Here is a 144,179-nt window from a genome sequence, read left to right on the forward strand (position 1 = left end):
CCCCTCCTTCTCTCAGCAAGAGGTAGGAGGAATAAACACCTACAAAGTTCCAATCCTATACTTCCATAACAATATGAAGAAGCAGCGAAAATCCCCTCCAGGAAGAGAGGGAGAAGAAAAGATACTAGAAACCTCAAAAGAGGCTCCCAACATCTACGACCTCTCAGATAAACAATTCAGAGAGGAAATCTGGAGGAGAGTCGACCTACTCCAAGCAAATATGGAACAGACATCCAATAAATTAAGGGAGGAGATGAATGAAGCGCTGGAACGGTCTACCAAGAAAATACAGGAAGAAATGAGAGCAGAAATGAGAGCAGAAATTTCAAACCTTCGAACGGAAGTCTCACAAATAAAGCAATCGGTAGATGAAATAAAAATATCACTAGATGCCCTCAACAGTAGAATGACTACAGCCGAAGACAGAATCAGTGATCTGGAAGATGAGCTGTAGAAAGCTTATAGACAACAACAAATCATGGCCAAAGACCTCAAAATGGCTATAGAGCGAATCAGAGCCCTGGGGGATGACTTCAAGAGGAACAACATAAGAATCACTGGAGTACCAGAACCGCAGGGAAGCAACCCCAATGAAAAAAACACAGTCAAAGATATCATTGCTAAGAAATTCCCAGAGCTGGAGAAGGCAGGCATCCAGATACAAGGAGTCTGAAGAGTACCAGCAAAAAGAGACCCGAATAAAAAGACCCCAAGGCATATCATAGTCAGAATGACGGATACCATCGATAGAGACACAATTCTGCAAGCAGCAAGGGCAAGGAAGGAAATCACATACAAAGGAGCACCCCTCAGATTTACGGCCGATCTGTCAGAAGAAACCCTCCGAGCCCGAAGACAATGGTGGGACATAGTGAAAAAACTCAACGAAATGAATGCCTCACCAAGAATACTTTATCCGGCTAAACTCTCACTCAAACTCGAAGGAACCATACACTACTTCTCGGATAAACAACAGCTCAGGTCCTTCATAGACTCAAAACCAATCTTGAAAGAAGGTCTAAAGGGGCTACTGTAAGACAAGGAGGAGCCCCATAAGAACAACAAATCCCACAGAAAGATGACACAAAACCACATCACAATAATCTCTCTCAATGTCAATGGCCTAAATGCACCTATCAAGAGACACAGAGTGGCTAAATGGATCCGGAAATTAAACCCAACATTCTGTTGCCTGCAAGAAACACACCTGAACAAACAGAGTAAACATAGACTCAAAGTCAAAGGATGGAAAACAATCCTCCAAGCAAACAACCCCGTTAAAAAAGCTGGAGTGGCCATCCTGGTATCTGACAACATAGATTTCAGGATGAAAAAGATCAAAAGGGACAGCGAAGGTCATTTTCTGTTTATCAAGGGATATGTACAACAGGAAGAAATCACACTCTTAAACGTATATGCTCCTAACGAACGACCGGCTAAATATTTAAAACAACTCCTAACAGACTTCAAAGAGGACATCACTAACAGCACAATTGTAGTCGGAGACTTCAATACGGCCTTATCGCCTCTAGATAGATCCACAAGAACAAAACTCAACAAGGAAACACTGACTCTGAAAGAAGAAATTGAAGAGAGAGGCCTAATAGACCTATACAGGGCCTTACACCCCAAAAAGAAAGAATACACATTCTTTTCCAGTGCACACGGAACATTTTCTAAAATAGATCATGTACTGGGCCCCAGAACATACCTCAATAGAATCGGAAAAATAGAAATTGTATCAACCATTTTTTCAGACCACGATGCGCTGAAGATAGAAGCTAACCACTCACAAACACGGAAAATCAAATCAAACACCTGGAAACTAAACAATTCAATGTTGAACAATGAGTGGGTCAAGAAGGAAATCAAGGAAGAAATCAAAAGATACTTAGAAACTAATGAGAATGAAGACACGAGCTACCAAAACCTATGGGACGCAGCTAAAGCCATGTTAAGGGGAAAATTTATAGCTCTCCAAGCATTCCTCAGGAAGGAAGAAAGGACCCACATAGATAGCTTGACTTCACGACTCAAGACCCTAGAAAAGGACCAGAAAAAGGATTCCAAACCAGACCGAAGGAAAGAAATAATAAAAATTAGAGCAGAAATTAATGACATCGAAACCAAAAAAACAATCCGAAAGATCAATGAAACAAAGAGTTGGTTCTTTGAGAAAATAAATAAGATTGATAAACCGCTAGCAAGACTCACAAAGAAAGAAAGAGAGAAAACTCTAATAAATCGAATCAGAAATGAAAAGGGGGACATCATAACAGAAACCAGTGAGATTCAAAAGATCATTAGAGACTACTTTGAAGGTCTTTACGCCACAAAAAAGGAGAACCTAAAAGAAATGGATGGATTCCTTGATTCCTACAATCTCCCAACACTGAAGAAAGAAGACCTGGAATACCTGAATAGACCCATCAATGTTAAGGAAATTGAAACTGTAATCAAAAACCTCCCCAAAAACAAAAGCCCAGGGCCAGATGGTTTCACTGGAGAATTCTTCCAAACATTTAAAGAAGACCTATTGCCTGTTTTCCTCAAACTTTTCCAGGAAATTGAAAAAACAGGAACTCTCCCAAACAGTTTCTATGAAGCACATATCTCCCTAATACCCAAAGCAAACAAAGACACCACTAAGAAAGAAAATTACAGACCAATTTCCCTGATGAACACCGATGCGAAGATCCTCAACAAAATACTAGCAAATAGGATCCAACAACTCATCAAAAAGATCATACATCACGACCAAGTGGGATTCATCCCAGGGATGCAAGGATGGTTTAACATTCGGAAATCAATCAACATAATCCAGCATATCAACAAAAGTAAAGACAAAAACCATATGATCATATCAATAGATGCAGAGAAAGCATTTGACAAGATCCAACATCCTTTCATGATGAAAACCCTCGCCAAAATGGGGTTTGGAGGAACTTTCCTCAAGATAGTCGAAGCCATCTATCACAAGCCTACGGCAAGCATTATCCTCAATGGGGAAAAACTAAGGGCCTTTCCTCTGAGATCAGGCACAAGACAAGGATGCCCACTCTCACCACTCCTCTTCAATATAGTACTGGAAGTACTTGCGATAGCTATTAGACAAGAAAAAGAGATTAAGGGCATCCAGATAGGAAAGGAAGAAATCAAACTCTCACTATTTGCAGACGACATGATACTATATCTAGAGAAGCCTAAAACCTCTACTAAGAAACTCTTAGAAACAATAGACTTATACAGTAAAGTTGCAGGCTACAAAATCAATACCCAAAAATCCATGGCCTTCATATATGCAAACAATGAGGCAGAGGAAAGGGACATGAAAAAAGCAATCCCATTCACAATCGTGCCCCAGAAAATCAAGTACCTCGGAATCAGCTTAACCAAGGAAGTAAAAGACCTTTACAAAGAAAACTACAAAACGCTACTCCATGAAATCAAAGAGGACATGAGGAAATGGAAACATATACCCTGCTCGTGGATAGGGAGAATCAATGTTGTCAAAATGGCAATACTCCCTAAAGCATTATACAGATTCAATGCGATCCCTATAAGTATACCCATGACATTCTTCAAAGAAATGGATCAAGCAATCCTAAAATTCATATGGAATAACAAACGTCCAAGGATAGCTAAAACAATTCTTGGGAAAAAGATGATGGGAGGCATCACCCTCCCCAACCTCAATCTTTACTACAAAGCAGTAACAATTAAAACAGCATGGTACTGGAACAAAGGCAGAGCCGTAGACCAATGGAATAGGGTGGAATATCCCTACACACAACCCCAAATGTATGATCATCTAATCTTTGATAAGGGAGCAAGAGATGTGAAGTGGAGCAAGGAAAGCCTCTTTAACAAATGGTGCTGGCACAACTGGACAACCACATGCAAAAAAATGGGTTTAGACCTTGACCTGACACCATGCACAAAAGTCAGATCAAAATGGATTAAAGACCTCAACATTAGACCACAAACCATAAGGTACATTGAAGACAAGGTCGGCAAAACCCTCCACGATATTGAAGATAAAGGTATCTTCAAAGGTGACACGGAACTAAGCAATCTAGTAAAAACAGAGATCAACAAATGGGACTACATTAAACTAAAAAGCTTCTGCACCGCAAGATATACAGTGACCAGAATCCAAAGACTATCCACAGAATGGGAAAGGATATTTACACAATACCCATCAGATAAGGGGTTGATATCAATGGTATATAAAGCACTGGTTGAACTCTACAAAAAGAAAACATCCAACCCCATCAAAAAATGGGGCGAAGAAATGAACAGAAACTTTACCAAGGAAGAAATACGAATGGCCAAAAGGCACATGAAAAAGTGCTCTGCATCACTAATCATCAGAGAGATGCAGATCAAAACAACCATGAGATACCACCTCACACCACAGAGTCTGGCACACATCCAAAAGAACAAAAGCAACCGCTGTTGGAGAGGATGTGGGGAGAAAGGGACCCTTCTACACTGCTGGTGGGAATGCCGGCTAGTTCAGCCCTTTTGGAAAACAGTATGGATGATTCTCAGAAAACTAGAGGTTGAGCTCCCATTTGACCCAGCAATACCACTGCTGGGAATATATCCCAGAGAGGCAAAAAAGTACAATCGAAACAACATCTGCACATGTATGTTCATCGCAGCACTGTTTACAATAGCCAGAATCTGGAAAAAACCCGAATGCCCCAAAACGGATGACTGGTTGAGGAAACTTTGGTACATCTATACAATGGAATACTATGCAGCTGTTAGAAAAAAGGAGATCAAGAATTTTGTAGTTAAGTGGATGGGCATGAAAAGTTTCATGCTGAGTGAAATGAGTCAGAAAGAGAGAGACAGACATAGAAAGATTGCACTCATCTATGGTATATAGAATAACAGAGTGGGAGACTAATACCCAAGAACTGTAGAAATAAGTACCAGGAGGTTGACCCCATGGCTTCGTGGCTGGCCTCACGTTCCGGGGAAAGAGCAACTCAGAGAAGCGATCACCAACTACATTGTAGTTGAAGGCCATGTGGGGGAAGGGAGTTGCGGGCTGAATGAGGGCTAGAGACTGAGCACAGCGGCCACTCAACACCTTTATTGCAAACCACAACAGCTAATTAGAGAGAGAGAACAGAAGGGAATGCCCTGCCACAGTGGCAGGGTGGGGTGGGGGGGAGATGGGATTGGGGAGGGTGGGAGGGACGCCGGGTTTACGGGTGGTGGAGAATGGGCACTGGTGAAGGGATGGGTTCCCGAACTTTGTATGAGGGAAGTATAAGCACAAAAGTGTATAAATCTGTAACTGTACCCTCACGGTGATTCTCTAATTAAAAATAAATAAATTATAATTAAAAAAAATAAAAAAAAAATAAAACACGATCCTTTTTGTATGGACAAAGAAAGACATTTATTAATATGCTTTGGTAACATGGGATTTAATTGGCTTCAAATATTATTCACTCCTGGGCATCTGCTTTCTCGACTTAAGCCTCAGCTGCCCTTACTTCCTAGCAACCCCAAAAGCAGGGTCCTGATGAGAGACGGGATGGACCCAGGGCAAGCGGTGAGTTATGTGCTACCCTGGCATCGAGATGGGCCTGGCCAAAGCGCCTAATGCTTAACTATATGTTAAGAGCTTGGTCATGGACATGTCATGATCCAGAAGCAACGACGAGACTAGGACCCTGCTAGGGCTACGAAAGACTAATCTGGCCTGGGCACTGTAGTCTGAGATCGAGGTGACCCCCGGAGAGCAATTCTATAAGCTTAATGCATTTCTTGCTATGTCCATACAAAAGGATTTATAATATGAATACTTATATGTTAGTTGGACAAAGAGAGGGGAAACACACCCAGGGAATTTCACTCTTGGGCTGATGTCCTGCTGAAAGAGATACTGTCCTAGTGAAAGCATCCCCTGAGGGATAGAACTTTACCCCCTATTGATTGTAACCACACCTGTGTGTAAGCCCTGGCCCCTGATGCGGGGGGTGGGGGGAGATTTAAGGTGGCTGTATGAGGGGGTTCGAGGAAGAAGCAGAGAAAGAGAGAGAGAGAGAGAGAGAGAGAGAGAGAGAGAGAGAGAGAGAGAGAGAGAGAGAGAGAGAGAGAGAGAGAGAGAGAGAGAGGGGAGTGTATAGAGAGGAGATTGGAATAAAGGAATAAACTGCGATTGAGACCAACCATCTTGCCTCCGTTCCTTCCTTCGCCTGCCTCGTCATCGCCATCAACCTCCCCGGGGTGGGGGAAGCGGCTGGAGACTACCGAACTCAGGTGGCGGGAGAGACAGCGCCGCTGCCCTATGCCCAGTGCCCGGCACGGTGCGGTGAGGTGCTCCTCGCCCCCTTTCTTTTTCTTTTTTGTGTTTCTACACAGTCTTAGGACAGAGATAGCTTTAAGTCAAGTTAGGTGTAGGACTCAGTGCTCAGGTCCTACTTTCTCTTATTCTAATCAGTGTTACCGTATTCTGCCTTTCTTATATTAAGGTGTCTTCGGTGATTAAAAACACAGCCATTGAATTCATGCTGTGTGGGAGTCATTTTTATCCTCTAAGGATTGCCCATATGAATAATTGTCTGTTTCTCTTTTAAGGCTCCCAACACATTTATTATAAAACCTATCATCTTATTTTTTTGGTCGGGGGAGCACACCTTTTGGATGGATGCCACATAAGACACACACCCACACCTGGAAACAAGAGTGGAATCAATGGCAATTGAAGCATATTAGGTGGGAGAATTGTCGTTTCCCAAAGGGACAACAATTTGGGATCAAATCGCTTTCTTCAAAGGAAACTATGAGTGCTTGATACTGTGCTAAAGGCAAAGGACAATTCTTCTTCTCTACAGTGACCTAGCACTGTTTTTTTTTTGGGGGGGGAGGATGGGGTAGGACTGGGTCATACCTGGTGGTGCTCAGGGCTTACTCCTCACCTGGTGCTCAGGGATCACTCTTGGTGGGGCTCAGGGGATATCTGGTATCAGGGATCAAATCTGGATCAGCCTGAATCAAGGCTAATGCCTTAACTGCTATATTATTTCTCAGCAATTTACCATTCTAGTCTCCAGGCTTTCTCTACTTCAAAATTTCCCACTCACGTATGCTACCTTCAGAAAACACAGGTCTGATATGAGCATTGCACTCCTGTTCCAAACTTGTACAGTCAAAATTGGAGCACTCAAGAGACCATATGGGAAGCTGAGGATCAAACTCAGGTCTGCGGCATTCAAGACAAACATGCTACCCACTGTACTATTACTCCAACTTTTTGTTTTGTTTGTTTGTTTTCAGCTTTAGACCCACTTCTTAATCCTCTCCATGCACATGCAAACCTTCACTTCGTTTCTTCCTCAAATACCCTGCAACCTTCTTGACCCCTAACTGCTATCACAGTTGATGTGCCATGGGCCTTTCAGGACCTCCTTCAAATTTCACCCTTCAAGTCACACTTCTACCACGGCACATCTCACAATCAGCCAAGGGTGGGGTGAAACACGTTTGAGCTCTCCAGATGGCAAACCTGTGGAAGATATGGGATGAGACCATCTCTTCTGCATTCTCCAGAGTAATGAACATAGAACTTTTTGAAATCAATAAATGTTTGTTGCAATGCAGAGTGGTGGAATTACATAATCTCAGACTTTAAAGCAGAAGCTGGGACTGACTTAAAACTGCTTTTAGCTTGTAATTTCTTTTGGCCTCCTGTAGGTGGCTAAATCTTGACAAGCTACTGGACAGGAACACTGAGCTAAATTGAATGGTGCCATCTGGCTTGTACATTGGAATCAAATAAAATAAGCTTGTATATATGTTGGCTTAAAACTTCATATAAATAAGAAAGAAGCCCCGTGTCAGTTACAGAAGGCCAATTTAATATCTTTGAAACATTATGGCTACCATTTGGGGGCTATTTATCAGGACTGGTTAAAAAGAGTTTTTATGCACTTTGAAGCTCAGTTGATTGGTCCTAAGGAATCTAGATCAGGAGCACTGCAAGTTTCCAACATAATAAGAATGTCTCTGTTAGGATCTGGAAACAACCTGAGCGTCCGAGAGCAGACAACTGGGTAAAGAAACTTTGGCACATCTACACAATGGAATACTATGCAGCTGTTATGAGAGATGAAGTCATGACATTTGCTTATAAGTATGGTCATAGAGAGTATCATGCTAAGTGAAATAAGTCAGAGAGGGATAGGGGCTGGAATGATAGTACGGCGGGTAGGGCATTTGCCTCGCATACGGCCAACCCAGGTTCAATTCTTGGCATCCCATATGGTCCCCCAGCACCACCATGTGTAATTCCTGAGTGTAGATCCAGGAGTAACCCCTGAGCATTGCTAGTGTGACTCAAAAAGCAAAAACAAAAAAAAAGAGAGAGGAACAGACATAGAATGACTGCACTCATTTGTGGAATATAAAATATCAGAATATGAGACTAACACCCAAGGGCAGTAGAGACAAAGACCAGGAAGATTTTTCCATGATCGGAAGCCCGCCTCACAAGCTGGGGGAGAAGGCAGCTGGGATAGAGAAGGAATCACTAAATCAATGATGGTTGGAGGGATGGCTCAGGATGGGAGATGTGTGCTGAAAGTAGGTAAAGGACCAAACATGATAGACTCTTAGTACCTGTATTGCAAACCATAATGCCCCAAAGTTGAGAAACAGTAAGAAAGAAACTCTGTCATAGAGGCAGGGGGAGGGGTGGAATGGGGTGAGGAGGGGTACATATACTGAGGACATTGGTGGTGGAAAATGTACACTGGAGGAGAGATAGGTGTTTGATCATTGTATGACTGAAACTCAAACATGAAACTTTGTAAGTATAACTCATGGTGAGATACACTTAATTTAAAAAAATATTCAAGAAACTTATGCTGATCAGGAACCAAATAACTATTTTCAGGGAGACATGAGAAGCTGGAATTTTCTTCTGCTTCCAACCTCTAGTACTGTGTGATAAACTTGGCAAAGACAGCATTCAGAGTAAGCTGTTGCATCTCAGTTAACTAAAGAATTGATCAAGCTGGAGTGATAGCACAGTGGGTAGGGCATTTGCCTTGCACACAGTCAACCCAGGTTCGATTCCCAACATCCCATATGGTCCCTTGAGCTCTGCCAGGAGTGATTCCTGAGTGCATGAGCCAGGAGTAACCCCTGTGCATTGCCAGGTGTGACCCAAAAAGAAAAAAAAATTGATCATGTTAAACAACAAAAAATAATGTCTGTAATGTCTCTGTTTACACAAAGTTCTAAAAGCTCAGAGCACACCAAGAAGTGAGAGCAAAATTTAAAAAAAAATTTATATTAAAAATAAAATGCTGGAGCTGGAGCTGTAGTACAGTGGGTAGGGCAATTGCCTTGCACGTGCCCGACCCGGGTTTGATTCCCAGCATCCCATATGGTCTCCTGAGCACCACCAGGGGTAATTCCTGGGTGCAGAGCCAGGAGTGACCCCTGTGTATCGCCAGGTGTCACCCAAAAAGCAAAAAACAAGTCAAATGCTTATCTTCATCTTCTATCGTTTTCAAATACAAAATGTAACCATAGAGCCTCAGTATCAGTCTAGGGCATTAGAAAATAAGTATATCAGTGCTCACGAGTCTCCATATTCAGACACAAAACTCACCATCAGTTGGAGCATTAAGTCCTAGAAAATCGAGACCACTAAGAATTGCAAGGTAATTTGAGAGGCAAGGCCAGATTAAAGAGATCTTTAAAAGTCATTGCCTGGGGCTAAGGATGTGGCCCACAGGTTGAACATTTCCTTTGCCTGTGAAAGAGTGCCTACGAGAACTTTCTTCCTTTTGTTTACTCTGGGCAATACTCAGAGCTTTCTTCTGGCTCTGTACTCAGGGATCACTCTGGTGGGGACCAGGGGACTATATAGGGTGCTCAGGATTGAAGCCAGGTTGGCTGCATGCAAGACAAACACCCAATCTGCTGTACTATTGCTCTGCTCCTTAGAGATCAATATTTAGTGATTCTTTCTCAACATCTTCACAAGTTATCAGGGATCTGGCTTTTACAAGTATTAAATATCTCTAACAAAAGTGAATCGTTATAATGGCGAAATATCCAGCACTTGAGTGGGTCTTCCAAGAACATGTTTTGGGCAAATACACCTACACTTTAGGAAAGATTCATCCTTTGACAGTCTACCTCATTTCCACTAGGTATGTGAATAAAAGGTGACTTCCTCCATTTTACACTTTTCACTTCCTGCAAATTCCTGGGCTCTTTCTGATAAACAAGAAGTTAATAATTGTCCAACGTAAAATTCTGCCCCAGAATTTTGGCTCACTGCGAGGGTAAGATAATGGGTAATATCTAAGGCAAATGACCAGCCCACTTTGTTTGATCCTTGCACCTCTGCAACTCTTTGGACAATTGATAAGAAATGCCAAAACCCCAGTGTTCTTTTTAAAGGATCTACAGGAAAACTTCTTACCTGTAACTTCCCTGCATTCTCTGTAACACAAAGACCCAATTTTCCTATAAAACCCCCCACAAAACAAGCCACAGTTAACTTAGTCCTACACTAAGTTCCTTCCTACACGGAGGCTCCTTTTCTTTTCTCTTCCACTTTCCAATAAACTTTGCTGATTTCTAATTCTGTGTCTGAGCATATTGATTACTCAATATTTTCATTCTTGGAAATGTTAAAGTATCTGGGAATCTAGACAAACACAGAGACCCACCATCTGTACTCTCTCTCCAGCTCCCAATATCACCTTTTTTATTCTCTTGGTTATCTTTATAACATGAAGTGACACTACTCTCTATTCAATATTCCACCAATAGGTAATATATATTAATGCCCTTTGTTTTAATGGGAAGGTTTTAGTCTCATGCTTTTACTCAAGTTCTGTTTACTATAATTTGACACGGTTCAAAATATGTACACACTTTTAAAATAATATATATAAGCTTTCTTTGCCTGTAGGTTGTCTATAAAAGGTGAAATCATTTTTTTAAAAATTGAATTGCCGCTAGATACAGTTACAAAGCTTTCATGTTTGAGTTTCCATCATACAATTATCTAACACTCATCCCTCCACCAGTGCACACCCTCCACCACCAATGTCCCCACCATCCCCTGCCCCATCTCACCCTTCCCCCTGCCTCTATGACAGACAGTTTCCCCCATACTCACTCTCTACTTTGGGGCATTATGGTTTGCAATACAGATACTGAGAGGCCATAACACTTGGTCTTTTATCTCCTTTCAGCACACATCTCCCATCCCAAACGATCCCTCCAACCGTCATTGACTTAGTGATCTCTTCTCTATTCCAGCTGCCTTCTCCCCCAGCTCATGAGGCAGGCTTCCAACCATGGAGCAATATCCCTGGCTCTTGTATCTACTGTCAAAAGGTGAAATACTTAATAGCATTTGCATTGTGATACCATTTGCAGTGGTATCAATGTTATTCACTATGGAATCACAGTCTGTTTTTCTTCTGTAACTTTTCATTTTTTCTGGTCTCTCTAATTCGTTCCTTTTTGTGAATATTCACTGCTTTCCTTTCAAGGCCTTCAGTTCCTTTGATTCATGAAACTATCAAATCCTCGCTTCCTTTAGAAGTATTTTGTTGTGCATAACTTCTCTCTGCTGCTTCTACTCCAACCTGATATCAGCATCCAACTTGATCTGAGACTTCCTTTCATTGCTTTCCAGAATAAAAGGCATTTCCATCTTCCATCCCATTCTTCAGGCAGCCATTAAATAAAACTGTTCTCAAAGCCAGTACCTCAGTGTTAAACTTTTAATTTTTTTCCTTTCTGACTTTTTGGCCACACGCAGTGGTACTCAGGGCTTACTTCTGGCTCTGCGCTCAGGGATCACTCCTGGTGAGGCTCAGGGGACCCTGGGTATGCCTGGGATTGAATCAGGTCATCTGTGTGCAAGGCAAGCATCCTTTCTGCTGTACTGTCTCTTTAACCTCGTGTGAAAGATTTTTTTTTACCAGAACTCAAGAGAGAAGTCATCAGTATACAAAGATTCCTGTTACTTCCCTTTCTTTGTCACCTACTAAAGCAGCTCATGTGCAGGAAAGCGTTGTTACCACCAGACCACTCAGCAGAAATGAGGCATTTTGATGCCTATGACAGTTCAGTTCTGCCCGACCCCCTCTCCCCGAGCCCGTTCCCTTTCCACCAAAATACCCAACTCAAGTGGCACCGTTGAATCATCAGTTCCCTGAAACAGAAGGGCTCCTGGTGTCGTGAAAGGAAACACCCCCTAACCTCAAGACTCCCATCCAAGGTTTCTCTAGGAGCCAAGTCAAAACTCTAACAGCATGAATATTGTTGCAATGCACTCGGCTAATAAGTCTCCTAAATTCTCATTGTTATTGCAAATGACACTAAGCTTTTCCATCCAACCACATTCGTCAGACTTTTTACTTAATACAGACTGACATGGAACAAATCACTCAACACCCATAGCACTAAATCGTCTAAATTTGCTGGCAGGATTTAAAAAGGAGACACCAAATGTTCTCTTGTGTTACTGCAGTCTTTAATTCTAAGAGATAAACTTCTGAATCGCATGCAAGAGTATCTTTCTTCTTCCATATGGTTTACTTAGCCTAACAGAGGTCACACAGGGTGTCATAAAAGTGATGAGTGGCGCTCTATCTGGTCTTGAACTAACATGATTTGTGAGTTGTCACTGGAATCAAGGTATTCCTTGCAGAGCCTTGAATTTCTGGTTACTCCACATTCAAATATCCCATATTCCATCTTCTCAAAAGTCCTAGAAGTTTTGATAAGACATAATATCCTGCACATTCTACACAACTTTCTTTTTTTTTTAAGTATCTGATACAGCAATTCCATTCTTGATATCTAATTAAAGAAGACCAGTCTGGAAAGAAATATGCACACCAATGTTCATTGTAGTGCTATTTATAATAGTCAACATATGGAGACAATCCATCTTCCCAATAAGAGAGGAGTGGATAAAGCAGATACTAAATATATACACAATGGAATACTACTCAGCTATAAGAGAAGATGAAATCTTATTCTTTGGTGCATGGACAAGTACTAGAGGGTATCATAGAAAGCAAGATTAAATCCATAGGAGAAAGTCAAATTCCAGATGATCTTTTTTATTATCCCAAACTGAAACTCTGAATTTATTGAACAATAGTTCTTCATTTCTGCTCTCCTGTTCCCAGCAGCTCTTATTATCTTTGTTGTAGTTTCAAAATTGCCTGTTCCTGATGGCTTATATAAATAGAATTGTACAATATTAGTCTTTTTGTGCCTGACAAATGTGACTCCATAATGCTTTCAAGATTCATTCATGTTGCAATGCATCATAACTTTATTTGTATAATTTAATAATCTTACATTGTTTGAATATGCCATATTTTATTCACTTGTTCATCTGTTTGTCACATATTGAATTGTTTTAACCTTTTAGCTATTGTTAATAATAGTGCTATAAAAGTGGCATACACATATGTGGTTGAGTCCTTGCTTTCAACTTTTCTATGCATATACTTAGGAGTGAAAGGTTTAGATCATGATATAAGTCTTTTAAAACAGTGATATTATGACTTTATAGCTCAGGTTCCTCACACACAAATAAGAACAAAGTTTCTGAGTGTTATTCCACATTTAACTTTTGAGGATTTTTCTTCCCACAGAAAATACACCATTTTGCAGCCCCATGAGGGTTCTCTAACATGCTTGCCAACAGTTTCTATCTCCTAAATACTTTTAAAATTATTGTAGCTGCCAGGTATGAAGTAATATTTCATATCATCATTTTTAACTGACTGATAATATCAAACATCTCTTCATGGACTTATCAGTCATTTGCATACCATTAGAAAAATGTCTCCAAGTTGTGTGACTGTTTTGGAATTATGTCGTGTTTTCTTGTTAAAATTATATTACAGGACATCTTGGATATATAGCCTAGATATTGGTGCTTTATCAGATATGATTTATGGTTATTTTCTCAGCTCTCTGTATTGCCTTTTTATCTAATAGTGTCCTTTGATGCGTAAGTTTTTCATTTTGTTAAAGTTTAATTTATATATATGGTTGTGAATGTATTTATCTATATATATAGATATTTATGTATTCATTGGACCACTCCCTGCAGTGTTCTGGGCTTCCTTCAGGCTCTGGGCCTAGAGGCCACTCCTGGCAGGGCTCAGGGAACTATATGAGGTGTCGAGGGTTGGCTGTGTGCCAGGCAAGCACCCTAACTGCTGTACTATCACTCCAATCTTGATTCTTATATTCTTGTTGTTGTTCCTTGGCGTGCTGCTATCTTGACATCGAATGCCAAATCTTATTCTAGAAAGACTTCTGTTTTCTTCTAGTTTACAAGTTCAGGCTTTTGATCCATTTTGAGTTAATTTTTGTATAAAGAGAAAGAATAGGGTTCAATTGGGGTGGTGGGGGGTAGTTAGATGTGAATTTCTGTTTTCTCAGAACCAGAACCATTCGTTGAAGAGATTGTCCTTTATCAAGGATGGTCTTGATATCCCAGTCAAAAATCAGCAGATGGATCAGAGAGAGGGTACAGTGGGCAAGGCACTTGCATTGCATGTGACCAACCAGGTTCAACCCTCGGCACCCCATATGGTCCCCTGAGTGCTTCCTGAGTGCAGAGCCAGGTGTAAACCTCTGATCATCCCCAGGTATGGCCCGAACCCCCACCCTCACACACAAAATTGCCAACTTTTATGTGTGGTTATATACCCAATAAATCCAATCGTATTGGCACCTTGGTCTCTATACAGAAGTGCCAGTCACAAAGAATGATTCAGACAGACACTGTGTCATGTCCAGGTGCAAATCAGCCTCAACATACCCAGACAAGGGAACATTCACTTAACACAGTTTCTGCTCTCTACCCTGGGTTCCTGGTTCCAGATATGTGAGCTATTATTTCTGCTAACGCACATTAAGAAGAATTAGCAGACACACACTAAGAGAAAGGGTGGGGATAGTTACGATGCTGTGGCCCTAGAGCAATACCAAATCAGCAAGCACCTTTACAATATTGAATCATGGCAATTTCTTATTCTGTTTTTGCCTATACGCATGGTTTCTGCCTTCATAGTAAACTAGGTATTAAAGTATTCTATTCATAGTAAACTAGGTATTAAGGTAATCTATTCTTAGTTTACCTAGTAAACTAGGTATTAAAGTACTCTATTCATAGTAAACTAGATATTACAGTATTCTATTCTTGCCTGGGTACATGTCTGTTGTCCTCATATTTTAACTAGCAAGACATGTTTTATCCCAGGGGCTATTTTGACCTTGAGTTTAGTATTAAGGCAATAATTTCCCACTTTTCATTTATTAAAGGTGAACTGTTCGTGTCACAGATACACTGGCTTTTCAGTGTGAGTTTTTTCAATTGTTGAAGATGGTATTAATTGCTGGGACTTGTCTCATCAAGTTAGGAGGTGGTGGTGCCATCTCTGGACCTAGTATAGACTCTTGGCTATGCAACACATTATCAATATGAGGATTAGTATAGGTTTTCTGTTTGTTTGTTTGTTTACCAAGAATGGTCTTGGTATCCGTATCAAACTTTATCTACTTCTAAGAGAGCACACAGCTTCTGAGAACCTTATTTTTAAGTACTTTACTAAAAGGATCGAACACAAATTGTTAGAAGTATCAAATTGGCATGTTCTCAGAGTAAATCTAATGCTTGGAATCATAATATGATAATGGAAGTTGAGACTTCAAGTTGTTTTAAAGTATCTATTAGTCAATATGTATTGTTATAATAAAACACTACAGGACAGGTGACTAAGATAGCATAAATTCTACTATTTTGTTTTTATTTGGGGCCAGGGGGATTGCCCCATAGCTGGAAGACTGCTTCATGAGTGGAGGGGAGAAGGCAGATGGAATAGAGAAGGGATCACTAGAAAATGATGGCTGGAGGAAACAGTTGGGATGGGAGATGCATGCCAAAAGTAGATAATGGACCAAACATGATGACCTCTCAGTGTCTGTGTTGCAAGCCAGAATGCCCAAAAGTAGAGAGAGAGTACGGGGAATATTGTCTGCCATGGAGGCGGGGGGGGGGGGGGCCGGGGAGGTGGGAAAGGGGGGTTATACCCGGGATATCGGTGGTGGGGAATATGCACTGGTGGAGGGATGGGTGTTTAATCATTGTGAGATTGTAACCCAATCATGAAAGCTTGTAACTATCTCACAGTGATTCAATAAAATTTTAAAAATATTTTTAAATAAAAAATAAACAAACAAAAAAACAAAAAACACCTCCACTTGTACAGTCACTGTCTTCATCTGTAGTCACTTTTGACCTTTTGTGCATTGGCTGAGTTGCACTGCTGTGCACCTGCCTCACAGCAATGGGCTGCCTGGAATCCCACCAAGCCACGATCAGCTTGCTTGAGGGTCTTGTGCCACTCGAGGGCCGCAGGAGGATGGATGAGTTAGCTGTCTTCCCACACTATCCCACTGTTTCCAATCCCTGGTCTGTCCAAGCTTCTACCAGCCACTTCCGAGGGAGGGACAGTCGTGAACTTGAGCTCCTCATTTGGAGGCTTCTGGAGAGAACATTCCTCAAAGCTCTTTGCGTGCTGCTACTGCGCTCTTCCATGGGAACAGTCATGGAATCCTTCAGCTGCTTCTGAACTTTGCTGTGTTTTGGACCGAGTGTAATTCACAGGGCAGACTTCTTTTCCCAATAGTGCTATTTTCAATGTTTTGAGAAGTCTTCGTGTTTTTTTCCATAGAGGCAGAACCGATAGCGCAGCGGGTAGGGCATTTGCCCTGCACGCGGCCGACCTGGGTTCTATTCCTCTGCCCCTCTCGGAAAACCCAGCAAGCTACCGAGAGTATCTCACCTGTGCGGCAGAACCTGGCAGAGTGTGGCGTACTGGATATGCCAAAAACAGTAACAAGTCTCACAATGGAGACGTTACTGGTGCCCGCTCGAGAAAATTGATGAGCAATGGGATGACAGTGACAGAGGCAGAACCAGTTTACAGTCCCACCTGGGTTGAATAAAGCTCCCTTTCCCTCTTCCATATCTCTGCCTGCACTTACTGCTTTTCGCCTTTTTTTTAATGCAAAACACTCTCATAGGAATAAGGTAATGTCTCAATTTCATTATGATTTGTAATTTCCTTCTAATCCATGATGAGAAGTTATGAGTCCTTTTAAAAAATGTAACTATTAACCTTCTATCTGTCTTCTCTGGAGAAGATTCTGTCCAGGTCCTCTCCCCAGTTTCCATTGTGTTGATGTTTCAGGGGTTTTCTTTAATCATTGATTTTTAATAATCTATTAGTCTATCCAATAGACTAATACAATATAAATCACATTAGTGTTTTTATGTGTTTTAGGCGTCTTGAACTTCCTTTTTAGAAGTGTGGTGTGAAAATACACCTCCCATTGGTGGAATGTAATTTTTGATTTAGGGATAGTTTCTTCTACAGTGCAGAAAATTTTTAGCTTGATGTAGTCCCATTTATTTATTTTTGCTTTTGCTTTCCTTATCAATGTTGCTAAATCATAAAAAAAACTACAGAAACTAGTATAGTAGTTTTCTTCTGATATTTTCTAAATTTGTGCCTAACATCCAAGTCTTTAATTTTTTTTAGCTAACTTTTGTACATACTATCAGACAGTGGTAGAATTTCATTCTCTTGCATGTTTTCCAATATAATTTTCTGAAGAGACTTCTTTTCTCTATTTTATACTCTTGCCTGTCACTCAATTTTGAACCAGCCATTCTGTGTTAGTACTATGTTAATATTAAAATTAAGCATATCACTTTTTCCTAACTGAAAACATGAAAGGTCCTGCACCCCTTTTTTTTCATTTTAAAAATCCTATGAAATTCTCTTTGTCTCAATGGCCTATAACATGCTCTATCAAGAATGATTCTACTTATTTTACCAATCAAGACATTTTGTCTGAATGATTCTCACAGATAGCAGTCTGACCAATTCACCTTGTTCCCCATCAACAATAACTTCATATGACCGAAAGCATCAAAACAGCCCATGTAGCATCACATCAAGAAAAACAAAATCGCTGGATGCTACTAGACCAATGAGTTGTGTAAAACATTTTATCTTATCTTATGAGCTGAAAAACTGTCTTTGGTAATGTTGGTCAATCACAGTATAAATTCATGTTTTTTCTGTTCTTTTTGCGGGGAGGGAGCAAAAGCGTGTTGCCCTACCCCCTCCAGGGTCACTGCCAGTGATTCTTGACCAACTAGAGCCTGAGGATGAAACGTTGCTTGGGTCCACCTGGGCCACGGCACCAGTGCTTGGAGGAGGAACGCAAACGTGGTGGAGGTCGGGACCTCCAAGGATGCACTGGGCAACGCTCAGGGGCTCATTTGGTCCTGGAGATGGGGCACACACCTTGCACACTAACCTCTATGCGATCTCCCCAGTCCCCTAAACCATTCTTTAAAAGAAGAGCGCATCCTTACATATTAATTGGGAAGACTTGGGCTCTGTGTCGAAGGTGTCGTAGACGAGAACAACCTGAAGAAAGGGGTGTGACTGTCCTCTATTCCCCACGTGGTGTGTATTTGGCTGATCCCAGAGGCAAATTCTCCTCGTAATAGTGCTTTAACACAGCCTAGTTGCAGCATCCATTTCACCATGCAAACCCGTGCCATAGTTCCCATACTTCTTCATCTATATTTTTTGTTTGTTTTTTTCTTTATTTATTTTTAATTAGTGAATTACCGTGAGGGTACAGTTACAGATTTACTCATTTTTGTGCTCATGTTTCCCTCATACAAAGTTCGAGAACCCATCCCTTCACCAGTGCCCATTCCCCACCACCAGTAAACCCAGCATCCCTCCTACCCTCCCCAATCCCATCTCCCCCCACCCCACCCTGCCACTGTGGCAGGGTATTCTCTTTAGTTCTCTCTCTCTAATTAGGTGTTGTGGTTTGCAATAAAGGTGTTGAGTGGCCACTGTGTTCAGTCTCTACTCTACATTCAGCCCGCATCACCCTTCCCCCTCATGGCCTCCGACCACATTATACTTGGTGATCCCTTCTCTGAGTTGCCCTCTCCCCAGAATGTGAGGCCAGCCTCCAAGCCATGGAGTCAGCCTCCTGGTACTTATTTCTACTATTCTTGGGTGTTAGTCTCCTACTCTGTTATTCTATATTCCACAGATGAGTGCAATCTTTCTATGTCTGTCTCTCTCTTTCTGACTCATTTCACTTAGCATGAGACTTTCCACGCCGATCCACTTACATGCAAAATTCATGACCTCCTTTTTTCTAACAGCTGCATAGTATTCCATTGTATAGATGTACCAAAGTTTCTTCAACCAGTCATCTGTTCTAGGGCACTCGGGTTTTTTCCAGATTCTGGCTATTGTAAACAGTGCTGCGTCTTCATCTATATTGTTTTAAAAGTATGGACAACTAGTCAAGCTAAAATCAGAGATCCTTTAAGAGGTCTTCCACTCAGTTTGTGGCAAATTAGCTGGAAGGGCCATATTCAGAGGTTTTTCCCTGATATATAACAATCCCAGTCTTTTCATCTTTCTAGCATGTAATGATTCTGTAATTTGCTGATGTCATTCCAGCACATGGCGGGAAAGGTGTGTGTTGTGTGTGTGGGGGGGGGGGTGGCGTGTTGGGAAGTACACTCTGAATACATTATAGAAAGCTCTAGCTTTAGGAGTTAAGTGCAATGTGTCTCTCTTGCCAAGGGCAACACAGAGCTCCTAATAGACCCCATGTGGGAAGAAAACTTGTTGGGTATTTTAAAATTTGCCAGTCTCTAAAGAGGAAAGTTCCAGGAAAAAAAATTGTGTTTGTTCATTTCAATATCACCTTTTCACAGTTCCATGTGGGTTTTAATATTCTTCGAGAAATGTCTTTTTAACATTCATAGAATGTCATATTATGTTTGGGAAAAAATGAGAAGCTAAACTCATTCTGGTTTGCCAAAGTCTTTTTATCTGAAATCCTTTTAGAGATTCATGTTCTTCACTTGAAATCCCTAGCAAAGGGAGGCAGATAGATTTTAGCTATAAAAGGTGGTAGCTACTTTGCCCATCTTTGGTTTTTTTTTATGCACAGAAGTGTAAATTTGTTTCCTGTCTGATATTTTTCTCTCTCTGTCACTTTTGATGTGATATAAAAAGAGGCTCTATTTTCACTTCTATTCCAGAGCTGCTCCTTATCAATGCAGAAGGTCCTTCTCCTGTCGTACTGTCCCGTTAGCACCATTAGCAGTTCATAGCCCTTATTCTCTGAGCTACATCCTCTTTGGCAATCCTTTGGTTTTGTTTATTACCAAGAACGAATCCACTTTCCATATAATGAAACTCTCTCCTCCAAATCCACGCAAGGAAATCCTCATGTCAACATCACTGTCTTTGGTGAAAGAAGTAGCTAAGGTGAGACCCCCATGGTCTTTTTGGAACTGGAAGTAGATTCCCATCCCTTCTAGGTGGGTCCCAGCAGCCTCTTTCTGATTGCCACAGGCCCAGCTCCACATCTGAACTGCAGTGCTGCATCCTCTACTCATCATACCTCATGTTACACACACTTCTACTTTCTTTCCTTGGGTGAAGATGGGCAGAGAAGGAAAAGAGCAACAGCCAGCTTCATCCTTCAGAGACTCCTAGGGGGCCAGCTACAACAACTCAGGCCTCAGCACAACAGAAACACTGCAAACACAGTGAGGAAGTCGATCACCACCACCATCATCATCATCATCATCATCATCATCATCATCCCATTGATCGTCAAATTTCTTGAGTGGTCTCAGTAACATCTCCATTTGTCCTAGTCCTGAGATTTTGGAAGCCTCTCTTTACTCGTCCTTCCCAACAATGCCACATTGGAGGCTCTTTCAGGGTCAGAGGAATGAGACCCATCATTGTTACTGGTTTTGGCATATGAATTCACCACGGAGAGCTTGTGAGGCTCTTCCACGTGGGCAGGAAACTCTCAGTAGCTTGCCAGGTTCTCCAAGAGGGAGAACTAGGCTATAAGATGTCGGCGCTTCCCGGAGCTTGGTTTTAAGTCTCTGGATGTTGGCCATTGGTGGGATTACATGATGCTGGGGGCAGTCCCTGGGTGTGACTGCCTAGATACTGGAAAATGGGAAATCTGGACAGAAGAGACCCAGTCCCGTTCTGAGCAGGCTTGGAGGTCTCAGCCCCAGGTCCCACACACCTGGGTTCTTCTGTCGGTACCTTCATGCGTGAGGCTCATCTGAACCTGTGGAGAGAGGCCTTGAGCACGGCTGTGACTAGGCTTCGGAGGTCTTCGGCCTCAGGAGCTCTGCTTGGGGCAGGGGGGGGAAGCTGAAGCCCACTCCCTACAAGGGGCCCTGGGGAAGACAGCCAGGCGGCAGGCAGGAGACTCTCTGTGTTGCTCTCTTCTGGGCACTTGGATTTAAATCAATGAGTAAATATAATAATATGAAGGAAGGTTCTACCAGTGCCAATCGGCTGCGTAAGCTCTCAGAGAGTGACTAGTGACACAGTGGTGAGGATGTTAAATGAGCTCAAAGAAATTATGGCATAGGGAGTCATCAAATCACAAGAATGAGAGCCAAAATGAAAAAAATATAATCAGATATGAACAGAAATAAAGAGTAGAGTAGATGATATAAAACTCAGTTTATTTATATAGATTTATATCATCTAGCAATCAATCACCACAAATCAACTTTTATTGATTTATTTTCTGATACTTGTTCTCATCATTTCTTTCATTTTTCTTGGAAATAGATTTGTTCTGTGCCTATGGAGGGGGCAGGGATGCTGTTTGGAAAGGAAATCAGGACATTGGTGGAGGAAAGTTGATACTGATGGTGGAATTGACACTGGAACGTTGTATTATGAACAACCTTATAAATAATGGTGCTATAATGACATAAATTTTAAAAAATCAACAGAAAGTCTGAGTAGGCAGGATAAAAGCAGAATAACTGTTATGGGGATAAACTAGGGATAGCATACAGGAAACCTCTATGAAACAATGGAATATGGGTAGGGGTAGGGGGTTGTCTGAAAAGAAGTGAACAGTACAGGGGCTGGATTGATAGCACATCGGGTAGGGCCTTTGCCTTGCGTACAGCCAACCCCGGTTCAATTCTCAACATCCCATATGGTCACCTGAGCACCTCCAGGAGTAATTCCTGAGTGCAAGGCCAGGAGTAAACCCCTGAGCATCACTGGGTGTGACTTAAACAGAAAAAAAAGAAAAAACAGAAAAGAAAAAGAAATGAACAGCTAGGTAAAGAACTACAATATGACTTCAAGAAGAACAATTTAGGAATTTCAAACTGGGACAACTGGAATCACTGCTCATCTAAGAGGAATTAAAAAAAAAAGAACAATTTAGGAATGATCAAAGTCCTTGAAGAACAGGATGACAAATTCAAATAAAGAAATACACTAACAAAATCATAGAAATAATTTCCCAGAGCTGAGGAGAATAGATGACCAGATCTAAGATGTCCAAAGAGTTCTGGCAAAAATTGATTCAAGTAGAAAAACTCTGAGGCACATCATAATCAGAAAGACAAAAGTCAAGGACAGAAAATATTGAAATCAGCAAGATCAAAAAAGAAACTTCACTACAAAGGAAAGCCCATAAGATTCACAGCAGATCTATCAAATGAGCTTTATGAACCAGAAGAGAATGCTAGGATATAATAAAAAGGAAAACAACAGCAGGCAAGCAGACCTCAATTATGGAGCAGGGAATCAAGACAAACGGCATTTGAAAACCTTTTTTTATTGACTTATCAATGATTTACAATTTTGTGAAGTTTCAGGGAATTTCAGCTTTATTCATCTTTGTTTATAGTGTCACCATCTCTACAATATATTTTTATTTTTAAGATCTCTGTAATGTGTTGTATATCAAGAAACATTGTAAGGGAATAACAATCGGTGAAAGACACTAAAACTGGAGACTTTGTCCATAAAAATGAGCTCACACGGGAGTCTTGGATGTGGTTCTTGGGAGGGCCGAAGAGCATGGTGTTGGAACCATGTGTGCAGGAAAAGTATAAATTACAGCAATGTAAATCCTGTTACCGCACTAAATATTAATTTAAAAAATACCCATGGAAAGTATGATGGAAACAAAAAGGACAAAGTTTGACTGGGTGCTTGAAAATGGTAAAGTGATATGCATGATACTTTATCAGTAACATTATTGTAAACCACAATGACAAAAAAAAGAGGAAAAAAGGAAAAAGTGCCTGCCATAGAGACAGGCTAGGGAATAGGGTGGAAACTGGGGACATTGGTGGTGGGAAGTGAGCACTGGTGATGGGAATGGTGTTGGAACTTTGTATGCCTGAAACTCAATAATGTAATTCAATCATTGTAACTCTGTAGTTCATGGTGATTCAATTAAAAAACATAAAATAATAAGTAGAAGGAAGGAAGTTTCAGGTGGAACCTGGAGGGAAAGGAACAGAATCATATCCCATAGGTTTAGAGGAGTTTCTTTTCAAAGGGGAAAGTAAAGTAAAATAAGATACACAAGGTAGGCGATGTGATTTTAGGTGATGAAAATATTTTGGGACCAGCCCCAAATAAATGAAGAGCTGAATTCAAATTTTAAGAGACCCAGTTGGCTAGTACTAGTACACTGGTCTAGTCCTTCCCCCAATAGCTTGAGATTAAAATATAAGTTGAACCTTTAACACAGAAATGTTTGTTTATATTTGCATTTGAGAAGGAATGAGATGGATTGGACCGCCCCAGACAAGCCCAGGAGGAATTTTGTTAATTCTTTTAGTCCCCACTAGTCTGCATCCTGACCTTTAGTAAAAATGTGTTTTTCTATTTTATTTTTTAAAAAATTGCTTCATGTGAGGCTGGAGAGATTGTACAAGGTTAAGGCGATTGCCTTGTGTGCAGTGAACCCTGGTTCTATTCCTGGCACTGCATGTAATCCCCTGAGCAGCACCAGGACTGATCGCTGAGCAACAAGTATATCCTGATCATTAGCCAGCATTGCCCAACAAGCAACAAACACCAAAGCCAAAACAACCAAAATAAAACCAAATGTAAAAAATGTACTTCTTGTATCTGCAGACAAGATGGTTTTGCAGACAAATCTGCCATATCTAAGGTTGCTAGGCTCTAAATATACCGACTTCTCTTGCATCAGTTCTTGTCTTTTGGATATCAGCCTAAGACAGGAGTCCCTAAGCTTAGGTTTAGAGTGCTTGTAGTGATTAAGGTATTTATATATTTACATAAATGTAAAATACTTAAAATATAAAATATTTTACAGAAACTTTCATGAACAGGTTTGTAGCTGTGTATATTTTATAAAATGTAAATATCACTGTCACTGTATCACTGTCATCCCGTTGCTCATCGATTTGCTCGGGTGGGCACCAGTAATGTTTTTATTGTGAGACTTGTTACTGTTTTTGCTTTTGGCATATCGAATACACCACGGGTAGCTTGCCAGGCTCTGCCGTGCGGGTGAGATACTCTCGGTAGCTTGCTGGGCTCTCGAAGAGGGGCGGAGGAATGGAACCCTAGTCACCCGAGTGCAAGGCAAACGCCCTACCAGCTGTGCTATTGCTCCATATTTATATATTTTTATAAATGCCCAAGCACATACACATAAATATCACTGTCTGTATCACTGTTATCCTGTTGCTCATCGATTTGTTTGAGCAGGCACCAGTAATGTCTTCATTGTGAGACTTGTTTTTGGCATAGCGAATATGCCACGGGTAGCTAATAATATATATTATATATTTTATTGAGGCAATAATACTTTGGGTGATAATCAGATCATGAGGTAAGCCTAAGAACAGTGTAAGGAATCAGAAGTAGAGAGGACAGTCTCTGGAATGAAGGAGATGGGGCGGTTTCTAGTTGTACTTAGTCTGAGCACTGTTAGGAAGAAATAGAAAGTATCTGGAGATCACCAAGTTCTCCCAAGCAGACGGTGGTCTCTGGCAACTCAAAGAATGTTCTGGCTAAGTGGCTTATGAGTTGTCAGAGAAGAGGAAAGGGAATGTGATTGAACATGTTTATCAAGCACATGGAAGCCACAGAAAGGTCAGTAGAAGACCAGATGAATATCAGTGAGAGCTGAAGGGCCTGGACTTGGAGGGGCTGGGACCCCTGGGGGGGGAATAGTAATAAAGATACAGAAGGGACCGTGGCTGCTAAGGAAATCACAGCCTGCCCCTGCCTCTGTACTCCCAAATGAGCACTTTGTGTGGACTACCAGGCCCCAGTACCTACCTCTGCACTCACTGATTTATTTAGAAGACAGCTGAGGCAGGCAGGTGGATAGGAAAGGGCCTCCATGTCGAATTCCGGGGAAGTAATAAAACCAGCTGGCCCTCAGGCTGCCAGGACACACTTTGCAGACACAGGAACTAAGGCCTGATAAGACCTTCCCCTGGAGCCGGCATAGAAGAGAGGGCTGGACCCCCTCTCAGAGCAGCTCCTGTGGGAACAAAAGCAGAGCCAAGGATTTTCAAATGTCACCAATCAGTCCCAGCTCTATCCCCTTGGCCACCACCCTGGAAACAGACTCTGACCTAGGGAGGAAGCCTAACCTGGGGTAGCTTGGGGGAAAAGCCTGTAAAAGTCAACATGAACAACAGAAGCGTGCACGTATGCTGCCCGAACCCATGTACTGCTTGTGTCCGGGTGTCATGGGCAAGCACGTGTGGTGTCCAAGCACATGTGTCACCCGCATCTCCCCTCTTGAGATGTGTATTTCTTACTTTCAAATCTAATACTGGGCTGTGCACTGGGGGTCTCTCTCTGCCTTTCGAGAAGACTGCATTTTCCCTAGAGCACATTACTCTCTCTCTCTCTCTCTCTCTCCCTCTCTTCCCTCTCTCTCTCTCCCCCATCCCCTCTTTCCTTCTTTCCCTCCTTCTCCTTCCTCAAAAACCTCCAAAGAGAATCTGTTTTTACTTCACTGCTCTCCTGAAATTCTTTTCTGTGAGAAAGACAAGGACCCAACGGGCCTGAATGCCTATGGGGTGGTGGGGATTAACTCACGTGCTGTTCTGAACAAGTGGACATCAGGTATGGCTTGATGGCCACCTCGAGAGGCTGGCAGGGCTCGAGATCGATGCGGTGGAGGGGCTCCTCCTCTTCCCTGAGGTGGCAGAAGTGGATCTGGCTCTCCTTGATGCAGGCAGGCAGGCAGATGGGGAAGGCCCCTCTCAAGGCAATGGCAGTAAAAGTCCTGGAAAGTAATAATCTGTGATAGCCCTGAAGTTACAAAAGCAAACTGAGGCTTCACCTGGCTCACCTGGTGCCAGTTACAGATCCAGAGAAGGCTAGACACTGACAGAGGTGACAGACTTCAGCGGAGACAAGCACGGCAATCAAAGACTAGAAGGAGACTCAGAGGAATCTTCAAAGCTGTCCCTTTGTAATGGTATCTGATCAAACCCCCCCTCCAGCAGAAAACTCCAGACCAAGGCAACCCCAAGAATCACTGTATCACTGTCATCCCGTTGACCATCGATTTGCTTGGGCGGGCTCCAGTAACGTCTCTATTTGTCCTAGCCCTGACATTTTATTTATTTTTTAATTTTTATTTAATCACCATGTGTAAAGTTACAAAGTTCTCAGGTTTATGTCTCAGTTATACAATATTCAAACACCATCCCTTCACCAGTGCCCATATTCCACCACCAAAATCCCCAGTATACCCACCGCCCCTGCCCCCCCCACCCCAAACTGTATAACTGAAGAATTTCACTTCATTTTCTCTTTACCTTGATTATGTTCCATATTGCAACACAAAACTCACTATTGTTGTTGGAGTTTCCCCCAAAGAAAAACAGCCCTACTAAGGAAGCATTTGATAATTGGTTTTCCATTAAAAGATTGCATGTTTTCAGTTCTTAGAAAAGGTCGCGCAGAAGGTGTTGTGGCTGCACCTCCTCCGTCCGGATCCCCGGTATTGTTGGCCCAGTTTTGGGTCCGGAGCATTTCTCCGGCCGCGTTGCTCACCAGAATGCCTGGCCTCTTCTCTGTTGAATGTGGCAAGATGGCGCCGAGGGTGGGTCGAGGGCATGACTTCCGGTGGCCGGGACCACTCGGAGGTTAGCCCTGACATTTTAGCAGCCTCTCTTTACTCTTTCTTTTGTGCCTAGAAGACCAAGTGGACCTCAGGTGTGGCTATAGGTCACCTGGTGGGGCTGGCCGGGGCTCATCACAGACTTTACCGTCCTAGTCTGCCCAGCAGGAAGAGTGGCAGAGGCAGACGGGGAGAAAGTGACTGTCGTTCTCCTCCCTGCTTACATAAGTCACCAGCGACTTGACAGGGGCCCACCAACATCATCCTCTCCATATCACATAAGCCTCCGGGGTTCAACAGCGTTAAACCTTCTAGAAACGTTTTACAAACCACACATGCTTGTTGCATGGCTTCCTTGGAAAGCAGGTTGACTGATGAACAAACTCGAGAGCATTTTGGACTTTTGAGTCACAGCTCCTGAATGAGAAAAGCGTGACTGGCGTTCCACTCCCAGTTCAGACTCCAACACTCTCTCCCAGACCTATTCTCCTGGCTACAACCTTTGCATCCAGAATACGAGCTATGCTGGGAATGGCACAGTATGGATTCAATTTGGTTTGAGGGGATATTTCACACAGCCCAAGCCCAGCAGGGCCACATCTCACAAAAGATTTAAAATTTGAAAGACTCAGGCCTCCAGTTGAGACATTAATGCTCATGGATGCTTCGCGTGTATAGGAATTCAGGGATAAGCACTACAGAACAACTACAAGCTCCTACCAGTAACCTTTGTGCCTGGCTATTGTGCCGGGCAATAATCAGAGGCTGCTGGTTTTAGAAAGCTCACAAAGCAGGTATTTGCAAAGGAAAACTGATTTTGGGATTGTCAGCCCAGGGCTATTCTCATAACTGACATATCCCCAGGGTACAGGACAAAACAGCTCAGGAGAGGGAATTCTCCCATGGTAATTTTGCTCGAATTACAGGGCATCTCAAGTGTTTCTAGGGCACCAGGGGAAAATAATTATGCATGCCTCCCTGATCATTTCAGCCTAAGGACATAAACCACTAGAAAGAAGGGCCTGGAATGCAATGGTGAGCTTCCTCCTCCCCCTAGCCCCCCTCCCCCCCTCCAAGAGTCTTTCTAAATGGAATTGGGGGTGGGGAAATTTACTGTACATTAATTGGGAAAGTGGTTCCAAGAACTAGAATTGGCAAGCAGTCAGAGGAGGTAGGAGGAGATGAAGGGTAGGTGGGGGAGACTCAAGGCCCCTGGAGAGGAGAGTATAAAAGCCAGGAGGTTACAAAGCCTTCCTTCCGTGATTGGCCAGAAGTTCTTGCAGAAAATCGCTTTAGATGCTAAGGCAAAGAAAGCGTGCGATTCCAAATTGAGAACAACTTCTCTGATGGTGGTGAGAGACCCTCTCGGTACTCATTCAAAGCATTATTATGCATGGTGAATAAACATGAAATCTCATCTTATTCACTGCGGACTTGATCATTATTTCAACTCTGTCTCTCTTTAAGCTTCAATAGACTTGTCCGTCACAGGTGGGCTCAGAGATGATTTATTCTTCAAAGCAGTCTATAACTATTTCAGATTTCTTAAGAACCATTTCCTTTGGATTATATTTTGTGTGTTTCCTCAGTAATCTCTATTCTCTGCCAAGCTAGGCAAATTAACACAAATAAAGCATTTGAGACTATTATATTCTTAATTGAACAGCTTCTATTTGAAGAATACATTTTAGAGCAAAGTGGGGCCAGGGAAAGAATTTATACATATATGTGTGTGTTTATATACATTAATATTTATAGGTCAATGAATGAATCATTTACATTTTCCATGCACATAGTCCAGCAAATGATGGCATTTCCCCCTTTTATGTGACTTTTTTTTTTATAATTTATTTATTTTTAATTAGAGAATCACCGTGAGGGTACAGTTACAGATTTATACACTTTTGTGCTTATACTTCCCTCATACAAAGTTCGGGAACCCATCCCTTCACCAGTGCCCATTCTCCACCACCCGTAAACCCGGCGTCCCTCCCACCCTCCCCAATCCCATCTCCCTCCCACCCCACCCTGCCACTGTGGCAGGGCATTCCCTTCTGTTCTCTCTCTCTAATTAGCTGTTGTGGTTTGCAATAAAGGTGTTCAGTGGCCGCTGACTTTTGATAAAAAGACAGATGACCCTTGTGAATTCTCACCTGCGTGTTTTAGTTCAGCTTTTCCATGCTGAATGCCTCTTCTCCTTTTCCTAGGGGCTCTAGTTTTTAGAGCTCAATAATTTCATGTCTACTCTAAGGGAACTGATTTTTGTAATCACTGCCTTTCCTTTAACAACCCATCACTCCCTCTGTGTTTATTTTCCTTCATGGTCATTTAATGTTTAGTCAATATGTGTTTTTGTCTTTGCAATTGGAGTGAGAGTCAGCTAGAACTACAATCTCATAACAAGTCAAATAAGGGGAGTCAGTTCCTGTCACTCTCCTCCCTGATTTGCCAGAAAGACCCAGAAAGGAGACTTGGAGCTACTCCATGCCTTCAGTTAACCAGGTCATCATTCGACTGGCAACTCGGGAGGGTGAAGAATGAAAGCAAGGAAAGTTTTGAGTGAAATGCCATGCCTGTACTCAGATCTGAGTCTTGGAAACCAGAAGCAATTTTTCTGATAATTCAAGATACTAAACAGTAATTATAAAAACCAAGACAAGGTTTAGATCTCTTCATTAAACTCATTTATGCATTTCATAACTTCTTCTATGTGATTTTTCTTTAGAATCTGTTTAGAATCACTAAGAGAAACTTACCTAGATGAGTAGATACAGAATGTAGAATCATTTCAGTGGCCTCTAGTAGGATGACTTAGACAGACTGGCAGTGAGTTTCTTTTGAAATTATTGTGTCGCAGACAATTATCTGGGGAAAGAGAATGTAAACACATCAGAGTTTGGAAATCCTCAATTTGCCCTTTGCCTTAAATGACCCCTGAGAAGGAACTGTGGTGCTGATTATCAATTTGTGAAGTGATCCCACCTTTCCAAGGTGCTTGGCAGCAGAGATAAGCTGAATACTATGGTGATCTCTGCATCCCAAACCCACAGAGATGGTGGTTAGTTTCGGCACTATGGAGCGAGCCTGGATCCTTGAACACATGCAGGTTTCTGATGACATCAGGGTTCTTCAAGATATCATCGCAGTTCAGACAACGGTAGCAGTTTTGAGGCATGACAAGCTGGTGAGCGGAGCAGACCCCTTCCTTTGCTCACTTAGCCATCCCCACGTGACAGATCTCTATCTACCAGGGAACTGTCTTTATGTTTGTGTGACATGACACAGGTTTTACCACTGAAAAAGCCAGGGAGTGCTGGGGATTTAATACAATAAAAATCAAGAGATTGAAGTGGTAGATGGGTCAAGGAGTGTCAAGTCAGAACCTATAAGATTACAGAATCACTGGGCAGTGTGAATCTCTCGTTGACCAGCTGATGTCCCTCGAGTGGTGACCACCTGGGTCTGAAACAATCGCCATAGAACATAGTTTTTCATTACCATAGGACAATTTTTAGAGTGGGCACCTCTCTACCTAAGCTCAGTCTTGTCTGACACCCTCTGACTGCATGCCGGCTCTAGGTCTTGGAACCACTTCTCAATCGATCTTCAGCATGTTTCTGTACCCCAGTTCAATTTGGAAATTCTCCTGGATGGGGAATGCTGCTGTTAGCATGACCATCATCAAAAAGACAAAATAAATTAAGTACTGGAGAAAAAGAAACTTGGGTGCATTGTTGGTGGAATTCTAAGTGGGAATGGCCACGGTGGAGGGCTCTGAAAAAAATTTGAAAATAGAACTGCCATAAAATCCAACAACTCTATGTCTCAGAATATATTTAGGGGACCAAAACCAGAAAAAAGATACATGTGCCCCGTGTTCATAGCAGCATTATTTGCAAGTTATTAGCCTCCTCACGGAAACAAACGAAGTGTCTCTCCATGGATGAATAAAGAAGTTGTGGAAGGACTTATGCCCCACAGCTTGATATTTATCAAGAAATATTAATCAAAATAAACAATTATTGATAAATATTAATCATATCTTAATAATCTAAGAAATAACTTTTCAGGTGTTCACAAAACTACTTCAAAGTGAGAAAATTCATATTAAAATATTAAATCAATTAATTGAAAAACAATGAAATTTATTCCATCACAGAAAATAATGACATCCTCACATTTTCAACAGCAAAGATGAACTGTCAGTCAACTAGGTGAAATAAGTCAAAACAAGATAAGCAATAAATGAACCTCAACCTCACTTATATGCAGCAGCTTAAAAGAACTAAAAAGAATCATATGTCAAAAAAATAAAGAGGACAGACAGGTAGCCACAAGTTAGAAATTCCTAACACAAGATAAATAAGTACTAAGATATTAGCATGTATAATGATGACTATGGCTGACATAACCGTACATTATGATGTGCAATAATATTGTTGTGGGATATAGACTCTGAGCGTTTTCATCACAAGAAGAGAATGACTTTCACTTTTTATAGCACAGCGGGTAGGGTGTTTGCCTTGCATGTGGCCGACCTGGGTTTGATTCCTCTGTCCCTCTCAGAAAACCCGGCAAGCTACCGAGAGTATCTTGCCCACACAGCGGAGCCTGGCAAGCTACCCATGGTGTATTCAATATGCCAAAAACAGTAACAGCAAGTCTCACAATGGAGAAATGAATGACTGGTGCCCACTCGAGCAAATCGATGAACAACGGGACAACAGTGCGACAGTGCTACAGTACTTCATATATATATATATATATATATATATATACACATATATATGTATATATGTATTATGAATTATATGAATTAGAAGATGAATGTTGGCTGAACATATTGTGGTAATTATTTCACAGTATTAAGAAAAAAGCCCATCACATTGTGTGCCTTACTTACACACTAACACATCTCAATTATCTCTTAGTAAAATTGGGAAAAAAAGAAACCAGGGAGGAAAAGAGGATAAATTGGCAAAAGTAAATAAAAAAATGATTTAACTTGTTAAAAGAGAAGGGTCAAAAATCAATAAAAGATAAAACATGGTTAGAAAAGAAGGATCCAAAGCTGATTTGTGTTGTTTTCGTAGTATTTCTGTGTCTATCAGTCCGTTCTGATAAGGGGAATACATTGAGAAATATTTTTAGCACTCTTATCTGAGGTCATCACTTCAAGCCTGGAATGTCTATCAAAAATATGGCTACCATTCAGAGATGGGAGAGAGGGAAGTTCATATCGTCTGCATAGAGAAAGTGGAGATATTTTCAAGCAATAGAATGTCATTCACAGAGAAGAAAGGCTTGTGAACCTTGGCTGACCCATCCTCCTAGAAATCTGAAAGAGTAGTAATGAGTGGAATGAGAGATGGGTAGTAACTAGTGGTACTCAAAATGGTCTGCACTGGAGGTCAAGTTTCCCAGACAGGCAATATATCTGTAACTCTGGCCACATCATATTTGGGCTAAGCTAAGGAAGAAGAGAGAAGACCACCACTTGTCAAAGATTTGACAGAAAATCTGACAGAAGTTGCCCTGTCGTGACAGGGGACACTTTATTCCTTATTGGGCTATTTTCAGTGAAAGACTGTTATGCACATTTAGGAAGCAAAACTAGCTCCTGCATTACCCACTGTTGACAGAACTTCTTAAATTATTATCTGGAGCATGGGCGCCAAGTTGGCTGTGAGTTAACAATATGGAATATTGTTCAGTCGCACCCTTAGAAGTTTCTTAATAATTAGCAGACTCACTGGCCTGACACGAAAGGGGAGAATTTTTGAGATAACTCCTTGGGGAATGCAACACAACCAAAATACTTCTTTCATTTTTCAAGGAAGGTGGTTCTTTGCCTGTACCCTGCATTCAAAAGATTCCCTTACCAAAGATCCATAAGAAGAGCCTAAAATTTCAAGGATGTGGGAGAAACTCAAGCTGGATGCCCTGGTTTGGCAAATGATTAGACTCAGCAGCATGAGGCATGCATCTTACAAGCCACAGGAAGCTGGAGAAGGCGTATGTGTTCGGCATAATAATAATATTTTAGTCAACAGGACCCGTAGACACCACAGGGATCTTTTCTGACATTATTAAGTTAAAGATCATGAGTTGGAAAGATAATCTCAGCAGGCCCAATATAACCCCAAGGGTCCTTCTATGGTGCAGGTAGGAGAAGGAACAATGGCTTGGGTCAGAATTAGGCTGGACTAGGAGCCGAGGAATACGGGCAGTCTTTAGAAATTGGAAAGACAAGGAAACAGGGTGTGTCCTGCGAAAGAAGAGAAGGAGCTCTAACCAACACTGCTGAGTCCGAAGTTGTCAAAGAATCTACCAGGAAATCTACCAGGAGAATGAGATGGCTGAGGAAGAACTGAATTAGGTTCCTGAAAGAGAGTGTACTGGTCATACCAACCCTGCAGAGGCCCTGAGAGAGAACATTCTACTTAGCAAAAGACTTATCATGTCTCTAGGCTGCGGAGGAGGGAAGTTTCTAGTTCCTTAAGTTTGTTAATTCTGGAAGGTGGGTGAGCAGGAGACACATAGTCAATCCTGGAAGGGAGCGAGTTGTAAATAAAATGTTCTGAGGCAATCATGACAAGAGAGTAAGATGTACATAAAATAACTTGGGCCTATTCGGGGAAGAGCATGTGGGGCCAGTTCAGTAACAATAGGAATTCAGTAACAATAGGGGTCTCTTAAGTCTCCTGACACAGCTGCTTGGGTTATCAGGGACAGCTCAGTTGACTGTGCCCTGTGGCAGTTTGACGAACACTGACTCCATAAATGGGCCACTTTGTGACAGCAACATTAGTAAACTAAGATAGGGTGTGTAATCAGGAAGGACTGGTCCATACCCACTCGATGGCCAATCAAATTAAAGACAGGATAAAGGTTGAGAAAGAGTTTTATTCAGCTGCAAGCTAGCAGGTTGGAAGATGATGTGGTAATGTTCTCAAGGTGGAACAGGAGGTAGAGGTCAGGGCGGGGTGGGGGTGGCAAACTCAGAAAAATCCTGAAATTAAAATGTGATAAAATGCAATCAAAGGATGAAGAAAAAAATTAAAGGAAGAAAAGCTAACACTTCTTTAAGGGTGTTCACAAAACTACTTCAAAATGAGAAAATTCATATGAAAATAAAAGGCTGTTTCTCAAAACACTTCAAACAATGCAGTTTCCTTATTGCTGAGAAGTATTGATTCCAGACAGAGGTAGAGCTCACATTTTGTAAAAATATTTCATTGAAAATATCTTTGCACTAGAGGCTAGAAAGTACAGAGGAAGAACAAACATGCATGTGTGTCATGCTGAGTGAACCAATTGAGATATTTATACTCCAGGAGGCCGACAATTGGGGGCGGGGGGGGGGGAAGAGCCCAAAATAGATGTAGGCCGGGGGTGAGAGGGAAACTGGAGACATTGGTGAAGAGCAGTGGGCACTGATGACAGGGTTGATGTTGGAACAATATATGCCTGAAATTCAATCATGAAAATCTTTGTAACTTTGTGATTCACCTTGATTTAATTAAAAAAAAATGAACTGCAGGAGGTTGGGTTTAAATAAATGATGCTTTGATAGAGCAGACAAAATGCACTGCATTGCAATTTGTTTTTCAGAGGAGATAGCAAATGCTCCAAAGTACAGTCCAGGCCAGGTGGAAGCGTGGTAGTTTGTGACCACTGAGCAGGAACACCTCCAAGAATAATGCTGACAGGGAAAGTTTATAAAAAGAAATGCAGTACGTTATGGCCACAATTATTTGCTACTATTCCTGCACCATTTCCCACCATAGCCAGCTGGCAGGAATAACTCTTGCACCCTCTCTGTATGGGAAGATTCGTCTCGTCTGGGAAGCTTTTACTCAGCAAAAGGTTTTTTCAGCCTCTTCTACACGGAAGGGACTTAGATGAATTTCCTGAGTGCAGAAAAGAGGTCGTAACAGAGAAGGAGACATAAAACTTCCCTTCAAGGAACTGATAAGACTCTATCCTCTATCTACCTACATATCTATCTACACATGTGATTCCATGTGTGCATGTATACACACACATGTCTTTATGACAAAGCAGAAACCATTCAGAGCTGTAGAAGAAGAAAAAACCGAGTGTTCTACAGGTTCCAGAAAGTTGCAGTCTCCCCAACAAAATTAGTCCCACTCTTTCCTAAATTCCCATAGACTCTGTCTTAGTGCTTTTGATTTAGAAGAACAATAATAGCAGTGGCCTCAAGTAACAGAGGACAAACGCATGGAGAATATGGAAAATAGATCCCAAAATAAATGCAATTCATTTGAGTTTGACAAAACCCTTACGGAGCGTGTCCTGTCCACTGGCTCTGCTCCAAACCTTGGGCACAGCATGCGTTTCCTGGTTTACCCTGCTACATGGCGTCTAATAAAGGCAGCATGGATAAGTCCCGAGTTCTAACGGTGAACATTCACTTCAGCTAATGACTGTGTTTGTTCTATAGAGAGAAAGTAAAATTTCCTTCCAACCCAGGCTAAGATCTTCCTACATTAGGGAAGTCCTAGAAGACAAAACTTCTAGTCAGCGATTACCCTTCCCACTAACACCAGAAAACAAATCAGAAATAGTGACCTGAGAATGATTTTTCTGTATTTCAAAATATCTAGGAGAGATTGTTATCCATAGTCAGAGAGTCTTATCAAAGACTTAAAAAAAATCAAGTTTGGTAGGTGTCACATGTTGCCTCATGCAGATGGAGTAACATTATGTGAAAACAAATTCTTGCAAATGTGTCTCTTTTAACTAGACCTTTAAGTGTCCATTAATATTAGAAGTCATGTTGAAGTGGAGAGGAGGAGTGTAGGTCTATGAAAGATTTAATTCATTTGCTGTCGCTGCTGTAACAAACTTTCACATATCAGGAAGCTGAAAAGACAGGTACTTATTTTTGCCTACTTCCAAGGTTCAAAGAGAGGATTCAACTCAGTACCGGTAGAAACATAGTCTTTTCAGACGCTATCATAAAAAAATATTTCTTTGTTTTTTCAACTTTTAATGACAGTCTTCACTTATATTCTCTAAGAATTTTTCTCAATTCTGCTAAGACCAGTTACTATTGGATTAAGTGCTTACCTAAATAACCAGGGGACGCCCTTATATCAAGATCTAATGCAATTACTTTTGCAAAGACCTCTTTCTCACCCTTATTTTAGTGAGGGCACATTTACATGTTTCAGTGACTATGGCATAAATGTGAATTTGAGGAAGTTACTATTCAACACTTGATAGAGACCAGGTAGTTGTGGGAAATAATCATCTTATGGGAGGAATTCCAGTCATTTAATTTGGCTTCAATATGACAGTGGGTCCAAAGTGCAAGGTATTTAGTAAGACAGGCTGAATACTGGTTTAATTAATTCTGGTCCCTCTAGTGCTGAATTATTGAAATTTCTGTAATGACATTTGAAAAGCTCCTTAAATGCAATGACTGAAGAAAGGACATTTGTGCCCTCCACAATGTTAACATTTGGAGACAGAAGGGAAGGACTTACCACAGCATCTTCATATTCCCAGTATTAGTTTGCTCAGAGTGTGAGACTTGAAAGTCTATGAATAAGTGATCAAAGGCAAAATATCATACTCTACAGTCTGCTCAGGTACTCCTGGAGCCAGAGCCATCTTATTTTACTGCAAAAATAAAAGTAAGACAGTTTACTCCTGTCTCTGTGCTCAAGGATCACTGCTGGTCCTGAAGAGACTCAGGGAACTACACGAAGTCCCTGGGTTTGAACACAGGTAGGCTGTGTGCAAGACAAACATCTTACCCACTGACTACCTCTCCACCCCCAGAGTCATTTTAAAATCATTGAAGTGGAGTGAAATTCCTGAAAGTGGCAATGAGAAAGGTGGGTCTCCCTTGCATGATAAAACCCTCTCCATGTGTTTGGGGACCATCACAGCACTGGAATCCAGTTATGTACATGTCTCCAGGATGGAGCAAGGAGTCTTCCATGACCCTCATCCATTGAGGGACGGGTGTTGGTGCGCACCAGAGCAACCTCACCTTACAGGAGCAAACTGTCTCCTGGAAGTTCTAGCAGCAAAGCCACAATACTGCCCCTCCAGCTGGGGGGACAGTATTCTGGAGCTTCTGAAGTTCTCTAGCACAAATTCTTTGCGACATCTGTTAGGGCACGGTTCTGGATCTCCGACCGCCGACAAGTACCACGAAGGAATGCAATTAGCAAGCGGGTAGTTCATTAAGCTGGCTAGCCAGGGTCGTGCACATGCACACAGCCACACGCAGGTCCCGTGTGCGAGGCAAGGCCCCAACCCAAGGTGCAGGGGTTACTTACATAGGCCCGTGTTTGCCATTACTGTGAAAGCGTGAAAGTCCACGCATTCCCTAGCCAATAAGTTCATAATCCGACATGCCTCTCCCTCCAGTCCCATTAGGCCCATCTGCTTGTCCAGCCTATAGATTTACAGGTCACAATTGCATAAATGCCTGCACGGGTCCGAGGGCTGAGCCCAGGGGAAGCTATCTGTTTAGATTATACCCTTATATGGTCGTAGCTCAGGAGCCCGCACATTCCTCTTGGAGCAAGCAGATAGCAGAGGCCTGAGTGGAAAATATTCGGTTTTCATGGTCTTTGGCCCCGCCCAGGGCAGTCCTGCCCTAACACAGCTAGCCTCACTCTCTGTCCTAACCACAGCAAGGAATGAAGCAACACAACGGGCTCTGTGATACCAAGCTGCACTTTCAGAGCTAAGTTAGTTCTCTTTACCTTTATGATGGACATAGGGGTGGAGGCACTTGTTCTTTGGCACCCATGGTGAAGCCTGATATGTTTGACATACTAAAAGAGAGCCAAACTCTGTGGTTGACCCTGGGTCCTCTTCATTTCTCATTGCGTTCCAGATCAACAACCTCTCTGTATGCTATCACAGTTATCTGTTCAGGTCACTGCTAAAACCATGTTAAAAACTGCAAAGAGGACAAAACTGATGCCACCAACAGACCTGGCTCTGTTCCCAACAGAAGGTGTCACGTTTTCCTCTGACACTGTGCTCAGGTAATAGCTCAAGTCTTCACAGTTAAATGATTAGAAACTAAGCAGCAAATTGCATTCCTTTCTCTAGTTAGGGCAACTCACACTTAGTGCTCAGTATGAGTGCAGATATCCAGAACTTCTCTTCCTGGAGTGCTGCCAATGTCCATTCAGGCCAGTCCCTTGCCTGGACCACACTCATTTCTCATCGCTCTCTTTTTTTAATTTAATTTTTTTATTGAATCACCATGTGGAAAGTTACAAAAGTTTCAAGTTTAAGTCTCAGTTATACAATGCTCAAACACCCATCCCTTCACCAGTGCACATATTCCACCACCAAGAATCACGGTATACCTCCCCCCTTACCCCCACCTCCCCAGCCCCCCACCCCTCATGTGTAACTGGTAAATTTCAATTTACTTTCACTTTACTTTGATTACATTCAATATCTCAACAAAAAATTCACTATCATTGATTTGGAGTCTCCCCCCCCCTCCCGCCTAAAGTCGACCTGCTGAAAAGAAAGCATTTGGTAATTTGTTTTCCATTGCTGACATTGCTCATCTCTTTAAATAACATTTTTACATCTGTCATCTCAGGGCACTGGCCCCTCCCTAGCCTCCAGAGGGAGCTAAAGCTGTTCTCTTTGTTGCATTTCTGGCACCTACCTTGCTAAAGAAGAGGTCCTATCACCTGTTCTGGGCTTCTGAAATCCTTAGTTAAGTCATCTGGCCATTCTTGATGCCAGAAGTTTCATCTGTAAACCCCAAGAGCCTACTAAGCTGGCTAACTTCTAAGTCCCACCCAACTCTGACATTTTGTGCTATTTCTGCTTTTTAGAAATAATAGATCAATAACCAGTCTGAATGAAAAGCTGTATTCTGGACTGCATCCATTGGGACTCACGTGTGATGAAATTCTAAACTGATACAAAAGTGATATAGGGTGTTAGTTCCTGATTCTGAGAACTGATCTACAGAACAGAGTCAAGTAACTGATTAAGAAAATTCTTATGATTTGGGATGATGCGGGGCAGTGGTAGAATGCACACCTCATATGTGAGGCTGTAGCACCACATAACCAAAACCAACCAAAACTCGCCCTCGGCCCAGATAAGATCTGGAGCTGCTGCTCTCAAAATAGACCCTCTACTCCTAAAGACTATGATCCAAGAGGTCTTCTAACCCATTTTGGCACCCAGAACGGCTTCTTCCAGAAATGCATCTAGACTATGTTCCGCCCTGGGAGGGATTTTCCCTCTCCACCCTGATTTTTTGCGTGGAAAATGGCGGCAGCGGCGGCATCATCCACGTGGCGAGAGCCACCCCCTAAGACTTCCACCCAGAGGAAATCTTACAGCAATGCATCTAGAAGGTGAACTGAACTAAAATATCAGAAATCCAAAACCACATGGCCATTACCACGGCCGCGGGAGCTCATAGAATCTTCATTCTCAGCAATGAAAAGAAATTATCAAATGATGCCTTTTCAGCAGGCCTGATTGTTGGGGGGGAAATTCCAAACAATAATAGTGAGTTCTCTATTGAAATATTGAATGTATTCAAAGTATTGAGAGAATAAAGTGAAGATCATTAGCTACTTAGGCGGGGCTGGGTGGGAGGGGGGTATATTGGGGTTCTTGCTTGTGGAACATGTACACTGGTGAAGGGATGAGAGTTCAATCATTATATGACTGAGACTTAAACCTGAAAGTTTTTTTTTTTTTCACGGTGATTCAATATAATAAAATCACTGTGACTGTCATCCCATTGCTCATCGATTTGTTTGAGCGGGCACCAGTAATGTCTCTCATTGAGAGACTTGTTGTTACTGTTTTTGGCATATCCAATACGCACAGGTAGCTTGCCAGGCTCTGGTGCGCGGGCTCAATACTCTCGGTAGCTTGCCGGGCTTTCTGAGAGGGATAATAAAGTAAAATTAAAAAAAAAAAACAACCAACACTCTAGTTCCTTCCTCTTACACCTTGGCAACAACAATAATAACAGTAACAACTGTCCGAAACAACTTTACTCGTTTTTATTATTTCCCCACCATCACTGTCATCACTGTCATCCCTTTGTTCATTGATTTGCTCGAGTAGGCATCAGTAATGTCTCCATTCGTCCCTGTCGGGTGCTAGTGTAGCCTGATGGCACATTGGGGAATCTTTCAGGATCAGGGGAATGAGGATTGTTATTGTTACTGTTTTTAGCATATCGAGTATGCCTGGTAGCTTGCCAGGCTCTGCTGTGTGGGCAGGATACTCTCGGTAGCTTGCCAGGCTTTCCGAGAGGGCTGGAGGCTTTTGGATGGCCTCTAATCGCCTTTACAGGTGTTCCCAGTCTACGGAATGTAAGCTTTTGGTCGACTGGCATGTTGTAACAATCTGTACACTGACAAACACGGACCTGCCTGCATCTCTGGGCAGCATCTGGGACATCTACAGCCTCAGGTTGATCTCCTTGAGGTTGATGGAGTGCACCCGGAGGTTGTTGAGCAGCTGGCAGAGCAGGACCCTACCGCAGAGGGTCTGTGCCAGGTCGAACACCTGCACCGAGTCCCAGGTCACCCGGTGGCTGGCTGACAGCACCCCACAGTGGATGAGCCACTGCACGCACTGCTGCCACAGCTCTATGTACTGCGATTTGGTCCATAATTTAAATTATTTACTCACAATGTGCCTAGGGGACAAGAAGCTTTCCTCAGAAATAAGAGTTAAGCGGTATGGGAAATCCAATCTGTATTTCTCTTATTTTCCGGGTGTTTTTTTTTTTTTTTTTTTTTTTTTTGCTTTTTGGGTCACACCCAGCGGTGCATAGGTGTAACTCCTGGCTCTGCACTCAGGAATTACTCCTGGCAGTGTTCGGGGGACCATATGGGATGCTGGGAATCAAACCCAGGTCGGCTGCGTGCAAGGCAAACGCCCTCCCCACTGTGCTATTGCTCCAGCCCCTAGTTCTCTTATTTTCTGACTATTCTTGCTCCTGCTCACATCTCTAGAAGTTTCAGCTAAGCAGAGATCTCTGTGCACTGAGTCTGAAATGTCGGGTGATCCTGGAAATGATTCAAACTCATGATCACTGCTTCCACTTGTGGGGTTTCGACCCGAGGGTGCTGCGGATGCAGAAGTTCCTGTTGTTTAACTGAGGCAGAGCGACAGAGAAAAACAAGATCCTTAAAAAACAATTTCTTCTCTTCTGGTCAAACCAAAAAAGCCAGAAGGCATTTAAAAAACAAAAGAGCATTTACTGAGTGGCAACTTGGGAGGGAAGAGGAAGATAAGATCAGGCTGTTAAAACAAATCCACAAACCCATTCTTTTGCTCAACCATTGATCTCCTCTTTCTCTTTCCTCCTCTGACCAGGGGCTCCTGATTCTCCAGAAAGGACTAAGAGGGAATTGACTGGACTCTATCCTCCAGCTGAAGCCCATGGTTATCAGTTTCCAAACAACTGTCAGCTTGTGGATGTCTTGCAACAATTGCTCTGGGTGCAGTCCAAAGGTCTTTGCTCGAGTTCAAAGGTCTCTGGCCTAATCCAAACAAGACAGCCACAGTAAGGGCTTCTTGACTCCAGTTTCAAGTGGCTTCACAGATGTCAGTTTACGTTATGTAATCCACTCCTTTTAATCTCTCTCTACCCTAGCCCTTTCACAAGATGGGGAAAGATGCTGTCAAATAACTAAGTTGGAAGTGTTACATGGAGGAAACTAGGTTGAGGCGGGGGCAGGTAAGATGTCTGATTAACCCACAAAAGCTCATTCATGTATGTAAGGCATAGCCAGTCAGATAGCAGAAATACATCTAAGAAGCAAGGATGCATGATATATACGAACACAAGTTAGAGAAAGGAGTGGCAGACTAGTTGTGAGGAGAATCTAGACCGATAGATGGGGAAGAATAGATGAACCAGATGTGTGTGGTGGGTGGGTGGAGGGGGCAAGGCAGACAGCACAGAGACACAGTGTAGACGGATGGATCCGAGCACACAGGAGCAGACAGCGAGCCCTGGACAGTGAGCAGCAAATAGAGAAAGGTAGGCATCAAGTGGGGAGGGGGAAGAATGAAGAAGGACCATGGTTGAAACTGTTGGCACTCAGACATGGGGGCGCTCGTTTCTGTTCCCACTAACTGCAGTGACAATTCAATCTGCAGAAATGTACCTGCACGAGCTGTAAAGTAAAGAGCTGTAGCACTAAAGACATCTAGTGGCAGGTGTGCTAATCTTACAAGACCCGAAGACAGTGGGATACACATTAATGGAAGCATGAACTCCACAAAGAGTGTAACTGTTTGTTGTGGTAGTGACTTTTCATGTATGAAAGAAGAACAAGGTATTGTGGCATCACTCTTTTGTCATTGTTAATAGTCTTGTATGTGGCACGGCTCCCAGGGTGGAATATGACAACAGTCAGTTAAATTTAAAGATGATCTTGGTGGGGGGGGGGGGCGGGGAGTTGGAGATGCCTTGCACATAGTCAACCTGGTTTAGATCCCCGGCACCCCATATGGCACCCATAAGCACCATCAGAAGTGATTCCTGAGTGCAGAGCCAGGAGTAAGCCCTGAGCACTGCCAGGGGTAGCCCCCAAATAAAAATAAAATAAAAGTAATAATAATAAATAAAGATGATCAGGGGCATTCTCTATTGGATTCATGTCAATCAGCATACAACAGACTTAGGTTCTTATATTCTTAAATATATACATATATATTTAAAACGACAGGATAGACTTAGAAGAATGAAAGGGGTGGGCTTGTATTATAAGCAAGAGTTCAGTTGGATTAGGTATTTCATGCTTCCTAGCAAACTAGTTTGATTTCTCCAAGCCCTCTGCTGGGTGCTGTCAAGCAAGTGTTGTCAGAATTACTGCCTATAGAACAATGCTGGCAGCTGCCAAGTGCTCAGCAGTCATCAAAAGAACAAATAAGATGCTTATTCATACTTAAAAATGGAAAGCCAATAATACAGACCAGATAAAAGTGGCATTTTCTTGAATAACAGCACAATAGCATCTGGAATATTTTCTTCATGTTTGGTAAGCTCATTTTGAGCTGGAGAAAAAAGCTGAGACTGAAGAAGTCCAGGAAATAAAAAAAGAAAGAAATCTGAGTTTCTGTGATGCACTGTGAGTTCTCTGTCAGCTGCTTCAGACTGTGACATTCAGCTAATAACTTACAGTCCCTTTGAGGACTGTGACATTGTTGTTAGGCAGTATCTTGACACTCTTAAATGGTAGAGGTATACTTTAAACCTCAGCCATTAAGTTAGTTTTGAATCACTTTCCTGCCTAGCAGAGCTTGCTCTTTGACTGGCAAAGTGTTAAACTAAGTCCCTAATAATCTCTGGTCTCCAACCTGAATCATTAAACCCAGACCTGTTAACACACAAGAGGTAGTTTGGAGTCAAGCACCGAGGCCATCCCAAGTAACTCGAAAGGTGAAAGCCCTCTCTTCTAAGTGAAATCTCTCAGTCACAAGGGCCCGAGACAGAAGACAGGGAACTTTTATTTGAGGAGAAAATCTGAAAACTCTGAATCTGGAAACAAAGTTTATGAAAAGGTCTTCAGAGAGCTGGGAGGGGAACATTCTAGAAGGCAGAAAGAAGCTTCAGGACACGTGGTGCTCACACTTGGTTTTAGGTCTGTCCACGCAAGAAACCTCTAAGAATACCATTATGATATTCGTGGGATCCATTTTCCTGACACAGTTGTTTGCTGAAACACTCTTCTTTTTCTTTCTCTTTTGTTCTGGGGCCACACCCTGAGTGCACAGGGCTTACTCTTGGCTCTACACTCAGGGATCACTCCTGGCAGACGTGAAGATAAAGGGCTGGAGCGATAGCACAGCGGTTGGGCATTTGCCTTTCACTCAGCCAACCCGAGTTCGATTCCTCCGCCCCTCTGGGAGAGCCCAGCAAGCTACCGAGAGTATTGAGCCCTGCGCGGCAGAGCCTGGCAAGCTACCGTGTGTATTGGATATGCCAAAAACAGTAACAATAAGTCTCTCAATGAGAGACTTATTAACAATAAGTCTCTCAATGAGAGACATTACTGGTGCCCGCTTGAACAAATCGATGAGCAACAGGATAATAGTGATAGTGATAGGGAGCTCGGGATTCAACCCAGGTTGTCCATGTGCAAGGTAACACTCATCTTAAAAGCCTAGAGACATGGGAAAAACGAAAATAAGGCAGAATAGGAAATAAAATGTGAAAACAATATTGACATCCATAATGAGGCAGTGGAAATAAGAACCTGAGTTTAACGATGGATAGTGAACTCCACCATGATGACAGGAATCCTGGCTGAGAGACATAATGGACCCTGTGGTAATGGGAAACTGACCCAGTTGATGTAAATTGGACTTCGTGATGATGATGGGACACTGGAGTGGGTGATGACCAAAGGACTCAATCAATGATGGTAACTTGGTCTGGACAATACATGCTAAATTTCTTAATAGCCCTGTAGCACTGTAGCACTGTTGACCGTTGTTCATCGACTTGCTTGAGCGGGGGCACCAGTAATGTCTTGATTGTGAGATTGTTACTGTGTTGGGCATATCGAGTAAGCCACGGGTGGCTTGCCAGGCTCTGCCATGTGGGCAGGATACTCCCGGTAGCTTGCCGGGTGCTACAAGAGGGACAGAGGAATCAGAACGAGGCCAGCTGCATGCAAGGAAAATGCCCTACTTGCTATGCTGTCGCTCCAGTCCAAATTTCATAGTGATGGAAATTTATGGTGGGTGTTGCATGATGAAACCCATCCAGATGTGGGATCTGGAGTGGTTGAGGCATAGTGGACCCCATTATGAAAGTGGGTACTTGGGTTGGTGATACATAGTGGACTGCATGACCATTATAGGGACCTTGGGGAGGTGACCTTGGGTAGGTGACCTTGGGTAGGTGATACACAGTGAGCTCCAGACTCATGAGGGGAACCGGGAGTGGAGATACAGAGTGGAACTGTTGTGATGATGCAAAGCTAGGGTGATGGTGCACAAAGGATCCTGTCAAGAGGACAGTGCCTTGGCCTGATCCCATAATGATGAGGGGAAACTCGGATGAGTTTTACATAGTGAATCCCACCGAGATATTGCTAACTTAGAGATGTACAGCAGAGCCTGGCCATGATAAGGGGGACCCCACCCAAAGCATGGGAACCTGCGATGGGTAAAGCACTGCCACCTCAATCGTGAGAAACCAATAAAATCTACCCCCACACACAAAAAAATACCTAGGATTTATGATGGAGCATTTGGAGCCTGTGGTCATCTGCATATTGATACTAGATTCTTTTCAGAGGGTAAGTGTATGAGTATTGGACTGGGGAAGGAACAAACAGGACACATTGTGTCCTCTGCAACACCGAGGATTCCTGGGGGAGTTTCACTGCCAAGCTATGGCATTTGACCTGTACTTGCATATCTTCTAGAAGGACTTATCTAGAATATATTCTTGAATGTGCTTAGATTAAAACACCAAACACCAATGCAGAGCAACAGAGAACTGTGGCCTAGACCAATCTTCCCCGACCACTTTCCAGCTGTGTCCCCCTTTCTAAACTTGTGTTTTCCCCCCCAGTTTCCGGATCCTACCAATTGACTCCCAGAGTCTCGTGCTGTGTGCTCCTTCCCCCATTATATTGTCCCCCATTATTATGGTCTTCTCCTGTGGGTCCCTTGCAATAGCTTGGGGAGGGGGCATGGGAGGGGACCATATGGCCCCTGGCTGAGAAATGCTTGTCTAGATAGTGGATCAACTCCTCATAGATTAGTCGCAGGTAAAGACAGACTACGTATTCATGAGGTCGAAGGTTTGTCCACAGTTCAGTGGCAACTGGGAAGTGGGGAGAGGCGAGGAACTAAACTTCAAATCTCCATGTTCCTGTCCCAAACTTCCATACTCTACACTTCACTTGTTCTTTATAGTTAACTTGTGCAAACAAGTGAGGTTTGTTGTAACTGGGTTTATGAAGCATAGATGATTTGGAATACACATGCTTCAAAGAATAATCCCTCTAGTACTTGAAATTTGAGGTAAAACTGTTCTATTCCTTTTAATCATAGAAAGGTAGAAGGAAAACAGCATGATAGTAAGGACTTCAAGTAATTGCTCATCTCTCTAACTCATTGGCTAGGAGAGTTCCGGGCACAGGGTAAATGCCTTAAAAAGGGCTTTTTGTAATTGAATGAATGTAGAATTATCTTTCAAAAGAGTGCACTTTCTAATAAAAGCATATTGATTAAATTCTTAATCCACATTATTAGCCAAAGCAGATCTGGTAGCGAGACATTGAAAACTTATGTTAAAATACTCTTTTTTAAAAAGCAGGCTAATGGAAGAAAAAACATGAGCTATTTTAATTCTTTCATGACTTCTGCTAAAAAGGAAACAGCAGTTCTGAAATGGAACCATTTATGCCAAGATTTAATACCTAACCTAATTACACTTTCAGCCTCTTCCAGAACAAAATATTAAACCTATCAATCTGCAGTTTCCTGGTCAGCTAGTGAGGTCATCTGTGTGCTAAGAACCTGTGTCTTTCCCTAAGGGAAAATGACTTTGCTAGAAATAATTTCTCTCTCTCTCTCTTCTCTCTCTCTCTCTCTCTCTCTCTCTCTCTCTCTCTCTCTCTCCTTCCTCTCCTCTCTCTCTATACATACATATATACATACTATACACACATATATACATATATATGTAATATATATACTTCTCTGTTAGGAATCTTGTCCAAACCCTCTTTCTGACCATAAAAACCTATTTTGTCCAACCTCTCCAGAGTCTTTCTCCTCTGTATGGGATGCAGCCTCATTCATGAATTTCCTTTAATGAAGCCAATTAGACCTCCAGGTTTATTCAAATGAATTTTTTTGACACTTCAGAGTGGCTACTATAGTTCAAACCAAATATTCAACTCCTCTGCTAAACTCAACCCCATAAATAAAGGGACTAATAGATAGGTACTTCTAAACAAATTCCAAGATACCAAGTTAGAGTTAAAAACTTTCAGGATAACCTCAAAGATATATTCCAATAATACATCTCTGAAATATGTGTTTCTATCTAGAGAGTAAATAGGCTTAGCCATTAAACTATACTAAATTTCAGATGCTTTCTAGAACTCTCCCTATGGTCTTGAAATCTCATCCAGTGAAGACTGGCATGGTCCCTGGTTAGGAAGAAGAGATTCTTCTCTCCCCCAAGGGCAGATAACTCCCCAAACCACTCTAGGCTTCAGTAATCTGTGCCACCCCATCTTTCTCCCAACACCCACCATAAATGGCTTTCCCTCTCTTCCACCCTAAGCGTCTCATTGTATGGTCATACTATTATCATGAACTCCGCTCAGCAAAATTTCATTGTGATTATACACTATTGTCTGGAATCGTAAAGGGAAATCTCTAGGGGAGGAAGCAGTGGGCACTCCTGAGATCAGACCCCACATTACAATCCACTCTGCTCCTGAAATCATATCTTGGAATAGAGCCTCTCCTTACCTAAACCCCAAAATTGCTTTTTATTTGAAGGGTTGCTGACTTTAAGACTTTCTTCCTCAACCCACAGCTGCAGCCTCCCTGTTTAACTGACACATCAGGAAACAGTCAAACGGTAACTTTCAAGTGAAAATATGCCAGATGCCATCTTTCTCTGATTTCAAGGTGTGAATCGTTCTAACTAGCTGGTGCTCATGTCTTCTGCTAAGTTCTTGCAGTCTGAACTGCAGCAGACATTTGAAATGAATCTTTTAGACTTTTCAGAAAAAGGAAATGAAATATTTTAAGTAATATATGAGCTCTTTTAAAGCACAATTTTATTGCAACTTTTCAAGTTAGATTATTTTTTAGTGGTTGAATTATCTTATACTTTTTTTAGTAAGATAAATGATCATGATTGTGATAAAGCAAACAAAAGCTCCAAACTCCTTTTTATTTCTTCAAGCATTTTTGTAAGTGCAAAGGCTTACCAAAAAATGGCTTACAAAGTGCAAAATATGAAAGATGTACCTGGTACAGTGAGAAGATGCTTGTTTGACACATCGTTGACCTGGTTTTAATCTCTGGCACCACTTGTGGACCACTGAGCACCACCAAGAGTGATCTCTGAACACACAACCAGGAGCAAGCTTGAACACTACCAGGTATAGACCTGAAACATACAATCCAGAGAGAGACAGAGAGACAGAGATACAGAGACAGAGACAGAGAGACAGAGAGAAACAGAGAGGGAGAAAAAGAGAGGGAGGAGAGGGAGAGAGAGAGAGAGAGAGAGAGAGAGAGAGAGAGAGAGAGAGAGAGAGAGAGAGAGAGAGAGAGAGAGAGAGATCACTGTGGTAGATAAAGCTTAAGTTGCTTGCCACCAGTTCTATTAGTGTGGAATTTTAAAGATGACTTTAAACAATGGGCTTTAGGGAACCCCTGCCTGATTTTGCCACTTCTGCTCAGGAAGAAACCTGAAGAATTTTATCTAAATTTACCATTTCATCTTGAATTACATCCCATTGATGCTATGAATTTTTCCTACTTATTTTTTTTTTGTTTGGTTCTTTTTTAACTGTATGTCTCTAACTCTGTCTTTTGTTTTTCATTTTTCTCAATTTATTGTCTTTGTAGTCTTTTGCTTTCTCACTCTGTTTTATTTCACTTTTTTAATGTCTTTCTTTTTTTTGCTTTTTTGGGCCACAGCCAGTGATGCTCAGGGCTTACTGCTAGTTCTGTGCTCAGGAATAACTCCTGGCAGACTTAGGGGCCCATATGGGGTGCTGGGGATCGGACCTGGGCCCTCCCTGCTGTACTATCGCTCCAGCTTCTATATTTGATTTTACTCTTTTCTATTCTTAATTTGCAATGTTTTCTACTTTCTATTCCTTTTTTACACATTTCTTTGCATCATTTCCCCCTCATTTTTCTTTTTTAAAAAAGTTTATTTTATTTTTTTGTTTCTCATTTACACTTTTATTCTCACTTTTCTTTATTTTAATCACTCTTTCATTTTTACATAATTTGACAGGATTGTTTTGTTTTTTTACCTTTGTTTTTTTGGAGTCATTACAGAGATAAATTCATTCAGTGAGTTTGCTTTGGAATGTATTTTCCTGGGAGGTGATTTGAAATGAGTCTCTCATCCTCTTTTCCCATTCTAAACCCACCCTAGGCATCTTGGCTCCGAGCTCAACAGTAAATCTAACATGCTATTGGGTTAAAACTTCCACATAAACCCGGCTACACTTCACTGTTCATCTTCTGAAATTCTGTTCTGTGAAGGAAAGACGAGAACCTGAGAGGCCTGGGTGAGGTCTAGGACTGACTTTTCTCTCCTGCAATGAGCAAGGTTCACAGCAGATTCTGATCAGTCCAAGATTTCCCCAGCTGTTCCAGGTGGCAGGGTGGAGAGAGAGAATGTGGCAGGTTCCTTTCTCCAGGTCCCTGTCTCTCTCCTCCCCACTTTACCTAACTCACCCCAGGACCAACATTGGTAAGTGGCAACTATGAAGGCACAATGATGCAATGAAGAATTTCAAGAGAAAGGAGGGAAAATCTCCTGTGGAGATTTGCTCTTTGGGAAAAATCTCATGAAAGAGCTGTACTGTTTAACCTCTGTGTGACGGTGCGGTCCCCGTGAAGAGGCACCTCCCCCTTTGTATGTCTCCATCCCACAAACGACAGTGGGACAGTGGGAAAGACACGGAGGAAACCCATAGTGAGAGGACTTCAAGGTTCTGGGGGACTATGGCATAGGATAAAACCTCAGGTAGAATCCCTTTCTCCTCTCTCTGCTCTCAGTCCAACAAAGGGACTTGGCTAGAGATCACCAGGAAAAATTGAGATGGGGAGGCTGGAGTGATAGCACAGCGGGTAGGCATTTGCCTTGCACGCGGCCGACCCGGGTTCAATTCCCAGCATCCAATAGGGTCCCCTGAGCAGCGCCACGGGTAAGTCCTGAGTGCAGAGCCAGGAGTGACCCCTGTGCATCGACCCAAAAAGAAAAAAAAAAAAAAAGAAAAAGAAAAGAAGAATTGAGATGTTAATGAAGCCAGATGTTAATGAGATGTTAATCAGGCTAAGGTCTAAGCAAACTGAAGGCAGGCAGAAAGTAGTGAAAAGATGCTGCAAGTGAGCAAGGCGGAAGGTTTTTTTCTCTCCCAGTTCAGACTCAGGGTCTTCCAAAGCCACAGAACCCTAGGCGAGGCTTGACACGTAGCTGCCTCCAAGGGTGGGTTAGAGCTGAAGGACGTGTGGGTTGAGCAGAGGTCTTTGTTGGAGACATCGAATCCTACGACTCTCAAACTTGTAGAGACCCTTTCGAGGGCATAGGATGGTGTCCCCTCTTGCAAAGCTTAAGGGATTAAAGGCTCCTTACCACAGAATTTATGGCAGATAATCGAAAGTTACATCTGAGATGCAAATCAGAAAGGGCTAAAATCCCCTTGGGAGAAATTAAAGCGATCCTGAGAAATAGAATGCCAAAGACCACCTGTTTTAACTTTTCCTTTCCATAGGTTGCTGCTACTCAGGAGAGCTATGGAAATTAGCTCTCAGTTCCTAAATACTTCCCTTTTATGGTATTTGGGGGGAACACTGGCAGTTTCAGAGGCTCAAATATCCCTAGGAACTACATGAAAATGTTTTTTTCTGACTTTTCCCTCTCATGAGGAATCCTTCACCCAAGAACTTACGTCTGTTAATGAGTCAGTTACTGATAACAGACAGAAGGAATGGGAAAATGGGCTGTTTGAAAATTCAGCCTCTGCTACAAAGATTTGCCTCAACTGTAGTGATTTCTAAGAATAAAGAATTGATGAAAAGGTGGGAAATAACTGTAGCCAGCTTTTTCAGACTGTATTGTTAATTAGTCTGCACAGTACATGTAAATGAATGCTATTATACAGGTAACTTTATTTCATGTTAGCTTTGTCACCAGATATTAAACCTAGTCTTGACTTTAAAAGAGCTAAATCCACACATGTAAAGTCCTGCATGGTGATGTGAGTATTTAACCTGTTAATGTCCGTGTTTTCTTAGAGTCCAACGTTCTATGGATAAAACTCTTGTGTGTTCTAGTTGATTCATAATATGGAGCAAATTTTCTTTTCAAGTATAGTTTGTGTTGCAAGATCTTTCATTGTGAGCATCCTAAAGCCTTTTGGACATCTATAGAATTAATTTAATGCTTTTATTCAGAGAGGTCTGCAACAAACTTAAATTAGAACGTTAGAGTACAATTTTGTCATGCTAAATAAGACAGTGATTAGCAACTTATTTCCAAATTTCTTTGGAGATCAACTTTTACTAAGTTCAAAAGATAAGGAAGTTGAATCTAAGATGTGACTATGAGTATAGAGAGTATATTTAAGTAAGAAAGATAATGAGATGTCATTGGGGAAAAGAAGGGAACTCTGTTAAAGTGAAGCTGATTCTTAAATGAAATGAAGAAAAGTTAAAGGATAAAATAAATGCAAAGGAATTTGTGGAAAGTTTGAGTTTGTGTTTTAAGGGTAGAAACGGTATAATCAACTATTGCTATCAGAGCTCTTTAAATTCTACCTGAAGCATTGTTCTAATATATTTTGGCTAGGTTTATGGGAAAACATATTAGACGGATGGTCCTGACTCATGTTACAGTGCTCTTAGATAATTGGACACTTTAAAAGGTTACAGAAACTTGAGGTTTTCAACATGGGACTAAAGGAATTAAACATAATATTGTTGTTAAGCTGTATGTTGTACTCCTACAGATTTTAACACTTCTCTTGACCTCTGACCCACAAAAAATGGGTAGGTTGTGTCTCATTGTGAGTAAAGTGAAATATTTGCTTTTCTCTCTTCTTGGAACCTGCAGTGTGTTTTGAATGCTTCACAGCACTGTCTTGGTTTGCATAAATCTGGAAAGGAAGTCTTTCTTCTCTGTAGTAGGGCCTGTCGCTCAGACAGACAGGAAATCTCAAAGTCAGCTGTGAGATCCCAAAGTTGTATTGCAGGGAAACTGAGTCGAAGGGGATGAGGTTAAATGGCAGGAGCAGGTCCAGTAATAACACGTACTATTACTATGACCCTGCAAACCTCAGGGACATCCTAGAGGCACACGGGATCAAGGAAGCACTGGAAATTATATCTTCTATGGAAAACATTTAACATTTTCATGTGCTTTTCCTTTTTTTTTAATTTTCTTTTTGGGTAACACCCAGTGATGCACAGTGGTTACTCCCTGTTCATTCACTCAGAATTACTCTTGGTGGTGCTCAGGGGACCATATGGGATGCTGGGAATCGAACCCGGGATAGCTGTGTGCAAGGCAAATGCCATACCTGCTATACTATCACTCCAGACCCATGGAAAACATGGAATGTCAAGCCTGATCACAGCCTAAGCCCTGCTCTCAATGTCTTTGTTTTTGTTTGTTTGTTTGTTTGTTTTTTGTTTTTTTTGCTTTTTGGGTCACACCCAGCGATGCTCAGGGGTTACTCCTGGCTTTGCACTCAGGAATTGCTCCTGGCAGTGCTTGGGGGACCATATGGGATGCCGGGGATAGAACCCAGGTCAGCCGCGTGCAAGGCAAACGCCCTACCCGCTGTGCTATCGCTCCGGCCCAAGCCCTGCTCTCAATGTCAAGGAAAGTTCTGGAGGTCAGTATCTCTTCCAACCCAGCTTTCTGCCAAGACATTCCACAGAGATAAGAGGGCCCAGGCCATCCCTATCTCATCATGCTGACCTCATCTTCACATCTTCACACGGTCAAGCCTCGGTCACTCTAACACGGCAGGTAAAAATTAGGAATGCCTTTATTAATCTAAGACACTTGCTCTGTCATTAGCCAATCTCCTGGACCTCTCAGTAAACAGCGGGGTATTACAAATGCAGAGTTCTTCAATCTTGCTATGCTTAAGCAAAAGAACAAGCCAGATTTATTAAGCCATCTGGCAAATTCAAAGTGAAGGTGGAAAAAATAAACTATATTTCTATGACTCTCCTTTTTGTAGAACTGAGATCCTCGTTTTATAGAGGTGATTGAATAAGTATATTCTAAAAGGCTTGATTTAAAAGCTATACTCATGGGTACTCCAGATGAAATTGGGTTTGCTGATTGTAGGTAGCAGCCTTCTTTATGAAGGGATCCAAAGCTGCATGTGCTGTTGCTAGTCCAACCAGGATAGCGGAAGCCAGAGCAGTGCCGGGGAGAACTTCAGCTGAAAAGGCAGACATGCTCTCTCTTGAGCCTGCTCATAGACTGAGAGACTTTCAAGTAAAATCTCAACTGGTTCAAAATCTTTGTTATATATGAACATAAGTCATTTGAAGAGAATAAGGATTTTTTCAATGGTTAAAATAATCCAATAATGGGGCTGGAGTGATAGCACAGCGGATAGGGTGTTGGCCTTGCACGAGGCCAACCTGGGTTCGATTCCCAGCATTCCATATGGTCCCCCGAGCACTGCCAGATATAGTTCCTGAGTGCATGAGCCAGGAGTAATCCCTGTGCATCACCGGATATGACCCAAAAAGCAATCATCATCATCATCATCATCATCATCATCATCATCATCATCATCATCATCATCATCCAATAAAGCATGGGGTAGAAATCCCTAAACCATTGGAGACAGCTCAGACTCCCAAAGACATAGCAGTTTTACACTGCTAATATGGCAGGCACTTTCTAGCCACAGATTTCTCATTGGAGTCAAGGTTTACAAGTAACCAAGTATGTTGTTAAGTTGGGACAAGGCCAGCAAGCAATTCGGGAATATGAGAGTGCTATTTTGCCTCACCCAAATAAAGAATTACCTCCAGGTAAACTTCAAACTGGTAGGTGGGTCTTACTTAAAACTTGGAAGGCTGTATCCCCTTTAGATCAACCATTGCCTAAGTGGAAGGGACCTTACCAAGCCATCACACACTCTCCCATGACTATGAAAACTTAATGGAATTTCTAGTTGGGTTCATCTTTCTAGGATAAAACCAGTTCCGCCCCCACCAAGCTATGATGAGACTCAGACAGAGGACAAGTCAATCTACTCCTGTGAACCCATCTAGGAAACTTAAAACTTCTTTTAAGAAAAATTAGGAAATGCTCCTCTTGTCTAAAAGTTAAGGATCACGTCTCTCTATATAAAACAGCTTCTATTAATAATTACTGGTATGCAGAGGACAGAAACACATTTCTGCTGAAGACCTGCTAGTATGTAAAGAAAGAAATGAAAGTACATGCTGGATATTTGGCTTATGCCCCTATCTAGCACCTGGGGCATCCCGGGTGGGTATCCACATTGCAAGGGGAAAATTGGTCATCTCTTCAAGAGCTCATGCATCATGATTGAAACTTTTCTTAATTTAAATATTTCTGTTGCTAAGTCCAATGTACATAAATGGCCCAGAGTTTCCGTACCCAGAACCCTACTGTAACCTAGACACAGTAAGTCCTTTTCTATTAACCAAACTCAAGGACAAAGAAATTATTCTTTTCATTCTTATAGTCATAGGAATAGGTATACTGCTACGTAGTTTGGGGTTTTGTTGTCTTCACTTTTCTAAAGCAGCAAAACACTCTGCCCATCCCCAAACACAGAAAAAGGCATTTTAATCCCTTCATTTCCAATCATGTTTTCCCCTCCTTTCAGACTTTCAGACCGACATCTTTGATACCCCTTAAGTCAGTACCTGGATCCCATTTCGCTAAGGTAGCATGAGGTTTGACCCCTGATGTAGACAGTCCTTTTGTTAGCATGAAGAAGCTCCAGAAGACAGACTTTCACCCCTGTTCTCCTTAAAGATTTAAAGCAATCTCAAGCGGGGGCAGGAATGAGAAGTAGGCGGGCAGCTAGGGAGAAGGGACCCCTGGCCATGAATTCTTGGGAACTATTAAAACCAATAGCCCTAAGGCTTCTAAAAACCTGTCTCCTGGACACAGGAACTAAAGCCTCATAAGAGCTTGACCGGTGCCAGCACAGACTCAGAGGAGGCTGGAACTCCCCCAACTCCCATTCCACCCCCCCGGGCCCCCTCCCTCCCTAAGCCCCAGCAGAAATAAGGGCCAGGAAAGGAATATCAAAGACCATCAACTGCTCCCAACTCTTCCTCTTGGCAACCACCCTAGCGACACGTAGAAAGCTCCATGTGGGGCAGCTTGGGAGAAACCCCATAAAAGCCAACTGGAACAAAAGAAAGGCACACATGCGCTGCCTACGCCCATGTGTTGCTACTGAGCATATGTGTCACCCGCATCTCCGCTCTTGAGATGTTTACTTTCAGGCTGTCATACTTTAATGCTAGGGTATGGACTTGGCTTTCTCTCCACTCTGGAGAAGCCGGAGCACATTGTTCTCTCTCTGTCTGTCTCTGTCTCTCTATCTCTGTCTGTCTCTCTGTCTCTGTCTCTTTGTCTGTCTCTGTCATCTCTGTCTCTCTGTCTCTGTCTCTCTGTCTGTCTCTGTCATCTCTGTCTCTCTGTCTCTGTCTTTCTGTCTGTCTCTGTCATCTTTATCTCTCTGTCTCTGTCTGTCGCTCTGTCTGTCTGTCTCTCTTTCTCTCCTTCTTCAAGGCTTTGAAATAAAATCTTCTGCACTCCAAAAGTAGAGCAATCAGAAGCTGGGTGAATCTGAAAGCAAAGAGGGAAGGGAGATTAGAGAGACTCAGTGGAGATGAGAGGAAAAACCAACATTCAACGGAGCCCACACTGGAACTAAGATGACAGATGTCATGTTAACAAGGTTCAGCCTTAGCTAGGCTAGAAGAGATGAAAGAGATTCATCTAAACTGGGGCCAGCCAGTCTGTGACGGGCCAGAGGGAAACCTTGGAGGTGTCCAGTGTCTACAGTCTCCCGGTGATCACACCTGCTGTTCAGAAGGAGAACGCAGCAGCTGAGGCAGAAGCAGCCGTGGAGGGTCTCTATGTTCATTCACGACTCCAGGGTTCTTCAATATTTGCAAGAATGAACATACTGAATGATAAAGATGTTCAGACTCTGAGGTGGAAAGGAGAAAAGTTTATTGAAAGGTAGAAGAGAAAAGAAAAGCAGCTCCCTAAGTTGGGAGGAACTTAATATAAGACGGAGTTAAAAGGGAGTTCTGTGTGACCCTTTGAAAGGCTCTCTGGTCAGCTGAATTTCTTGTCAACTGAAAAAATTCTAGAGGGTGCAAGAAAGTTACAGGAAAAGGCTCTTCCTGTAGAACCTTCTAGGTGGAAATTGGGATCTTTGCAACAATGGATGTAAAGAAGTTACTGTTTTGTGGGGCTGGAGAGATAGCATAGCGGGTAGGGCATTTGCCTTGCTGGGTTCGATTCCCAGCATCCCATATGGTCCCTGAGCACTGCCAGGAGTAATTCCTGAGTGCAAAACCAGGACTAACCCCTGTGCATCAGCAGGGGTGACCCAAAAACAAAAACAAAACAAAACAAAAAAGAAGTTACTGGTTTGTCTTTCCAGCCCTTTGCCTTTAGCATTCTGGGCTTCCCGTGAGCTTGAGCTCCAGGGCAGATTTTTTAAAATTAATTAATTAATTAATTAATTATTTTAAATTAGTGAGTCATCGTGAGGGTACAGTTACAGATTCACACATTTTCATGCTTGTTTTTCCCTCATGCAATATTCGAGAGCCCATCCCTCCACCAGTGAAAATCCTCCACCACAAATGAACTCAGTATCCCTCCCACCCTCCTATCCTATCCCCCCCACCCACCCCGCCTCTGTGGCAGGGCATTCCCTTTTGTTCTCTCTCTCTCCTTTTGGGTGTTGTGGTTTGCAATAGGGGTATTGAGTGGCCATCATGTTCAGTCACTAGTCCACTTTCAGCACGCATCTCCCTTCCCGAGCGGGATCTCCAACCACATTTTACTTGGTGTTCCCTTCTCTATCTGGGATGACTTTCCCCCAGCATGTGAGGCCAGCTTCCATGCTATGGAGCCAACCTCCAGGGCAGAATTTTATGGTCCTGGGGAATTAACATCCCAGGGAATTCCTGAGATAATAAGCCAGGACCTTGGGGATGAAGTATGTGTTAGGTGGATGGGGGAGAGATGAAGCATCTGGCAAGAGAAAACGGTGGCTTCCTCTAACTGGCGAGGGGAAACTGAGGCTGCCTTCTTCAAGGAGAAACATAGACATGAAGTCACTCCGTGAGCAGGGATCAGTTCCAAAGGCTTCATTCACAGCACTCAAGTTTTACTTGCATATATATTCTTCAGGTGCCACAAAATATTTTCCTTCAGTTATTTCAAAGTAAAGAAAAAGAAAACTCCAAGGAAGCTGGTGAGGCCGTACAACACCGGGCAGAGGGCCACGGGGCGCTCAGAGGCTTCCCTTGCTGCGCCCGGGCCTGGACACAGGAAAGGAAGGGTGGGATTGTTTATGGGAAAGTCAGCTTGTGCAGGAAGGCCCGCGGCCCCGCGCACAGAGCCCTCTTCTTTCAGAGCTTCCAGCTGAAATCCGGAGAGGGCTGAACTGCCAAAGGCACGCCACCCCGGGGGCACCCCGAAGGCTGGTTTACAGGGGAAGCACAGCGGCATGGAGAGGGGAAATTCCCACCCCAACGGCTCTCCCAGACCCTGCGCGCGGGCCAGGCCTAAAGGGATGGTCCGAGACTTCGGGGACTGTTAATTCCTTGTGGCGCTGGGGAAGGACTTTGTCGCTCCAGGGTAGAGACAAAGAAGCGATGACATGGCCCAGCCTGGCCGTCTGCAAGGGATCGCATTTTGTAATTTCTGTTTTAAACAAATTGTCTTTTAATGACCCCAAAGCAGAGACTGGAGCATCCGGGTCCGGGCAGCACCAAACAGACCAGGGGACTGCCATCGTGCGCACACATCTGGTCAGCAGCTGCAGAACACACAGGGCAACATGCGTCGGGGTTTGCTCTGCCTGTGAAACTTGGGTGTAGCCGGGGAAGTTCGTGCTCTTTCAGCACAGGCAAATCTGGGCCAGGAGGCAACAAGGCAGGCAGAGGCCTGCAGGATAGACCCTCAGATGTGGACAGTCTGTGTAAGTGGCAGGGCCAAGGTCCCACCTCCAAACCCGCTTTGCCGTCACCCTTGTTGAGATAGTGCAAGAGAAGTTAGTAGAATTTTGAACGAGCTGTGTGAAAATTAATCTAGAGTAGTGAGTCACCATATTTTAAGTTTTTCTTTTGGGATTAGAGCCATAGTACAGTGGGTAGAGCGTTTGCCTTGCACGTGGCCGACCCGGGTTCAATTCCTCCATCCCTCTCCGAGAGCCCATCAAGCTACCGGGACTATCCTGCCCGCATGGCAGAGCCTGGCAAGCTACCCGTGGCATATTTGATATGCCAAATACAGTAACAAGTCTCACAATGGAGACATTACTGGTGACCGCTCGAGCAAATCGATGAACAACGGGACGACAGTGTTACAGTGCTATAGTGCTCTTTGAATTTCAAAAAAGTTTTTGGGGCTGGGCAGGTAGCACAGAGAAGTTTAGGGCTGGCCTGCGCAGGGTTTGGGTGCCGTACCTCGCACCACATGGCACCACCCCCTTGACACCCTTCTGCTTCTCCCACGACTGCCAATATAGCCCTGCCGGTGCCCACACCCCTAGGGAGACTCTAAAACAAAGAAAGAAAAATGTCATCACCAAAAAGCACACCACTGAGAGTGTTTACTGTACAAAAAAATAAAATAATAAAAACTATTAAAATAAATGTTAAATAATTGTTAAATAATAATTAAAATCAACTAATGAAATATTAAAATTAAATAATTGTATCATTGTATCACTGTCATCCTGTTGTTCATCGATTTGCTCAAGTGGGCACCAATAATGTCTCCATTTGTCCCTGTCATGTGCTAGCGTAGCCCAATGGTGTACTGGGGGCTCTTTCAGGATCAGGGAAATGGGGACTGTTGTTGTTAATGTTTTTGGCATATTGAGTTCACCACGGGTAGCTTGCCAGGCTCTGCCATGAAAAAATTAAAATTAAATAATTAAATGTTAAAAATAAATAATTAAAAATTCACATGAAATGACCATCTTATCTTGTATTAAGAAATTTTAGCTATTTTTTTTTAAAGAGCATCTTTAGGTTCTGAGAAAACTTTCAAGGAGAACACAGAGAGTCCCCATGTCTCCCTGGCCTCCCTCTGCACCCTTCCCTACCCTGAGTGCCAGAATCTACTGGTTGCAATTGACAAACTCCATGATACATAGAAATCACCCCAAGTCCTTGTTCCCATTAGGGTTTTCAAAGCGATGTTCAGCCTCGCGGTTTGGAATACTTGATTGTTGTAGCAGACCCAGAAACTTCTGGGTCTTCATGGGTAGCATGTAAAATTATCTACTGACAAAACGATGCTTTCAGGCTATAGCTCTTATTTAACAAATCTTCATTTCACAGCTCATGTAGGTATAGTGTAGCAGCCCGTAGAAGGCCCAGGAACAAGACTCCCTCCTCACCCCCAAACCCCTACTCTTGTCCAGGAAAAAAGTGGTCCATGACCACTTGTCATTCACTTGCTGCTTCTCTGTGCCCAGTTCTTGTTGGTTTCCTATTTTTCACCCTCTCCTTCATCTGTTAATCTATGCGCTTGCTGATGCAGTGACCTATGTCAGTATCGATGGCCTATCCCTGCCCTTAGCTGCATCTGATTGGTTCCAACCATGTAAGTGAGGCTTAAAGCGACCAGTTGGCTTGTCTTGATTACCACCCCCGCCCACCCACTTTTCCTTATTACTCTATAACATGACATATACTCATGTAAAATATTTCTTAAAATTTTATATTTTACAAATTATCAAATGCTTCCTTTTCACAGGCCCGACTTTGGAGGGAGAAACTCCAAACAATAATAGTGAGTTTTTTGTTGAAATATTGAATGTAATCAAAGTAAAGTGAAAGTAAAGTGAAATTTATCAGGTACACAGGTGGGGGGGCTGGAGGTTTGGGGGGGCGGGGTGGAGCTATACTGTGATTCTTGGTGGTGGAATATGTGCACTGGTGAAGGGATGGGTGTTCGAGCATTGTATAACTTAGACTTAAACCTGAAAGTGTTGTAACTTTCCACATGGTGATTCAATTAAAAAATATATAAATAAATAAATTTTTAAAAATTTTATATTTTATTTTACCCAAATACATGTAAGAGGTGACCATTTCAACATAGAATCGATATACAAATATTTCACACCCCTGTTACTCTCTTTAAAATTTAATGTATATTTTACACTTAGAGTCCAGTCACAAAATTTGCATTGGAAATACTTCATCAATGTTTATTTGTAAAACAGCTATAAAGCTGAAAAAGATCCACATATTCGAATTGTTGTAAACACACCTAAAATAGGGGGGTTGCAAACATGCATGATCATTTTCTAAGTGCTGAATTCAATATTAGTTTTTAAATTAAAGTGAGTGAATTTAAAATTTACTCCTCAGTAATTCCAGCCACATTTCCAGTGCCAGGTAGCAACCTGGAGCGAGTGATTATGGAGAACAAGCTTTGCCATTCAAAAAATGCTCTTATCTCTGACATAACTTTTGAAACTGATTTAACGTAAAGAACCGTGATAGGAGCCCAAGCAAAAGTATAGCTACTAGGGCACTTGAGTGCAGCTGGCCCTGGGTTTAATCCCTGGCACCTCACTGAGTCTCTGAGTCCACCAGGAGTATTTCTAGAGCTCAGAGCAGGAGTAAATCCTGAGCATGGCCAGGTGTGGCTCAGAACATGGAAAAAAGAAAAAAAAAGTGTGAATAGATTTTAGTCTTAATTCTCGTTCATAATATCACAATGTTGCCTATTTTGTTCTTGAAGTGTACCAAATTCCTCAATTTTACTCAATTTCCCATTCTTGTCTGTTTCTTTGGTTTACCTGGAATCCTCATTTAGTTCATGGTCTTGCCCCAGTTTGATCTCTCTCTCTCTCTCTTTCTGAAACCTCTATTTCTGGTGTTGTTAGTTTCGTTTAGGGGCTACATGCTGCTAATGTCAGCACTTATTCTTGTCTGTGCTCATGTATCAGAGCAGGGCTTTGGGGACCATACATGGTGTCAGGGATTGAACCCTGGTCTGCTATGAGCAAGCCAAGCACCTAACCCGAGTTATCTCTCAGTGGAATCTGTATTTCTATTAAAGCACCAAAATTCTATTTCTTTTTGCTTTTCCTAACAAGTTTTATTAATTAGATATTATATATTAGACAAGTTTTAGGTTCACAAAAAATGGCATAGCAGTTTCCCCAAATTCTCTGCTCCTACACACACAGAGCGCCTCCCTCCCCCCTTTGAGTAACCCCTGTGAAAGTAGTACATTGGTTATAACTGATGGAACTATGCAGATAGGTAGAATAACCAAGAGTACAATTGAGATTCATTCTTGTATAGACCATGGTTTGGGTAAATATACAATGATGCGTCCATCACTCTAGCATTAAAAGGAATGCTTGCACTTTTCTAAAAATCCACATCTACATCCCTTTTCTTATCTCTGGTTGATATTTATATCTATATTTCAAAATTCCTGTCATTATTTTAGGCCTTTGCAATAACTTTTGGAGAGATTATCTGGTTGGGAGGTGCTTTAGGTTATAAGAAATGATAACAAAGCATCCTTTCAGGAGGAGAAGAATTTTTTGGAATAGCAAACTTATTTTGCCAAAAGAAGCAATCGGTTCAGGCTAGAGAGATATTTAGAAGTGTTCTTGCTCCCACAAAGTAAATCCTAGAGTGTTTTCCTTAGAAAAAGATCTATCATTATCTCATGCTTATGATAAATTGGTTTTCAGCCTCGTATTTAAAAGAACTTTTATTTCGAAGTGCCATTCATAAACAAAGCAATTAAAAATATAGTCACATTCCTTCCTTCCCCATAGGCTAGGTATTGGGTGCATCTGAAGGACTGATTCTAGAAGATTCGCTATCACTGTGTAGAGTGTGGAATTCAAACAAAGTAGACCTGGATACTGACATTATCCCCACCAAGGCCCACCTCAGAATCAATTTTCACACTTCTGTTTCTCTTTTGAACAAAAAGAAAGAAGTTCTTTGACCTTTTTGCAAACGTTTCTATTGTTTTAAATTTGTGTGTGATGGGGGTCAGGGGAGGCGGAGGGCATTCCTGAGGGTAATCAGCGCTTCTTCCTAAGTCTGGACTCAGAGATGGCTCCTGGTGGAGCTCAGGAAACCATCTGGGGTGCAGGGAGAGAAACCCAGAAGAGCACGTGCAAGGCAAGAAAGAGCCTTAGCTCTGGACCATCTCTCCTGCCCCCTGTTCTGTAAACTTGGCTTTAGTGCTATAGACTTTACAACCAGTTAAAATAAAATAAATGAAAATTAATGAGTCCTAATGTGAAAGCTGAATTCAAGTCGTTTACTTCTTCTTCCAGGTATTCTCCAAGGATCCAGGTGACCTGGGATGAAGAGGGACTTTCTGCCTCTGGTCTCTGACCCCTGAAAATGGGGCTTGCTGTCTCCCACACACTCAACTGGGTTTGGACAAGTATCTTTTTTCGGCCTTCTTTGAATGCTGGAACATTAGCTTTGTGCTCATTTTTATTTCTGGCACAGGGACGCTGGTTTGGCGAAAGGGTTCTTTTGGAGGGCATTGGCATGTGCTTAGGTATAGGATTTGTCTTTCGGCCCAAGCTAAATAAAGTCAGACAATTATGGTTTGGGGGTTCTCTTCCAAGAGACAAATCAATATTTTTATAAAAGGCAACATGTAGGCTCTTGTTATTAAAAGATTTGTTCAAGAACCTTCATATTCCATAACCTCATGTCAGAAAAATTCAAGCAGTAAGACATCTAAAGAGTCGGGTTTTTGCAGTTTTCCTCTATTCTTGTTAGCACTTCATAAAAAGCAACAAAGCAGAGATTCTTCAGCCTTCTCTCCTTGACTTCCAGCTCCGTCTTAGAGTGTTCTTATTCTCCAACAACTTCTTGTTTACACTTTCTCCTTCTCTGTATCTGAGATTATTGGAAATCAATTTTCATTGTGACAAACATCATCAGTCTTCATTAGAAACAGGGAACGTCAAGACTTTTCACAGATGTAGCACATAAAGCCAAAGAGTCCCAAACACTTTCCTTCATTTCTATCCACCTCACACAAATACTGATGCTTCGAATTCCCTCGGATTGGCAACCATAACGTCAAGGAAACGTTAATTTTCATGGCAAGGACCATTAAACTAAATTTGGCAGGAAATAAGGTTTTACTTTTATTAAAACCCATTGGGGAGCAAAGACATAGCTTTAAAGTATCTTGAAAATAGCATTTTTTTTTGTATTTAGGGATATGAATTGGATGTTTAAAAAGGAGAAGGTGGAGAAAAGTCTCTAAAAGTTTTCACATCTAATACTTGAAATGACTTCCGTCAGACGGAAATAGGCATTTCTTCTGATTTTTTTTAAAGAAAATTTGTGTGTTGTGTTTGTGTGTATATTTTTCTCCTCCTTACCCTTCGCTTGTGGTTGTTGGCTTTGCTGCTGTGATCACAAGGGAGACACACCTACGGCTGAGATGCTCGCACCTATTCTGATCATGCTGTGTCCCGGGGTTGTCATGTGTCCACTTTTGGTGCCCACACGCTTGGTCTCTGTCAGTGCCAGTCCTTGCACAAGTGCTCCCCAGGCCTTGTGCTCCCAGGTGAGGCATGAAACTCTGGCTGTGATGTTTGCCTGACCAGCATCACCTACTTGTCACTTGTGGTGCTCACACAGTGCCCACCAGCATTCGAACTTCCTGGTCTGGTGACTTGGCGCCTTTTTAGTGACTTTTTGTTCACCGGGAAAGTCACTTCACTTTTTGGGTTACTTGCACAAACCTGACTGCAATGGACACAGAAACCACATGGTAGCAGGGGTCAGAGACAGCAGACCTGCCGTGATCACTCTTGGTGCAGGTGAGACCCCAGGGATTTGAACTGGTAACCAGATGCTTGTAAGACAGGCCCACTCAGCCACGGTGCCATTCCTCCAGGCCCATATTCTTATTTAAAGACAAAATCATCTATTTTCATGGGTTCTTAGAATTAAAGAGATTCTTAGTGATTTGGATCAAAAGAGAAGCACAATTAATTTTTCATCAGGACGGAGAAGATTTTTGTTTGTGATAGGTAGAGGACGAAAGGAAACCATCATATTTTTAACTTAATAAACATTAGAAAACCATGGGGGCATTATGACTTTCTCCAAACACAACAAAGTGGCCGCGTTTTTTTGCTGTTCTCATACAATTCAAAGTCAACTCCCATAGAAGCAACATTGTATAAGAAAATGAACCATTTTGTACCAAAAGAAGAACACTTTGAGTACTTCCAGTGTTTCCACATTTTATTGCTATATAAGGCATTTTTTCTTTTTTGAAGCTGATTTTATTAGATGTTCACACTTTCAGCAAAACACATCTAGCACCAATAATTTTTTTTAAGTTTCTTTTTTATTTTTTAAACAAAAGGTTTATCTAAGCACATTCATCTGATTTTTTGTAAGACAATCACAGTAAGGATAACTAGGCTGTTTTCTTACAGATAATGTTTTACGTTTGTGTTTCTGTTGGCAGCCCCTGGTCCAACTGGGCGATTGCTCTGCAGGGACTGAGGAGAAACATCAACTTTTGCATTCTTTGCGAGGTTCCCCGGTGTTGGGAATTCTTTAGGCAATGGTATTACAATCCTGACTTTTGAACTATGCACCTGGCAAGGGATTTTCAATTCTTCTCTAGTGAGACCCTAGTTAATGATGGCAGCCTCAGCAATTCTGGAGAGGATGAATAGAATGATGATTCCACTTAATTTTAGGAAGGACTTGCATTGAGCTTTAAAAAGATAGCTTCTAAGTTATTGAGATCATTTTAGTTCACTCAAGTATCTGTCTTAGGGCACACTAAAAAAAACATAAGGAAATAGTTCTATTCATTAGTACTGATATCAATACTGGTAGCATTCATTAGGAAAACAAAAACAGAATCCTCTCAAAACAGATCTGTTAAGGTACAAACCTTGTTCAAATAAGAAAGATGTTATTTTAGCATATTCACTAGAGACTGAGTTAATCAACTTAACATTTTTCAATGAAATAAATAAATGCAAGTTCCATGAGAAAAAGTATTTTATTTTTCTGGTATAACCTTGGCTCCTGGAACGGCATAAAGCACTTGGAAACTTTCAATAAATTTTTGTATATAAATAAATAAATGAATATTAAGATCGGCCTTGCTTAAAAAAGAGGAGAGTTCCCAAATTATTTGATTTGGGATTTATTATCTTAGCTTTCTTATAACTATAACGTTGATTTGCTATTTTGTTATATTTCATTCAATGAGTGACCATTGCTTTCTGCTCCTCTTTCATCGCCATATTTCAGCTCTTTGATGTTATCCTGTGATTTTGTTCCCTTCAGGCCATGCCAATACTCACAATGAACAAGAATCTTGGACTTGCTTAAACCAATTTTAGTGTTTGGGGTGTTTTTCTGCCCGGCGTCTCATCAAGTAATGATTTTCTCTGTCAGGGCTGTCATTCTGAAACATTTCTATGCTTCTCAATTTGTCATCATCCTCATCTCAATGCTTTTATTGATTATCTTATTTTCAACTTCTTTTTCATTTTTCGCCAATTCTCTCTAATGGAAATAAATATCATTACTATCTAATCTTGATCCATTTGTTTTAGGGTAAATAAAAGAATTTCTTCATAGCACATTCTTTCCTTTCTCTTTTACTACATGAGTAATTTGCTTTGCACCTCACAAAGAATTTAACTTTTTTCCAGCTCTTTCTTATGCTAAATTGTAAGTGAATGCATTTTCAGGCACTGTTTGCAAATATTGGTGCCAGTGTGCACAATTCTTCTTATGCAGCATTTTTCTATAAAAAATTCTAATCAAAATTTACAGACAATAAATGAAACTTATCTAAATTTAATGAGTTTCAAAATACAATCAAGGTAGTAAATATATCCATTATCCTTAAAATGCACCTTATGACCTTTGCAGTCTCTCATCGAGACCCTTCCAATGAGTTCATTTTGATCTCCACGTATCATTTGATCTACTTATTGACTTAAGATAGTTATTTATGCTTCCAGGGTCGGGGAATGAGTGGCTCCCATTCGAGCAAATTGATGAGCAACAGGATGACAAGTGATACAAGTGATTTTTGCTTAGTGTGGAAATATCTTTTTTTTGGTTGGTTTTGTGGCCATGCCCAGTGGTGCCCAAGGCTTACTCCTGTCTCTGCCATCCGAGATCACCCCAATGCTTGGGGCACCTTTTAGGGTGCTGAGTTCAAAACTGGATAAAAAGCATACAAGGCAAGCACCTTACCTGCTGCACTATATCTCTGACCTCGGAAACAATCATCTGATAAAATATTGGTGAATAATACCTCCCTGTCTCTTTCTTCTCTTGGCAGAGACTTTTGACAAGGTGATAACCTTATTTCTAGTGAAGTCCCATTTCGAATACGATCTTGCACGTTTTCCCCCACTTCAGAAGATCTCTCTTTTAGCTGGGCATTGCTGGCACTAGTCAGCTTTGAATCCTCTGAAAGCAACCTATGGAGCCATTTGTGCTTTTATGAACCTCTTTCATCCCTGTTTTCAAGATTAAACATATCATCTTTTGATATGTCGTGAGTCTAGTTCTCATTTCAAATTTAGTTGTAATACCCATACTCTGTAACATAGAAATAAGTAAGTAAATGAATAGCATTATGTGTAGACTTTTCTCTTGGACAAGAATTATTACCGAATCTTCCCTAATGTATAAGACAGGAAATCTTATTTCTTCCCTATGACCCACTTTAGAATTTAATCTCAACTTATGTTCAACTGGGGTAGTGTTGGCCTATCCCAGTCTCTCTTCTAAAATTCTTGAGGTGAGAACAGGCCCAAGCACCTAGCTGTCATGTGATCTTAGGGTGTCTTGGCAACACCCAACGTTATTTGGAATCTGTCTCTGTTCCTCATGGCCCAGCTGAGACTTACACAGGCCCCATGCTTTGCTGATTCCCGACTCCAGCAGAACCTTTCTCCATTGATCAGATGACAGTATTTTCTTGGAACACATGCATGCTTTCTTTGAACACTTGAATATTGCTAGGATATTTGGGAAGAAGAGACACATCTGTTATTAGGAGATTAAGGGAAAGATTTGATGAAATAGTTTTAATAATTCAAGATCAGAGATCTGGGTATGTTCATATACATTGGGTCTCTCTGTGGAGGGAGTTGTGTGTGCACCCTTTTATAAAATTTTTTACCCTTTTAGAAACACCGACTAGCTTAAAAACCACAGACTGTATCTGGAAAACTACTTCTCCAACATATACAACTCAAATTTTCCTTCATGTTTATTATTGGCATTTATTACTCAATAGTTAATTTGGGTACTTATTTGTACATTTATTTTTAATTGCCTATCACTGCTGTGTACAACAAATGCTTTTAAAATGGATAGATAAATTTTCCAATTCATTGATGAAAAACATTGGGAAACTATGGGATGGGACAGTCTACTGCTCTCTTTAGTACCTGAGATCTTCACTGCTCAAACTGGCTAGCTAGAACTCAAGTTCTTACTGCTAAAACCTTATTCTCTGATCTCTGTGGAATTTGAATACTCATTTATCTTAAAATACCACAAAGGACTAGTTTATATATCACCCAGAGGAGATTATTTAGACAATGCTTTTGTTTTTTTTCCTGAAAATTTAAGCAATTTTCACCACATAATCTCCAATTAACTTAAAATTATAGAATGTCACAGATAGATAGAACTATCCATTGTGGTCAAGGATTATCTACTGAGTGAATAAGCATCCGTGTGTGTGTGTGTGTGTGTGTGTGTGTGTGTGGGGAGGGGGGCATTATCAGACAGGCTCTGTAGTAAGTGCCATGAATTGCTTCTATGAATAAAATAAAGGCATCATTGAAGGAAGTGATCATGGTAACTGTAAGATAACATTGGTTTGTCCCTCCTCCCTTGCCACAAGGAGTTTAGGTTTAAGTGCTCTGGAGACACTCCCATTCCTTTGTTTATCTGTAAACTCTTCTCTGCACCCTCCTTCCCAACCAGTTAATCACCTTTTCCCTAATCAGATTCTGTCATCTTTTAAGATCAGATCCTTCTGAGGACTCTGAACTTGTATTATAAATGAGTATCTTTTGCATAGTTTACCTTAAAGCTTTCTGTATGGACACAGGAAGACAGTTAATATTATGCTTGTAACTTGGGAGTTGATTGACTCCAATAATATTTACTCCTGGGTATCTGTTTTCTCACTCAGTTCCCCTTAGTTCCAGCACCCCAAAATCAGGGTTCCGACGAGGGATGGAATAGACCCAGGGCAAGCTGTGAGCTACTCTGGCATCGAAATGGGCCATGCCAAAGTGCCACAATACTCAACTATAAGTTGAGGGCATGATCATGGACAATGCTATCATGATCCAAAGGTAGCGATGAGACTAGAGCCCTGCTGGGGTTAGGAAGACTAACCTGGCATGAGGACTGTAGTCTGGATTATATAATGAATGTCCTCAGGAAGAACCAAACTTTAAGGTTATATCTCTTACTTTGCTCATACAGAATGACATTGCTAGAAATATTAGAAGTAGATTTACTATAACTACTTAAGTAGATTACTAGCTCACACCCTGACACACCCTTGTTTGGACCCCTACCCTTGAGTGGATCTCCTTGGATGAGATTTCCTTAGATGAGATTTTTGTTAATCTCCTCAAGAAATGGTCTTACCCTTCTTTGTTGATTTGTTTATGTTAAACCCACCTTTGTGCTATTGCCCTATGTAATTTGCTATATAAACTGAGACTATGGGGCAGAAAGGGAGATAGAAGAAGATCCAGAGAGAGATGGAGAACCGGGAGAGAAGCAGAGAGAGAGAACAAAATAAACTGATCGAGCAACCAGTTAGGCCTTCTTCCTTCCGTCGCCTGCCCTTGACCAACAGCCACACACGGTGGTTCCAGAGCACCAGACACAGGCAGTGAGACAGAACCACCTGGAGAGCCCTCAAGTGCACATGCCCATCAGCAAGCTTTAGTTTTTTACAGGTAGCAACAGAAGCTGGAAAGAAAAATTATATACATCGTTTAGCAATCATATAACAGCAAGGCCCTAACTTAGTCTATGGACCTTTCAAACTTTCCTTTTCTGAGGGGGATGAGAAGGGAGGGGACACACCTGGTAGTTCTGGCTCTGTGCTCATGAATCACTCCCAAAAGTGCCCAAGAGATCATATGCTATTCCAGCTACTTACAAGGCAAGCACCTTTGCTTCATTTCAGAAGTGAGTCTTGACAACAAATAAAGACAAACTGGTAAACTATCAAATGAATAAATTAGAAGAATGGGATGAAAGGGAAAGAGGGAGAAAAAAAGCAGGAATGGCTTTCACAACTTCTTCTCTCATCCTATATAAACACACACACACACACACACACACACACACACACCCACCACGTTTGTCTGGCTTCGAGTTTTCCAGAGCTACACCCTTCACTCAGCAGTGATCCAGATGCTGGTTGGTGAGGTGAGGTCAGGATTCTGAGAAACTTCTCTTCTGGGCTACTGGTAGGAAGATGGTAAAAGGAAATTCCTCAAGAAAACATGAGAGCTCTAGTAAAATGGAGCATGACATCGCTCTAATAGATGCAATCATAAACTGGGAGGCACTAGGCTGAGTGATACCGAGTAATGCTCTGGCCCTCCTGCACCGTTCAGCGCAGCAGAGGGACCTGCCCCAGGTGTGCAATGCACTACTAATCATCCACAGTCCAATCACCAGCTCAGCTCCCCCACCCTTTCTTGCATTTCTAGGAATAGATGCACAGTCTCCCTATTATCTTTAGCCACCGCTGCCTTAAAAAGATTGAAATGTAATCTGGGAAAAGAAAGTCGTTATAGATCATTAAGACCTAACTGTGAAGTTAAGTGAATATTGAAACAATCAAAGCAAAATCCGGTGATTCGAGAGGAAAGAAAGAGAAACAATGAGCCAGAAGGAAGTCAGCAGCTCAAGCCGTCAGTACTGGCGTGGGTCAGCTTCTGCTGGGCTCTATTCTGAGAAATGCATCTCTGGGCTATTTCCCCATTGTCAAACACCAGAGAATTTTACTGTGCAAGCCTAGGTGGCAGAGCCTGCTGCAAACTTAATCTTTCTGATAGCCTCAAGAGACCACCACGGTGTGTGGAGCTGCCAGGAGTCCTCCGTCATAGGCACACGGTGGGTAGCTGCGTAGCCAATCATTCCTAGCTAAAATACACAGGGTGTTACGGGACCTGCTTCCTAGCCATCTGGGTCTGGGGACTGACTATATTTTAAGGTCCTTTTTAGGTGAAAAAACTGCCTTTCAATTCCCTTTTGGATCACAGAGATGACTCTAAAATGAAACGGATATTTTAGCTCTGTCCACATTCAACAGCTACCAGATTTCAGTAAGTGTACTGTGGTACCAGGTGATAAGTTCTTTGCTGATACCAAGGTAATCTGCTAGAAGAAGGTGTGGGAGAATACATTATCTTTTTAAAATTTTTTTTTTATTTTATTCTTTAATTAGTGAATCACCATGAGGGTACGCATACAGATTCACACATGTTAGAACTTGTTTTTCCCTCATACAATGTTCACAAACACATCCCTCCACCAGTGCCCGTTCTCCATCACCAATAAACCCAGTATCCCTCCCCCATCCCAACTTCCCCCCCCCACCCCACCCTGCCTCTGTGGCAGGGTATTCTCTTTTGATCTCTCTCCAATTGGGTGTTGTGGTTTGCAATAGGGAGAATACATTATCTTTAAAAAAATTATTTTTATATTTTATTGAATCACTGTGAGATACAGCTACAAGCTTTCATGTTTGAGTTACAATCATACAGTGATCAAACACCCATTCCTCCACCACTGCACATTCCCCACCACCAGTCTTTCCAGTATACCCCTTTTCCACCCTCCCCCTGCCTCCATGGCAGACAATTTCCCCCATACTCCCTCTCTACTTTTGGACATTATGGTTTGCAATACAGATACTGAGAAGTTATCATGTTTGGTCCTTTATCTACTTTCAGCACACATCTCCCCTCCCGAGCAATCCCTCCAGCCAACATTGTCTTCGTGATCCCTTCTCTATTCCAGCTGCCCAGAGAATACATTATTAGCCAATTTTTAGGCTATACTTGGCGCTACTTAGGGCTTACTCCTGATTCTGTGCTCAGGAATCACTTCTAGTGAGGCTTAAGAGACCATACAAGGGACTGGGAATTAAACTGAGTCTACTGCATGCAAGGTAAGTACCTTACCTATTGTACTATCTCGTTAGCCCCATATTGGCCAATTTTTACATTGTTTCAATAATTTCAGAAAATATTATGTGCTACTTCTTTTTGGAAAATAAAGAAACATAAATCTGTTCTCAAATTTAATGCTAAGAAATATTTAAAGCTTGTTTGCTTTGTAGTTTAAAAAACAATACTTTGCGCTCACACAAAGTCATAGTAAGGTCTTTATTCTTTCATGGGCTCATGTCAAAAAGTCTCCATGGACAAATAGAGCTTTAGCTGAAAGATCAGATCACAGGCATGATGATAGAAAATAGGAACTAAATAATATAAGACTTTTTATACTTAAAAATGCCAGAGTTGTTGAATGTGTTTTATTAAAGAGCCTTAAAATTTCAGACAGATCATTTTCAGAAATCTGGCATCAGTTTATGTGCAGTCCAGCCACACCACGTAACAGTAGGAGAAGCATTATGAGGCCCCGTGCTTACATGCCAAAGTTTCCACCTCATTACAGACATTTGGGTAAAGGAAGTAGAGGAGGTAGTGCACAAAACTAATTTCACAGATGCCTGGCATCACTGGCGACTTAAGAGTCTGAATGTCTGTATCTCTCCCAAATTCATCAACTAGAATCCAACTCACAATGGGATGGTACTGGTGGTGGAAAACGTGGGGTACTGCTTTGTTAGTAAGCAGAACTCTTACAAACGATATTCATGTCACTATAGTAGAGATGCCAGAGATGTAAAAGAATGTCCTTGACTTTTTTTGTCATGTGAGGACTTGGTGACAAAGGCTCCCATGAATGCCATGTGGGTCCCAAATGGACCTTAATTTCGTCAGTACTTTGACCTCAAACTTTTCAGACTCTGGAACTGTAAGAACTAAGTTACTATGATTTATAAGTGACCTGGTCCATAGTATTTTTGTTAAAGCAACCCACACAGTCTCAACAGAGATGCAGTGTTATGTTTACACTTTATAGAAGTTCTGTTTTTCAATAAGATATGACAAAATTGTTTTTTTTTTCTTGGTGATTACAATGTTGAAGAGCCAAGTTTTCAACTCAGCATAAACTCCTCATAAATTCCAAGGGGATTAGAATTGTTATGTATGAATAGCCACTTTAGACACAAGACAAAGTAAAAATTCTGTTAAAAAGAAAATAACACATTTTTAAAATAGACATGATAGCAAGGAAAGCAATGTTTAAAGAAGTAAGGTTAAACGCAATAGACTGACTATAATAAATTAGTGGATCATCCATGGTGCCAGTTACTTAGCACCTTGTGTGTGGTCTTCTCTGTGTTTTTACTGGAGTTCTGTCTCTAGTCAAAACAGAGGATCAAGCCATGCTTGTTAGTACAGCAGAAAGTTCAATCTATGCATGTGGGTTCATTTGTTCTCAAGATTGATTACTGACTTTTAAATACTCACAATAACAAACAGGAATTGCCATCATCAAAGTAAGAATGCATTTCCCCACTCTTTTTGTGAAATCTTAATGTTTTCAATAAGATCCAAATATATAAATAATATAGAATAAATATATAAATAATGTAAAACTATTAATACAATTTTGTTATTATTTATATGTGACTAGTATTTAAAATTTTCTCCTTGAAGTAAGCACCAGATATCATTAATTTGAACTGAGAGGCATGATGATTTGGGGGTAGATAAATAAATGCATCCAAAGATAGAGTGGAAGAAAAATACAACCCTGCTGATAATGAGAAACGAAAGTCATGTTTGTATTTTAAACAACAGTATATATATATATATAATTTTATATGCACACACATATATATATACACATATATAAAATTTTCTTTGTAAGTGAATCCATCCCTAGAATGCTGGAAAGTAATTGGTAATACAATAATATGTTGAATTCAATGGTTTTTATTAAAAGAAGGAAACTCAATTATGGGATTTTAATGTCCCCCGAAATCACTAGCAGTTCAGTCCATTTGTTTGGTAAAGTATTGCAATAGCCATAGTCAAAGAGTGAGAGATCATGAGAGTCAAATTTAAAAATGAGACCAGTTAAAGCAGTAATCCCCTGAGATGGAGCTATTCATTGTTGTCAAGAAAAGAAGACTATTAGGAAGGCACTCAACATTCTCATAGAAACATCTAACCTCAAAACAGACTAGAACACAGAGAGCATAAGCATGTCATTGCATTACTATACAAGGAAAGACATATTATCTCATTCTAAATCAAGAGTAGGCAAATTGTTTCTATGAAGCCCAGATAGCAGAATTTTAGACTTTGCCAACAATCCAGTCTCTGTCCCAACCAGATTGTTGGAACCGATGGAGCATAAATGCCCTCAAAAACAATTCCAAAGTAAGCAGCATGACCACGTTCCAATATAACTATAGTTTTTCTTCCTTTTTTCAAAAGCCAACAGCAGGTTGGATTAAACCGAAGAAGCATAGTTTGCCAGCTTTTATTTTTAGTCAAAAGAAGTATTAATAATTAGCAAACACAAATCACAAATGAGTGACATGGCAAAGTTCTATCTACAGTGAAGTCCCAATTTAATAACTAGTTGTTCTAGTGGAAGAATCTCCAAACTTCTTGGGATAACAAATATAAAGGCATCAACACTAAAATGTGCTCCTAGATGTTACCATCCAGTATGGTAGCCCTAGTCATATGTAACTACTTAAGTTTAAACAGAAATAAATAAAAATTAATTTAATGTAATATTGAGCCATTAGTATGTTCCAAGTGTTCAGTGGATATAAGTGATTTTTGTTGTTATATTGGATAGCACGGAATATGGAAAAGCTCCTTTATGAAAGTTTTATTGGAAATAAATTATCTAGATTATATAGAAAACATATTAAACCAATTAAAATTCAACAGAGTGTCTTGCTGTACATGTATATATGTATATATGTGTATATATATACATATATATATATATATATATATGAGAGGGCTGAAGCGATAGCACAGCGGTTGGGCGTTTGCCTTTCACTCGGCCGACCCGAGTTCATTTCCTCTGCCCCTCTAGGAGTGCCGGGCAAGCTACCGAGAGTATTGAGCCTGCGCGGCAGAGCCTGGCAAGCTACCTGTGCATATTGGATATGCCAAAAACAGTAACAATAGATCTCTCAATGAGAGACATTACTGGTGCCCGCTTGAACAAATCGATGAGCAACGGGATGACAGTGACAGATATATATGAGAGCCTGGCAAGCTCCCCGTGGCGTGTTCATATGCCAAAGTCACTAACAATGATGGGTCTCATTCCCCTGACCCAGAAAGAGCTTCCAATGCAGCACTGTTGGGAAGGACGAGGAAAGAGAGGCTTCTAAAATCTCAGGGCTAGGACAAATGGAGACGTTACTGAGACCGTTCGAGAAAATCAATGATCAACAGGATGATAATGATGATGATGATATATATATATGTGTGTGTGTATACATATATATATCACAAGGCATTTACAGTGGCAGCACAATTTGTGTATGAGTTCATGTGATTCACAGTATTTAGTGGATAATCAGAGATAAACAGCTAGCAAAGAAAAGAGAAGACTTCTCTGAAAATGCAAAATGCAACAATCTAGGAGGACCCAAGTAACTTCAGGGAAAGGACACATTATTTAAAGCCTCTTTTCACAGACAAGATGCCACAGCATCTTGGTGATGGCCAAACAGTTACAAAGTGTTCTCTATAAAAATGTCTAGACAAGTTCTTTGACTGGGACTTCATAGACAAGAGAAAGAGGGTCAGAAGAGAACTGAAAAGTCCATTATAAATGAAACTAATCTTCTGTTTAGTGAGTTTATTTATAAAGTGGAGGTTTGTCTCGTATTAATATCAAATGTTTTCCTTAAATGGAGAAGAAAAACACCCATCTAAGGGTGGATTAGAACTGTTTTTGGATTTCCTTAAAAGGGAAGATATCTGGGTATCCTATATTATTTTACATTCTGGGTGCTTTCTTCTTTTTTTGCCTTTATCTGTGTCGCTGGCTGTTGCCCTGGAGTCTCTCCACCAATCTTTCCCTTCTTTTGTGGTTTGTTTTTGAGCCACACCTGGTATTACTCAGGTCTTTGCACCCAGGAATTACTCCTGGTTGTGCTTGAGATGTTAGCATGAAAGTGGATTTTCCTGAGCTGGTGAGTTCTGGAGAATTGTACAAAAGATTTGCATAGAAATCTCGGTAGATAAAAAGTTAGTTTATTATACAGATAAAGGTAGAAGCATCTTTAACTTTGTTTCCACTTTGAAGTTGGACATCATTTGGCCCAAGGAGCCACTTTCTGATTGAGCTGGTTTCCATGGGGGACCATCTGGAGCATGGCGCTTTCTCAAGAGCACCGTCCATGTGGGCTGGGGATATGGCCAATTCTATAATTTCATTTTCACTGGCCAGTGAATTTTAGCAAACCCTCCTCAAGAAGCTTTACCCAATGACGACTTAACAACTTTGCTGCCTTAAGTCACAAGGTTTTCTGTCTGATGCTAAATGTGGTGGGGATTAACCATTAGAAAAGTCATCGAGGGGAGTGTTTGCATGCTGACCAACTGCACTGGTCAGGAAGTGAGGGAGGCAGTCTGGGACAGACAGAGATATTGAACTAAGATGCAAAACAAAGTCCCAGCTGGTGTCAGGAGGAGTGATGCAAGGATTGGTGCAGTCCTCAATGTTATCTCAAATGAGACGAAGGGTTTTGGTTCAGTGAGTGGATTGGGCTTTTCAGTACAGAGGTAGAAAAATGAGTGTGGTATCCTCCTGAAGATAAGCACCAAGACGGCTGACAACACTCCAGAAGCAGAGGTACAGTTGCTCCAGTCCTGCAGAGGTATCTGGACAGTCCTCCACATCATCCACTATAATGAGGTGAATTTTCTGGGCCACAAGTGTTTCCTTTTTGTAAACTATATTTATGTTTCAATCAAGATGATTATTTTTAATGTACTGAAGTCACACTGGTTGATAGCATTAGATTGAATTCAGGTGTATAGCATTATAAATCAAAATCTGATTATACCAATAACTGTCTTCAGATAACATCACTAAAACTTTTCTTCCCATACATAATTGTATATGGACCCCTCTTTATAAGATTTACACACTTCTCCAGAAATTTCTATTTTGAACTGATTTTGATAAACTTTTAGTCTTGAGGGGCTTATCTCAAACTATAGGAATTTAGACTGAAAATAAACTTCAGAAACTATTCAGACCAACACAATCTAAAAATGCTTCCACACATTTGCACAATCTCCTGTACAGAGTGGAGCAAAGCAACGATTTTTAGACAATCTTTTTGTCATCACAAAATTCATAGTCCCAAGGGTGATAGGAGTTGGATGTGGGACATTGGGAGTTGGTTCAGTCACAAAGACTGTCACAAATGGGATAATTGTCCTTATAAAAGTGCCCCAGAAAGTTCTCTTACCCCTCTGCCATGGGAGAAGTAGTGAAAATACTTTCTCCCATCAGAAGTGAACCCTTACCCCCCAAAAATCTATTGACACCTTAATATTGTGTCAGACTCTAGAACTATAGAAAATGAATGTCTGTTGTTTGTACGTCATTTAGTCTATTGTATTTCATCATAGCATCTCAAAGATCCTAGAACTATATAGCACTGTAACACTGTCGTCCCATTGTTCATCAATTTGCTCGAGCACCGGTAATGTCTCCACTGTGAGACTTGTTGCTACCGTTTTTGGCATATTGAATATGCCACAGGTAGCTTGCCAGGCTCTGCCATGAGGGCAGGATACTCTCAGTAGCTTGCCAAACTCTCTGAGACGGACAGAGGAATCGAACTCTGGTCAGCCTCGATAGCCCTACCCACTGTGCTATCACTCCAGTCCCCTAAGACTATAGGTGCTTAAAAATTTCTCAAGTCCCTAAGCACAGCCTGAAGTTCTTAAGATGAGAAAATCCTTTCTACATCACATACCCTATATATAACATTTGACTGAGAACATAAGACTGTGGTCTAATGCTGAATGCCTGTAGTATAAGGTCATAAATAACTTCTTCAAAATTGTAACATTAAACATTTATTCAGAGCCCTATTTCTTTCCAGATATTTAGTATTTTGTAGATACTCATTAGATATTTTGATGTAGCCTTTCATGGCTGATAATGTATAAAGTGATATAAAATATAAAATAATGTGTCTAACCAATTTTTAAAATTTCTAATATTTAATCTAACCAATTTTAAATGCAGTATATTATTCACAGTATCAATTGCACAGGGCACACAGTTTACAAGTTGGTATTTAAACAGCATGTAGTATAGAAACGGAGAGTGGAGAAAGTTATTAAGGAAATAGGAATATGTTATCTGGATATAGAAACTTTCGATTACAGTTTTACTTTAGTTAAAAATAACTCATGTAGGAAATGGAGCAATAATATGGTAGATAGGGTGTTTGCCTTTGCCCATGGCCAACACAGATTTTATCTCCAGCACCCCATGTGGTCCCCAGAGCATAGAACCAGGAGTCATCCCTGAGCACAGTCAGGTGTGGCCCCCAAACAAATAAATGATTAATTCATGTTTTTACTAAGGGTCGAGGGGCAGATTGAGACATTGCTGGAGGGATACTCACATTGGTGGTGGGTGTGACAGAGGATTTTTGTATGACTGTAACTATATCATCAACAGTAGTATCACTGTATCTCTGTCATCCTGTTGTTCATCGATTTACTCAAGCGGGCACCAGTAACATCTCTATTACAGTCAGCCCTGAGATTTTAGCAGCCTCTCCTTACTCTTCTTTCCCAATGATTGGAGGCTCTTTCAGGGCCAGGGGAATGAGACCTATCCTTACTGTTTTTGGCATACAGAATACGCCACGGGGAGCTTGCCAGGCTCTGCTGTGCAGGTGGGATACTCTCGGTAGCTTGTTGGGCTCTCCGAGAGGTATGTATACATCTGTTACTATATTTTGGATATGAATATGCCACGGGGAGCTTGCCAGGTTCTCTCGAGTGGGCAATAGACTCTTGGTAGCTTGTCAGGTTCTCCAAGAGGGAGAACTAGGCTATTAGATGTAGCTTCCGGGAGCTTGGTTTTATAGTCTCTGGATGTTGGCTGTTGATGGGATTACACAGCACTGAGGGAAGTCTCTGGTTGTGACTGCCTAGCTACTGGAAAATGGGGGATCTGGGTGGAAGAGGCCTAGCCCTGATCTGAGCAGCCTTGGAGATCTCAGCCCCAGGTCCCGCACACCTGGGTTCCTCATCAACAGTAAGTATCGTTAAATCACCATGAGACATACAGTTACAAAGTTGTTCATGATTTGGTTTCAGTCATACAATGTTCCAACACCCTTCCCTTCTCCAATGTACATTTCCCACCTCAGTTTCCCTTCTACCACCCCCACGCCCAAGTCTGCCTCTATGGCAGGAACTCTCTCTCTCTCTCTCCATCCTCCCTTTGGAGTACTATGGTTTGCAAAACAGGTACCAAAAGGTAATCATGCATATCTCTTTACGTACTTTCAGCACTCAACTATTGTCCAGAGTGATCATTTCTGACTGTCATTGTCGTAGTGGTTCCTTCGCTATCCTAAATGACATCTCCTTCTGAACCCGAACCCCCCAGCTTGTGGCAAGTTTCCATCTGTGGGCCAGTCCTCCTGCCTTTCATAAACTACAAGTGAGTGCAATCATTCTACATCTCTCCCTCTCCTTCTGACTCATATCACTCAGCATGATACTCTCCATTTGCTTACATTTATAACAAATTTCATTATTTTATTTTTCCCAGTGACTGCATAGTATTCCATTGTGTTGATGCACATAGTTTCTTTATCCAGTCACCTGTTCCTGGGCACTTGGATTGTTTCCAGATGCTGGCTATTGAAAACAGTATTGCAGTGAACATAGAAGTGCAGATGGCATTTCTGCTCTGTGTTTTTGTCATAAACAGTATTTAAATCACTGTGGCTAAATGGAAATTTGAAAAAAAATTCAAATAAATCATACGAGGTATTTTTAAATAGTTTTTTATGATAATTCAACAGCTAAAAGTGTATCTGTTTTTAATTCAAGACTATTTAAATTTTTTAAATAACATGTATCTAAATTTGTTTAGTTCATCAAAAAATAGACAAAGCATTTATGTGATAAAAAGAATCTGCCAAAATATACAATTAAAGTCTTAGTATATTCTAACAGCTACTACGCTGAGCTGCTGGAGGATTCTGAAAACATGAAAGACACAATAGCAAAAGATGTCTGTGAAGAGAGGGAGAGAGAGGGTGAGGGGAAGGGAGGGAGGCAATTTCCTATCTTCGTTCTGCAGAGTTGGTGAAACTGGTACACTCAGCTGCACCTTTTGTCATTAGGAAAGGTTACCTCAGCAATTCAGTCTTAAGAAGTGTAGCCTTGCAAGGGAGGTTGAAGTGAGGGTTGGTACTGGAAAAATTCTACTCTTTCCAATGCATCCAAATCCACACCCCCTCTTTCACTCTCTCTCTCTCTCTCTCTCTCTCTCTCTCTCTCTCTCTTTCTCTCATACATTCTCATCTTCCATCTCATCTCTCAACTGAGTACCTTTCTCTCCAAACCAGTACTCTGCCCACCTACAAATGGAGCTGGGATAGCCTACTGCCTCCTGCCGGTCCACTACGTGGTCTGACATTTGTCTCCACATTATCCCAGGCATAAGTGCACATGACACCTCTTGGGCCCCTTGGCATAATGAACTGGTTCTCTCAGCTCTCACAGGCACATCCTTGTTCATGGGTAGATGCTGAATTTTAGTTATCCAAAAGATGGACAAAAAGGCAGGTTATTTTATGCCACTGTGATGCTAACATCACCTGCTTAAGCAGGTTTATGAATGTTGCTAATGTATCAGGTGCTGTACTGAGTAGTGGGTGTATTAAGTGACAGAAGGTAATATTCAGAACACATGCTAGCTAATATAACCTGGGCACTTCTCAAAGTGTTTCTCAACTAATCTGGGTGGTGAGATTGGTCTTTCATTCATAAGAGTATGGGCAGAAACTGCTTAACCAAGGATATTAAAATGTTTATCCTATAAAGTTGCTTCAGTAATAGTAATCCTTTGGAACATTTTTCTGTTGTAACAAATAATCACCAGCTGAGTGCCTAGTTAAAAAGAGATGAAAATCTCACAGTCGTAGAGACCTAAATTGAAAGTGTTGAGGAAGTCACATTTCATCGCAAGGCCCTTGAGGAAAATCTTTCTTTGCTTCTTCCAGGATGTGGTGGAAACTGCCTAGAGTCTTCGGCTCATTCTAGCACTCCAGTTACTCTCTGTCACCTGCTCCTCTGTGTCTGCATCTCTCCCCTTCTCTCTACTATGAAGACATTCATCATTGCGTTTAGGCACACCCAAACAATCCAGGGTGACCTGATCATGAGTTCCTTAGCTAAATTGAATATTAAAAGGCCCACTTTCCAACAAAAACCACATTCATAAGTTCTAGAGGCAAGCACATGGTAGTATCTTTTGGGAAAACATTATTTAGTTAGCTACCATATACCAATGCTATTATGCAATTTTATACTAATTGATATGTCACTGTCGTCCCGTTGCTCATCGATTTGTTTGAGTGGGCACCAGTAACGTCTCTCATTGAGAGACTTATTGTTACTGTTTTTGGCATATCCAATATGCCATGGGTAGCTTGCCAGGCTCTGCCGTGTGGGCGCAATACTCTCAGTAGCTTGCTGGGCTCTCCGAAAGGGGCAGAGGAATCGAACACAGGTCGGCTAATTTATATAGCTCAAATGTTTTGGACATTAAAATGCAGGTTCTTAGTTGATTTTGGTACCCATAACTGGACACAGCTGTGAAAGGAATCAGTAAAGAAGAAATGATAATGATCAAATAAGGGTCTTGTGTACGTAAATTCAGATTTGGACTCATGATTAAGTAGGGGAGGATTGTAAGAATAGAAAGAATGGCGGGAGAGTATGTGTAACATAGGAGAATGAGGCTGGACTAGATGTTAGTAAGTGATGCTATACAAGATGGGTGTCAATGAAATATTACAATAGTACTTTCCTGACCCTTCAAACTGAGGTAAAGTACTTGACTGACATGCGCGGGCATGACACAGTTCCTTGGGTAATGTACTTGTATACACAAGTAATTTAGCTTCTGTTGGGTGTGATTTGAGACAGGGATGTGTTAACTCTTTCCCTTTCTGTACCATGAACCATGTGTGTACCCTGAGAACGGCATCAGAAATGTCCATCTAACCTCTCAACTGGATAAACTGCAAGAATGATAAAAGAGGATTCTCTGATGAGGCACAACTGGAAAAATAAGAAACCTTAGGATGCCAGAGACAAACAAATTAGCTGGGGGTCCAACATGAGATATAAATTTGGAAAATATGATGTGGTTTTTCTTCACTTAAATCCCCTCTATAGTTGCCTCTATTCTCCATTTCAGTTGTGGGTTCAGGAAAACCATGTGACTCTAAAATAAGGAGGATGATGAATAGAAAGGAAGACAAGAGGAGGATTGGGGAATGTGCAGATAATGCAAAAGAGGGTCACTAGGATGCCACAGTAATTAGAATGGGAATAAAGTTACATTCCAAAAGTCTCCAGAGGATTAATATTTGACACAATTAATTCTATTTGCTTTAGAAATATGAAATGGATTCGGTTCTCATCTGGATGCAATTGCGTCTTCCCAATCCTAAACTAGATAGTTATTTTTTTGCTGATTTTAATATGCTCCCAGTGCCAAAAGTCCTTTGGGTAAATATATCAGATTTATAAAAATGCCCAGCAAAATCAAATTAATGAAACACTGTTGGATGGATGACTCAAAACATGTGACATTTTCACCTAATAAATAATTTTTTTCACTTTCCTTTATACTTAGTTAAGGGAAAAAAGGAAAGGAGAGTTTGGGGCAGATGCAAACACTCATTATTTCTAGAACCAGTACGCTGTGCAGCCTCCCAGTCTCACAGGGAGTGAAAGTGACACAGGACACCGACTGTCAACATTTGCTAAACAATTGTCAAAACTGTTCTTTTTACACCCCGACTTTTGATTCTCTGTACAGAGAGGTTCTTTGAAGGTTAACTTGTTATAACATGTCGATTAGAAAAACATTGCATGATTCTCAGGTTAGATGGTAGGAAATATTTGCAATTTACCAGTTTGTAAAAGAGAATCCTTTCAAACATGTTCAAATTTAGCTGAGTTATCATTTGCTGGTTTGTTGGGCAAAGCAGATCCAGTTTCTTGAGAGGAAGCAAAATAGAGGCTGCTAGAACTGGTGATTACATTTATAATAGAGAAACACTTGTTAATGGGACTAGTTTTGGGGAGAGAACTCTTATTTTCATATGGTTTGGATCAAGGACTTAAATTTCTGTCTCTATTCATGACAATATTATAATGTCTAATTAACGGACATGCTGAATTCCAATTTCAACAGATGTTTGTTTCAAAAAGCTCTACGGAGCACTAAGGCATTGTGTAAGTAGGATATAGGTTTTTCAGGACAGTCAAAGCAGAATTCAGGTGGTATATGGGGGGTGGTTAAGAAAGGAAAGGGATAGTTTGGTTGCCTGATGAAGGTGTTTAGGTATACCAAAGAAGTGCCAAAACAAGAACCTAGAGTCTACTTTGAATGATCCTATTGCTTACAATGGAAAACTTTATTTTCTTGTAATCTATGCAGTCAACCATCAGAGGGCAATTTTCTTATCACTCCACAAGTGGACCCAGAAGAATTTCCATCATAATCATCTTTTTCAGGGAAACTTTTTGAAAAAAAAATACTAAGGACCAATCCACATAAATGAAAATTTAGAGACTAATATTAATTATAACTTCTAGACCCTATTTAAGAGGGGATTTGGGGCACTGGGAGATGGCTCAAAGGGCTAGAGCACTTACTTTATATGAGGGTGCCCCTGGGCCTCCCCAATATAAGGTGGACTGTGGGTTATTCTAATCGAAGCAACTAACCCTTTCAACCCTTTTAACTAACTTTTGTAAAAGTTAGTTAATTGAGTTGTTGTTAGTTGTTATTAGTTAATTGTTACTTAAATATGTAACTCAATTTTTTATTGGCGTTGGTGATTTGCGTCATTTCAATAGCATACAAACTATCAGACAGTTACATTTTCTTAGAAAAATGTAACCCTCCAGGTCAAGTACCTCCTCATATTTGCATTAATTTTCTTGTTCTTTTGGGTTCTTTTTTTCCTTCTGAATCACTTATCTCCCCTCTCGCTGGGCTTGGGTTTGAATCATCTGATAAAGTGTTAGTATGTATATATTGCCTCAAGCACCGTTTTACCAGCAACCTGGGCTAAAATGGTCTTCAAAATTCCTTTCCTCTTTAATGACTCCCCAGGACCCTTCCAATTTTAACACACAAGCCCAAGGCCATCCGGCTGGCGCAGAGTGTAACTGAGAACCAACCCAAGCTATCTCTCCTTTAGTAACGCGCTCTGAGAGTCCAGCCTTTATCCCAGAGGCTTGTTCATGGCTTGTTCCACAATTCAACAAGTCTTCCCCATCTTTCCAACTAGAAGGGAAAAATGAAAAGAAACGTGTTCTTTTTTTTCCTCTCTGAACTATGTGAGCAGAACTTGTCAGGAGCTAATAGTGAAAACAAATGAAATTCTTTTTTTCTCCCTGTTCTCATTTTATTATCATTTTTTTTCTTTACTGATTTCTCTAATGACTACTCCAAACTGTGCTTTCAAAATGTACTCCACACATTAAAGATCCTCGTGCTGCCTATATTCTTGAAATGTTTCTCCACTTCCCTCTTTTGTCCCTTCTAAGCAAACGACTGTGAAGGCATTTTCGTTCTAACTGGATCAATGTCAGCTCAGCTTCTGTCTCCAATCCGCTCTTGAACATTCGTGCATTCTCCTTTCTCTATGCATGGTTGACTTGAAAATCGACCGTGAGTCCCTTTGGGAATGCACTGGGGAATTGATTCTAGGGAACATGCCTTCCTTTGAGTCATATGGCTTTTGGTCTATGAATCTGGAAACACGGTAAGGAGCCTTGCCTCTCTATTACAACTGCTGGTGTCATCTTTCAGCTGGGCAGAACTAAATACTTTTGGGGGGTAGGTTTCTCCCAAGCAGTACTCCCAAAGGGCCCCAGCAGTGATTCTCCTGCCAACTGTGTTCAAATGAAAGCTCCAAAGATGCTCTACCTGGGCTTTGCAATGCCAGGGATACTCAGCGATGCTTGGGGGCAATCAGGCTGCCCTGGCAACGCACAGAGAACCATGGTGTGCTGAGACAAGAACTGGGTTTGGGTCTAGCATGCACAGTAATTAAGAAGTTTAGGAATGTTTCAGAAAGGCAGCCTGGACAAAGAAAATCATTGCTTTATGGGAAGCTGGACAGAAAAACACCCTAGAACACAGGAATGGCGTAAGCACCAGTGCTGTCTAACCATTTCTTTGTCATTTCTCTTCAAATATAGTCACCAGAGATCCACATGGTTCAATCATTCTGCATTCCAGTCCCATGGTCCTTTAGCATAATTAAGTTTACTATGCGTCAGATGGACTGGAGTGATAGCACGGCGGGTAGGGCATTTGCCCTGCATGCCGCCAACCCGGGTTTGATTCCTCTGTCCCTCTCGGAGAGCCCAGTAAGCTACTGAGAGTATCCCACCTGCATAGCAGAGCCTGGCAAGCTAGCTGTGGCATATTCAATATGCCAAAAACAGTAACAAAAAGTCTCACAATGGAGATGTTACTGGTGCCCACTCTGAGCAAATCAATGAACAACAGGACGACAGTGCTACAGTGCTATAGTGCTATGCCTCAGATAATTTCTGCCACCTATTCTAGTCACAAGGAGAAATAGTATGGGCAGACTATATGGAAAAATAAAGAAAGATGAATCATTTTAAGAGACTCCTGCTGAAGTAAAATTTTCGCCCAATCGACAAGCAAGGGGTTTGTTCTCATCTGGTATGTGGGCAGGGAATTTTTCTTGCTGCTGAATGGAGTTGGTGAAAAATTGATAAAACAAAGATAATCAGACTTATTCATCTATGAATTCTCACTTCCACTCTTCCTTCCAAGTCTCAACTTGATTTCAAAGAGTCCTACCTTGCATGTTGAGCTTCCTTGTATCTAGTCATGTGGGTGCTCAAGCACTAGAGCTGGTGTTTGGCCTGATCTTCCCTGTTCCTAAAGGAAGTGAATATAAGGGGTGACCTTAGGCCCAGAATCCACAGAAGTCCTTAGATTTTCAAAGTGTAATTTGAGGTGCCAATTTGCTGCCCCCAGCCTATCATTTTCTTCTTAAAATCCTCCACTGCCAATGAAAGTATTCATTTTGCACCACAATCTTTAATATTATCACTCGAGAACATCCACTTGTTTACCAATACTGCTTTCCACCAGGATGACACCATTCACCAACGGGTGGAAACTTAATAATTTTAATTTCTTATCATTAACACTTCCTCCAGATAGCTGGGAAATTAAATCCCCATAACATTTCCTCCAGATAGATAGGAAATCAAAACAGTCCTATCCCAAAGGACTGTTTTCTATGACAAGTTTTTAGCTTGAAGTGCAAAGTTTGCATTCTGATCCAGTGAATTAATAGTGTTCAGAAAGAAGGCAGAAAGGAGAAAGAATTTTCAGTTTGTGCCAAACCAACCTACAGCTTGTATGAAAACTGCATTGGTAATAGGGCTATAGCAAATGTCTTCGGCAAGGTCAGAAGGAGCAATATGGAACTCTAGAGTTTATAAGAACATTTCCTTGGGGGATGGAGAAAACAGACATAGAAAATTTGCTGCCTTCCTTTACTCTGTATTTAATTGCTACAGGATAGTCATTTAAGTACCTTTGTAGCATCTAAAGAAGTTAGGGCTTCTCTGGATCCCACAGAGTAAGATTCTAGTGGCTAGAACTCCTGCCTTTTCCACGGCTGATAGTTCTCCTCCCCATCCCCCGCCCCCCCAATTAAGAAGGTGCCCATCAAGGGCATCGATACATTGATATTGTGGTGGGTCTTTACAACCATGGCAAAAAAATGATGCCTTGGGCTCCATAGGGACCAGGAAGCATAGCATGTTGGTAAAGTCCTTGGGATGCTTATGTCTGAGCAGGTCTAACCAGGAGTTTCTATGTGCTGCTTTTTCTTTTGTAAATCCTGTGACTTGGAGATGACTGTTGGTGATATATACAGAACTCCTTTTGTGGTTATGGAGCCAATATCCACTTAATGGTTGTGTTAAACTCTTGCTTCTCTGAATCTTGACATCATCCGTCTTTGGATTGTCAGAGAGTGAACAAAACCAAGTGCTTGCACTAATAGAACCATATTTCAGTGCAGAATGTAATATCATTTTACTGGCATGCTAGGAGATGAAGAAAGTTCATGGCTAGAGCGTGAGAGTCAGGGTCATAGTGGTCAGGAAAGCTCTCTCAGAGGAAGTGACACTAGAACAGAAGAGAAGGATGCTAAGATGACATTCTATCATGCATATCTATGCAACATGGCTTTGGGGTCCCATGAAGATCCATCAGGAACAGGAAATGTTTTGAGGCAAGGACATTTGCTGTCACTGCTTTAGAGTCTACTGTCTAGGATGTAACAGAAAAGATGTTAGGCACCCAATGTCACATAACAACATTTCAGTCAATGTTGAGTAGGGGACTGACCCCAGACTCCCTCTGCCAAATAGCACCGAGGCAGTGTAGCTTTGCATGTTTCAGTTCTGCAGGAGCCTAAATCATCTCACAGCCTATTACGTCCCTGGATAATGTCCTTTCCCTTTATCTTGATCTCATCTTTCTTGCTTATCGTGGCCCCTAAGCAGACAAAGTCCTCTTCTAATTTTGCGAGTGAGAGGCCTCATCAAGTGTTTGACCTGGAAACAAAATCAGAGATGAGGAAAAGGCCAGGGAGGCAGGACAGTGGGTAAAGCACTTACCTGGCATATGTGCAACCTGGGTTTGATCACCGGTGACTGTATGGTCCCCTGTGTCCCTTCGGGACTCGTCTCTGGGCAAAGCTAGAAGTTAGCCCTGAGCACAGTCGGGTGTGGCTCAAATTCCACCCAAATACATATAAATACACTGAATAAGCAGCACGTGAATGCTAGTCAGTAACGCTCATGACTCACTGTGAAGGTCAGTCTTCAGACATGACCCATTCCATCGCAGTGACTCTCTTGAAGGGACAAGGACAAGAGTGCTGGAAGTCTTGAAAAGATCTGCTTCCCTGAAAGCAACTGAAGTGGGCAAGTCGAGAGAAGAGGAGGCTGGCAATGAGTTTTCCAGAACTTCATAAAACCAAGAAGTTATTTAAAGAAGTTGCTTTGTCACTAGTCCTAAAGTAACATAAAAGCACGACGGTCAGGGCCATTTTGTGAACACAGGAACCGAGGCCTAAGAAGACTCTAACTGGTGCCAGTGTGGGCATAGGGAAAGCTGGAAAGTCTCCTGCCTTCCACTCTGCACCCCCACACACCCACCCAGAGAGCAGCTACAGCAGGAACAAGATTGTGATAAGAATATGAAGAATATGACTCTTCAATGTTTCAAGTTCTTTTCCTTGAAAATATCTTGGCAACAGAATTATCTATATAACAATCCCCACATGGGAAAATTGGGGACAGAAAGCTATAAAAACAACTCTGGAAAGTGAAGCCCTTCCTCATTCCCTGTCTACACCTAAGATGTGCTCACTCTCTCTTTCTCTCTCTCTCTGTGTCTCTGTCTCTCTCTGACTGTCTCTCTGTCTCTCTTTCTTTCTCTCTGTCCTCTTAATCTCTAAATACAATTGTTCTTCAGTATTTGTCTTCTGAAATTCATTTTTTTTGAGGAAAGGCAGTGGACCTGGAAAAACCTGGATAATATTTAGGACTGACTCTCCATCCCTATAAAAGCAATTCCTTGCTCCAGGCTGGGTTCCACTGATCCTCCAGAAACCTGGCAGGGACTGTTCCCATATCAGGCAGAACAAGTAGGATACAGGTAGAGTGTGACTATCATATTGTGTGGCTGATGAGATATAAGGCTTGTACCATGTTCATACTGACTTTCATCTATCTTAAACTTCCCTGGACACTTCCGCAGGAAACCAAGGTGGACGGAGAGAGAAAGGCACTAGACTCCCTTCATGAGGCTGCCTCCACTGCTCTCCCCAGCCCACTTAAGTCACTGCAACATAATGACCAACTATATCCTATAAGGGCTCGTAGCCAGCATGGAGGAACTTCTAATGGGCTTGACTGAAGAACAGACTTGGAACGAGCTCCCTGTTGGCATCACGGTGATCACAACCAAAGAAAAAAAGTGTGATGTTGAAAGATGAGGCTGGACTGGACTGTGATACTGAATTTACTGCTAGTTCTGGGTGGTTGAAACCATCCAAGAGTCATTATTCATTACATAATGTGAAACTGAGTGGAGAGTTTGTAAGTGGTGATTTAAGGGCAGCTGGAAACTGTTTGGAAACTAAAGAAGCTGATGAAGGAGGAAACTCCTCAATATGGACGAAAACGCCTTGTTCTGTAAATGGATGTCTGAAATGACTTTCCTCCATAAAAAGATGAAATCATACCTTACATCAAGACTCTTACGGAAAAGATGACAATTTTGTTTGGTAGCAATGCTAGGGTACAAATATTAGTGCACAGACTACTGCATGCATATGACGTCAAGCTTAACTCAATTCCTCTTCCAGGAAGCATTCTGTTTCACTATATATATATATATATATATATATATATATTTGCTTTTTGATCACACCTGATGATGCACAGGGGTTACTCCTGACTCTGCACTCAGGAATCACTTTTGGTAGTGCTCAGGGGACCATACAGGATGCTGGGAATCGAACCTGGGTCGGCCACATGCAAGGCAAATGCCCTACCTGCTATGCTATCATTCCAGCCCCCAATTTTGCTTCTTGAGGTAGACTAGAAGCAACATCGGGATGCTAGTGGTGCTTCCTCACCTCTGCTGTTTCTGTTTGCATTTTGGTGGTAGTGGAGATTCAGAACGTTTTGTTCATTAAAAGTAAAAACACATGGCCAGGAAGCAAAACAGGTATTGGGACATGTGCCTAGCATATGTCCTACCTGCGCTTTATTCTTGGCATTATATGACCTTGCAATCATCACCAGTTATAGCCTTAGAGGTTCTCAAACCCTGCTGGGTGTCATCTGGGGGCCCAGGATACCACTGAAATGCCTTTGGTGGTCCGTGGAACTGCAGAGTCTTCTGAATAGCACTAAATGCTGGGCACTGGCCTTGAACTATTGACCTGGTTGACCAAGCATCACCAGGAATAAACATCAGGCCTCCTGAAGATCACTTAGGAGGCTCAACCAAGAAAATAAAAATACAAGAACCGTGTTGTAGCCTGGCTATTTAAATTGCAACACAAACTTGTCAATTAAATAAGAACTTGTAGAAAGATGTTTCTTCTCATCCGTCATGTTCATATGCACCCTCCTTTTACTGATCAGTCTAGAATTCGTATTAAGGTAGTGTTTCTAAACTCGGACACCCACTCTGATCCAACCGAAGGCTCCTGAGTGACAGCAGCTGTTAAAGCCAGCACTCTGGGAAGGACCTTTGTCCAGGTTACTGCAGCCAGCAGAAAGACAGTGGGAAAGTCCTAACGCAACACTGGGAGACTTAGAACAGCTGTGACTGCACTGAGAACCTGGACCCAAGGTGATGCTCTCCAGACGCGTGGGACTGACATCTGGAATAAGACCCTCAAAGGGTTTTACTGACATCAAAGGATTTTCCAAGGACAAGGAGTGACTTGTTGATTGTGCATATCAGCCAGGCTGTGGTCGGGTTGGACAGCAACCTTAAAGTGAATGTGGAGGAGGACGGCATGGAACTGACTCATGGCTGGTTGTTGAGAGCGGATAGGAAAAAGCAGAGATGAAGAAGCAGCAAGAGACAGGATAACTGCAGAAGTCGGGGGTGGGGAGGGGGAGGAAAAAATTTTACAAAGAGAGAGTTAGTGAAAGATTTGGGTGTGAGGCTGATGGCGCTGGGGGTCAGGGGTAGCAGACGGGATCTCACGTGGCGTTGCTCTGTTGGAGGTTGAACCCAGGGACCCCCCAACACAAGGCCCGTGTTCTACCACTGGACATAGCTCTGTGGCACCCTAGAGAAAATCTCACGGACCTCAAGAGGCTTTCTACAAAGATTAAAAGCATGGAGCTGAGCATGGGAAGGTTTTGAGCAATCGAGATGGTCTATCGTCTGCTCAGAAGGAAATGGACGATGGCAAAAGGGAATAAAGCAACACTGTGGACATGTTTCCAAAAACGATGGCAATGGCGGTGCTCAAGGAGAGTCATAGGTAGGATTTTCAGGACTCAAAAGGATGAGTTCCAGAACATCACTTGTAGAATCACTTGTAGTCCCGTTGATCTTCGATTTGCTTGAGCGGGTGTCAGTAACGTCTCCATTTGTCCCTGTCGCGTGCTAGTGCAGCCCAATGATATCTGCTTGCTCCAGGAACAGAAGGAGCCTCAAATCGTTCATTCAGGGATTTGAACATATTCTTCTTCTTCTTCTTCTTCTTCTTCTTATTATTATTATTATTATTATTATTATTATTATTATTTGCATCAAAACCCGGTGATGCACAGGGATTACTCCTGGTTTTACACTCAGGAATTACTCCTGGCGGTGCTCAGGGGACCATATGGGATGCTGAAAATCAAACCCAGGTTGGCCTCGTGGAAGGCAGACGCCCTACCTGCTGTGCTATTGCCCCAGCCCCCAGAAAATACTTTTCATAGGAGATGATTGGTCCCCAAAAGTCTGCCCAATGACATTCCAGAGGGAAGAGTTATGGGGGTGAGGGACAGTGAAGTTGATTCTCCTGAACCTGTGTGAAACCCTAGTGTGGTTCTGTGTCTACATATTTTTTTTTTTAAAAAAGAGGTTAAAAAAGAGGAACATTTTTAAAATAAAAATTTAAAGAAAATATCATTTTGGTTCAACTACATATTGTTTTAAGTGTTATTATAACATCTTAAAATTTAAAGAAACATTTTAAATTTTAAAAGAAAATCTTTTATTTATTTATCGTTTATTTATTTATTTATTTATTTATTGCTTTTTGGGTCACACACCCAGCTATGCTCAGAGGTTACTCCTGGCTCTGCACTCAGGAATGACTCCTGGTGGTGCTCGGGGTACTGTATGGGGCGCTGGGGGCCTAACCCAGGTCTGCAGAGTCAAGGCAAACATTCTCCGCACTGTACAGAATGTTCCTCACTCTGCCCCCCACCCTCGAAGGGAAATCTTTTAAAGTAAAATAAGTTTATAAGAAGACTTCATAACTTCATTTTGGAACTTTTCACAAGTGTGTGGGGCTAGAAGCCAGTTAGGACAGAGAAAGGACCACTATGACAAAAATAGCTGGAAATGACCACTCTGACAAGAAAAGGCTGTTGAAACTACAGAAAGAGATATACACGATAAACTTTCAGTACCTGTGTTGCAAATCATAATGCCCAAAAGGAGGAGGGGTAGGAAATGTCTGCCATAAAGGCAGGAAGGATGGGGGTTAGGGGACAGGAGGGAAACTGGGGACATTGATGGTGGAAAATGTGCAGGAGTCGAAGGATGACAGGTGTTGGAACATTCTACGACTGAAACCCAATCATTGCAACCTTGTAACTGTGTATCCCAAAGTGATTCAATAAAATAATAATAATAATAATAATAATAATAATAATAAAGATAAGTCTGCCTTTTTATTAAAGAAAGAAAAATAATGGACCAGAGAGATAGCACAGTGGTTGAGGTGCATGCCTTGCACAGGGATGATGCTAATTCTATCCTTGCACTACACGGTCCCTAAATATCCCCCACTGTGACCCCAAAGACCTCTAGGTGAGCTTTGAAGGCGTCCTTAGCATCTCAGGGTAGCCCCAAGAATCCCCAGCACAAAGGAACCTTAGCAGCATCACATCCTTGGGTCATTGTGTCCATCTGACAACTCATTTAGCCAAGATCCTGGGAACAGAGGAGGGCTCCCAGGCCCAGGGGACCTTCTTGATATTTCTTCATATAGTCTGTGTGGAATCTATAAAGCCACAGTCATGAACAACCATGTCCGTACTATGTCACACACACAACTCACTAATGCAACAGGGCGACTTTCAATTTTGCAAGGTCCATACTTCAAATCATCTGTACTGGATTCTTTTTTGCCATATTTCTTTTAAAAAATTTTTATTTTCATAAGTTTGTTCACATTGATTGATTGCATTCAATACTTCAACACTAACCCCACCACCATTACACCTTCCCAGCACCATTATTTCTACTTTTCCCACCACCTTTCAAGCCTGTCTACCAGGGGGAGATAGATAAATTTATTTTCTATTGCTTATTATGAATATCATGAGAGGTCGCGCAGCCACGAAAGCAGGCCATACACTTCTGGAATTCTGAAATGGTAAATGGTTGGGGTCCAGCGACATCTCTGTAGGGAGCTAATCCATCTCGAGATTCATTTCCCAAGCAGGCAAGGAGACGGAAAGGGATGGCTCGTCTCGGCTGCCTCCATGTGGCCTGGAATCTTAGTCCTTGAGCCCGCATACCTGGGTTTTGCTGCTGGAAGCTCATATATGCCATATTTATAATGTGCCTCTTTGGAGGTCTAGATGTGTTGAGGTACACACATTCCATTGTGTTGCAGTTGCCTCCTGTATTCAGTGCGGTAACATGGTGACCAGATTTATATCCCAGGAAGAGTGGACTAAGCCACACAGGCTCCATAGTAGGTGTGGAGCTGACTGTACACTCACTATATGATATTCATAATCACTGAACAACACATTTCTCTGAACAAATTCTGCTAAGTAACACGTGACTAGATGTATAGGAAAAAATGCTTTCAAGATTTTACATAGTGGTCTCAGATATTTAATATGTGTATAAATATCTACCATTTCTGTGGTTATGTTTATAGAGTCATATAGAAGAGTGTGATTTTAGTAACTTGTATCACTTGTATCACTTGTCTTCCCATTGATCTTCGATATGCTTGAGCGGGCACCAGTAATGTCTCCATTTGTCCCTGTCACGTGCTAGTGTAGCCCAATGATATCTGCTCGTTCCAGGAACAGGAAGAGCCTCAAACTGTTCATGCAGGGTTCTGATGAAGAAGTCTGACCATCTCATTAGTGGGTGGCCACGCAGTCTTTTGACGTCCCGAGGAATCCAGTTTGGTAACAGCTCTAGTCCAGCAGTCGTCTCTGAATCGCATTACATGTCTGGCCCATCTGATTTTTGATGTGTTGGCCAATGAGACAGTGTCTCTGATTCTTGACCGTCGACGGAGGTTGGAACTCCAGATTCCTTCTCTCACTTGAGTGAGACATGAGACTTATACACCAAACAATCGTTATTTGTCAGGAGGATAGGATGGACTTTGGTGGACTTTGAAGAATAGTCTGAGAAATAGTTATTCTGTGCTCTTGAACTTAATTCACAGACTTAACTCCAAGGTTTTTCCTCTTATTGCTTCAGCTAGGACTATTTCCTTGAAAATGGTGCTTCATATACTCATGCATAATTTCCACAACATGACCTTGCTCGATGTTGTGTGAAGCCTTAACTATTTCTATTTTTGTACTTGGGTACCTGCACTGACTGCACCTTCCAATGTAAGTTAAAATGTGCATAGTGAGGAAGACAGTGCAAAACAAATACACACTGCATGGAAAAAAAAAACAGCTGTATTTTGGTTAGTAAAATGTCTCAATTTATTTTTCAATATTTGGGGTTAAATAAAACTCAACTCCGTTTTGCCAAGAACGCTTCCCCCTTAATTTTTGAAATCGTGTGTAATTTTGCAGAAATTTACTCCATATGTTTTTCTTTCATTTGCACTTAAATCAGCAAAATATTGCTTTGTAAGATCTCTTCTATGCCCAAGAAACCATTTGAATTAGCGTAATGCAGATTCGAAAATTTGAGATATAATTCATATACATGAAAATTCATCCCTTTCAAGTACACAGCTCATTTTGGGTATTGTCCCACGGTTGTGCCAACCAAGATCACTCATCATTATGGATCTAAAGCACGTCATTGACGAGGATGCTGAGTTTTACCAGGAGCAGATCAAAGAATGAGCTGCATAACGGAATTCTTCTTCCAGCTTCTGCCCCAGAACGATGTGAGTTTTTGCTGTAGGGACACTGGTTGCAGTCCTATGACCAGAGTCAGAAATCAACAAATGTTATTGTAACCAAGTGACTACGGGGCTCACGGACTATTATTACAGGGCTACATTTCTCTGTTGTGAGTAATGCAGCACTCTGACCCAGGCTGAAAATTCTACTACTCTCTGGCTCAGTCCCATCCCCCTACTGATCTTTTCGACAGTTTCTTGACCTGGCAAAGCCCAAACCACTGAGTCCTGATCACATAATTTTTGGCTCAAAGAAAAGCTTTCTTCTCTCTCACTTGCTACCCCATCCAGCTAAGTCTCTGCCAGAAAAATGAGAGACTACATCAGACCGACTTTAAAGATAGAATGTTTCCCTAGTGGTCTGAGAGTATTGAATTTGGAACTGTTCACTTAAGAAAGAATGGGAATAGTGAGTCATAAAGTTGAATTTGTTATCTCAGGGAGGCCCCTCAGATAGTATTTAAGGATATTGCCCTATCAGGTTCTTCAAAGATTAAATGGCTCCTGTCAGAACACGAATATCCCTCTTTGTCAAGTTTAGTTCTCAATTAGGTATGCTGGGTTTAAATATAGAAAATATATAATAAATGAAATAAAATAACGTGGCAGCATGAATTTGACCGTATTTCACAATATTTCAGCAACCATGACACCTAAACTTCGAAAATGGGATTTTCTAAAATGCTCAAGTATTTTCTTTTACACAAAATTGAGTTGGCTAAATGTGGGGAAATGTTCTTTTATATAGACATAATAAAGATGTGGAATTTTGTTGATAGTCCTCCATATTTAAGACTCAGATTCACATTTACAAAATAGGAAGGATGATGACAATCACAAAAAAATTAATACCAAATAAATTAAACAATGGCCTGCATATGTAAAAATAAACCAACACAGCCTCTGGAACACCAAAGGTAAATAATTTACTTTGAAATGAGTTTAGGATAAGTTGACTTATAATTAAATGACTAGAATTCATTCCATATTTATTTTTCCCGAGTAAGGGAGTGTTTTAGTAATCACAATTCTTTTCTGTGAATGCATTGCTTCATTTGAAAAATAAACACAATGTCAAAAAGAAAGTGATTTGTGTGTTTTTTATTAAGTGTGTCTTAAAGGAAGCATCATTTATTATTATCATCATGAACCAATTGTAAAAAATCTCTTCCAATTAGGGCCTAGAATATTTGGGTATTAATTTGACACAATATCTCATTAATTGGATTTCTTTCTCATAGTAAGTTTTGTAATAATTCTCAAATCTATACCCTGATTTTACTCATATGTCCCTAACTTGGCAGTGCTTTTTGTGCATATGACAACAAAATGTCTGGAAGAAACATAAAATAGTCAATCATCTAGATGTTTTGTCTACACAGTGCTACATGTTTTGATGTTATGTAGACAAAACATCCAGATAATTGATTTTCTTCTTTTTATCCAGATGTTCTGGCATTGTTTCTGCATGGCTCATGTCTAGTGAGTATTCCCTGAAATGTAAAGACAACACAAGCATGCAAGGTAACTTCAAATGACATAAAAAGTGTATTGAACATTAATCACAGGTGGGATTTTTCCTGTGCTACAAAGATTTATTGAATACCTAGTGTATCTACTTAGCATTTTTTTATTCACATGCATAAAGAAACATTACGTGGAAAAAGATGATTGGGGATATACATGATATAGAAACTGGTTTCCAAATTGTTTAGTATTAAGAGGGTCAAAAGGGGAAAATTTGGTTTCATGGTACAAATCCCTTGAATTCATGGATTTAAGAGACACTGATGTTTGCTCTCAACAGTCATTCGGAAAGTTTTTTCACTTACTGCCTTCCAGTGTTCTTGTGGAAAAGCCAGCGACTTTATTGTGGGGGTCTCTCAGTTCTAGGTGAGTAGTCGAGAGATGCAATTTTTGACAATGGTGTCAAAAGGGAAAGGTACCGTAAAATTAATAAATGCCCTTGAGGCTGTTGGGATAGAGAAGAGCCCATTGTGACACTGATGGTTTGAAAGGAATCACTGTGGATGGGAGATGGGTACTGAAAGTGGGTTAAGGAAGGACCAAACATGATCGCCTCTCAGTGTCTGTATTGCAAAGCAAAATGCCCCAAAAGAAAAGGTGGGGGGTGGAGAGAGAGAAAGAGAGAGAGAGAGAGAGAGAGAGAGAGAGAGAGAGAGAGAGACGACAGAAAGACAGACAGACAGACAGACAGACTGGTAAATGTACACTGGTGGAGGGATGGGTCATTGGTATATTTTATGATTGAAACCCGATCACAAAAGTTTTGTAACTGTATCTCACAGTGATTCACTTAAAAAATGCACTGTAGCACTATCTTCCCATTGTTCATCTTATTGATTTGATCGAGTGGGCACCAGTAACGTCTCCATTGTGAAACTTGTTGTTACTGTTCTTGCATATTGAATACGCCACAGGTAGCTTGCCAGGATCTACCGTGTGGGCAGGATACTCTCAGTAGCTTGCCAGGCTCTCTGAGAGGGACAGAGGAATCGAACCTGGGTCAGCCACATGCAAGGCAAACGCCCTACCCACTGTGCTATCGCTCTAGTCCACACTTAAAAAAATAAATTTAAAAAATAAAATAAGAAATGCAACTTGCTTTGTGGTGGAGAGTACAGCTCCAAAGGAGAGTAGATCAACTCTGTTCCTCCTTGATCTTTTCTGTGTTGAGTGTGCTGCAGCAGCCATTTTTTAACCACAAGACAGTAAGTATAAAGTTAAAATATTTCTGACTTCCACCACAGTCAGATGTATCTGGCCCACTTTCATGACTGATCACAGAGAAACACCAGCAACTGATGATCCCAACTCCAAAGCTCCTGAAGTGCACAGTTGCATATGCTGCCCTCTGATACCTCCAACCTTCATAGAGCTGATAACTCAGTAGATCACAGAAAATTAGATGGGAAATTTGTGTAGAAGCCCACTAAGCTCAGTGAGGAAAAACAATAGCACAGAAGACTCAATTGGCACCTAACAGCTTAATAAATCTTCAGAAAATAACTGAAGTATTGCCATTATTAGGTTCCTTTTGGAACTGATTGTTTTGGTTCGATTCCTCCATCCATCTCAGAGAGCCCAGCAAGCTACCGAGAGTATCCTGCCCGCACGGCAGAGCCTGACAAGCTACCTGTGGTGTATTAAATATGCCAAAAACAGTAACAGCAAGTCTCACAATGGAGACATTACTGGTGCCCGTTCGAGCAAATCGATGAGCAACAGAACGACAGTGCTACCGTGCAATGCCATTACGTTGCAACATATGATATAAAGTAGATCATTTTGTGCCTGCTAAGGAAGCAGGCTTGTGGGGTGGGTGGGACATTGGTGGAGTGGGGTCAAATTGGTGGTGGGACTGATATTGGAACATTGATTACTTAAAACAACTTTGCTGTTAACAACTTTATAGAATCACAGTGTTTAAACGAAATTTCATACAGAAATAAAGAATGAAACATTTGAGAAATTGAATAAAACAATATCAAAGAATGGTACCATGATGCCATTAATGAATTTCTTCTTTTGTCTTCCTTTTCTTTTTGGTTTTGTTTTGTTTTGAGGTCACACCTGGCAGTTCTCAGGACTGACTCCTAGCTCTGTGCTCAGGGATCACTCCCGATGAGTTTGAGGCACCATGTGGAGTGCCAGGTATTGAACCCGTGCCTGTCACTTATAAGGCAAATGTCTTATCTGCTGTACTTTCTCTCTGGTGCCCTTTGATGGATTTCTGATCTATCCTAGGTTTCTTACCTCCAAACATTGCTAACAAATAAGGAATATTTATTATGTTATCCTCTTAGCTACTACTGTTTATGCTTTCTGCTATTTATATCCTAGAACACTTCCAACTGGCAAATTAATATAGATAGTAATATAGTTCAAATTGTCCCTTTGAACCATAAGAACTTGTAGTATACATTTCTGACTGACTTATGTCATGCATAAATATCATGGAAACAAAACTGGAGCCCATGTTCCATGGACATATTGCCCTTTGCTCTTGCCACCAGAATACACTGGATTTCTCAAAAATGCTAAATATTTGCCAGTAACATGTTCAGAGCTTAATTTATTAAAAAAAGGAAGTTAAGGGGATAATGAAAGATTTCATTGGGTAAGGCATTTGTCTTAGATGTGGTTGATCTGGGGTTGATCACCAACACCCCATACCATCCCCCGGGGCCCACCAGCACTGATCACTGAGTACAAAGATGGGAGCAGGCCCTGAGCACAACTTGGTGTGGCCCAAAAACAAAATGAAAATTAAAGAAGAGAAAAATTAAAATGCTACCAACAAATTCATATAATTCTGAGAAACTTGAAATCATACGGTGGTGAATGGAAACTAAATTTTTGATGGTGATCAGAATGTCGTATCGTTAGGTGTCATGTAATAAAACTGCATGCTTAAAATCTATATCACATTTTAAACCAATAAAACAAGTTAAAGATAACTAAATAAGCAGAACAGATTCCTCTTGTTTGCTACACATGGGACATATCAAAACAGCTTTGAAGTTTTCAAAGTTGCAGGGGTTAAGAATCAGAATTCATTATTCTGACATTCTGTTCCAGCACAGTCATCTCTGGATCCTGTCAAGGATTTTGTTCTTGAAAAATTTAGTCTTAATCCATCACGCTGAGTAGGAGAGAAAGCATGTTTTGAAATTTAGACTTGTTTTCAACTCCAATCTCTGAACTTGCCAGGTGCGCAATCTCAATCTCTTAGTTGCATCGTCTACCTGTTTGTAAATGGCGCTAATTCAACCTACCACTTGGGTTCTTGTGAGAATTAAGTGAGATAATACAAGCATCAACACAGCAGATGGCAGATTATGCTGTTGAGTAAGTGGTCGCTATTATTACAGATGAGGTAAGAATTAACAAAAGCAGATAAGTGCCTTAGGCAAAGTGTGGTTGTGATGAGACTAGATGTAAGGTCCCCACTGTAGTCCTGAGGACATCTGTCATGAACTAGCTCAATCATGGTTTAACTGTGGCTTGAATCACTTGTCTTGGGCCAACTGCACAGGTTACACTTGGAAATGGCCTGATTATTTGGTCCTCTTATCCTAGAAAGATCCTACTGAGCCATGAGAGTAGTACCTGAAAGATAAATTTTGGTTCTCATAGATGTACTCCACATAGTGAATAATTTAGCTCCATTCTATACTTAACAAGCCTCTTGTCAGCATCTTGGTGCTTTATATCATGAAAAAGGAAATTAAAGTAATAACAGTGAGACTAATAATGTCAGGGCCAGTCGCTAAGACATACACCAATCTCTAAATCCAAGTGGGATCCTATTTCAATAAATTTAGCTTACTGTGTGTTTTCACAAACTAGAAAGCCCCCTGGGAAGTTCTCTCTGTCCTGAATTTTCAAATACAAAATAAAACCTTGGTCTCTGGGCTGGAAGGTGGAGCCTGACTCCTTTCGATTTCCAGTGCATAGAGTGCAGCTGGACCGAAAAAACGCGAAGTCCAGCTCCATCATGTTTGCCTTGTATAATGTTTTCTACAAACTGGCAGAAACCCACAGGGAAAGACAGTCGGTTTAGAGGACCTGGCCTTGATTTTCTGCTTGGGACAGTGAATATCAGGAATCCATTCCTAATGAAAAGTAAACAGAGAATCACCACATTTCCCTCATACATTCCTCGCATACTTGCACTTGAACGTATTCTGTGGAGACGGTTTTTCTACAAGTTCTGCATTGAGCGGGCACCCACAGGAAAGCCTCATCTGGAGGTTGGAATCTAGAATAAGTAACTGGACGTTAACCCCTGTGTACTTAGGAAGCCCTTGAACCTGCACCTCCCCTGAGGCTTTCAGTCCAGATAGATCTTTAATCAATCATGAACCGACCCAGTCAACTAGGAAATGCAGAGTCATATTTCTCTGAGATTGTCTGATATGGATTGTCTGATATCTTCTGATCCAAAGATATTAGTAGATAATTCTCCAGTGCTGTTAATTTTATTCTTTGCCATATTGAGACATCTGACTTCTCCTCACTAACAAAGCAAACTCGTGATTCTCGAGGCTGACATGTTGGAAAAAGGTCTGCGAAATGTTGAAACTTCAATCTCTTCAGACTTAGACAATTTTTTTCTAAGTTAGCTTTCTTTTAGACGATCTCTTTCCTTGATTCTAAAAATGCGATAATAGTTGCCCAGAGTATATCCTGGGGATAGGAGGATATTGCCAGGTACCATATGACTGAAAGGTATTATCTTATGACTTACAAAGACAAGCTAAAAATGGCTCCTAAGCAAGATTAATTTCCAAATCTTTATGTAAATATTTATTCCTTTTGGCAAAACCTTTTATTTTTAAATAATTGTAGTTGCCATGCACTTGTTAGAAATAACACAAAAACTCTGTGCACCCTTCATCCAATTTCTCCCTGAACGTATCTTGGGCTGACATAACAAAATATGATAGATGGAGTGATTCAAACAACATAAATCTGCTTTCATGGCTAAGGAAGCTATAAGTATAAAATCATGGTGTCAGTATGGTTGGTTTCTGGTTTACAGTTTTTTTTCTTTTAGGGCCTCAGCTGGCGGTATTCAAGGCTTCCTACTGTCTCTGAGATCAGGGTTCAATCTTGGCAGGATTCAGAGGACCACATGTGGTTTTGGGATCAAACCTGGGTCGACCACAGGCCAGACTGGCACCCTATCTGTTGTACTATCTCTCTGGTCCATTACAATTATTTTACCCCTTGAGAAAATATGGTGCCACTTCTTTCCAGGCTCCATGATGTCTGGTCAAAGAAAGCCACAGTTGTTTGAATCATTTTTTACCTACAGATCAGGTGTCATTTCTTTATTCATCACTTTCCTGAAGTTTTCTTTGACATTAGTTTGCGGGACTTTGGGTATCATGTATCTTGATGTGGATTTTATAAATGTTTATCCTGTTTGGATTACTCAGCTTCTTAAACCTATATTTTTATGTGTTGCCAAATTTGGGGGAGCTTTCGACATCATTTTCTTTTTTTGTCCCCTTTCTTGTTTATCTACATCTATCATCAAGATGCAGAGAGTAGAATGATACAGAAATATTAAAGCATTTTGTTCATGCCATTGAGTAGGTTTGGCAAGCCCAAAATGTCCAGGGTGAATTGCTTGTCCAGACAGGGAATCTAGGGAGAAATTGGCGACTTAAGCACTAGATGCTCTTTAAGTGAATCTTTTCATGGTGTGTGTGGGTGGGTGGTGTGTGTGTGAGGGGGGGCGGGGTATTTCTTTTTCTGTTAAGGTTTTTCACAGGATTGATTTACAGCCCACTCACATTACAGATAGTAATATGATTCATTCAAAGTCTATTTTGGGCATTTTAGAGTTCGAGTTTGCCTAAATGTTAGTATTTTTTTGAAAAAAAAATTCTTGGCGACATCTGGAACAATGACACATTATCTAGATTCCATAGTCTATGAAAGCTAACACGAGCTTAATCATCACAGTTCCACAGGACTTACGGGTTCTGTTTGGTGTTTCATTGTTTTACAGGTTTGGAGGGATTTTGTTTTGTTTTGTTTTTTGTCTTTAGGCCACACCCAGAAGTGCTCAGGTTTTACACCCAGTTCTGTGCTCAGATATCACTCTAGGTGGTGCTTGTGGGACCATACACAGTATCTAAGATCAAATCCCAATCGACTACATGTGAGGTGAGTGCCTTACTTGATATACTATCTCTGTAGCCCAGTGCTTTGATTGTTTTAGTGTATTTTATTCTTATTCCTATTCAGATGGAATAATACCTGTTGTTTTATCTTTTTCCCCTTCCAATCAGCCCTTGAGTGTTCAGCGTTTCTAACTTTATTGTATTGCAGTGCACCATAAAATTTCCATTCTTGTTTTGTTTCCTCTTTCCTTGTTGGGGGTTCCTATTTTATTTTATTTATTTTTTTTGCTTTTCCAGACATGCTCCTAATTTCTTGTTGATTCATTTTATCACAGTTGCTTTAAGTCATTGATGGGTAATTCTGACTTTTCTGTCTTCTTGATGTTGGCATCTGCTGAAGGTTTTATTCCCTTTCAGCTCACATCTTCCTGGCTCACAATGAGTGATTTTCTCCTGAAACCTGACATTCTGAGTAACAGATGACGGGATTCCAAATTATTTAGACCTCCTTTTTTTATGCCTTTATTTGGTACCAGTCTGGCCTGGGAGATGAGAGCAAAACCACCTCTTCGTTTCTAGGCGGGAGGAGACATCCATCCCCCTTCTCAGCCTCTGGAACATGGAATGGAGGTGGTTGAAGAGGGGGCCCTGTGGCCTTTCTCACTCCCAACCTGACTGGAAGTATCATCACATCTCCTTATTGCTTCACACTTGACCTTGAATGGCACATAGGCCATATATGATCTGATTGTTGAACAGGGGTGAAGTTTCTGAATTCCCACTGGGCCTCTGACATCAATCCATTTGAGGAGAGAAAGGTGCCTTATTAATGCTGCTTTGGGAAAAATTCAGTCTCTTACGTACCTTCTCTGACACTGCCCCAGCTGGAGTTTAGGGAATTCCATTATAATCTGGCTCCGACAGAAATCAGGGTCACTTTCAAGCTTTCCTGGGTAGGGATTTCCCCTTCGATCATTGTCCTTTGACAAGAAAGCAGGATCCTATTGAGGCTTTTAAAATTTGCATCCTTTGGTTGTTCCAGATTCATTTCCAAGACTGGGATAGATAGGGTAGAGAGAAAAGGGCAAAGAACTATTCACTATGTTTTCCTTTGATTCCTAAGGTCTTTGCCTGATTCTTGTATTTTCTTTATCTTTCAACATATTCTTAAATTTTTTTCAATCCAATGCCCAAGATTTTAGCTATGTTTAATGGAAGAAATAAAAAAAAAGCTTAAGCAACGCAATGTTCTGAGAAGAAACTATAAAAACTCACTTTTAATGAGAACTAAGAATGTACATAACATTAAATAATAATTTAACATTGTATCTAATGAGGGATTATAGTTCGCCACTAAACTAGAAATCATTAAAACATTTCTTAACCAGGATTTCTTTCTCGAATTAGATTTCCTTTCTTCCTCCCTCCCTCCCTCCCTCCCTCCCTCCCTTCCTTCCTTCCTTCCTTCCTTCCTTCCTTCCTTCCTTCCTTCCTTCCTTCCTTCCTTCCTTCCTTCCTTCCTTCCTTCCTTCCTTCCTTCCTTCCTTCCTTCCTTTTTCTTGCTTTTTGGGTCACACCTGGCATAGCTCACGGATTACTCCTGGCCCTGCATTCAGGAATTACTCCTGGAAGTGCTCAGGGAACCATGTGGTTTGCTAGGGATCAAACCCAGGTCAGTCATATATGAGGCAAACATCCTACTCGATGTACTACTGCTCTGACCCATAGAATTATATTTTTACCATGGTTTTCTACTGAATTCCTATTTCAAGTTTCCCTATTTATAAATACTGAGTGGAATGCATAGTAGTTATGTTCTTGATTTAGGATGATATTTAAATTTCTTCCTTCCAAACTTTGGTGCAGGGCATAGATAATATCTAGCACTATTTTTCTTATCACCAATTCATAATTTGAAGGAGAAGAAATAATTTGCCTTTATTTTGCATTTCAGCCCTGTTCCCGACTTTGCCACCCAGGTGCATAAGAATTTCATGTTGCCTTGACTACACATTTTTAATGAATTCATAGCACGTCAAGACCCTCTCCTGCCTTGCTGGCACTTAGGAAAAAATTATAACTTTACTGTTTTATTTCTCAAAATTTAAAGCCTAAAAACTTTTGTAATTTACAAATCCTAAACTTCTTGAATACATTTAGCAGTAAGAAGACATTATAAATTGTATCGAAGAGCTCAGGTATATCCTTTCTTGTTTAGAAAGGTATTAAAATGAATTGATTATCAGCTTCTTTCCAACAGTGACTTTCTAAAGTTGCAATTGGTATAACATTTTAATGTTTGAAGTGGAACAGAAATTCCAAGATTCTCACTTCAGCACATAGGACTATTTTTTTGTTTCTGTATTTTTTTTTTCATTACTCACTCATTAGAATGTCCAGGCTACCAGGCAGTGCAGGGGAGCTAACTTAGATCTCCTGCAGGCAGTCAATGCCCTCATCCCACTGAGCTATTTCTTTGACTAACATCCAACCATTCTTTTGCTATTCTTGTTGTTTGTTTGTTTGGGGTTTTATCACACACCTGACTGCTCAGGGCTTGCTTCTGACTCTGTGCTCTGGGATCACTCCTGGTGGTGTTCAAGGAACTACATTCAGTGGTAGGAATCAAAAGTGAGTCTGCTATGGACAGGGCAGTGCCTTATCCCTCTACTAACTCTTGGCTCACACTGAATCATCCGTATGCCCTGTGACCTCTTCCAGTTTACCGGTGGAGATGGTTTGATCTTAGTTTTGCTAGTAAGGAAACAAGTTCATCAAACAGTGCATCCTATTGCTGATTTGATTTTCTGAGGTAGGATAATTAACAGTGGCTGGAAACACCATGATTCACACACTCTGTGTACTCACACATTTTCAGTATTCTAGCTTTAAGTGCATTAGGGGTGGGGGGCTATTTTATTTTTTCATCACATCAAAGTTCCGTCTCTGGGACAAATGCCAGGCTCTGTTTTCTTTCAAAGTATTCGTGAGCCCCAGAAAAGTCCTAGATGAAGTATCCAAACTGTCTTCCCTTCATTTTGCTTTGACTATGCCACGTTCCTTCTTAATATTTTAGGGTGACTTATCTTCACATTTGGGATAAAGTCAAAGATCCTTAGTCTTCATCAAAGTTCTTTATGAAGATGCTTCTGCTTTATCTCAAGATAGAGCAGTGTGTCATCCTTAAAAAATGGGCAAAGTCCATTTCACCCAGTTTTGAGGACGAATGGAATGCTCCGTAGCTAAAAGCAGCCACCTTGCAAGCATGAAGGCATGAGTTCTATCTTCAGTGATGTGCGCATGCTGTGAGAACTACCTGGCACCCCTAGCACCTCCTCCACCTCCACCCCAGTTCACTAGGAATCCTGGCAGCACAAATGACTGTGTAATCCAGTAAGCAAAGAGGTGTATGTATCCATCACAACTAAAGATGTGTGAGCACCAAGGCCAGGAGTATGATCCTTGGTGGATTTGAGTATGAGCACCGCAGCGACTCCTGTGAACATGTATATAGTGTCACAGATAAATGAGTAGGACCCCGATGAGCACTGTGCAAGCACCACGACTAATGTGTTCAACTGCTGGTGAGTGATGTAGTCACAGTCTGAGAACAGCGACCTGATGGGCAATGCCCAGCAAGCACCAGGACCAAGTGTTTGAGCACTGCGACATGAGTGTTATTCCCAGGCATTGCCAGAGCAACAGTAACTAGGATGAGAAAGGAGGGGTTAAGATTCTGACATTATTTTCAGAAGGCAGATAACCAGTAGTGCTGCACTAGGGTTCCTAAGAAACATGAAACAAAGGTGATGATCGCTGTGAGGACATCAGCTCATTTCTGGGATGCAATTTTTGGTCTACTGCGTGGAGGAAGCATTCAGACGGAAGCTGCAGAGTGAAGTTGGGAGGACAAACTCTGGAGGCAGAGGTGGCTAGATTCTTCAAGAAATATTGCCAGAAAGAATATAATTCCATGAAGAAAGGTCTGAGTGTTTGTGAAAGTGATGCTTTGAGTATTTTACTGGGTCTTCAGCTCCATTTGCAGGAGAGGAAAAAAACACAAGATAGCATATATATATGTATATATATATGTATATATACATATATATATGCCTCTCGGAAGACCTGGCAAGCTACCAAGATTATCCCACCCTCATGGGAGAGCCTGGCAAGATCCCCATGGGGTATTCTATATGCCAAATAAAGTAGCAATAAGAGTCTCATTCCCCTGACCCTGAAAAGATCCTCCAATAGTTGGGAAAGATGAGTAAGGAGAGGCTGCTAAAATCATAGGGCTGGGACGAATGGAGACATTACTGGCACCCGCTCGAGTAACTTGACGATCAATGGGATGACAGTGATGATAATGATACAGTGATACGTTTATAAAATTAAAAATATAAATAGCATAAAACATAACAAAAGATTAGAAACAAATGGAAGAATTGTGTTGCAAGATTTATTCTATATATTAAAAGAGCTATAATGACATTTGAAGACAGAATTTAGTATATTAAGCATGCACAGTGAAAATCCAAGGGCATACCAGAAAACTAAAAAGTTCATGGTAAAAATGAAATGCAATTACTAAAACATATGATTAATTTAAATAATGCAGAAAACACATTTAACAAAAGTGTTATAGACTGCATATTAAAACTGAAAACTCATTTTTTAGAGCTCTTAAAACCAAAATGCATAGTGAGATACACAACATCCTAGCTTAGACAATTTCCACACAATTAATTTCAAGTTTCCCCAAATTGAAATGTATTTCAGCACAATTCCAGACAAAATCCCTATAATCTTTTATTGTTGACGTTTAGATTCTCAAAAGAGCTTATCCTTATAAAAATTCAAAGAGCCTTGGACTGCCAAAACAATTTTGAAAATGACAAACAACATTGGAGGATATATGCAATCTGATTTAAAGTTTTATTATAAAGCTATGGTAATGCAAATCACTCCAGAAATAGACTATATATATTCATTTGATTTTGGACAAAGATTCCAAGATAACTCAACGTGAAAAAGATAATTTTTCCACCAATAGATTTCAAATAATTTCAGCAAGTAAAGTTCTCTCTTTCTACCAGTGATACTGAATACAAGTTACCTATATAAGTTACCTATATTTTTTAAATGGAATCTTATCTCTTAACACACAACATACGCAAAAATTAGGTTAAATTGTTTTCTCAGGGTGAAAATGACGAAGATTCTGTAAGAAAATATACAAGATGTTCTAGAGGTCTTAAATTTAACAAATATTTAATTTTAATTTTATTTTTCATTTTTATTTTTATTTTCGACCTCCACTACCCAGCCATGGCCACACTCCAGGCTGCTTTCCAGACACTCCAGCCAAACATCAGGCATGAGGGATCAAATCTAGACACCCCACCCTACAGGAGCCAGATAAATACCTCACCGGCCGACCTCCACTAACACCACTACCCAGCCACCACCACACTCTAGGCTGCTTTCTGGACTGCGCAGCCACAAAGCAGCCAGCAACACAGCATCCCGTTGCTCATCGATTTGTTTGAGCGGGCACCAGTAACGTCTCTCATTAAGAGACTTATTGTTACTGTTTTTGGCATATCCAATATGCATGGGTAGCTTGCCAGGCTAAGACACTTAATACCCATTTACCATAAGGTACACATAGTTGCTGCATTCGGAGATGTTCGTTCTGTTGAGAGCAAATGGAACTTCAGAGACTAGTTCGTTTTTCATGAACATTGTTTTGCTGAGATTCAACTGCAATCTGACCTTTCCACACTCACGGTCAAAGTCGGCCAGCATTTGTGCCACATGGCTGATATTTGGTGTTAGGAGAACAATGTCATCAGCGAAACGGAGGTGGTGTAGTTGCCAACCATCTATCTTCACTCCCATTTTCAAATGGTAACTTTATTATTTTTTTTATTTTATTTTATTTTATTTTTATTTTTTATTTTTTTTCTTTTTGGGTCACACCTGGCGATGCACAGTGGTTACTCCTGGCTCTGCACTCAGGAATTACCCCTGGCCGTGCTCAGGGGACCATATGGGATGCTGGGATTTGAACCCGGGTCGGCCGCGTGCAAGGCAAACGCCCTACCCGCTGTGCTATCTCTCCAGCCCCTATTATTTTTTTTTTAAATTTGTAATGAATCATCATAAGATACAGTTATAGATCTACAAACTTTCATGATGACGTTTCTGCCATACAATGATCGAGTACCCATCTCTCCATCAGAGCCCATTCTCTACCACCAATGATCCCAGTGTCCCTCCCGCCATTCCTTCCATTCCCCCCCCCCACACACATACATACACTGCCTCTGTGGCAGGCACATTCCCTTTTACTTTCTCTCTCTCCTTTTGGGTGTTATGATTTGCAATACAGGTACTAAGTGGCCATCATGTTGGGTTAATTGTCTACTTTCAGCACACATCTCCCATCCTGAGTGAGCCCTCCAGGCATCATTTACTTGGTGATCCCTTCTCTAACTCAGCTGCTTTTCCCCCCAGCACATGAGGCCGGCTTCCAAGCCATGGAGTGATCCTCCTGGCCCTTATCTCTACTATCCTTTCCTGCCCTCCCTTATACCTATCTTCCCTATCACCTGCTCTTCAGCTCTATTGTGGGTGTCAGTTTCCCCTTAACATTGCCTTTGGTCTCTATTAGGGCCTTGCTGCGTATCTTTAAGTCCCACATATGAGAGAGATCATTCTGTATCTGACTCTTTCATTCTGGCTTCATTTTGGGTGGTATCCTCTAATTTTATACATGTTCTTGCAAACTGCATGATATTGCTCTTTCTTCGAGTTGCAATTAGGCTGATATTTTAAATTTAACAAAAAATTAAATATAAAAGAAAAAATCAATCATTTAATAGATTAGCCAGAGTCAAAAGGAATAATGGCCAAAGACCAGGAATAGCTAGTATGAATAGAAGCCAGCTTGGGTGATATGGGTCAAGTGAGGTTCTGACACATTCTTAGTGGAAGGGCAAATGGTTCAGTTTCTTTGGAAAATAGTTGGAAGTGTCTTAAAAGTTTAGCTATGCACCTATCATATAATTCACAATTTTATTGCTATGTATATACATGGAGCAATGTAGCTATCCAACAATTCTACTAGAACCTTCACAATAGAGCCAACCTAGAAAGATCTAAAATTTTACTACTGATAAGTAGTAAAATAACTCATGCTCAGTTTTTATTAAAGATTGTAGTTCAGCAATAAAATTAACAGACCACTGGTCCCATAATACTTCATTAACAATGAGGAATCTCAAAATAATAGTGGGACATGAAAGATGACAGACATGAAATCTTGATCATTATCTTTATCCAAGTATGTGTACCATGTGTAAGGTCCTGGATTCATTCCTTGGTACCATGTGCATGCATTCACACATGTACACACACAGAGTATCTAGGTCTTTCCCTTTCTCACTCTATCTATATACATGCATATATATACATTGACATGCACATATTGTGTGCATATATATAAGATAAACACATATGTGAAAAAGTATGTCTACAGTATGAGCCAAATTGATAATGATATTTGAGAAAAAGCAAAATGACCAGGACAGAAAACAGATCAGTGGTTGACAGGAATCATGGAAAGGGGTGAAAACTGACGGAAAGTAGTGTAAAGGAACTTTAGGGATGATGGGAATGCCCTGCCATCATTGTATTTGTAGTAGTAGAAGTAGTAGTTAATGGCCATGTGAACTGGTCAAAACCTCTCAAGTTATATTCTTTAAATAGGTAAATATTTTGTATGTAAGCTATAGTTTGATGAAACTATTTTTTAAAAGCATTTTTATTGTGGGCTAGATAACATGGTTTCAATAGTGCTAACATTTGTGGTTTTAATGTACAAAGTTCCTGTATCTTCACCACCGCTGACTCAAGACCCTCCATCAGTGCTCTTATGTCACCAAGTGGAGTACATCAAAAGGAAAGGGTGGAAAACAATATCCTATTCAAACACTAACCCTAAAACAGCTGGATTGACAATAATAATATGAAAAATGGTAGATTTCCAAACAAGTTCTATAATTAGAACTAATGAGGTCTCTTTTGTAATGTTAAAAGGAATAATTCCCCAAGAGAACATGTCAGAATTTACTTGCCTGCCTGTCCAGCTGTTTTCAAGACTCCTAAAATAGATCTTCCTGGTGTAGGTTAACATCCCTTTAGAAGGAGAGATTCTAAAATGATTATTTTTTGTGTGTTGATTTAATGCGGTTTGGAGTGAGAGAGATTTTCTTTCCCCAAATAGTGTGCCGGAATGTCTTTGGCCCATTTCTCAAGTTCTACTGTAATGTCACTGGCTAAATACGTTCATCTGCTAGATACGTTATTAACTAACTGTCTTTCATTCAGAAGTCTGAGACTCACTGGCTCTGCTGACAGACTTCCCATGTTACTCAGCACAAAAGTAACTCAATCTGTCTGGAAACTTCTTTCACTTTGCCACATATTGTAATATTTAGAAAAATTAATGAACTTGAATCAGCACAATTGACCAACATGATGGCCAAAGCTAAGCTTAGGGTTATGTGTGATTGTTAAATCTTCCAAAATTTTAGTGTGCTTGTCAGCGAACACCTAGCAACTGTCTTCTCCATCGGTCATGGTGCGCCATAAACCTTGAGCCCTGTGTACATTACCCTAGGGAGCATCATGGCATATCGTGTATGTGACTTTCTCAGCCACGTTCTGGTGTCAGAAAATTTCCTTCCCCCACAAGCACCCACATGAGTCTATTTTCTTATCTGCATCGTGCCCACGTTCTCTCTCAGCTTTACTCATAGAATTCTCCTCTTTGTGCCTTCACTACTTTTTTTTTTCTTTTTGGGTCACACCTGGAGATGCACAGGGGATACTCCAGGCTCTGCACTCAGAAATTACTCCTGGTGGTGCTCAGGGGAGCATATGGGATGCTGGGAATCGAACCCGGGGTGGCCGCGTGCAAGGCAAACACCCAATCTGTTGTGCTATCACTCCAGCCCCTTCACCATTTTTTTTAAACCCAGGTCATGAGAACATTGTTAAAGCAAATCCATAACTACCTTAGCTTCCTGTGGCTTATAAACCACACTGTCTTCAAAAAGCAGAGATTAACTTTCTTGAAATAAGGAGAATGCAGATGTCCATGAAGGCCATCCAATTTCTTGAAATGGAGAAAATGCAAACTGGCTTTAACCCACACTTGGTAGGAAGTCCAAAACCTCCCTAAATTTGTGACCTCCCAGGGGGCTCATGTTCTCTTGATTGCTATTAGTTTCTACTAAACTCTTGTTCTCACTTCACGGCATGTCTTTTATTTCTTCACTCAACACCAACTCAAATGTGGAACGTTACTCATTTTCCGTGACCCCCTCCACCCCAATAAAAATACTCACACACAGTGCTTAAATATGTAGCAGATCTTTCAAATTCAGAGGTTTTGTTTTGCCACCTAAATCATTCCAAATATCCCCCACATATCCTCCTCTCTCCATTTTTCTAAATCACAACTTTTAAGACTTCTCGAAAGAACTCCTTTTTCATACTACCAATAGACAGTGCATCTCAAGATCTCCAATCAAGACTCTCCTTGGAATAAGAGCTTATATGTAATGCAACCAGAACAGAGCTATATACCCGCCTTGAGGCAAAGTTCTATGATAGAAGCTTCCTTGGGTTTTCATGAAGAATCAAAATTTTTGTAGACAAAGAAAGTTGCTCTGGTTCCATTTCTTTATGTAATAATATACCAGAGAAAGCATCATACATTAGGAGACTGTACTGTTGTTTTATAATTTGAGGTCATTTAAAAATTTTATTTTTGGCACTGTGGTTTACAATACTGCTTTCTTGTTTGTTTTGTTTTTGAGCCACACCCAGAGGTGCTCAGGGATTTCTCCTGGCTCTGCACTCAGAAATTACTCCTGGTGGTGCTCATACGATCATATGGAATGCCAGAGATTGAGCCCAGGTTGGCCACGTGTAAGATAAACACCCTATTCACTGTGCTCTTGCTCCAACCTGAGCGATACTAGCCTTAAATGATTGGGTTTTATGTGTAAAACATTCCAGCCCCACACCCTTTCCCACTCTGTCTGGTCTCTTCCTCACAATCTGCCAACACTGGTTGCCTTTATTCTTTTTGATGTATACCAGTGTCACTGGTATGAGGTGACATCCTATTTTTGCTTTCATTTTCATTTCCCTGATGATAAGTGATGCAGAGTATTTCTTATATACTTAATCAGCCACCATTGTACATATGCTGTTGACTGAAAATTCAGACTAGCATTCTGCTGACCTTTGTAAATTGGACTCAGATATAATGAGCTTTATATATATAAAGTTAAAGTTAAAAATGATGGCACTTTTTATGGACAGGAGCGATAGTATAGCAGGTAGGGTGTTTGCCTTGCACAGTCAACCTGGGTTCAATTCCTGGCATCCCATATGGTCCCCCAAGTACCGCCAGGAATGGTATCTGAGTGCAGTGCCAGGAGTAAACCAGAGAACCACCAGATGTGGTCCTCCCCAAATTTATGGCATTTCTTGTCCTTAAAATCTCATGTAGCTACTGTGTCCCTATATAAAGAACAACTGAATGCTCTTTGAGAGTGAGAACTCATTATATATGAGAGAAAGCTAAAAGGAAATTTCCATTGTAAGCCACTTTCCTCACTTGAAAAATAAAAGATAAAGGATTAATGAATTCTGGTTTAGCACCAATTCTTTTCTAGAGAGACCAAGTTACTTTTGTCCCTCAAATTATAGTTTTTATGGAGGGAGTCTTTTCTTAATTTGAGTGCTTATTAAAAGTCAGAGATATTTCCTGATCATTTATTTTTCCTGATCATTTCCTGATCATTTTCCTGATCATTTATTTTTAAGAATGGACCCAGAACTTCTCATTTTTAAAGGTCACAGGATCACCAACCTAGGGACTACACATGCCAGGCTCTATTGTTGATACACATCCCTATAGGTAGATGCTCTATAGGTAGCTCACTTTGGTCTCGCTAAACACTGAGAAAAGATTAGACGGTGCCCAGTGATCTTCCACGAACCCACCAGAATCAACTTTCTCTTGCTCCTCAAGAAGATTTACTGTGAAGTCATCTGAGCGAAGCCTTCCTCCAAGTCTAGACTCGGATCTCACTCCTCTGGGGTAAATATAACAAACAAGTTCTGGACTAAGGAGCAAATGACTCTTTGCTCTGGTTGCTTTCATCAGCAAGAGCCACCTGTGAGCAGAGAACACTGCAGACTCAGATATACAGAATGTGCGGCACCCTCTCCACGGGGCTTCCTCTTGGTACTTCTTATTCTCAAATGACTTTGATAGAAGGCAAGGGTGTATTGCTCCAGAACTTGGAGAAGAGATCACAGAAGAGAGTAAATTAGAATTGGGAGATTTACTGTAGGAATTGGAGGAGTTGAGGGTATTTGCCAGTAAGAAACACCCGCTGATAATGACTTTCTGAACTAGCTGGGAAGAAGTTAAGGGAGGCTAAATTTTTTGCAATCCTGTGGGCAAGGACTGAGTCAGAGAAAACTTTTCCTTTTGTTTGCTGTTATTTCAAAGCTGATTTTCCTCTAGGCTGTAATAATCTGGAGAAACATATGTTAAATATGTTATCTTTCACCAAAAAAAAAAACCCTAGTAAATCCAATTGTTTGCAATTTGCTTCATTTTTATTTTTTACCATATTTTATTCACTGTAATAGTATATTGTAATAACAATAAAAGGCATTTTAAATGAAGGGAATTACCCAGAAATCTGCCTGTGAATGCAATTTTTTTTATTTTCCATGTTTCCTCCCAGGAATTATCTATATGCTGGCATTGCAGTTCTTTGTTACTTTTCAGAATGGAATATTGTAAAGAAAGACAAAACTCTGCTTCTAAAACTCTACGAGGCAATCATCACATCATTTCAAGTGTTCAGTATCAATTGCCCCATATTAAATTTTTTTAATTGGATTAGTTGATTTTTAAGTGAATCCTTCCCGTTTTTCAATAATTTATGCTCCTATTCTTGCGACATAATGAGTCTAATTTTCAAGCATTATGTTTGGAAAGCTGGAAATGTTTTAAAGCTGAGAACATAGTGCTGGCAAGTAAAAGCAGCAATTAGCAGCACCACAAACAATAGACAGGAGCCTAAACTGAAACCCGATAGTAAACTTTCGATAAACATACTTTAAAATAACTGCTTATTATGTTCTAATTCTAGAATTTTTCCAAGCTTGTTTGCAAGGTTTAAAGTTTTCCTAACTGCAGCCCAGTCTTTCGTCATGACATAGACCCTTCAGGAACATATTAATGTCATTAAAGATCAACAAGTGATGCTCCTCTTTTAAAAATGTTGTGGTTGCAAGCTATGTGATTTAGAATGGTGTCGTCTTAGTCCATTTGAATTGCTGTAAGAAAAAGTACCATAGACTGGGTGACTTGAGTAACAAGCACTTGTTTCTCACAGTTCTGAGGACCGGGAAGCCCAAGGTCAAGGTGGAAACAGATGGAGTGCCTGGTGGTGTCCTCTTCCTAGTTTTCAATTTATTGTCTAGTTAATTTTAACTCTTCTTTTTTTTTTTCTTTTTGGGTCACACAGGGCAATGCACAGGGGTCATTCCTGGCTCATGCATTCAGGAATTACCCCTGGCAGTGCTCAGAGGACCATATGGGATGCTGGGATTAGAACCCGGGTCGGCCGCGTGCAAGGCAAACGCCCTACCCACTGTGCTATCACTCCAGCCCTAACTTTAACTCTTCTTATGGAGGAGAGCTGAAAGAGGAAGCAAGCTCTCTTGTGTCTCTTCACTGAAGGCCATTAATCTCACTCATGGGGGCATGGGCTCCACGCACACAACCTAACTGTCTCCCTCAGTCCCCTCACCCCAACACCTTTTAATATCCGCACAATGGAGGATCAGGCTTTCCACATATAAATTTAGAGGTGACACAAGAACCTAGCCAATAACAGTGCTGATCTAACGAAGCTTCTAATCACATACCAGATGGTTGTTGAAGCATTTTTCTTGCTTGGCTACTACATTAAACCAAGATATCCAGGCGATACGTATGGGATCTTACTTTTATAAAATGAAAATAACAGTTGGTACAAATCTTTCAAGTGCTTTTGCAGGCATCTGAGTATTTCCTCTCCCCAGCAATTTTAAGAGAACTTGTGCTTCAATGGATGGATCACAGACATATTATAGAGTCGGTTTTAGTCCATAAACCTGATCCTGTACTCCAGTGCTGCAACTTCCTACACTGAAGAGGAAAGCATGGAGAAACAGATCCAGGGTATTATTTTGTAATTCTGACCTCTTGTGAGTTAAATTATACACAGACAATCCTCCCTTTGCACAATATCCTGTTAACTGAAATGCGTGTACATCAGAACCATGTCTTCACTTTGTCTAGCTAAATGTCAGTGCAGATTAAGTTTCAGTTACCACAAAATTGTGTAAAGCAAGGACTCGGTTCCATATGCATATATTTGGAATAACATGGGGCTGTGCAAAATGAGAATGTGTGGATTACAACATGGATACTTTATTTGAACTATGTAAACTTGTGATGGTATACAAAATTTGTCAATTTTAGTCATCGTTCTCTGTACAAAGAATTAAAATCTGTATACAGAGCTAATAACAGTTTAATTAGGCCATGAAGCAGTGCTCTCTATCTTACCATATTCACCCTGGCTGTTTCTGAGATGTTTTAATGCCAGTGATTTTTAGATGGAAAACTTTGAATTTAGTAAATATAATTATAATAAAACAAGAAAAGACATACTAAGAATGGAAAGTAAATTATAATTTATTGCCAGTCTGTTTTCTGTGTTGAGGGGCTTTCTGAGGTCCTATGTAAATTCCACAGGAAAGTGCATACGACTAAGAACTATAATTGTATTTAGAAATGGAGTATATGCCATTTGTTTATCATTCTCTCATGAGCAACAAGACCCTCATAGCATATCATCATAACATGAAATCAGCAACTAGCATAAATGATTCATAAAAATACAGGTAAAAATATTTAGTAGGAGTCAGACCATATCCATGAGTCTTCAGACAAAGCAAACCTAGCTCAAGTTGCAAAAAGTGATAAAGGTATCACGTGTGCAGTGACAGTGACAGATAAATCCCAATTCAATTCAGTCCAGGAATTCTCAAAGAAATTATGATATGGCAATAACAGAGTTGGATATTCCATGTTCTTTTTTCTCATAGAAGACTCATTTCTCACAAAGACCTTGTGTAGCTTGTATAATGCTACTGGTGGTCACTCAATATATATATTCCCAGATCATAATATCTTTAAAATCTATCCAATTTTTTGTTCCCCTTACTCCCCATAAAGATGGTCATTGATTTATCTCAGTAGAAAAATCTGCTTCTGTCATTAAACTTGTCTCATTGATGGGTCACTTTTGGGTCACCAAATAGCATTAGTTCCCAAACCAATGGTTCAATGGTCCTAGCCTACTTGCTCTTTCATCTTAAGATGTCAGAGTCAAGGTTAACCATAAGATAGAAAATAGCTCTGAGGATGTTTTGGAACTGCTTTAAGAAATATCTAGTTCTGTGTGATCTCAACAGTAACAAGCCTCACAATGGAGACGTTACTGCTTCCCCCTCAGGCAAATTGATGAACAACGGGATGACAGTGCTCCAGTGCTCCAGTGTGATCTCATCAATGAAAATACTTCGCACAATTAGGCGGACATAAGCACAAAAGTAAAAAATTTTCTTCTACATCTGGATCTTTTAATATGAATCATATTAGTTTTTTGAAGCCATTTTATATGGGTAGAAACACACCTTAGTTTTGTTACCATGTGGACCATGCTAGTTCTTTTCTCTAATTTCTTATATTTGGACATTTTCCCCCTGACTGCAAAAATAATTATAAATGCCAATGAAATCCATGTGTGTCTTGGGAACAGAGAGTCTTTGCCAATATATCATGTTGAATGAACATCCAGGGAAAGAAAGGACTTCTTGATTATGAATATCCATTCAAAATATCCAAAATAATATTTCAGATATCACAAATCATTACCTGCTGAATCACAAATCTTTACCTGCATCACAAGTATGTGATACCTCCTGCCACTGTGCTTAACACAAGTGACCATTTTAAGGATAAATATTCCTAAAAATTGTCACATGAGTTGAGTCTGAGAAATTTGCTGACTTGAGTCTTATCTGTCTTATTTAATGACATGACCATCTTATTTCATTATTGTAAGTTAAATTAGGTGTACTACAATTGGTGATGAGCTAATCAATTTTTTCTTTGTACAATATACCTCTTTGTATTAAACCAAATTCAAATTGCTGAAATACTAACAGCATATAAAATATGTGTTGACTATCTTCACATACACTTTAGGTATAAAAAGGTATTATACCATCCACTGTTTCTTATTTAAACAGTGTTGTTGAGCTATAGTCATATCATACATTGAATTAATATGGTTGTATGATAATATGATATCTAACATCATAACAGATGTGCAAAATTTAAAAGTTTATCTTAAAACATTTTTACCAACTCAAATAGAGTTATTGTATCTTTACCTATAACATCCTTATTCTGCAATCCAGTCCTAGACAACCACTAGTCTACTTTTTATGTATATAGATTGGCCTGTTTTGGTCACATCAAACGAAGAATAGAATCACATAGTGTGTGGTCTTTTGTGACTGGTTTTACTCACTTTGCGTGATGTTTTCAGGGTTCTTCCATGTTGTAATAAGTTATCGGTACTTCATTTCTTATTATATCAAACAAAAGTCCATTGTATGGGTATGCCATGTTTTGTTTACCTATCACCAGCCAAGGGAACTAAAATTGGTTTGACTTTTTAGCTATGATGGATAATGGTACTATAAGTATTTGTGTACAAGTTTTTGTGTGGACACACATTATCAGCTTTCTTGGATCTATAACTGGAAGTAGAATCAGGAATTCCCAGAAAGTTCTGTATGTTTAAGTTTTGAATTAAGTCAGACTCTTTCTCAAAATGGTGGTACCATTTTATGTTCCCCCAACATGTTCTTATTTTTCTACATCACTAGTATTATTTATTGGTATTTTTTTCTAGCCAATCTAAAGGATATGAAGTCCTATCTTGTGCTTTTGATTTGTGTTTTTTTTATATATAGTGATGTTTGAAATTTTTTTTTTGCTTTTCTGGGTCACACCCAGCGATGCTCAGGGGTTACTCTTGGCTTTGGCACTCAGGAATTACTCCTGGCCGTGCTGGGGGACCATATGGGATGCTGGGAATCGAACCCGGCTTGGCCGCATGCAAGGCAAATGCCCTATCCACTGTGCTATCGATCCAGCCCCAATGTCTGGAATTTTTTTATGTGATTATTTGCCACTTTAATATCTCTCATGCAGAAATATATTCTTAAATATTTTGCCTTTAAAAATTAGTATGTCATTTTATAATTAATGTGTATGTGTCATTATATATTTATTAGAAATATGACTGACAAACATTTTCATCCATTTTATGAATTATCCCATTTTCTGATCATGTCACTTAGAATCGGTGGTCTTTAATTTTGATGAAATTCAATTTGTTCATTTTTTTCTTTCGTTTGTATGTTTTTGGTAACATCCAAAAATCTTGCAGCAAATTTAATGAGAATAAAATTTTCCCGTTTTCTCCAAAGACATTTATATTTTTTGTTCTTATACTTTAGTCTTTTAATTAATTGTTGTACATGATGGGAAGTGGGCTGGAGCGATAGCACAGCGGTAGGGCATTTGCCTTTCACGCGATGGACTCGTGTTTGATTCCTCCGCCTCTCTCAGAGAACCCGGCAAGCTACCGAGAGTATCTCGCCAGCATGGCAGAGCCTGGCAAGCTACCCGTGGTGTATTGGATATGCCAAAAACAGTAACAATGTCTCACAATTAGAGATGTTACTGGTGCCCACTCAAATCAATGAGCAACGGGATGACAGTGACAGTGACATGATGGGAAATAGGGTCCCATCTCTTGATTGCATGTGTGACCATTCACTTGATGCAGCTCCATTTAGTATGAGGGTTGTTCTTTCCCAGTTGGATGATTTACTCATCCTTGTTGAGATTGAAAAGTGTAAGGATTCTCAGTCAGTTTATTTTTTTTCAAGATTGTATGGTATATTACATTATGATACAATAGCTAGATATTTGATCAAAAATGAAGCACTGGAAAGTAATACATTCTTTTAACTTTGAAATGATAATTCGTATATTATATAAGCTGCCACAAGTGGCTAAACCAGTACAACAATATTCTGTGTGTCATGTGAGTGTGTGCATGCGTGTGTGTGAGTGACGGGGGAATTTATCACTTTTGCCATATTGTTTGGATTGAAGCAAACAACAACTCCTCCCCACATTGCAGAGGATACAGATGATTCAGAACTTGAACTTGAGATATGACCTAAGATCTGTCTGCCATGCATAGTGCATTTTCCACATCTATCCAAACGTATATCACTGTATCATTGTCATCCCATTGCTCATCGATTTGCTCGCTCGAGCACCAGTAATGCCTCCATTGCAAGACTTGTTGTTACTGTTTTTGGCACATTGAAATACGCCACGGGTAGCTTGCCAGGCTCTGCCGTGCGGGTGAGATACTCTCGGTAGCTTGCCAGGTTCTCTGAGAGGGATGGAGGAATAGAACCCGGGTTGGCCTAGTGCAAGGCAAATGCCCTACCTGCTGTGCTATTGCTCCATACCACAGATGTTCACTAGAAGAGGAAGTTGCATATATTTAAAGAAAGAATCATGGGAATTCTCTGTTCTGTCAATTTCATTGTGAACCAAAAATTGATTTTGAAAATAAAACTTAATTATTTTTAAAATTCTTGAAATAATTAATTAGATAAGAAATTACAGCAGAGCAACAGAACCATAAAGAAGAAATGGAAATTTTGTAAATTGAAAGATCCAAATGCTTATAGCAACATTTATCTTTTACCAAATTATTGCTAAATTAAGAACATGGGTTATTTCAGTAAACAGCTCTTAAAACTTGGGGCCAGAGAGGTAAATACAGGAGTGAAGGCACGTGCTTGGTATGCAGTGCAGCCCAGCTTGATCCCTCATACCACCTGGTTTCCTGAGCATCTCTGGTTGCTCTAGAGGATGCCAAGTATCACTAAATGTGGCCTGATGAATCCACAGCACCGCAGGACCTAGCAGCACCACATCCTTTATCTCTTGCATTGACCTGCTGGCTCAGTTGGGTGAGAGTTGCAGGGAGAGGGTCCCAGACCTCTTGAAATTTGCTTTGGAGACCCTCTGACACACACACACAAAGTAATGACTATTAGGTGGGCAATATACATACATACATGCAAACATATATGTATATATATATACACGCATATATATAATAAAAGGTTTGTGTGTGTGGTGTGTGTATATGAACACAAACATTTTATTCTGACAAAACACTCTCAAGCTTAATCATAAATATGTGTCAGAGATTCACACACGAACACATGTCCTATTTTACTCCTGGTGCCATGAGTCATTAAGGTCCAAATACATTATAAAACACCACACTTCTTCATTATTAAAAAAAATGAAGTATACTGATAAATCAAATCACCTGAACAAGTTATTCCAATATTTTCCCAAATCCAGTTTCTTCTTTTTTTCTATTTACAATTCCTTTTGCCAAATCATCTAGAAGTTTGGGTTAGCATTTTACCTTGCCTTATACACTCCCTTGATTCGCCACTGCAAATGTCGAGCCTGAGTTCCATATGTGGTCTGTTTAAGTATGCAATGGGGAAGTTTCACCTTATATTAAAAATGTAACAGAAAATCGTTTCCATGGTAAATAGTGCAGCTTTAAATATTTTGCACCCCCTTTCCTGTGGCTGGAGTGTTTTACACGTCTTCCTTTTACTAAAATAGCAGAAACATCTGCATCTCCTCCCTCAATCAGTACAACATTTTATGAATCCCAGATTTACAAACAGTATCAGTTACATGCAGTAAACCTTATTCTTGGTCCTATTAATTACTTTCCATCCACTAATCCCTCAGGCATTTTGGTTGCAAAAGCATGCTGACAATCAACAGTAATGGTTTTAAGTGAGTACTTGACAAGTAAGTCTCTTTGTAAACAGTTTCCGGTTGATTTTTTAAGGAATCAGTGCCAAAGGGTAGCTTCACTTGTTAAATCATATTTATTCACCTATAGCTGTTTCTCTTCTCTCTACTTCTGTATGAGATTTTTTTATAGCATAACATCTAAATACTCTAAGGTGCATGAATTTGTCTTAATTCTTTACATAGCAAATTTGCTCCATGGCTTAGACTAGCATCTGATCTTAAAGACTCGTGTTATTCCAAAGTACATTTGTCTGTTGTTGGTAAAAGCATAAATAATAAGCATGACACGTAAAATACACACTCAAAGGTTTCAGATTGTATTCTTGCATTTTAGCTTCTGAGAAAGATGATGATGGATGATTCACTAAATGCATATGATCCGATTGCACCTGGGAAAAGGTAAATTGGGAAAACGTCTATTAAAAGGTTGTTGGCAAATGGTGTGTGAAATTGTTGACAAATTGCATTCATTAAGTTTTTGAAGTGGCCATTTTTCCATCTATTTGGCTATTTTTCAAATATAGCCATGTGGTTTTATAGCAAGTTAAAATATGAAGTAATATTTGTCCTTGAGTATCTTTATTCTTGAAAAACAAAGTCTAAAGTAGTAGATTCTACTTACATGGGCAACTGTTATTTCTGAGCAAAATATTTGCTTAAATGTTTCTTTATTATTCCCCAGTTGTATAAAGGGAATGGGGATGAAACAAGAAGATCTAATAGTGTTGGATAATGATTTCTCTGTAACAAAATCCTTTTGACCAGAGGTCTCACATTGATGCTCAAATCATAGAATACACCATTATGGAGGTTTTTTTTTTTTTTTTAAGTCTTAGGGCTCTCTTGTTGACAAAATTGTGGTGCTATAGACTGATTTTGGAAATTTGAATACCATGTATTCTACTCAGTAATGATGAGACCAAAAACAACTGAAATATTTTCTCTGTGACCAAATATCCTCATTTGTAGTCAAAAATACTGTCTAGTTTTGAGTGGAGAATTGAAGATTAATATGAAGATATTTATGAAGTACCTAATTCCTTGGTACACTGAACACTACCAATAAATGATGATATGTTCTATGTTGCACATTTGGGAAATAAATACAAATTTGATTTAATGACTAAACTTATAAGTTTCTGTAAATTTCTACACTTTATAGGTCATTAATTGGGGTCTTCACTTTTGCTTCCTCTAAGACCTATTCCATTTAAGCATCTTTTCTACATAAGTAATTTTGATAGCATACTGTTTTATTATAACAATGGCAGATTTTTTTAAAGAAAAATCTGTTCTTAAAACCCCTTTTCTGGGGGCTGGAGCAATAGCACAGCGGGTAGGGTGTTTGCCTTGCACTCGGCCGACCCGGGTTCAAATCCCAGCATCCCATATGGTCCCCTGAGCACCTTCAGGAGTAATTCCTGAGTACACAAGCCAGGAGTTACCCCTGTGCGTCTCCGGGTGTGATCCAAAAAAGAAAAAAAAAACCACCCTTTTTCTTCCTTATACAACTTTTCAATATGTAATAAACCAAGCAGGTAATAAGTACCGCAACATAGGTGCTAGTTTAAATGAATAAATAGATAGAAGCTGATTTTATAGATGTATATATTAAATCACAGAGGGGTAAAGTAACTCAACCAAAAATGTATCCAACCAATGTCAGAACAACAACTGTAACACCAAAGAGTTCCATTTTCAACTGCCTCTAAGTCTTTACGAATTGGTAACTATAAATTGGTGCATTCTCTGTAACAAATAGGTTTAACAGGCAGTGTGTGTCTTTCCTAATAGCTCAGAATCTGAAAAGCAGAACCCTGACTCAGATTTGTAGGAAATCTGGCATCATTTTCCAAAGTTGGTTGAATTTTCCAGTCATTCATTTCACAAATAAATATTCTGTAGTCTGAGACGTGGACCTAAATATAGAACGAATCACCAATTGAAACATCCAGCGTACTTGAATCCACAAGAATGATGGCTTGTTTGGTAAATTCTCATTCGTTTTCACTCATTGTTTTTGTCTAGGCTCATTTTTTTTTTTTTGCCTTTGGAGTGGTAGGAACTCAGTAAGGATCTCATCCTGGAGTTTGAGGGGCTTGAGCAATAGTACAGCAGTAAGGCGTTTGCCTTGCACTCGGCTGACCCCGGTTCGATCCCCAGCACCATATATGGTCCCCAGAGCATCGCCAGTAGTAATCCCTGAGTGTAAAGCCAGAAGTAACCCCTGTGCATTGCCGGGAATGACGCAAAAAGCCAAAAAAATTTTTTTAATCATCCTGTAGTTTGAGTTTCGGGGATTGAACTCAGATTTACCTCTATTATTTGACTTCTGATGTATTCTTCAGGGAGAAAACTTTCTCTCTTTTACTCGGTAGCAGGAGCTTCAGTGGTCGGAAGGTTATTATATCTAGCTTTAAGAAAGTCAGAGCGCGACTACAGTGATACCATAAACTATTTCAGACATTCAAATTTCCCAAAGGATGAAAATTTCCAGATCTAGACAGCCTTTCAATTTGAGAGTAAAGGTTCAGAGAGGCTTCCTAAGATACAATGCCATAAGGGTGTGTTTCTTTTCTAGACTACCCACTCCCGTGGGGGAGTTGAGGGTAGGGGTTTAGAAGGATGGACTTGAGGTATCTTACTAGAGGCCACCAATCTCTGAGAAGTCTGGATGAGGAGATTGACTATTTACTTGTGGTGATTAGAGGTAAAACAGGGTATTTCAAAAGACAAAATTCTTGTTTTGGATGCCATCCTCATATTTTCTTTTCTTTATTTAAGCACTGCCCTTCATTTAGAAGAAAGTAGTACAATTTAAAGTCAGAGCTCCCAGGCTGGAGAGATTGTCCAACAGGTAGGGCACTTGCCTTGCACATGGTGTGACCAACCTGCCTCAATGCCCAGCACCACCTGTGGTCTCCTAAACCCTACTGGTGTGACCCCTGAACACAGAGCCAGGAATAAGACTTGAACACCACTGAGTGTGACCCAAAAACCAAGTAGAATCAAATAGATCAAAATAAAATAAAATTGGATTTTATGTCAAACTTCGATTTAACATACATTCTCAAAGCAAAATTAATAAAAATAACACCAATTTGAAATAAAATAATATTTCACTGAGAAATAAGATAATACCAAATTCTTGATTCCTATTCTAGGGAAACTGAATAATATGAACAGTCATTTCTATAAACTTTGTATACCCTATTGTCCCATGATGCTTTTTGGAGACTTGTGACTCAAGAGACTCATCTTGGAATGATTCAGAAAGACAAAATTATCACTAATATATAGACTACATAGAAGTCCATCTATTAAGAGAGAATATAGACATATGCATAAATGTTTAGACATCTTGGTCCTATCCATAGAATCAGCATGCAAAAACGTTGCCTAAAATATTAAAAAGCTTTGAAAAGTACACTAAACTCTGCAAGGCAGGGATTGTGACTGTCCCAGCCCCAGTGTTAACTACTTTAAATTTCTACTTTAACATTTGGGAATGTCACATTTTGGCTCAGGATGTGTTTCTCTTCTATAATCTTATAATAAAATCAATTCTTCACATTTGGTGGTGACTGCTACCTTTCTTTCAGAAGACCCAAGCAGTTTGTAAGGGCACTTTCCAATATCCTACCTTCAATTTTCCTTTGCATTGATCTGCCATACTATTTTTTTCCCTAGACTTTAACATGAAAAACATTTATACATTAGAATGAGTGGGAAACATCAAAACATCTACACCATCTGGGAGAAACCTGGTATACAAAACTGAAAGTACCCTGATGAGTAATCTCTAGCTCTTGAGCTTATCTATGCTATCTGAACTTAGATAATTGGCTGCAACATCTGATTTACCATTACTAGACTCCCAGCAGGCTTTCATCTCAATATAATGTAACTTCTCTTTAATCTTATGTGCATAAGGTTAAGAGGGGTTTTTTTTTGTGATTCTCAGTATGTAAATTTTCTGGTTTTGGAACCAATGCATGGCATGACAACTTCCTTGACATTGTGATTAACATGTTCAAGGAATACTGCAATTAAAACAAATGATGAAATGGATTACTACCTTCTCGTTGACATATAAAGGTTATTATGCACAAGAGGATGAGTCATTACTCTGAGTAAATAGGATTTATAATTCAGGTCTTCTGGGAAGTATATGTCAGTAGGAAACTGCAGGAAGGATTGTGGAGACTTCTCTTCCTTTGAGAAGTTCTTTCACATTAAAATAAATGATCACAATTAATGAAAAAGTATATCTGCATAAACCAAGGAGAACATCCATTATGTGAAATTTTATCTTTTCTGTCTATATTAGTATCGTCTATTGCCTTGTGACTCAAGCTGTGTTTAGCTAACCCTAAAGCTACCATCAATATTTCAAGAAATAAGCAATTCAGTCAATCAATTCAGGAAAGAATAATCAATGCAAGTCTTGGATGGCCCTCACTCATAGTGTGAGCTCATTCCAAAGGTAAAGGAAGAAATCATTTTCAGTTACCCTAAAATAGAGATAGTTTTGATTTAATTTTGATTCAATTTTTAATTTCATGGAAAAAATCTGGCTATACTTTCCACTTCTTTTCTGAGGCTACGAATGTTCTTTTTGAGTGTCATTTTTTTTTCTGATTGGATGATTGGTGATTTGAAGTGATAGAACACCTGAACCCGTGATGATTTCATAGCATTTTCATCTTGCTGAAACCATCTCACCACTTCATCCTCTAGAAATAAATCATAGCTCTACTGAAGAATGCACTGCATTCCCAGCAATGCTTGGAGAAATGCTTCCTGACCCTCCAAAGTAGAACATCCAGCATCTGAGAATGACTTGGCCCAGCGACTATCAAGCAAGGACATATTTGTATATCAGTATATCAGAGTCTTTCCTTGGTTATACATGGGACTGATTATTTTTCCAGATAGTTCAAAACATCTGCTCATGCCTGAAATGTTTCACTAATTTCTGGATGGCCTGTTTGGTTATGTAATACTTACACTGACTATACCAGGCTACTTTCCAGTTAACTTCCAGATATAATTTCAGGGTTGATGTTAATCTGTAAAAGCACATGGGATTTGGACTTTGGCAATCCTGAAGACAGCATCCCACTACACACGCCATCCTGATAGTTGATGTAAGCCAACAGGTCCTGAATTTTACCTCCTGCAAGTTGGCAGTTCCTAACTGATTATCTTCAAGTTTGGAATTGGCTAAAGCGCATTGGTTTGATGAAGCCAACGTCTGCTCCTCCTTAAGGTCACAATCTCGAGTGTACTGAGATGATTACATTTGGGGTGAGGGAGAAATGTCTTCCTTATAAGACAGTAGATTCATTACTAGGAAAATTTTGATTTTAACAGCATAAGGAATTCCAGTTTTAAAAGGCAAACCAACAGGCAATATGTTTCTAATACATTGTTTTATAGGGCTGGAGCGATAGCACAGCGGGTAGGGCATTTGCCTTGCACACAGCTGACCTGGGTTTGATTCCTCCGTTCCTCTCGGAGAGCCCTGCAAGCCACTGAGAGTATCTTGCCCACAAGGCAGAGCCTGGCAAACATTCAATATACCAAAAACAGTAACAAGTCTCACAATGGAGATGCTATTGGTGCCTGCTCGAGCAATTTGATGAACAATGGGATGACAGTGCTACAATGCTACATATATATGCTTCTGATATATCATATCAGATACATAATATAATTGGTATGTAAGTGAAAAAAAATGTAATGGCTGTTTTCAGGACTAATTTCAACTTTAAAGAAATAACTAGCATCATTAAACATATGATAGAAATTTGATTAATATATATTATAGAGATGGTTTTTTGGTGCTCTAACTCAAACAAAATGGGCATTTTATAAGCATTTCTTTTTGGATAAATAATTTACATGACAGGAGAAAGTTCTATAAAATTTGAAACTATTTTTAATAGATTTTATATCAACAAAATGTTTTTTCTATTTGGAGCTTGGTTTAAAATATTTAAAATATCTAAAATCAGTTTCAACCCTGTACAACTTTAATACAGATCAAGTGTTTTAAAATATTTATGATAAAGAAAACGATTCCATCTGGGCAGGGAATTTATTACTGGAATATCATACCAATTTGAATTGAAGCCTCTGTGAGATTAATTTCTCCTCTGCTGCTGGAATAAAAATGTGTTCTGACAGCTGCTTTCTGTAACCGAAGCACACTTATTTGCATGCAGTATCCTCCACTCAGTGAAATCATATATATCAGAGGAACTTTGAATGGTTTAAGCAACAAACAAAGATGGATTATCAAAATAAATGCCAGCCAGGGATTTACTATAAATAACGAAGTATTGGCTAGTATCTATTCTGACTCAACACTGTTATTTAGATCTTTCAGAGAAACCTTCATGAAATTCAGAAGAACTTGCTGATGGTGTTTTTTTATTTTTTAAAAATACAATGAGATCTACAAAAAGGAGAAAGACAGCCTTGATTAGACACATGTCTTTCAGATTTATTAATGATTAAAACATTAGACACTTTGGGATTGCATTTTCTTTCCCTATGGGTCTAAGCTGTAAAGATGAACAATCACTTCCGGACATAATATGTCATGCAGGCTGTATCATAATTTAGACACTTGTGTAATGTGATTGAATAGTGTGTAAATACAGAGGCTGCAGCCTAGGCACTGATGATAATAAAAGAAGTATTTCAAAGGAAGAAAAATGAATTTGTCCTTTCGTCAGGGACAGTCTTATCTATAGACAAAAGGAAAATCATAGAACTTTAAAATAAGTATTGCAACCAACTTTTCTTGAGAAGAGAATAAAGACAAATATTTAAAACTGAGATCAACCAAGATTAAAAGGATACATAAGTGGTACTAATTCAAATTCTCATTATAGATCCCAAAACAGTATTTTTTTTCCCTCTGAAGAATTTTACAATTACATTGAAGAGTTTTTGATGGGAGAACCGTATAACCCAAGTGTTCCAGTCAAGGCAGCCTTTGTTCTTGTCCAAACAAGAAAAAACAATCTAGAAAACCAGAATCTAGATGTCAGTATTGATCTTCTAATAAGGACCTGTCTTTTTTGTTTAATTTTCAGATAGAGCTCTGTTAAATACAGTTACCTGATGTAATGCAAGCCTACTTTTCTAATGTTAAAGCGCTAAGTTTGGAAACCTTGTAGTCATTCTGGGCTTCTAATAAGAATCTCTGATTGGAACAAAAGTGTAGTTCTGGAAAGAAAGGGAAAAAAAAAGCATGAAAGGAGAACTGAAGATCTTTGTATGTATTCAAGTTACTGAAAGATTCAAGTTCCACTAATTATAAAGTCCTTGAAAACTATCAAAGTTTTCTCAGACAAAGGATAACAATTATGCACTATAAATATTTATAGCACACTTCTCTTCAGCAAAATCTCTATGTCTATTCTTCTGAGGACAAAGTAAACAACTGAAGAAAAGGCCATGAAAGGCACATTAGAGTAAAAATTAGAAAAAGAGAAAGCACGATGTTAGCAAATTTTGCTTCTCCGAGCCTAGAATGCTTTTGAGTGCCATTGTACTTTTACTGCCCAGAGATTAACATCACCTATGGTTAGTAATTTGCTACACCAATGGCTTTATTTTATCCCCTCAAAAATTTTAGGTCAAATTGATCTACTTCATTTTACCATTTTTATAGAGTCACTGTGATGCAGAATACTATTAATTCTATTATTCACTTACACATTGTTCTTTTACACCCCCACCACCTGAATGCCCACTTCCCTCTACCAGTGACCCAAAGACCCGCTCCCATCTACCCATCCCCCAGGTAAGTTCAGTTCTGTAGACAAAAAATGCCCAGTTCTGGTATTTTTGACCATCTGTTGTTCTCTTACTGTGATTCTTAATATCCACATAGAAGAGTGATCTTTTTTTAATTGTGGTAAATCAATCTTAATCTCCAGCTGGATTTTTCATTTAGAATATCAGAGAGAGAGAAAAGAGAGAGAGAGAAAGGAGAGAGAGAGACCCACAAAGTAACAGAAAGAAATTATGCACCCCAAGTTTGATTGTGCAGGCAATTCCTGAAAGGAGTGTGAATGAGGATTTGGGGAGCTGGGCTGGATATATAGTTTCCACTCCCCCATTCTGTGCCCCAGGACCCAGGTACCTCATTGTGCACTGAGCGTCATTGTCCAGAGGTCAACATAAAAGACTTCTCGCACTGGTGGTCTCTTCTTGCCAGGTCTGGTCCTCCCCAACTGTAGTACAGTAGGATACTCCTTTCCAGAATATATCTTGTCTCACCAAACATTTCCTGCTTTTATTTGTTGGTTTGTTTATTTTTATGACTTTTTGAAATTCACTGCCAAGCGGCCCCCTTCCAGACAGATTGCCTCCAACTCAAAATGCTTTTTAAAATAAGAAAATCAGATGTTCTCAAATTCACGGCTGAGAGACTACAGAGGGCAAAGTCATGCCCGTTCCATTAATAGGTATTTCTTTTTTCATTTTCTTTCATTTTCCATTTTTAACTCTGAAGAGATCCTTTGGAGGAAAACGCATTACATGGTCTTGTATAATCCATAACTCCTCCTAGCAAACATAACATCACTGTGAATACACTCCTAAGGTGTGGCAGCTTAGCTGCTAATTAATTATGTTTTGGACAGGAAAATCTCAGGTTAAACTGCTGTGTGAGGTTCCCCTGCATCCTTGTGATCAATGACACAAAAGAAGAAGAGGGAATCTTTCATTTCAGACTCCATAAAGACAAGGACTTGCCTGAGGATGACTGGACACAGATAAAAGAACTAGTATTTAGTAATTAGCTAGTGTAAATAAAATAGGAGACATACTCATATAAGCCTGGAGCTATAGCATAACGAGTACGGCGCTTGTCTTGTATGCAGCCGACCCGGGTTCAATTCTTTTGCCCCTTTCGGAGAGCCTGGCAAGCTACCGAGAGTATCTAGCTTGCACAGTAGAGACTGGCAAGTTACCCATGGTGTATTCGATATGCCAAAACCAGTAACAACAAGTCTCACAATGGGGACGTTACTGGTGCCCACTCGAGCAAGTCAATGAGAAATGGGATGACAGTGACAGTGACTCATATAAAGTCACTCAACTACAAATGTCACACAGAGTTCTCTTAACCAGCCTGTAAAACTACAAGAAACTCTCTCACCATCGTGTGTATCCATTCTTGTTACTAACAGTTCTGTTTCTCTAAATGTGTATCTGCTACATTCACTGGTTGTGAGTAAGGAGTAAGTATCTTGAACTTTCCTTCCCCAACCATACTGACCTTTTTGGAAATGGTACTTTCAATGGCTACAGTCAATCTATCACATTGAGTTGCTATGGACATAGTAGTGCAGATATCTTCTCTGCATTATGCTTTTGGACCCATGAAGTATATTCCCAGAGTCAAATGGAAGCTCAGTTCCTAGGGTTTTTTGTTTGTTTGTTTGTTTGAGAAATGTTCATATTGTCTTCCAAAAGACACTGTTCACAATAGGCAAAATCTGGAAACAACTCAAATGTCCAGGAAGAGATGCTGGATAAAGAAACCATGGTACATACACATAAGAGAGTACTACTTTGCCATAAAAACAGATGAAATCATGCAATTTGCTGTTGTGTGGATGGATCTGAAGAGTATCACATTGAGTGAAATCAGTCAGAGAGACAGAAATGGACTAAAAATGATGTCTTTCATATGTGGGGTATAAAGAAACTTCATAGGGGTATACAAATAACCAAAGGCAATAGCAAAGAAGAGCAGGAAGGAGAACTGGTCTTTAGTAGGAAGCTTTTCATTGTGGCAGTGCTGGGGGGACATGACAGGGCATGAGACACTAATATAATCACGGAAGGGAAGGGAACCTGCCACAAAGGCAGACTGGGGTTGGGGTTGGTGTTGGGGATGGTGGGAGGGAACGAAGGGTATTGGTAGAAGGAAGTGGACACTGATAAAGAGGCGGGTGTTGGAATATTGTATGTCTGAGACTAAGTGACAAATATCTTTGTAATTCACAGTGAGCTTGAGTTTGAGCCAAACGGGGCATTCAAAGTACATCAAGATCCTCCGTGAGCTGTATTACAGATTTACCACCAGGATCTCACCATTCTAAAAGGAAGTGATCATTGACGTAAAGAGAGGGGTTCGGCAGGTCGATACCATTTCACCGAAACTCTTCGGTGCCACCCTCAAGATCATCATGCGATGACTGGAATGGGAAGGAATGGGAGGGAAGATAGATGGTTGGCAACTACACCACCTCCGCTTCACTGATGATATTGTTCTCATAATGCCAAACATTAGCAATGGGCACAAATGCTGGCTGACTTTGACTGTAAGTGTGGAAAGGTCGAACTGCAAGCTGAACCTCAACAAGATGATGCTCATGAAAAACTAACTAGTCCCTGACGCTCCATTTGCTCTCAATAGAACGAACATCTCCGAATGCAGCAGCTATACATACCTGGGTCAAGAACTCAACATCAGGAATGACTTGGGGCCAGAACAGCGCAGGAGGAAGAGAGCAGCGTGGAATGCCTTCAAGAGCATCGAAGAAGTGGTTAAGAGGACGAAGAACCTCTGACTCCTGGCACATCTTTTCGATTCCACCATTCTTCCTGCACTAACGTAGGCCTCAGAGACCTGGGCCCTACGCAAACAGGATAAGAATGCTATTCAGGTATCCCAAAGAGGAATCAAAACAGCTATGCTGGGAGTATCACGTCTCACTCAAGTGAGAAAAGGAATCCAAAGTTCTGACCTCCATCGATGGTCAAGAATCAGGGATGCTGTCTCATTTGCCAAGGCATCAAAAATCAGAGGTGCCAGACATATAATGCGATTCAGAGACGACTGTTGGACTAGAGTTGTTACCGACTGGATTCCACGGGGTGTCAAAAGACCTTGTGGCTGCCCATTAACTAGATGATCAGACTTCTTCATCAAAACCCTGAATGAACGGTTTGAGGCTTTCCCAGTTCCTGGAGTGAACAGATATCATTGGACTACACTAGCATGTGACAGGGACAAATGGAGACATTACTGGCACCCTCTCAAGCAAATTGAAGATCAACAAGTGATACAAGTGAATTCACAGTGATTTGATAAAAATAAATAATTAAAAAAATTAAGAAATCTTTTCTATCAAAAGACGTTACTATGACTTCTCTGGTACTATCTATTTTCTTTTTTTTTTTTTTTTGGTTTTTGGGTCACACCTGGCGATGCACAGGGGTTACTCCTGGCTCTGCACTCAGGAATTACTCCTGGCGGTGCTCAGGGGACCATATGGGATGCTGGGATTTGAACCCGGGTCGGCCACGTGCCAGGCAAACGCCCTACCCGCTATGCTATCACTCCAGCCCCGGTACTATCTATTTTCATTCGTTTGACAGCTTCCTTCTTCTCTAGGCACTGTGACTCTTCATTCTTGCCCTTGAGAAACTTAACATTTAATGGAAGACAAATCAAAAGAGTTTTGAAAGAGAGGAATGCAGAAAGTTTTTCAAATGAAAGGAGTAATCGATGACTCTCTGGATTTAATAATTATGTGTTTACTTTTTTAAAGAATTATTAAAATGCAGAGAAACCCCTTTCTTAGAAGTTCTTGGGATATAATAAGATTAACCTTGCATGTGCTTTTCAGTTGATAATATTATGACAGAGTCAATACTTTTCCTAACTAAGAATTACCTCTCAAGAATTGTGTTTCAAAATTTGGCAATTCTGGAAAGAAATTTCACATTTTAAATAAATTTAAGCCATTTATGAAACATCAAGTAATATATTAATTCCCTTAAAATATCTATTTTAAAGAAATAAAGCAATGCATGAATTAACTTTCCAAAACAAATACAAATTTTACCAGTACATATTTTATGTTAGACTGTTATTAACTTTTAAAACTAGCTATTGGTATTTCATTTCTTGCTCAAAACATGCATTACAAAATGAAAATCAGCCAATCTTTCCCTCCCAGTTAATCATTACATTTCCCTCTTTCAAAATGCCTTAATCAGTTGTGTTGCAGCATAGCTGGAATAAATATATCAGGAGTGCTGAGACAGTGCATGAGGGTCGTACTTGGAGAATGACAGCATAAGTTAATATGCTAAGAAAAATGCAAAGTTAAAGAATCAGTTCCTAAGAATACCCCAAGACTCCTCTTCACTTAAAAACCCATTTCACATCCTAAGAAATTAACCTGGGAAATGTTTGAATGCAATTTTAGGGGACCAGCTATGTCCTAGTTCTAGTTATTGATCATGCAGCAACTTTCAAGTTATTCTCATGGCCTGAGTCACTGAGTTCAGAAAGGAAATATTTTTAATTCCAGAAGTTATCAGTCCAGTAAACACTGAGTAGTCAATAACTTATTTTGTGAAAGAGCATCCCTTTTTCCCCACATGCAGTTGTTTGATTTAGTTTTCTGTTTGTGTGTGTGATTTATAAATGTATACACCTGGAGGGTATCATGCTTAGTGAAATGAGTCAGAAAGAGAGGGACAGACATAGAAGGACTGCACTCATTTATGGAGTATAGAATAACATCACATGAGGCTGAGACCCAGAGACAGTAGATACAAAGGCCAGGGGGATTGCCCCATCACTGGAAGCCTGCTACATGAGAGGAGGGGAGAAGGCAGATGGAATAGAGAAGGGATCACTAAGAAAACAATGGCTGGAGGAATCAGTCAGGATGGGAGATCTGTGCCGAAAGTAGATATTGGACCAAACATGATGACCTCTCAGTGTCTGTGTTGCAAGCCATAATGCCCAAAAGTAGAGAGTAATGGGAATATTGTCTGCCATGGAGGCAGGGGGAGGGTGGGAAAAGGGGTTATACAGGGGATATTGGTGGTGGGGAATGTGCACTGGTGGAGGGATGGGTGTTTGATCTTTGTGTGATTGTAACTCAACATGAAAGCTTGTAACTATCTCACAGTGATTCAATAATTTTTTTAATTAAAAATATTTTTTTAAAGAATTTTTTTGTAGTGCTCGCTTCGGCAGCACATATACTAAAGAATTTATTTTGTAAAGAACATAGGATGACTTGGGACTAGTGTGTATGTGGGATGGGTAGTTCAAGTATAACTGACTTATTTGTTGCAGAGATAGTTGCTTTGAGATTAGACCACTTGCCCTTATATTTTGTCCCTTGACAATGAAAATCTATTTATAAACTTATAAGCTACCTTTTTTCCAAACAGAACCAGTTTTTGGCATGGTTTGCCATGATTTGGGTTTTTTTTTTTCTTAGACTCTATTTGGTGATGTTCGGGGTTTACTCCTGGGTCTGCACTCAGCAATCCCTCCTGGAGGGGGTTGGGGAGCCATATGAGGTTCTGGGGACCCAACTTGGTTTGGCCACAAGCAAGGTAAGCACTCTACCCACTTTACTCTCTCTCTGGAATTTGATGGTTTTTGGTTCGGGCACCCTCTTCCTCAAACACATTACTGGACCTTGATCTGGAGAATATCCTTTGGAAACATGGTTCCATTCATTCTATTACTTCTCTCCTTGAACCTAACAAAAGTCATCCCTTTCCTAGAGTTCCTAGGTTCTCTGCTTTTGTCCAACTATCTTCAAGTTGTTCTTTTATCAGTTTTCATGGAGAGATTGGTTCTGTTCTTCTGAGACACATAGGGTCTACTTCTCTTGGATGATGGAAAGGCAGCCATCAAATGGAACATGCATTGATGACCAAGTCATCATCTTGAATTTCCCCTAAAAATTCATCTGTAACCTTGGGTTGTAGTTTCCTGTCTCCCTCAAGTTGTACACCTTATTCTACCATAATAGCCTACTTTGCTTCTACCTGACCAATGTTTCATCTTTCCTGATGTTGATAAAATATATGTAGTTCTAATGATGATTTAATTAGTACTGTAGCACTATAGCCCTGTCATCCTGTTGTTTATTGATTTGCTTGAACGGGCACCAGTACATCTCCATTGTGAGACTTGTTGTTACTGTTTTAGGCATATTGAATACACCACAGGGAGCTTGCCAGGCTCTGCTGTGTGGGTATGATACTCTCGGTACTTGCCGGGCTCTCCAAGAGGGACCGAGGAATCGAACCTGGATTGATCGCATGCAAGGCAAATGTCCTACCCGCTGTGCAAAGCAAGCACATATTTATCAAATCCAGAAAATTACCCATTTCTTCTTCCATCTGAAAAACTTTCTGCATTCCTTTCTTTCTAAGTGCTTTTGATTTGTCTTCCAATCTATGTAGTTCCAAAGATGTCTAGACTGATAGAGAATAAGAAAAATTTCTTCAGTGTGTTGCATGGAAAGAATCACTGTCACTGTATCACTGTCATCCCGCCGTTCATCAATTTACTCAAGCGGGCACCAGTAACATCTCTATTACACTCAGCCCTGAGATTTTAGCAGCCTCTCCTTACTCGTCTTTCCCAATGATTGGAGGCTCTCACGGGGTCATGGGAATGAGACCTATTGTCACTGTTTTTGGCATATCGAATACACCATGGGTAGCTTGCCAGGCTCTGCCGTGCAGGCGGGATACTTTTGGTAGCTTGCCAGACTCTCCAGACTCTCCAAGAGGTACGTATATATCTGTTACAGTATTTTGGATATGAAAATGCCACGGGGATCTTTCCAGGCTCTCCCAAGTAGGCAATAGACTCTTGGTAGCTTGTCAGGTTCTCTAAGAGGGAAAACTAGGCTATTAGATGTCTTCCGGGAGCTTGGTTTTATAGTCTCTGGATGTTGGCCATTGATGGGATTACACGGTGCACTGGGGGCAGTATCTGGGTGTGACTGCCTAGCTACTGGAAAATGGGGGATCTATGTGGAAGAGGCCCAGTCCCAATCTGAGCAGCGTTGGAGATCTTGGCCCCAGGTCCCGCACACCTGGGCTTCTCTTCTGGTTCCTTCATGTGTGAGGCCCCTCTGAATGTGTGGAGAGAGGCCTGAGCATATCTGGAGAGAATAAGAGGCTGAAATCCATGATGCTGAATTTTAGTACAAGCCTAGACAATTCTCCTTTACTTCCTCTTGCTTTCTCAGCTCAGTAAACCAGTGAGATGCAAACCAATGCTTTTTCTGCCTTCCAGATAAGACAGATGGGAGATGTCTTCATATTCTCTCAAGGCAGTGTCCACATTGGGGACCTACCACCCTCAGCCTTTTTATTGTCTTCCTCTAATTGTCTGTGAAATCGAGCAAATGGTGCTAGACACTAGAGCATATGTACCAGAGGTTTCATAGATTTCATAGATCTTGTATTTGATATTACCTTCAGCTTCTCAAATTCCTCATCTATTGTATGAGTTCATTCCTTCTACCAGGAAGTTCCATGGTTTTATTACATGCTACCAGCACTCCACCAGTCCATCATGGGATTTGACTGGCTAGAGGGTGAATTGATGCAAACCTTCTATCGAGGTCACAGACAGGGAATCAAGATGAAGATGTGTGGGCAGTTTGTTTGGATCTGGGGGTTGCCTCTTAGGAACAAAATCTGTAGGAAATGATAAAAGCAAAATTGGATCGGGGGAGGAACTGGACTGAGATTCATTTGCTAAAGAGACTTGAGTTGTTTCCTTCTGGAGTTCTACAGTTGGGAGTTGCAGATCTAGTGAGCAACAAAGCAGAGATCATTTGATTCCCTGGGGGACATTTGGAAATACCTGGAGACAGTGTGGGTTGTTATCTTGGGAAGTATTTCTATTGATGCCCACTGGGTAGAGGCCAGAGAAGCTGCTAAATGTCCTCCAAAGACAAGAGAAGCCCTTCCAACAAAGAATAAAGAAACTATTTTAGAAATTTCTCCAATCAAGGCAAGAATACAGGAATTTTTGAAAACTCATTCTGCTCTCCTCTGGGGCAAGGAAGAATTTGGACAAGGCAGTTCTGTACATTGTGAAACTCCCAGAGAGTATCTATGAGGATCAACAGCCTGACAGTTCAGGAAACAAGTGTAGAGCTTAGCTATTGCCTTTCGTTACTTTGCTAATGGAATGGACCTTACTTTTCTAAAACAGAATTATGAAGACACCATGATTTATAGAGTTATTACAATATTACAGTACTGTTCCCACAACCACTGTTTACGTTGCTCCACCAATGTTCCCACTGCCCTGCCCCTCCCCTGCCCTTACCTCTTCAATCTGCCCTTTTTTTTTCTTTTTGGGTCACACCCAGTGATGCACAAGGGTTACTCCTGGCTCATGCACTCAAGAATTACTCCTGGTGGTACTCGAGGGACCATATGGATGGGATGCTGGGAATCAAACCCGGGTTTGCCGCTCACAAGGCAAATGTGCTATCGCTCCAGCCCCTTAATCTGCCTTCTTGACAGGTACTTTCTTAAGTACAGATATTAGAGTTTGGGTCTCTTGATTTCAGGGTTTTTGCCTCTGTGATTTGGATATTTGACTCTATCATTCCTTAACATCACCCTTGTATCTAAATCCACTGACCTGGCCCCTGTTGCTTCTCATCTGTGTCTTCCCCCTCCTCCCCTCCATGCTTTCTTTCCTTCTCCTCCCTATGCTTTGGGGCCAAGGTTGATATTGATTTCACCCCTTAAAACTTTGCATTCCGTCATCTAGTTATTATAAATAACACATAAGTAATATCATGCTGTGTCTATCCTTCTTAGAAGGCTTGCTTCATTTAACATGATATCTTCCAGTTCCACCCATGTTGCCACGAACTGCATGATTTCATCATCCCTTACAGCTATATAGTTTTCCATTGTGTATCTATACCACATCTTCATTATCCACTTATCTGCAGTTGGACATCTAGGTTGATGCCAAGTCTTAGTGATAGTACTGAATACTGCAATGAATAACGCATACATTCTTTTGAATAAATATTTTCTGTCCTGGGTATAGGCATCCAAAAGTGGAATTGATGGGTTATATGAAACCTGAGTTCTGGGTTACTGAGTTCCCTCCATATTGTTTTCCATGGGGGTTGGACTAGACAACATTCCCACCAGAAGTGATGAGGGTTCCTTTTTCACCACATTCCCTCCAACAGAGATGGCGGAACTAATTTTTCTGTTTCTATTTCTACCAGTTGCTAAGAGATCAAGAAATAACATGTCCTTAGGCATAGGTTTCAGACAACAAATGAAGCTGAAGCTTGCTGAGTGGCCAAGAGACTTGAAAGTTAATTATGGTTGCTACGCTGAGCAATTGGCCTATATTTCTATAAACCATTGTGAGGCTACACTATGAGCTATCTTCTCTGCAGTTCTGTTCACCAGCCTGCTTTACCTCTCTGGGTTGAGTGAGATCGGGAGTACAAAGTAGAGATGAGTATAGGTTTTGCTGTTATGTGCCTGAGAGCTTGGGCGTTCCATAGACCGTCCTGCATTCTCACAGAACAAACAATGTGAACACGTGACTACTTCCCCATTCTGAGACGTAATAGCTTATCTGTGTGTGATCTCAGAATCTACTTTTCAGGTCTTTTGATGGATCATCTACTTCTGCTCCAAGGTAAAACTAGACTTTTGTATCATGCCCTAAATTTCAACCATTCTCTTCAACTAAAAATAAAAATCTCTATCTCCACTCTGCTAGATTCACTTGTATCACTTGTATCATTTGTCGTCCTATTAATCTTTGATTTGCTCGAGCAGGCACTAGTAACGTCTCCATTTGTCCCTGTCTCGTGCTAGTGCAGCCCAATGATATTTGCTTGCTCCAGGAACAGGAAGAGCCTCAAATCATTTGTTCAGGGATTTGACCAAAAAAATCTGACCATCTAGCTGGTGGGCAGCCACTCGGTCTTCTGATGTCCCGTGGAATCCAGTCGGTAACAGCTCTAGTCCAGCGGTCATCTCTGAATCACATTACATGACCGGCCCATCTGATTTTTGATGCCTTGGCAAACGAGACAGCATCCCTGATTCTTGACTGTCAATGGAGGTCAGAACTGTGGATTCCTTCTCTCACTTGAGTGAGACGAGATACTCCCAGCATAGCTGTTTTGATTCCTCTTTGGGATACCTGAATAGCGTTCTCATCCTGTTTGCATAGGGCCCAGGTCTCTGAGGCCTACGTTAATGCAGGAAGAATGGTGGAATAGAAAAGATGTGCCAGGAGTCAGAGGTTCTTCGTCCTCTTAACCACTTCTTCGATGCTCTTGAAGGCATTCCACGCTGCTCTCTTCCTCCTGCGCAGTTCTGGCGCCAAGTCGTTTCTCATGCTGATTTCTTGACCGAGGCACACATAGCTGATGCATTCGGAGATGTTCATTCCATTGAGAGCAAATGGATCTTCAGGGACTAGTTCGTTTTTCATGAGCATCATCTTGTAGAGATTCAGCTGCAATCCGACCTTTCTACACTCTCAGTCGAAGTCGGTCAGCATTTGTGCCGCTTGGCTAATGTTTGTTGTTATGAGAATGATGTCATCAGCGAAGTGGAGGTGGTGTAATTGCCGACCACCTGTCTTCACTCCCATTCCTTCACATTCCAGTCATCGCATGATGTTCTTGAGGGTGGCACTGAAGAGTTTCGGTGAAATGGTGTCACCCTGCTGCACCCCTCTCTTTACATCAATGATCACTTCCTTGTAGAATGGTGAGATCCTGGTGGTGAATCCACAATACAGTTCGCAGAGGATTTTGATATACTGAGTTTGAACGCCCTCTTTGGCCAGGGCTTCGATGACCACTTCATTCTCAACAGAATCGAAGGCCTTCTTTAATTCAATGAACATTAGACAGAGCGGCATCTTGAACTTTCACGAAACATCAATGAGTTTGGTCACTGTGTGGATATGGTCTATCATGCTGAATCCCCTTTGAAATCCGGCTTGCTCACATGGTTGTCCTTTGTCTAGTGTTCTGCCTAGTCTATTCAGGATGACATGAGTGAACAACTTGGAGACAACAGACAACAGACAGATTGGGCGATAGTTGTCAATGTCATGGATGTCTCTCTTCTTATACAACAGAACAATCCTACTGGTTTTCCACTGAGATGGAACCTTGCATTCAGACAGGTAGTGTGTAAAGAGCTGAGCCAGTGTATTGATGAGTACTGGCGGCAGATTCTTCAGGTGTTCGGGTCTGACCTTGTCTGGACCAGGTTCTGCACCCGTCTTTACCAACGAAATAATGTGTAGGGTTTCAGAAGGGAGGACGTTGGCAACGACATATCCATCCTGCAGAATTTGATATGTGGGCAGGTGGACATGGCTGTCAAAGAGATCCGAGTAGAAGTCGTGAATAATCCTCTCCATTGCCTTTCTGGAAGATGTGATAGATTCATCAGGATGTCAGAGGGCAGTCATCTTGGTCTTGTAGTTGGCGAAGGACAGGCGAGAGTTGCAAATACTTTTCCCAGCTTCTGCCACATCTGCGAACACTGCTGCTCTTCTCTCGTTGAGGTCTTCCTTTATCGCATCTCTGCACAGCTTTGTGAACTTGGATGTTAGCTTGTGGTTGCCTGTGGCTCGCACCAAATCATGTTGACGAATGACCTCGAGAGTTTTCGAAGACAGGTATCTGTTTGTGGCTTTCTCACTCTTGGCATTCTTCACATAGTCATGGAGGTGCTGAACCAGTCGATTGTATTCCTTGTTGATGTTGTCAAGGACAGCATCTTACCAGGTTGCTGCAATAGTGCCAAAGAGCTCCCAGTTGGTCATTCTGGGAGTTGTCTTCTTAGACTTAAATTTTGCAGACATATCTCCCTGCTCTGCGAAGTAGAATTTTGCACGAAGGAGACAGTTCAACCCTGTTTGGAATTTTGGAACAGCACTGACATCAGTCAGGCAAAACCTTCGATTGAATATGATGTGGTCAATTTCATTGTGGAACTGTCCACCGGGAGACTCCCATGTCCAGTGTTTAAATTCAGCCTTCTGGAACTGTGAGTTACTATGGATGGTCTTGGTCAACATGCTGAATTCAGACAGTCTCTCACCCTGATCATTCCATTCTAGGCCATGGTTCCCAATGTGGCGTTCTTCGGTCAACCTTCTTGGACCTATCTTGGCATTAAAATCACCAACAATGATCTTGTAGAAGATGTGTTCTTCTTTATAGAACTTCTCCAGTTCCATTTTGAACCTCTAAATTTTTTCTTCATCGTAGTTGGAAGTTGGTGCTAGATTATTCTCACTAATATGCAAATACCATCCAGTAGACCCCTATCCAAGCAAGAGAGACATTCTTTTTCTCCTTCCTAATTGACCACACTATGAGCATCCTCTGCCAAGTTCGTGTCTATTCATCAACTAGAGTTTATGAGCTTCAGCAGCATTTGACATTCCAGTCTACCTACTCCTTTCCTGAGCATTTAACTCTTATCTTTCCTACCTGCACACTATTTTCTCGTTCTTTTCAAACTCCTTTGCAGGTACTCTGCTGCTGTTCAGACCGGTCCTTAGTTTTCTATGTTTAGTTTTCAACATCTTCTTTGTAAATCTCCTCATCTAGATTCATGACATAATGCCATTGAATGGTTAAAGAAAGCAAGTAGGATTTTTGGAATTTGTCAGTACCATTTCTTTTCCCATACCTGACCCATTAACTCAGTTTCCGCCCAACATCTGATTTCTGCGTCTAATAGTATGCTCCAGTTTAATGTGCTGTTAATTTTTTGGATCCCCCAAATCCACTTCTAGATAATTAAGTTTTAAGTGATGTCCTTCACATCTGCCCAACCATCCTTCCTTGATGTGATGTCCCCCACATCTGCCCAACAATCCTCCTTGATTTGCTCAAGCAAAACCTTCCATGGCATCTCCCGCCCTTTTTCTCTTAAAACATATATTAAGGTGAGTTTTACTGTTGTCACCTTCAAAATTTATTGTGAATCTTACTTTCTTAAAAGAATTTTTGTACTATTGTTAATCAAAAACAATACATAATTCTCTTAGGGCAGGATTTTTCCTTTCTCTTTCTTTCTTTCTTTCTTTCTTTCTTTCTTTCTTTCTTTCTTTCTTTCTTTCTTTCTTTCTTTCTTTCTTTCTTTCTTTCTTTCTTTCTTTCATTCTTCTTTCTTTTTTAAACTGGTAACAGATACACTTATTTTTTAATTAATTTGTATAGTGGTAATATTTTATAGGAATGCAAGTTTTTGAGATATTTATGGTGGTGGAGCCAAAAACATTAGTTCCACCACCAAAATATCCATATCCTTCTACTACCACCCACTGGAACCTATTAGCCCGCTATCCTTACGGTGACGTTACTTCTGTGATCATAGTCTAAGATTTTGTTTTCATTGGATATTTTCTTTCTTTGTGTACAACAAGGGAATGAGACTATTGGGTGTTTATCTTTCTGGTTCTGACTTATTTCATTTATTCGATGGCCATCAAATTCTAGCCATGCTACGTGAAAAAGCAGACTTAATCTTTGTTAGTAGTATATCCAAGAATAGTTGAGTAATAAATCCATAGAGAGATATTCTACCCAATGGCACTTTCTTCAAGATTCTGGCTAGTATAACAGTGCTTCAAATCAATATAGAGGAATATATAGTGTTCTTTGGGTAGAAACTTAGAGGAATTGTTGAATTATACATTTGCTTTATTTTTACTTTATTGTATTGTGTTTTTAATTGAATCACTGTGAGAAACACAGTTAAAAAATTGTTCATGATTGGGTTTCAATCCTACAATGTTTCAACATCTGTCCCTTCACCAGTGTACATTTCTCACAACCAATGTCCCTAGTTTCCCTCCCACCATCCCCCTACTCCCCACCCCCCACACCTCAGCCTGCCTCTATGGCAGACACTTTTCTTCTTTCTCTCTGTATCTCTTGCTTTTTTTCTTTCTCATACCTTTTGTGCATTATGGTTTACAACACAGGTACCTAAAAACTATCATGTTTATCCCTTTGCTCACTGTCAGCACACACTTCTTATCCAGAGGCTTCACTTACTTTTTGAGCCAGTAGCCTAATTTTCTGGCAGATTAATTTCTCAGTGAACTCACTCTTGAGATGGTGGAATCTGGCCAGGGACATGGCGGTGACTTTGGAATGTGGAAGCTAGTGACTTCCGGCATTCTGTTTGTACCGGCACTGGGCTGTCCCACCGCCCACTCCTGGGTGCCCCAAACACCTCAGATGTTAGCGAGTGTCTGAAAACTTTTGGCAGCTGCTTAATATCCTTTGACATTTATTTATGAGTCTCTGGAGCAGGGCTAGTAGATGAGCATACACTGTGGCACCAGAGATGGTTCCTATTTATTTTATTTACTTTATTTATGTATAAATTAAATGCTTTATTTATTTTCTTTTTGTTTGTTTGTTTTTTGGGTCACACCTTGCTTTTTGGATGCTTTTTGCTTTTTTGCTTTTTGGATCCCAAAACACACTTTGTTTTTTGGATCACAGGGATCACTCCTGGCTCTGCACTCAGGAATTACTCCTGCCGGTGCTCAGGGGACCATATGGGATGCTGGGATTCGAACCCGGGTCGGCCGCGTGCAAGGCAAACACTCTACCTGCTGTGCTATCGCTCCAGCCCCTATTTATTTTCTTGAGAAGCCTCCATACTGCTTTCCATATAAGCTGAACTGGGCTGGAGTAATAATACAGCGAGTAGGATGCTTGTCTTGCACACAGCCAACGTAGGTCCAATCCCTGGCCCCACAGATGGACCCCTGAGCATCAGAAGGAGTGATCCCTGAACATTGCCAGATGTGACGCCATCCCCCTGCCCCCCGCCAACATAAAGCAAAACAAAAGCTCCCCTAAAAATGGAACCAATTTTCATCCCCACTAACAGTGAATGAGCATTTCTTTTTTTCTCTGCAACCCCGCGAGCACTTGCA

Source organism: Sorex araneus, chromosome 1, assembly GCF_027595985.1.
Source record: "Sorex araneus isolate mSorAra2 chromosome 1, mSorAra2.pri, whole genome shotgun sequence".
In the NCBI taxonomy this organism is placed as follows: Eukaryota; Metazoa; Chordata; class Mammalia; order Eulipotyphla; family Soricidae; genus Sorex; species Sorex araneus.